We start from the raw sequence: 121,896 nt of genomic DNA on the forward strand, positions 1-121,896 counted from the left end.
TTGTTTCATTTTTGTTCCCATTCTTGGTTTTTGTGAAGCAAATGATCATTTCATTGGAGATTGTGGTATATGAGTTTGGATATTGGTTCATATTTGTAAGCAAGCTTGTGTTGTGTATATTTTGTGAATAATGGCAAGTGAATAAATGGAATAGTCGTCCAAAGTTCAAAAAAAAAAAAAAGGCAAGGACATTACAAGTGCAAAGTTGAAAAAGCCGTCCATAGTTAAAAGAGGCGAGGGCAATGTTTTATGAAATGAAAAAAAAAGTGAAAAATGAGAAAATACAAAAATATTTTGATGTGAATCTTTCTCCTTTTTAATTATTGAGGACAATGCTTCATTTAAGCTTGCGGGAGAAGCGTTTACGGTTTTTGTATTTATGATTGTGCGTATAGCTTTGAATAGGCTTGGGGGTGTTAGTTTGTGTTTTTTTTGGTGATTACTCGATTATGGTGTTGAGGATTGATTACCCTTTGCTTCAATAATTAGGGATACCACCAAATTTTAAATTTTAAGCCTACTCTCACCCTTTTTGCCCTTACATTACAGCCTTTGAAAGTCCTTTTGACTGAGAGGTTGAGTCACATATCAGTGGAGGGAAATATGAGTTATAGCCTATGGAGAGGGAATGTATAGTCAAGACGTTAAGTAGCCTAAAATATCTTCTTTTTCGGTACCTTCGAGGAACTATTGAGATGCTCACTAGAGGAAGATTTAAGACTAGTAGGGAGAACGCGGTAAGATTAATCTAGCATAATTGTCAAGGCCTAATCAAATTACACACATGCACAATTCCCAATAATAACTTTAATCTCAACAATTAAGCACAATCAATCAATCATACAAGTTTCACCCAATCCCTAGCCAAAAAACTACTCTAACATCATCATCTAATCAACAAACAACTAAGGAAATCAAGAATCAACCATATATCAAGAACAACTGCACTAATAATGAATCAAACATCAAATCAAAACAAACAAACATGAATATTAAACAAAGCAATAAAATGACATAGAGTTAGAAATGGTTATTGATAATAGAGAAGATCTTCAACACAATTGTAACCCTTGCGTCTTCAATCTCTCAATCACCACTGAAATTCCTCACTTTTTCTCTCTAAATCTACTCCTAAACTAACCCTAAACTAGAGAGAGAAACTCTTAACTAAGCTAAAACTAGAATAAAAAATATGAATTAAACTTGATTACAAAAATTGGGTTCAAAAAGGTACTTATAAGAGGCTCGAAACGAAGACGAGTGAAGCCGAAAACCCGAAGAGGAGCGGCCGCGCAGCAGGGGCGCGCACCCGCGCTCTTTTGGGTTTCTTCAGTTTTTCTCGAGGCTTTGTGCATTCGCTAAGGATGGCAGATCCAAAAGAGCTTGACAGTGGGTTTGACACGGCTTGAGAGCAAAAGAGCTAGAACTTGGAGAATCCACTTCCTTGCACCTTGAGCTTTCCCAATGCTATAAGCTTGCTCTAAATGCATCTTCCACATTAGAAAACCATCAACATCAAGACCCAAACCTCGTACAATACCTACAACTATGAAAAGAGAGCAAACGAAGGACAAAAGACTAGAAAAACCATAGAAATGCATAAAAACACAAAATAAGAGAGAAAAGGTAAAATAAAGAGAAAAATAAAAAAAAACTAAGCATTTAATATGAAAAAAAGCTATAAAAAGAGGGTAAAAACAACCTAAATACTCATCAAATGGGTGCCATTTATGGCACCCATCACTAAGTTGGTCAAGATTCGTCATATTTGAGAATTCATTACCATCCATATCAGTTAGTTTTTATGGCACCACCAGATAGGATGGTTTAGACAATGTATGGTCCGGACAAATTAGGCCTAAATTTGCCTCTTGGATCTTGAACACCAAGTCTCCTTCTTTGATGTTCATTATCTTGACTTTCTTGTTAAAGTGTCTAGCCATGCGAGTTTGATAACATTAGGTATGATGTAGAGCTTCTAGTCGTTTTTCATCGAGTAGAATTAGCTCTTCATATCTTGCTCTAGTCCATTCAACCTCATCGAGTTACTTTCCAATGCAATGCGTAGGGGAAGTGTAGACACCTAAAAATGTCTCCCCAGAACCAAACCCGATGATGAACAGCCTTTCACCGCCATTATTGGTCAGGTTGAGTATTTAATCTTTGGAGTTCTTAGATCCATGTTCTATCCAATATATTTCATAAAACAATCCAATTTCTAGCTCATTTCCCTAAACAATAACCTATTTTCCACTTTTTCGTATCCACATCACAAAACTAAGCTGAACTGATTTTATGGCTATATAATTTTAATCAAATTATTACTTGGTTGGATAGGCATTGAAATAAGCTTTCCAACCATATATCATAAGCCAAATTCCGAGCTATAACAAAAACGATATGAGCCAAACACTAAACTCGAACGAAAACCGAAACCCTTCTACTAAAACGATCATATCTCAAAATCTAAAAATTATTCTGACCTAATTCTAATTTGGTTAGAAATTATACTTGATAAGCTTTTCACTGATATATTATATGCCTTATTCCAAGTTACGGATCAAAATTTATGATGATTTTTAAAACGGGTAAAAACCTGGAATCACCGCGCACAGTGCAAAAGCACTGTGTCACGGGAGTGTGCCCCGTCTGACGGTGCCTGGCACCGTGTCACGGTACTGAACATCGTGTCACGGTGCTATTTTGGTGTAATTTCCGCGTTTTCCCATACCTTGACACGGTGTACTGTACCGTGCCACGGTGGACACTACCGTGTCACAGAATTTTCTCGTGTCTTTTCCGCGTAAACCCTTCACGCGTTGTCACTCCCCGTACCCTGAGTATTTCCCGCGTCACACAGCTGTCCACCGTGTCACGGAAATTTTCCCTGTCTGACGGTGCCAGGTACCGTGTCACGGTGCCCTCTGCCGTGTCGCGGTGCAATTTTATTAGGGTTTTTATCTTTTTAGGGTTCCGTGTGTTCCCTCAGCTCATTTTCCCTATAAATACCCCCCTCCTTTCTGCACTTCGGGGCATCAAATCCTTTTCTCTTCCTCTCTTCTCCACCAAAAATCATTCTCTTCTCTTTCTCTCACATTCTAAGCCTCAAACCGATATTCCTAATTACATCATTCTTCCCCTAAGCACTAAGGAGTCCATACTTTTACCAAGGTTCCATCCTTAAACCAAGGCGTGAAGGTACAAATAATTGAGGGTTTGGGCCAAATTAAATCTACATTTATTTAATTTAATTTCCATTTTATTTATATTTTTTATTGAAGTTACTAACAATTTATTCATGATGTAGCAATTTAAAGGAACGCACAGAATGTGAGTAATTAATGTAATTACTTATTTTATTTTATATTGCTAATATCATGATTAGGGTTATTATTATTTGATTGGACTAACACTATTATTTTTTAAAGGGAATATTAATGTTTATTCTATTGTTGTTATGATCACCATATTGCATGTTTAAAGGGAATATGTAATTCAAAATCACGCCAAATAAGATAATTTGGACAATCGGTTTAGGTCCCTTTAATCTTGTTATTTAATCAAGTGATCACTAATATTTTAGAATTATGTGTTGCATTAATAATCAACCAATTTAGCATAATAATAGTTTGGAGCGAATTGAATATTTGTTTGCATGCCTTTGAGATTACAGGAATACTTGTCACAACAAGAATCGAGTAGAGGCCAATACGGGCGAATGTGACTCCATGACTCACTTCGTACCATCATCCCCGATCCTTCTTTCGTGGTTCCGAACCATACGGAGTTAGTAATCTCATGGATTATGAATGGGGTGTAACCTTCACGGGTCAATCGTTGTTGCCTATCGTTGTCCCTTAATCGTGGTTGCCTTAAATGATCCGTGAACGGTTTACAAGTTCCTTAAAAATTTATTGGCGGCTCCCTACTTTGCTTTGTCCCTAATCGTGTCCCTAATCGTATATGTCAATTCCCACTTCCTATGAGTGCCAAGCATATTTACAACACGCTTAACGTAGGCGCACTTCAAACGACGCCTACAGGAAGGTATCTCCAATTTTGCAGGTTGTATGGCATCCATTCCATAGACTAAGGAGAATGACGTATTTCCTGTGGATGAAACGAATTGACATGCGATAACCCCAAAGAGCGAAATGGAGTTTGTTAGGCCAATCCTTGTAATTTTCTGTCATTTTTTCGATGATAGTCTTTAAGTTCTTATTAGCTGCTTCTACTGCACCATTTGCTTGAGACCTATATGAGGAAGAATGATGATGTTGTATACAATATTTTTGAAGAAGTTCTTCACATTCTGCTTGACAGTGAGTTCCATTGTCAATTATCATATCATGTGGGACTCCATATCGACATATAATGTTTCTTTCGACAAAGAGTGCTACATGTTTTGCAGTGAGTTTTGCATATGATGCTTTTGTAACCCATTTCATGAAGTAGTAAATTGCAACTATGATTTATTCATGGCATCATGTGCTACATGTTTATATATGTTACCCATGTTGAGAATGGCCATGGTGATGTATAGGTATTAAGGAGAGAAGGAGGAACGTGTTGTAGATTAACATATATCTGGCATTTAGGGCACCTTTTTCACATAATGATGGCAATCCCTATTCATGGTAGTCCAATAATATCCTTGGCGCATTATCTTTTGGACTACCATTTTTCCATTCTTATGAGTTCCACATGCTCCTTCGCGGATTATTCTCATTGCCCTTTGGGCTTCCTTTTTGCCTACGGATAGGAGAGCTCGACCTTTAGGTAGTCTTTTTGTATAGCTCATAGTTTATGAGCACATATTGGGAAGTAAAGAGTCTTAAAGCGCATTTTTCTCTTTTGTCAGCGTGGAGTGGATATTCTCCTTTGGTGACATAGTTGAGAATGCCCGTATACCAAGTTTGCTCTTCTTCTTATTCTTCTTGAACTACTTCATCATCTTCTATAGCTTAAATGTAAGCTGGTTTATGCCTTTTTTCTATTGTCAAAAGCATTTGCTCAATGTAGGGAATATTTCAAGCATTACCCCAAACTTGAACCCCACTGTGATCATACACTTAATTATGGTGGCGTCCAAAGGGAAGGAAACAAGAGCAAAAGAGCAGCCAACAAGTTTTAGGAACTTGTAAACCGTTCATAAGGTGAAGGTTACACCCCTTAACGACCCATGAGATCGTCAACTCCAATAGGTCAAGAACCAAAACTGGTGTTCGGGGATGAGGGTACGAATCCAATCTAAAATAGAAAGAACCCGCCCTATAATAGGCCTCTTCTTTATTCTACTCGTATTCATGTGCGTCATCTGACTAACATGCAATCATTAGGTTAACTCTAAACCTGTTTATCTATGTTGGTTGAATATTAATGCACAAATAAAACTATTATTGGCAGTCACTTGAATTAAAATCAAATTAGCCTAAACCGAATTATTAATTATCTTATTAGGCGTCATTTCAAATACAAATTCCCTTTAAACATGCATAAAAGGCGTGATCAAGCAATAACAATAATAAAAATCAAGCAACATAATAATATTAATTTAATCATCATATCATAATAAGGCATATTAAAGATTAATAATAATAGCAAGATCCTAGGCATGATACTAATAAGATTAATAACAAATCCTAGCATGTCACTAAACATTAAAGGTCAAAGCTTTAAATCTAACATGATACTAACATGCTATTAGAAATAATAAGAGGCATCCTAAACATGATTCTAGAAAGCAATAAAACATCCTAACATGATATTAGGAATTAAACAAATCTAAACATGCTTTATACAAGGGAGTAAGCTAACTACTTACTTAGAAGCCTCATACCTCTTTCTAATAACAAAATACACGAGTTAGTAAACTTCAATGAAATAATAAATAAAAGAATTAAATCAAAGAATTTAAAGAAAGAAGTAAAAAGTTTAGACTAGATTCGGGACCAAAGCCTCATAAATTGCCAACCTTTCACGTCTAGGGCGAAGGCAACTTCGAACTTGGCTAGGTGTGTCTAGATCTCGTGAATGCAGAATTGTGTTTGCAAAAGGGTTGGTTTAGAAAGAGAGATAGAAAGAAAGCTATATTGCTCAAGAGAGAAGAGAGAGAATTGATGGTTGTGGATGATTATTGATGATTTGAAAACGGAGGTCCAAATACCTTATTTATAGGAAAATATTCCATAAAACCGATAAAAATAGTATGAGTTTCAAACGGAGTAAAATAGGTCCTGTTGCCAGAAGACAGGCTTTTCGCCAGGCGTCAAATCCAGCGCCAGGCGACAGAACTAGCGCCAAGCGTTGCTTCACGCGGAATCCACTTCTCAATAGAATTAAGTTGTAAAATCCGTACGAAGGCTAAAATCGTATTTTCATGAAAAACACTTGTTTTACTCCAAGTAAAACTCGTAAAACATAATCATCAATCCTAATCCCACTAGGATAAAAAAAGAACCTTCTACACTATTATTGGACCCTTATCATGGACCAAACTAAATTGGACTGGCTATTTTCATAAAACAGAGTAGGTTTCCAAACAAAAAAAGGAAGATTTTAAAAAATCCTAACCGCAAAACTAGACTTTTCACACTTTCACTTCGATTATCGTTCGACGCAAAAAGTATTCATCACTGGGTTTAGTTTTGGGGAGACACATTTGGGTGTCTACAGAAGCCCCCACTTTGACTGAGTTTGGAGAAACTTAGGTTTCGAAAACAAAAGTCAAAGTATCGATAGGGACGGAGAATGATTCGAGGCGTTTTGCGACCCTAAATCATTCTTGTAATGCCGATACCTGCAAACTAGCATTAGTTAAACAGATAAAAGAGTTAAGAAACGCGTATCTTGCACCATCGAGTACACACCTCTGAAGTAACCGATTTTTGTTACTGTTGTGTGATGAGGGGTGAGACAAGGTCGTTGTACTAATCCTCCCTAAGCTAAACAAAATTTATAATCACTCAACTGACCTAAATACAAGTATATAAGTAAGTCAAGAGTCGAACCACTAGGAACGGTCATGTTCAAGTGCTCTCGATTAATGCCTAAGCTAGGTCGAAGTCTAGGGATAAGAGATAAACACTAACCAACTAATCAAACAAAGAACCAAACAAATAAAGCACTAGGGATTGGGATCAACAAGTAATCATGATAATTGTAGCAACTTGGGAATAACATGCAAATCAATGGTTGTGAGGACTAATGGCAAGCTCAATCAAAAGAGTCAATAAGCTATCTCCTAGAGGTCTAACTAGGGCCAACTACGAGAGACTCTAACAAGGAGCATCACTAATCAAACTCAATCAACAATGGTAATTCCTAAATCAATGGTCTGTATCATTAGAAACTACAATGCAATCTAGAATAATTCTAAATGCCTAATCGAATTACACACATGCAAACTTCCATTAATCACTTTAATCTCAACAATTAATCAAGACAATCCCCAAATTAAGCACAATTAATCAATCATACAAGTTTCACCCTATCCGTAGCCAAACAACTACTCAAGATTCATCATCTAATCACAAACACTCACTACTACAAAATTGGCCAAAGAGACCTAATATATAAGACCTGTTATCTACATAAGCTGTCTCTTTGGTCCAAGAGACCGTTTATTATTAATAACGGGTCTCTAACTTTATTGGTTGGAATGGTAAAAATATTCGAGAGACCGGTTATTTAAGACGACGGGTCTCTTGTGATTTTTTTAAAACAAAAATGATTTATCAAAAATAAACCAGAGACCGCCTATTGAGGAAACCGGTCTCTTGTTTATTATAGATAGACCTGTTAACATTAAAGACGAATTTCTTGTTTTTTTGGTTCCACCGCCACTCACTTTTTCTCTTTTTAACTTCTCTCTCCTCTTCACTCCCAAGTTACCATGGCCCTTTTCATTTCCTTTCTCCTCTTCTCTCGTGTCTTTCTCTCTCCTCCTTTAAACCCTGACCATTTCCTTCAAGCCAAATAGCAGCGATATGATTCAATTCGAGCAGCCATTAACAAAAAAAGGAAAGAGGAATGGCAAAAGAAAGAGAGCAAAATTATTATGGAAATTAAGCTCTTCGATTCCTCGATCGGTGAGAGTTCTTCGATTCCCTTTTTAATTTTTTTTTTAATTTTTCTCTTAGATCTGGTGCAAAAAATAGGGGTTTTTTTTTCCCTTCATCTTCTAGTTATCTACAAGTTTATTTGAGTAGATCTAAGTTCTAGTTATTTAATGTTCATTTTTTTTCATATTTTCTTAATTAAAAGTTTGAATTTCTTATAATAATTGCTTTTCAACATTTTTTTTTGTTAAAAAATAAAAAAGTTCTCCGATTTTTCGTTTAGCCATGGTAATAGATTATTGTTTTTTTTTATTTTGCTTGTTAATGTTTTTGTTTCAAAACCAATTTTCGCCATTTTTTATGAAATTTTTGTTTTGAAAACATCTATCATAGTCAGATCTAGTATTTTTCGTTATTATCGCTCAATTTCTTTCGTATGGAGTCAGATCTGGTATTTTTTGTCATTGTTAAATTCACATTTGATTTTATATTTCTATTATCATTTTCAATTTCGATTATTATTGTTTTTTAAATTCCTTGTAGAGATTTTCCTGATGAATTGTTCTTTAGCTTGTTTTAAAATTAGTTTTTTTTTTTGCTTTGGTTTTTTTGTTCATTCATCATTTTAAACAACTTTTATGTTAGATCTCGTATTTCATTAGTTAAATTAACAATTTATCATTTTTTAAAATTGTAAACGAATTTTATTTTGTACCTTGATTTTTAAATTTTCGTTTTTTCCTTTTTTTATAATTGTTTTGATTTTTTCTGGATAATAATATATGCTTTGTCAATGTTTTTTTTTTACATAGAAATCTCAAGTTTCATGTGATGATGACTGGAGGCAAATCGCTCATTGGGTGGGAAGTGTCAGCGAAGCAGGATCCGTTGCGATCTTTTTTGGCCTAAGAGATGTTTTTGATGTTGGGTTTCGCAAGCTGGAGGTGTCGTTTGATAGCCTTACTCTTGTTGATCTTCTAAAGAGGAATAAGCAGGATATGAGTGTTCAACTACTCCACCTTCCCTGCTTCAATTCCCCTTGTTTCTTTTGATAAGGGGGTTGAGTAATAAAATTTGCTTCTTCTATTGTTTTAAAAAAAAAAAACTCATCGTCTTCTAATCATTGCTTCCGCACATAATTTGTATAAGAATGGATCCTCCTAGAAAGTCTCCTCGCCTCGTAAAAGATTTTCTTCTTTTGTTGAGATAAGTAACCATGAGGTAGTGTACCTATGGATAAAAAAAAATTAGCTAAATCAGCATACCAAGATGATTCAATTTGAGAAAATTCTAACAAATGTTCATTAGAGAAAGAATCATCAAAAGGGAAGTCGTCTCCATCCTCCTTATCGAGGAGTAGGAGAGAAAGATGGTTTGCAACGACATTCTTAGTCCTTTTCGTGTCCTTTATCTCGATGTCATAGTCTTGCAACCGAAGGATCCAACGAATCAACCACGGCTTGGCGTGACTTTTTACTCATCGAATATTTCAATGCCGCATGATCTGTATGAATTATCACTTTTGAACCAACAAGGTAAGAGTAAAAATTACCCATTGCATATATTACTGCTAGCATCTCTTTTTAAGTTTTGGCATAATTCATTTAAAGCAGGCCTAAGAGTCTTACTAGAGTAATAAATAGCATGAAGTTTTCCATCCTTTCGTTGCCCTAAGACGTACGGCCCCTACCGTAGATTCACTAGCATCACACATAATTTCAAATGGTAGGGTCCAATCAAGGGGTTGCGTAATAGGAGCGGAGATCAAAGCTTCCTTCAACCTATTCAAAGCCTTAAGACAAACATTAGTAAATACAAATGGGGCATCATTGGCCAAAAGCTAAGTTAGAGGTCAAGTGATTTTCGAAAAATGTTTGTTAATCGTCTATAAAATCCTGCATGATCGAGAAAGCTCCAAACTCCTTTTACATAGTTAGAAAGGGGTAGTTGCTCAATGACCTCTATTTTTTCTTTATCAACCTCAATACCGTTATGTGATACCACATAGCCTAGAACAACTCCTTGTTGTACCATAAAATGGCATTTTCCCAATTTAAAACTAAATTGACTTATTTACATCTATGGAGCACCTTTTCCAAATTTTCAAGACATACATCAAAAGATGTTCCATAGACAGAAAAATCATCCGTAAAAACATCCATTGAATTTTCAATAAGACTTGAGAAAATTGCCATTATAAAACGTTGAAACGTGGCTAGAGCATTACATAATCCAAATGGCATTCTTTGATAGGCGAAGGTGCCATATTTTAGGCAACATTCGAAGCGCGCCTACGTTGAGCATAGTGGTGAATATGCTTGGAACTCATAGGAAGTGGGAATTGACATATACGATAAGGGACAACAATTAGGGACAAGGAAAGTAGGGAGCCGCCAACAAGTTTTTAAGGAACTTGTAAACCGTTCACGGATCATTTAAGGCAACCACGATTAAGGGACAACAATACGCAAGAACGATTGACCTGTGAAGGTTACGTCCCATTCATAATCCATGAGATTACTAACTCCATATGGTTCGGAACCACAAAAGGAGGATCGGGGATGATGGTACGAAGTGAGTCATGGAGTCACATTCGTCCGTAGTGGCCTCTACTCGATCTTTATCATGAATAATGATTCTTACGATCACAAAGGTATGCAAACAAAGAATCAATTTGCTCCAAGCTATAATTATGATAAATTGGTTGAATATTAATGCAATATATAATTCTATTATATTATGATCACTTGATTAAACAACAAGATTAAAAAGGAACCTAAACCAGTTGTCCAGATTATCTTATTAGGCGCGATTTTCAAATACATATTCCCGTTAAACATGCAATGTGGTGATCATAATAATAATATAATATACATTAATATTGGAAGCAATTTAACAAGAAATCGTTACTCAAATTAAATCATAAAAACCCAAATCATGATACTAGCAACAAGAATAAAAATAAGAGTAATTAAGTGATTAATTACTCACTTTCAGCGTTTCCTTGAATTGCTACATCATGAATAAATTGTTAGTAACTTCAATAAATAATAAATCAAATGGAAATTAAATTAAATAAAAAGTAGAGTTGATTTGATCCAAACCCTCGGTTAATTATACCTTTCACTCCTTGGTTTAAGGACGGAACCTCGAGTCAAGTATGAACTCCTTGGAGTGCTTAACGGAAGTATTATAGAAGAATATGGTGGCTAGGGTTTAGGCTTGAGCGAGAGAGAGCGAAGAGAGAATTATTTAATGCATAAGAGAGGAAGAGAGAATGATTTGGTGCCCCCAAACTGTAGAAATCAGGTTTGTATTTATAGAGGAGACAAACAGGGGGATGCACGGAACCCTAGAAGAGATAAGAGCCACAGAAAAAACCCTAATTGGGCACCGTGACAAGGTGTTGGGCACTATGACACGTACTGTCCACCATGCCACAGAACAATAACCATGTCACGCTGTAGAGTTTTGCCAAAAAACCTCCAGATTCATTTTTATTAATCGCGGAGAAAACGTGTAAAAACACCGTGACACGGTACTAGGCACCGTGCCAAGTTGGAAAACACCGTCACGCGGTGTACAATACCGTGGCGCGTTAATTCCAATTTTTACGCGTTTTTAAAACTATGATACTTTTTAATTCGTAACTCTGAATAAAGCATATAATATATCATTGGAAAGCTTATCAAGTCTACTTTCCAACCCAATTAAAATCAAGTCAAAATAATTTTTAGATTTTAAGATATGGCTATTTTAGTGAAAGGGTGTCGGTTTTGGGTCGAGTTTAGTATTTTTCTCATATCTTCTTCGTTTTAAACCGTATCGGATTTGGGCTTATGATATACCGTTGGAAAGCTTATTGAAAGGCCTATCCAACCAAATTACATTTGGATAAAAAATATATCGCCACAAAATCAGATTAGGTCGGTTTTGTGGGGTGGTGTTAACGAATAGAGGAAAGTAAGTTATGGTGTGGGAAATGGGATAAGAATTGAGTTGGTTTATGAATTGTATTAAATGGAACTATGGATTAAGCACTCCAAATATTAGATACTCAATCCGACCAATAATGGCGGTGAATGGTTGTTCATCATCGGGTTTGGTTTTGGGGAGACATTTTTAGGTGTCTACACATAGGGACATGTGAAAGTAGTCTTTTCCTGATCGCATGGATGGATGAGAATTTGAAAGAAACCAGAATATCCCTCCAAGTATCAAAAAAAAGGAATGCTTAGACAAACGTTCAAGAATTTGATCAATAAAGGGGAGGGGAAAATGGTCCTTTCGGGTGACCTTATTCAACCTCTTATAATCAATACACATTTGCCAACCTATAATAGTTCTAGTAGCGATTGGCTTACCCTTATCATTCTTGACAACGACCATACCCTGTTTCTTTGGAACTACTTGTATTGGGATAACCCACTTACTATCTTAGATAAGGTAAATTATTCCTACAACAAGCAATTTAAGAACCTCTTTTTTAACTACCTCCATCATATTTGGATTAAGTCGTCTTTGAGGTTCTACGGAGGAGGCATGATTGTCTTGAAGAATTATCTTATGCTCATACCCTTAATATCATCAATGGTGTACCTAATAATACTTTTGTATTTTCTCAAAACATTGAGTAGTTGCTCTAATTTTGTGTCATTAAGCTCAGCATTCACAATAATAGGATATGTATTATTAAAACCAAGGTATGCATGTTTAAGAGTAGAGGGAAGGGGTTTCAACTCTACCTCGGAAGGTGTAATACTCTCCCTAACACTTGATGCACTAAGGACTTCCTTCACTAGGTTGGTGATTTTCCTCAAGTAACCGCATGTACTCCCTTGTTTTCCCAATTTTCCTCATTGGCACTTCCCAATAACACTGTTTCAAGTGCATTATCAGTTTTAATCAAGGGAAGTTTCTCACGTTATAAAACATCAAAACTTCCACTTGACAGATAGTCTCTCTCTTGGAAGGAGTTCCTATAGCATTTAAGAGTGAATACTTCATTTTCTTCTTATCAATGATTGCACCTGCAGTGGCTAAGAATGGTCTTAAATAGAGAGCAGAATGAGACTCACACTTGCAAACAGAGAGGGACATGAGACTCACACTTGCGCCAAGCTACCCAGATCACCTAGTTTCTTAGGAAGTGTGTTTTTGCGAAATCGCACTACACTCCGCAGTTAACGCAACCATAGCATTCTCCTCTAGCTTCTTCTTATTAGAGAGCATATCCTTTAAAAATTTTGCATAAGATGGCATCTCGGATATTGCATCGAAGAATGGAATGTATTGTTAATGTGAAACTTTTTCAAGATATCAAGAAATTTTCCATACTTTTTCTCTAACTTTGCTTGAGCCAACCTTTGCGGGAAAGGAACATGTGGCATATATTGAACAAGTAGTGGTGGAGTTGGTGCCTTTGGCTCTTCCTTGATCACACTACTATCAATCACCTTCTCATTTCTGACTACCTGTTCAACAACCTTCTTTGATGGCTCCCTTACGTGAGGATCTTCCAACTGCTTTTCGCTTCTCAAGGTTATGACATTCATATGCCTCTTTGGAGTGGTTGCTCTATTTAACCCGAAAAGGTGTTTAGAGTCTTTAAAGATTGGCCAACTTGATGATGAGCAAGTTAACTTGATTTTCCATGAGCTTATTTTGAGCTTGTAATTGTTGGATGGGATTTTTGGTGGTAAAGATTAAATCATCCATCATTAGCTCAAAGTTGGATTTTTGTGGGGGTGGTTGCACATGTTGTTGGACTAGAGGTGGCCTTGCTTGGAAAACAGGTGGTGGATTATAATTGTTGTTTTGAGGTGGTGGTGGAGGTAGATTTTGTTGAGCTTGGGTATTCTTGTAAGAGAAATTTGGATGATATTTCCAACATTCATTATATGTGTTTGAATGAGGGTCATATGGCCTTTTGGGGTTCGTAGTGTAGAAAGCATTGGCTTCCTCGATTGACATCTCATTTGTATTTTGTGGACAGATAGGTGCAATGTGACCTTGCACATTAGACATTGGATAAGTTTCAGGTGAGCTAGCAGATGATGCAACTTGGAAGTTGTCAAACTTGCTCGTAAATGCCTGTATAGAGCTAGTCAAAAGAGTTAGAGCATCGACTTCAAATTTTCCTCCCTTCTTCACACTATTTTGGCCCCTTAGATGATAATTGTCATTGGCCACCATCTTCTCAATTAGCTCCTTGGCCTCATTTGGGTTCTTAATCAAGAGAGAACCCACAGATGCAGAATCAATATAGATTCGAAACTCATGAGTTAAGCCGTTGTAAAAGGTTTAGATCAACATCCATTCAGGAATACCATGGTGAACGCACTTTCTTTGCAATCACTTGAATCTCCTCCATGCTTCATATGGGGACTCATCATCTGACTGCCCAAAAGTAGATAACTCATTTCTCAACCTTGCAGCCTTTTCATGTCCCAAGAACTTGATTAGAAAAGCTTTCACCAGCTTATCCCATGTGTCAATAGACTCAGTACCTTCATCTCTTAACCATTCATTCGCCCTATCCCGTAATGAGAAAGGAAAAAGGTGAAGCCTAACAGCATCATTTGTAACACCATTCAGCTTCATAGTATCACATTTCTCCAAGAAACTATCAATGGAATCATAAGGTGCGCTGCGAACAAGTCATTGGAGATGAATTGAATGAACTGTGGTTTCAATTCAAAGTTCTGAGCAGTAACGAGTGGCATGATAATGTTAGAGAGGAGTCCAGTTGTGCTGTCAGGAATGGCGTACTCCAAAAGAGATTTCGTTCCTAGGTCGCCCATGTTTCTATGGTTTTGATTTCTCCTTCTTCTTCCTCCTCGTCTCCTTGCAGTTGCTTCGATTTCATAATCAAATAGTATTAAATCGTCTGACCTTAAACGTCGAGAAGACATTCAATGAAGAACTAAAAGCAAAGAAATAAAAACCACAAGAGACAATAGCCGAAGCAATAGATAGAGCTTAGTAAAAACGAATCACAAAAAACTAGTATAAAAATGTTAGTCCCCAACGGCGCCAAAATTTGATAGGCGTGTTGCGTACCTAACAAAAATAAACCTAACTAAACCACTACTATGTAGATGGGCAAGTAAGGGTCGGATCCCAAGAGACTATGGTTCAACTAATTAAATAAAATCAAGTAACTACTAAGCAGGTAACCAAATCAAATAAGTGAGAATTAATAACTAAATATCAAAGAAGGATGATTAAACCAAATAATATAATACATCATCTAATACTAAGGACATCCAAGATCAAGCATTACCACTAATACAATTAATGCAATAATAATTCTACCCCTAATGTATAAATCAACTAACAAGAGGAAAAGTAATCCCTAGAAAATACCAAAGGTCTCTCTCGAGTTATCAATGGCTTCTCTAATCACAATCATACCTATTCTCATGGAGTCATGCAAATTAGAGACATTAAGCACATTACTCTAACTTCCTAATCATTCATTCAACTATTCTGATGATGAACTTCAAACCCTTAATTAATCTATTCATTTTCGTTTAAACACAAATCTCGTTGCAAATAAAACAAAGAAATAATAACAATACTAATTATCTCTAAACTAGTATTGGCATTCATATCAATTGGGATTTTTATTGGAGAATTTAAAGATTTAATTCATGCATCAATCATATCCGTGCCTGCAAGATCCCGGATTAGGAGACTACTCACACATACTAACGAAAACAAAAACAATATTCAATGAAGAAAACATGATTAATAACTGTAGACACCCAAATGTGTCTCCCCAAAACCAAACTCAGTGATGAATACCTTTCACGTTGTTTGATTATCGAATAAAGTGAAAGTGTGAAAGTCTAGTGTTGCGGTTATTTTTTATTAAATATCCTTTCTTTCTGTTTTCAAAAATGTACTCTATTTATGAAAATAGCAAGTCCAATTTAGTTTAGTCCATGATAAGGGTCCAATAATAGTGTAGATTTGTTGGGCTCAAAAAGAGCTTTCCAACGATATTTTATAAGCCCAATTCTGATGAATAATGAGGAAGTTATGGCCAAAATACTAAATTGGGCCCGAAATGAATTTTATATGCGGCCCAATGATGTAGAGGATGGCCTATTAATTATTATTCCTGAAGTTATTAGGATTAACTTTAATCTTCTAGAATATTCTAGAAGGTTCTTTTAAATTCTAATAGAGTTAGAAATGATAATTATTATTATTATTATTTGAGTTTTACTTAGAATAAAATAAGTGTTTTTATCATAAATCCAATTTTAATTTGATAAACACGGAATTTGCTGCTTAATCATATTAAGAAGAGGATTCCGCGTAAAAAGCGCGTTGTACTTCTGACTTAGCGCAAGGCGACAAGGTTAGCGCCAGGCGCTAATACCCGTCGCCAGGCGCTAATACCCGTCGTCTCGAGCTGCCTCTTGTCGCCGAGGAATTTTAGAGGGGGAATTGACAAAGGTAATAATTGCGTCGTTAAACAACCACACCTAAGTCAAATGCAATTTATAACACTCGACTCAACCTATTACAAGTATAGGGCAGATAGAGGGGTCGAACCACAGGGAGAAATGCATAAACACCGCATTCATTACTTAGGATCTAAGCTATCTCGAAACAAGAAATGTGAATAACTAGGAGATCAAACTAAGAACGAAATGGATTAAAATCAATATAACTAGGCACCAAGGGAAATGGGTAGATGTAGATGCCGCTTGAACAAGCAATAAAACAGAAGCAAATCAATGGTAAACTAAACATGCATGAATATCGAAATAAGGCCCAATCTAACCACCTTCCGGGGTTAATCGGTTTCTCCTAACATAGCCTCTATGTTTCCACACTAGAACCATATATTAGAAGGTGCAATCAAAGAACTATCGATAGTAATGAACCTTAACTAAGTCAACTTCCGTTCCTTGTTAGCAAAGATTCACCTTTAATCAACTAACAATGTGCACTTGCAAGAAGATCAAAGAATATCAAGCATGCAAAGACTTTAATCACCATTAACATAACTCCAACATTATAAGAATGAACAATTAGCAACTACACCATCCCCACACCCTTGGCTAGGTGACTACTCACAAATCATGTTGAAAACAATATCAATCATCAAATCAACAAGCATCAACATGATTAATAAGCAAGCAAGGAAAATCAAAGTAAACAAATAAAATTAAATGCAAAGGTAAAGAGAAAGAGTAAGAGGTTGCTCATTAATTGAAGTTGAAGATCTACAAAAGATTGAACAAGCTTCATCCAAGTTCATCAATGAAGAAATCCACACTTTCTCTCTCTACCAAATGAAGACTAATGATGTTTCTCTCTCTAGATTAAGCTAAAAATATGCAGAGAATTAAAACTAAGTTAATCTAATTACATTAAATCGTTCTAAAATGGGACTTATATAGCCCGTACAAGTCAGCTGAAAAAGAGGAGTGGTCCGACCGAACACTGGGTAGGTTCGGCCGGACCACAGGGTAGGTTCGGCCGAACAGGGGTAGGTTCGGTCGAACCTCCCTGATCCTGGTCTGGTCGAACTCCTGGGGTTCGACCACTCCTGCAAAATCGCCAAAATGCTGCCTGCTACTGCCAGACCTGTTCGGCCGAACCATGAAGCAGGTTCGGCCACACCATGGTTCGGCCACACCTTCAGGTGGTTCGGCCGAACCTCTCTTGGACCTTGCTTCCTCTAGCTTCCCTTGAGCTTAGCTTCCTCCTCTTGAAGACCCCGGTGGTTCCTACAAAGCATAAGCATAAAAATCAAAGTAAAGAGTAGGAAAAAGGGCAAAATCTAGGATAGAAGATGCATGAAGGGAAAGGGAACTAAGTACAAGGAAAAGGATGCAAACAAGCCGCAAATTTGGGAAAATGACCATTAAAATGAACCTTAATCGTGGCATAAATGCCACTCATCAAGAATAAGAGGAGAGAGAGAGTGTGTGTGTGTGTGTTAACCTCTTGGGTGTTTTCACCTTGGGAAAAATTTGATACATATAAAAGTAAAATATTCCCAAAACCAAATTAATAAATAATAAATGGGTTTTTATTTAAATACACCTTTTAAAATATTCCCCCTCTTCTCCTCTGTTTCAATTCCTTTGTTCCTTTCTTTTTCATTTCAATGAAACTAACACCTTTTTCATTTCAACATGAGAAACAACACCACCGACACCAAACCCACAAATACATTCAACCACAAATCCTTAAGCACCCCACACCACCAACCACCTCACTCACCAACCGAACCCACCAACCACCGCATCACCAACCATCGAACCCACCTCCAATCAAAATTGCCGCCCATAATCGCACCACGCACTTCTAACCAAAACCGCAGCCCAAACACAAACCTGATCTAGGGTTTAAATCACCAATCTTCATTTTCATCGTCGTCATCCACCATTGTCGTCATCGTCATCGTCGTCATCCATCATTGTCGTCATCTTCATCGTCGTCTTCATCATCATTGTCGTCTCCGGGTCTTCGGACGCACAAACACTTGGGTGCGGGTGGACGCACACAATAGTTTGCAAAACTTTTTAAGGGGGTTTAATGATATGTATGGGTATATAATTAGGAGAGATAAAAAGGAGGGAAATAAAGTGGTCCGATTTTTACTTTTAGAAAAGCAAGTGGGAAAACTTTTTGAGTGGGATTTTTCCCACCCTTTTTTTGCCGACTTTTTCAAAGGAGGGGGAAATTTGGTACCCACCTTTTTTCCCTCTTATATTTTGCACGAAAATTCAATTGAAGTGCCATTTGCCCCCAAAATTTTACTGTTCATTAAATTCAAACAAAAAGCACCTTATAAAAGAGGGCACCCCATAACTATCATTCCATTGTCACTTTCTATTTCAATGTGGTTGGGGGGAACCATAGTTAGTGTTTAAAACAACCAATTGTTTAGCATTACAAAATCAGCCAGCCACCTACAAATTACATCATCCTGCAGTTAATCCATAATTATCCTAATTTCTAATTTCCATGTTAGTAACAGCAGCATCTATATTTACAAGAAATTAGGCTCCGTTGAAGACAGTCAAAAAACACCAGTCGCCACCTCATCACCTCTAGCCAATATGAAAAAAATATAAGGGACTCATGGCATAGTTCTTTAACAATGGTGATGCACACCATTAAGGCAAAAACAGTAGATAAGTGAATGCTCAAGTAAAAAAGGCAACTAGTTGATGAGATTCTGCTGCACATGAAGGGAGACTCATTACTGTGAGGATTTTTATCCAACTTGGCAAGAAAACATTATGTGCACAGATCAACAGCAACAAGATGGTTCCAGGTATTTAAAACACACATTGAAGAAGGAAATGACAATGATGTGAGGACCAAAAAAAATTAGGCAAAATTGGACTAAAACCCAGGGAATTCACTAATGCATTTCTAACATTAGTCCCTTTGTATAAGAGAACCACCGAAAGGGGCTGTGCTACAGTTTTTCACATTTCAAAATCTACATTACATAGGCTAAGAAAGAAAGGTAGACTTAGAACACACACAAGCACCAATCATCCTTCCCTGATTGATAATCATAAAATTGCAAGACTGGAGTGGGTTCTAAGTCATGTAAATTAAACCCCATTCCAGCAAAAGGAGACCCCACCTTCATTAACATGCAACAAGTCATTCACATAGATGAGAAACGGTTTTACCTAAATCCTGAAACAAGAACATTCCACCGTCTCCCTAAAGAAGAAGGCCCTTACAGAGCATAATAATCAAAGAGGTTGAAGATCAAGGCCATGTTTATGGGGATGATAGGGAAGTCATTGAATGATGTAAACAACAATTTGTTGCATGATGGGAAATATGGTCTATTTCCTTTTGTGAAATATGAAATGGCCAAGAAAAAAAAAGAAAAAAAACAAAGACAAGGGGAACCTAGAAACAAAGGTTGTGCAAAGTGTCACCAAGGAAGCAATCAGGAATATGTTACTCAACCATGTCATTCCAACAATACATGAAAAATGGCATACACAATTGTCCAAGGACATAACCATTCACACTACTAGAAAACAGGCAAATCACGATAGAAAACCCTGTTTTCCGTCGAAAAACTCGTTTCTGACAGAATTTCCGTCAGAACCGGTTGTCGGAAACGTTTTTTATGAAAAATGGCCTTTTTTGACGGAATTTATTCCGCCGGCGGAGATTTCCCGGCCCGAAAAGTCTGTCATAAATTTCCAACGGGCTGTATTCCGCAGGTAATTTTCGACGAAAATTCCATCAAAAATGCTTTTAAAAAAACAAAAAAAAAGGCCTCCAACCACCCCCACCACTAGCTACCACCCCACACCACCAGCCCACACCATCCCCCCTAACCAGTACCACCACCCCACACAACCCACTACCCAACGACCAAAACCTCCACCAGAACCCTTACCCGGCCACCTAACCTTAACCCACCCAAATCTAGATCTACCAGCCAAACGAACCACAGCAAACCACCCTAACACTCACCTAAACCACCACCGCCGCCGAAACAAACAGTCACAACCCAAAAATTAACAAATAAAATTAAAGAAAAATAAATTAAAATCCCAACCTTACCCCCAAAAACCCGAACTCCAACAGCCACCACAACCATATATATTCAAAAAAATTCTGATAAAAAACAAAATAAAAAAAAAGAGACACATACCTTAATTCGACCACATAAAACCATGAAATTGGGTTTAAGAGGCCAAATTCATCATAGTTGAATTTGACTTGAAAACCTTTGTTTTCATATGAGGAGAGAGAAAGGGCAAAAAAAGGCGGAAATTGTAGTTGATGTTGATGTCGGTGTTGGTGGGTGTTGTTGTTGATGTTGGTGTTGGTGGGCTGGCGTTGTTGTTGTGGCGATGGTAATTAGTGTTGGCGGTGGTGGTCGAAGATAAAAGGTGGTCAAAAGAGAGAAAGAAAAGAAGAAAAAGAGAATATGAAAGAGAAGAAGAATGAGGGAGAGTAGAGAATGAAAAGGAGAAAGAACGAGAGAGGAGAGGAGAAGGAGAGGAGAGAGAAGAGGAAAGACAGAGAGAAGGGGCGGAAGAGAGAAAGGTTTTAGGGTTTCTAAAGGTGTTTATTCTTTTTCTTTTTTAAAAAAAAATTACATTTCGTCGAAAATTTTCGATGAAATGTTTATCCGTCGAAAAAGGTAATTTTCAACGGATTTTTCCGTCGGAAAGAGCAAATATTCCGACGGAATTATATTCCGTCGAAAATTTTCGACGGATTTTCGGCCGACGAAATTGTTGAATTTATCGGAAATATCCGACGGAATAAAAATCCGTTGGAAATTTTGACTTTTCTGACGAAATAATGTGTCCGACGGAACCGGTCCGTCGGAATTTGGTTGTTTTCTAGTATTGTCAATTGGATAAATGCTAGGGTACACTAGGTTCCTAAGGATGCAAAAATTCAAGTAGCTTGCCAAGCAAATGGTTTCAACATACAATTTAAATTCAACTAGGCCATTACAGTCACCATATACAAATGTTAAAGATTTAGGACTTTTTAGTGTAATTCAATCATTGCAGTATCAATCATTTCTAAGAAACCTTGTAATTATCAAGGAAGTTGACAAAGCTTTTGCAGAACTTGATCCAACTTTGAACAAGTACACATTGCATGGATCACACTATAATCCTACATGCTTCAAATACTAACTAAGCAAGGTGAAAACAACTACACACCACCACACATAAAGAAGAGAAGTCTTGACAGGTTGGGGATACTACCTAAATTGCTAGAGGTGGATAGAGAACTCATTGCAACAGTTGTGCATTACTTAACACAATATCAGCTCAAACCACAGGTCAAGATGAAACACAAATGGAAGTAGATGCAGATTAATGGTGGGAATATTTCAAGCATCATAACCCCAAGCTTGAACCCCACTGTGATCATACACTTAAGTATGGTGGCGTCCAAAGAGAAAGAAAAGAGAGCAAAAGAGTCGCCAACAAGTTTTAGGAACTTGTAAACCGTTCACGAGGTGAAGGTTACACCCCTTAAAGATCCATGAGATCGTCAACTCCATAAGGTCTTGAACCAAATAGGGTTCGGGGATGAGGGTAAGAATCTAATCTACTAAAGAAAGGACCCGCCCTATAAAATAGGCCTCTACTTTGTTCTACTTGTGTTCATGTGCGCTTTTTTACTAACATGCAAACATTATATTAATCCTAAACCTGTTTAATCTATGTTGGTTGAATATTAATGCACAAATAAAACTATTATTGGCGATCACTTGAATTAAAATCATATTAGCATAAACCAAATTATAATTATGTTATTCAGCGTGATTCCATGTACAAATTCCCTTTAACATGCATAAAATGCGTGATCAAGCAATAACAATAATATAATAAATCAAGCAACATAATAATCATAATATGCATAATAACGATAATCATCATAATCATAATAATAATCAAAATCATGTTAGTAATAAATCTTAAATATAATATCAAGATCCTAGGCATGATACTAACAAGATTAATAACAAATCATAGCATGTCACTAAACAATAAAAATCAAAGCTTTAAACCTAACATGATACTAACATGATGTTAGAAATAATAAAAGGCACCCTAAACATGATACTAGAAAGCAATAAATAATCCTAACATGATACTAGGAATTAAACAAATCTAAGCATGCTTTCTACATTGAAATAAAAAAAGGAGTAAGCTAATTATTTACTTTGAAGCCTCGTACCTCTTTCTAATAACAAAATACACGCGTTAGTAAACTTCAATGAAAATAATAAAATTAAAGAATTAAATTAAAGAATTGAAAGAAAGAGTTAAAAAGTTTAGACTGGATTTGGGACCAAACCCTCAGAAATTATCAAACTTTCACGTCTGGAGCGAAGGAAACTTCGAACATGGCTAGGTGTTTCTAGATCTAATGTGTGCGGTATTGTGTTTTGAAAAGGGCTAGTTTAGAAATCAAGAGGGAGAAAGAATAAGCTATATTGCTTAAAGAGAGAAGAGAGAGAATTATGATGGTTGTGGATAAGAATTGATTGTTGATGATTAAAAACGGAGTTTTAGGACCCTATTTATAAGAAAAATAGTCCGGAAATAGGTAGAATTTGATAAGGAATAAAACTCCACGCTGTCGCCTCAAAACCAACATGTCGCTTGGCGACAAGATCTGTCGCGTAGCGACAGGCCTGTCGTTTGGCGACAGCCAAGATTTCCACGCGCTTTCAACCACGAAGTCCACTTGGTGATCAAAATTGATCTATAGAGTCCGTATGAAAACTGAAATCGTATTTTTCATAAAATAATATTTTATTCCAAGTAAAACATATCAAAATATAATTATTAATTCTAATTCCATTAGGATTTAAGAGAACCTTCTAGAGGATTCTATAAGACTATAATTAATCCTAATAGCTTTAGGAATAATAATTAACATTGGGCCCTCCTCTAGATCATTGGGCCGTATGTAAGGATCAAACCGAGCCCAGTTTAATATTTTGGCCATAACTTCCTCATTATTCATTGGAATTGGGCTTATAATATATCGTTGGAAAGCTCTTTGCAAGTCCCATCCAACTACACTATTATTGGACCCTGGTCATGGACCAAATCAAACTAGATTGGCTATTTTCATAAAATAGAGTTGGTTTTCGAAAACAGAAAGAAAGATTTTAATGAAAACTAACCGCAACACTCGACTTTTCACACTTTCACTTCATTCGATTATGGTTCAACGCGAAAGGTATTCATCACTGGGTTCGGTTTTGGGAAGACACACATGGGTGGCTACAGAAGCCCCCACTTTGACTGAGTTTGGAGAAACGCATGTTTCGAAAACAAAAGTCAAAGTATCGATGGGGACGGAGAATGATTCAGAACATTTTGCGATCCTAAATCATTCTTGTAACGGCGATACCTGCAAACTAGCGTTAGTTAAACAGATAAAGAGAGGTAAGAAACGCGTATCGTCACCGTCGTTGAACGCCATCGTAGGTAACCGTTTTGTTGTTGTATTTCGTTTTGTGACGACCTCCACAGTGCCTCGTGAACGCCATCGTTGAAGGTGACATTACGTCGCCATCTTCAATATTTTTGGTGACAATCCTTTATAGTACCTCGGGAACATCGTCGAAGGTGACCGTACCTCGTCATCTTCAGGGTTGTGGCAGTACCTCGCCACGGCAGTGCGTCGCCGCTATAGACAATCTCCTCCATACCTTGGGACATCGTCGAAGACCATTCTGCTTATTGATCCTCAATGCTGCTTGAATGTTGCGGTTGTAGATATTTGCTAAAAATTGATGTTGTGCCAATACGTCGGCGCATCCTGCTATTTGTGAACCATTATGTCGGTGCTTGCGATGAGCCAGTGCTTAGGCGCTTTAAGCTAAGTGAGACGATCTTTTCACCAGGTCGATCACTTGATTTTAATCGTAGTCGAGCCGATTACTAAATCATGTCAAGTTGCTTAGAGGGGCTAACTGGCGTACCAAGGAACCCAAACTGCTGCACGAGGCCCACATAATCATATTATGGAGCCCTGCACTCTGTCGCCGCTCCAGCGCTAGCCGGAACTGTTTGTCGCCGCTATTTTTGCTTGTCGCCATGTGACAAACCCTGTCGCTTGGCGACAGGGTTGGGTTTTTTAAATACCCCCCTTTCTTCTTCATTTTTCCGCTGCTCCTTGTTCTGTTTTTGCATTTCACTCGAAAATCTCAATTTGGTCGTTCTTGCTCGTTTCTCAACCAAATTCGCTCAAACTTGTTGCAAATCGAAGCTTATTTCATCTTTTTTCCCGATCTATGTAAGTTTTACTCAAACTTAACTCGGTTTTTGCTGAATTATGCGTTCTTTGTTCGCGACTTTTCCGAAAATTCGAACATGTTCTTGCTTAATTTGTTCGTTTGTGGAATTTTATGCCTTGAATCTGCTTGATTATGCTTATACATTGCCTTGGGAGTGTTTTGAGTTTTGTTTGACTCAAATTTGTGAAGAAATGAGCGATTCACCATTGTTGGACCTCTTGAGGTCGTGAAGAACAATGTGACCCGTTCTTTGTGTTCTTACTAGTTCTTCTCGTACAATTTGTCACAATATTTATCATAGTATTGCAAGAAATTTTTTGGTTGCTTGAAAATGCTAATTATGCTTAAATTGAATTTGTGCTCTGTTTTAGTACTACGTACTATGTTTTTTGCGAACATAGTATCATGCGGCTAGGCGAACCTTAGATACTATAAAGCCTTAATTTTTATTATTTGCATAATATAGCATGGTTAGACAACGCGGCTCTGGTTCTCGATCGAGGGACACGCGCTGGGAGGACGAGCTTGTCAGCGAGGGTGAGGATCCCTCTACCAGACTTGGACCTCTCCTAGAGTGGGATGAGCACACTCTCTTCTTTACTCCCGAGCACCATATTTCTGAGCGGGTGCGACGTGGGCTTGTCAGCGGGAGAACTCGTAGTCACGGTTCTGGCAAAAACACCATCGGAACACTATACAACGCGTATTTCAGCAGAGATGAGGCGTTGCGGCTGCTCTGAGAGTCCTGTGGGTTAACTCCCCTTCTTCGGGCTACTCAGGCCATGTACTCCTATGATGGGGGTAACCTCGTCGTCCGAGCTTTGGTGAAGTTCTTTTGGGACACCACCAACACCTTTCATTTTCCTTGGGGTGAGATGACGGTCACTCCTGCTGACTTCAGCCTCATCACGGGTTTGGAGTTTTGTTCTACTCCACTTCCATTTAACGGTGACATCACCATCTATTCACCGATGGTTTTGGAGTTGTTGGGTCCGATTGCTATTCGGGCCCATGCTGAGGCTCAACCGGGATAGATTAGTAACCGGTGCATCCGCCGTTTTACTTTGGAGGCTGCTTTTGAGGATGACGCGACCACTTGCGAGCAACGGGTGCGCATCTTTGTTCTTATTTTGCTGTCAGGGAACTTTTCTCCTGACAAGGGTAGTCAAGTGCTCCTCTACTACCTGCGCGTTGTTCACGACCTTCAGCTGGTCGGGACGTATGACTGGGCCAGCTTGGCCTATGCTGACTTTCTTCTCGGCCTACGACGATCTTGCCGTTACAAGGCTTTGTCTGGAGAGATTGCACTTTCCAGCTTCTTGAGGGTCGTAGAGGTATATTTCTATCCCTTTTGAAATTAGCCCAAGACTTGTGCAAGCATTTGCTGACTTTCTTCTATCTATATAGATTTTTATCTACGAGTACTTTCCCTCGCTCGCGTTGGCGAGATCTTCACCTCGCGAGCTTCCCGTTGGCGCCGGTTGGGGAGGTCGCATCGGCCAGGTCGCTACTGCACGTATTCGAGATTTGATCCTCTCGGTAGGTTCTCGTGAACACTTGTCTTTTATATTGCTCTTTTTGTAGGCATTTATCTTACATGTCTGTTTTTGTAGGAGCCCGGTGTGGTATACCGGTTGTAAGGAGGGTGTTCCCATCGTAGGGGATCCTTCTCCTTAAATACCCATGGCCCTTTAAAGCTTACGACTTTACACTTGTTAGGGTGTATTAGGATTTGAATTCCTGACTGTTTGGGAGACCTTGAATTAGAAATGATTTTATCATACACGCTTTTTTGTAAGAAACAAGTAGGAGTCGCCAATGAGTTTTAGGAAAACCCATAAACCTCGTTCATGCCTTTCTCCCAAGTAGAGTTCAAGGGATATTTAGCATGAATCATAAGTTTACCCATGCCCAAATTGGTCTACACAAACCAGATAGCGATGGTACCAAGATAACGTTCCCTTTAGGGGGGAATCGCGATCCTAGCCCTAGTGCGGCCTCTACTAGCTCTTCCTTTGCACAATTTCATCACCAAACAATATATGCAACATGATACCTAAAACTAAGTTAGTTCATTTTATTTACACGCATTAATCATGTAGGAATTACATTGCAAAAGTCGTTATTCTTAATTAATCAAATTCATGAAGAGAACAAGAAATAATCAATATTTGCCTTGTCTTTAGTGATAAAACAACAATTAATTATTCAAATTCTAGTCTTGATTAACGAAAGAGTACTATGTGAATTAATTAATTAAAAGTTTGTTTAAAGTGATCAAACAACACTAATTAATCAATTAAAGTTGTTTAAACAATAAAAGAAAAGTGATTTATCTAAGTGCTTAGGAAACTAACCGTTCTTCTATGTATGCTTAGATCTCCGTCTTAGATGTTTATGGACCTTCTTTCTTCTTTGTACCTCCAAGGGCTTCAATGGATGAATTAGGGTTGAAGAGTAGTTGGGAAGAAAGAGGAAAAAGTAGTATGATAGTAAGAGGGTTTGAGAGGTTAGGGATTTCAGAAATTTAGGGTTTTTAATTCTGATTTTCTGTGTCTTTAGAGCTGTGCGAAGACCCCTTTTTATAGGCGTAAGAATCTCAGTTTAGAGTTTTAAAGCCACGCCGTCAGGTGGCGCGCGCAGCTCTCAGAGTCGCGCTCGAGTGCCGCGCGCAACTCTCAGAGTCGCGCGCGCTAGGCGCGCGCAGCTTATTGAGTTGCGCTGGTTTGCGGTTTGCCTTATACGAAAACGCGTTTCTAAAACTTTCATAAGTTTTGATTGAAAATTTGGATTTAGGCGTGTGAGATATCATTGGAAAGCTCTAGACGTCTACTTTTCAATGCCGTTGGAATTAGGTTAAAATATGTTATGGATTAAAAGTTATGGCCTTCAAAGTGCAAGGATGTCCGTTTTGATCATAACTTCTTCGTTTTGGCTCGGAATTGGGCTTATAATATACCGTTGGAAAGCTCTATGAACGGGCTATCCATCTTTATAGGCCTTGCACGGGAATTTTATAGTTGGTTTATCTTTTTGGCTCGGTTTTCAACAATGTAGGTTCCATTGGATCCAATCATTGCATTTGACGCATTTGGGTCTGTTATTAATCAAGTTTAAACATGTATGAACACGTTTTAGGCCAAATTAGTAATTGGACAAGGCTCTAAGATACCTTGGTCTCAAATATGGGTTTTAAATTACTTCATAATGCTTTTCGTAGTCCATAAACACTTCAACTTTGATCTAGCATGAAGAACGGGTTTTTGTAACATCATCGCACTTCCTTTTCGGGACAAGAGGCCAGAATTAGGTGTCTACAGTTAGCCCCCACTTTGATCGAGTCTAGAATAGACAATGATCAAAGTAGTCAAGGAAATAAATCCGAGACTCATTCTGCGAAGTTCTCTAAGGGTAGAGAATCTTTCAGTAATGTTAAGGATGTCGAAACGATCCTTGATTCTCTAAGTGTTTGAAACAAATAGCTATTATGGCTAGAGAAAGTTTTTTCTAGTCTTAACGCGCTAAAGAATCTAGATTGATCCTTTTCAATTGTAGTTAGCTTTTACAAGTAAAGGTGTTCCGGGTGATGTCAAGTCATGAGAAGAGATCGATTTTAAAAGAATAAAAGGGGATGATTTCCTCTCAATCATGTCATCGTTGGTCTAAAGTCCCTCGATATGTCATTGAAACTTTAGCCTGACTTTAACAAAGTAAAAAGAATGAAAAAGGGGTTTTCGATATTCGAATCGAAAAGGGGTTCAGTATTCGAGCTGGGTCCGTATTCGAGCCGGATGTCCACAAGATAGAAATACATGTCTCAGGACTGGAGGCATATATCCAAATCCAGTGAGGGAGAAGAAAGTCAACAACTCTCTCAGCAGTTTTGTCCACAAGATGAGTACACGTGTCTCAGGACTGGGGGCACGTGACTACATGGGTGCGACATCGTCTCGTCGCTCTTTATACAGGGGGTGGATGGACACCCTAACTGTTCGGTAAATTAGTAAGCTCACTAACTACCGTATTTGCTTCCATTCAAGAAGTGCCTGTTCCTGAAGGTTCGACGCGCCTGTCGACTCATGAGCTAACGCCTACAGTAAATAGTCTATCCTTTAGTTCCGAGAGGTAGATCTCGCAAAGCTTGGGCTGAGGTGAAATTTTACGCAACACCTACGTCGTACACTTTTACGATGTACGCTACGCCATTTGCATTTTTACGCTGCATGAAAACGTCTTCCTTTTGCTTCGTACGTGAAAAGGAAGAAAACCCGGACACTTATAACGTCAGTTTAGTAAAATGACAAACCTGTCTATGGGTGCTTTTACGTAAAGCACCACCACGAGACGTCTTAAGGCACGCTTACGAAAAACGTTCAATACGTATGCTTGGGGAAGGCACAAAGCACGGTGTGCATGCAAAATGATGCAAAAAAACTATCAAAGAATAAAATAAACTACAAATGCAAAGCAATTAAAAAGGATTTTGATAATTTGCGCACCATTACGTCAAATAACGAGCAAAAACCGTTGAAAATTGATCAAACGGATCAAAATCCGGAAACCGGTCATTTTAGTGACCAGTATCCGCGCGCAACTCAGTAGGTCGCGCTGGCCAGGCGCGCGCATTGTTCTGAATTGCGCTGGTATGTCACACGCAACTTCTTGAGTTGCGCGCGACATTTAGTTCAGCAAAAAGAAAATCGCGAATACGATTTTTCATTTCGCTCTCTCTCTCCTTCCTTCATCCATTTTCGATTCTTTCTCTCTCTAAAGAACTCAGATTTTCTTGTTTTTCAAAGATAAAGGAAGTAGATCTCGTCCCTTATTCATATTCTCCATAATCCAATGTAAATTTTCTTGCTAAACTCGTTTGTTGTTGGCTGAATTTGGACGATTTTCAAAACCATTAAACCCCTTTGAATTTGGGGGTTTTTGATTCAGTCTATTACTCTTGAAATTGTTTGCTCCATGTTGTTATGCTATATTTAAGGAGTTTTTTGCAACAAATTTCATGAAGAATAATTAAGTATTGAACCTTACATGAGCATTTCTTCGTTTGAGTGCGTTTTTTTGCAATTCTACTCGAATTTGGTTTGATTTTTTGTTATTTTGTTTGCTCATTTTGGTTATACTTGTCAATTATGAAGTAATTATAGTATTAGAACTATTTTTACTTTCATAAATAATATTTTGAAAATTTTAAATCCAAAAAAATTGGCGCGAAGTGTATACTTAGCCTATTTTTGCCATATTCGAACTTCATAATTGTTTGGTAGACGATAATTATGTTAATGCTATTATCATTCATCTGGAAATAGTTGATTCTTTGAGAGTTTGAGATACAATCCCTTGAATGCTTAGTTGAAACTGGTTTAGGATGATTTTTGTGAGTGTTAAAAGCCCCCATTTACTGAGTTTAACTGCAGGTATCGTAGCCCACAATTATAGGTGGCATTCGACTAGTTTTCATGAATTTGTTTGTTTGTCGTTGTTACATGTTTAAGTAATATATTGCAACAAATTTCATGTGAAGTGATAAAGTATTGATCCTGTATGAGCATGTCAAGCATATATGTGTTTTTTTTGTTCTAATTTTGACTTTGTGCTTGAACTTTATTTCTCTTTTGTTTTGCTCACTTAGACTATACTTGTTTAATTTTAATGTAAATTGAAGTGTTTAGAACAACAATAAGGCATTAAAATTATAAATGAAATTTTGAACTTTTATAATAGCATGAATTTGTTCTTTGCGACTCATTTTTTTTTTCATGCGTAAGTTTCAAAATTGGTTTTATCAATGATAAAAATAACTGACGGTTATTATTATTCACTTATAAAACTGTGATCTCAAGATTTGCGCAAAACTAGTTAGTTTAGGAAATTTTTGAAGACATCATCGAACTAGAGTAGCTTGGCTATACTTCGGGCTTTTGAGCCCCCATTTTATGTTATCGAATATTGTAGCCCCCAATGTTGGGTGACTTCGATGACTTGTTTGTTTTTTAATAATTAGACCCTTTCATGTTGCTTGAAATGGGTCTAGAAATCCCGTGTTTCGTCTTATTATGATAACGACTAGGATCTTGGAAACGATTAAACTAGTGTGTTTAAATCATTTTTTGACCATTCATAATTTTAACAAAGAAATTTGCTAAGTCTAGTAATATTGTTCATTCATTAGAACAAGTAAGAGGAAAAATGAAATGTTGTTCAAATTTTTCGTCTATTCTTGCTACTTTTGAATTGTTTTTGAGTTCAAATTTTATCACTGTTTTGAAGCTTGAGAAAGTAGATGTTATCCTCCTTGTGAAATTCCAATGGAGAATAATTTAGAATAAAGACTCCTTAACTTAGAATTTAGGAGTCTTTTGTTCGCATTCTAACTCATGAAATTGTTTGTCTTATTTTAATTATGTGTCTTGATACAATTTTCATGATGAATGATTGAGTACTAAACTTTCGTATGATCTGAGCAAGTATTTTTTATGTATCATGACTTTGTTCTTTGCTCTTTACTAGTCATACTCTCTAATCTCTAGAGTAAATTGAGGTATTGAAACAACAATTATGCACTAAGATTGGTTCTTGAAGTTGAACTTGAAAATGGCTCGAATATGTAACTGGTTTCATGGCCAAGTTCAATTGTAAACTTAATTTTCAAAGGAACAAAATGATTATTAAATCATTGTGATGCATTTGAAAATTGTAAGGCTCGAGTTCTACGTAAACCATTTGTAGTTTAGGCGATTCTCGAAAGTAGCTCGAATGGCATGAATATCTCATTTTATTTTTTTGTTGATATTGGAGCCCCCATGTGTCGGGTTATGCGCATTCTTGCTATTTCACAAGTCTTGGAGCCCCCACTTTGGGGTAGTTCTAATGACTTGCTATTGTTTAGGCCATTCATATAATCATGATATTGGGATGGACCTATGTATGTATCCTATTTTTGTTTTTTTAGATATTTAGGATAATGACATGGATTTTGCATTTAAGTTAAAGTCATGTTCAAGAAACCAAGTTAGTTCTTTGCTTGTTTACAAACCAAAAACAATTGTGTTTAAGGTTTAGTAATCTTACCTAATGTCTAAACGTTTGTAAAGATTATTGTGGTGATTTTATTCTCAAAGTTGATTTAGAACATCAAATATTTTCTTTGTTCTTATTAATCTTTGATTTTGGTCTTGTAGGTGGTTCGTTTACCATTCCTTAGCCAATATTCGCAGGAGAACTAAGCGAGAACAAGTTCGAGTCAAGAAGAAGTCGAATCTTAATTCATTCCTTTTGGAAATATTTATGTATATACATGTATTATCCAAACGGTTATTGAGAATCTGAAAATTTATTTATTTGAGAAAACAAAAATTCAGAAAGGAAATTTTGAATACCATTTTTATTAGAAACATGTTGTTTCGAATTAGAATTCAGAATTTCAAAATGGTCCAATAGTTTGTTTTGAAAAGCAACTTTTTCTAGTAGGAAAAAATTATAATCATATTATTTTCAAAACTGGACCCAAAATGGAAATAAAAGTCTAACTTGTAATTGAGTGTGACTTTTTTTGTCCAAGATTGATGAAGATAAGTTGTAATTTGCAACTTATTTCAACAAAGATATGAAAATGTGAGCAAACTTTAATATCTATTTTTGTCATCTCTCCCATTTTAGTGTTTGTCATCATTGTCATACTTTGATAATTGAAAGTGAAGTTCTTCCAATTAAAAAGCGCCGTAGTTTGAAAATGAATGTTTATCAAACTTAGGTTTGGTGGAGTGTTAGAATAATTTATAAAATTGTTCTATTCACTCTCCAAAATATGGTCTTATTTCAAAATGAGAATCGAGGTAAGATCTATATTTTTGTAGCCCCCAAGTGTAACCTTAGGTGGCTTTTGTAGTTCATGTATACATATGTTAGGGGATATTTCTCATGTTTTTTTTTGAAGCCCCAAGGTTTGTTTTTTTTTTTTTTTAATTTGTTGAATATTGCATATGTTTGTCATGAATTGTTTGATCAAGTAACATAATTAATTATCTTGGTCAAATAATAGGAAGTGGTATTCTTCCCTTTGTCATTTTAAAGTTATTAAGATGGTTCATAATAAGCTTTGCATGACATTGATTTCGCAGCATAAATAGCGTGTTCAAATCTGTAAATAGAATGAAGTGGAGATGTCCAGGCTTTTAGCCCCCAGTTTGAGGCAAAGAGCGAAAAAATTATGCTACTTTTCTAGTATTTCAAGTATTTTAGTTGCCAAATGGGAGGGATCATCCCGACTTACCCCCTAAAAAAGAAATGAACAAAAAATACGGATTTGTATAAAAAGGAAGGGGAATCCAACTTTCCCATAGGAGAATAAAGAAAGAGAAATAGACATGTTTTCGAAAAGCAAGGATTATTGACTTAATATTTGAATCATCGTGATAACTTGGCAGTGAGGTGTACGTTAATACGTGTGATAGCGATGACGATCATTTTTTCATGTAGCGATCATGTTCAATCAATGTTCCTCGCTTAGTGAAGATGGGGATATCCCACGCAGGCGGACGTATAAGTAGGAAGACCAATTCTCAAGAGTTGTAAAAGACATCTAGAGTTGATGTCGAGGCTGTCGATATATCAAATTGTATTAACTCTTTTTCTTTCTAGGCAATGTATATAGAACTTGAATTACCTTGGTAATAAATAGCCCTATTATAAAAAGAAAATAAGATGATTGTTTTTTTAGAGTGATTGTCATCTCATTTTTTCTTTGGCAAAAATATGGAAAACATCGAATTTAATTTAATTCGATTGCTTTACTGAAAATGGTGTCATCAAGCCAATGGCTATCAAATCATCCAAATCATTTGATTTTTTTTTTTATATGATTTTGTAATCATAACTCAACACTTCATGCATTTTATATATGGGCATGACTACTCAATAGTAGGTCCATATGTGCAAAAGGCCTAAGGTTGGCCATATTTTCGTGGAATGATGATTTTGGCACATGGCTATGGTCTACCTCAAGGAGGGCCTTTCCAAGGTTGTAACGTGGCTAAGCCTGGGGTTATGAAGAATGGACATGCTCAAGTATACTTCCAAAATCCCTTACTTTTGGTGCTTCTCAGATTAAAACCTTTCTGCTTTATGTGGCAACTTCCTACATTAGGTGCCTTTTCCTTGTCGTCTCTCTCTCTTATATTTTTTTTTTCTCTTTTTTTTTGACAAGTTTTGTTTTGGGTTTAGAACGATTGTTTGTTTTTTTTTTTTTTTTTTTTTTTTTTTTTTTTTTTTTTTTTTTTTTTTTTTTTTTGCATTGGATCATTCCTTTTGGGCTTAGACTAACATTGTGTCCCCCTCTTATGTTTCGTTCCCCCAATTTTTCATTTATATCACTTTGCACCATTCCCATCCCAAGGTATGGAATAATGTAGGTTGAATAACTAAGGCTTAATTGACGAGGCTCAAAAGGGCTGCCAAGAAGATGGATTTCCTCTAAGTTTAAGAACATGGGATTATCTTTGTGGAGTTTCAAGTTGCCTCCTGTGTTGGTGAAATCATCATATCCTTTCTTTGTGGGCTAAAGATGGGCCTCTTTTCGTTCGATAGATCTAGTAAGCCAAAGCTTATCAAGATTCTTGAAGTGTTGAGTATGTATGCCTTTTTCATATTTCCTGTTTGTATGTATACGTTTTATTGTATGTGAGCCAATAACAATAAGAAATTGAAAAGAGAACAAGATAGACATACTTGAAAATATATTTTTTTATTCATTAATTAATGAGAGTACAAAATAAGTAGATTTGACAGCATGAATCTCTCAGTCTGTCATAAAAAATAAAGGAAAGAAACAAAACAAGACCTAAGGTGCTACATCTTGATTTGTTGACAACTTCTTAAGATTGCGTCTTCGAGCTTTGTCCGTTTCCGACGTAGGTGAGATCCTCTCTAAAAATCTAGTCCATCTATGTGATTCATGGTTTCATTTATCAAGTCCCTTTATTGTTCCCAAGGTATTGTAAATGACACTTGTATGGTGGAGACATATTGTCTATGAACTTTGGGACAAGTTCATGATTCGGAGGTCTTTGTGAAAGAAGAGCAACCTTTGATCGCCACCTGGAAAAGAGGTCAATGAAGCCTTCTTCTCCCCCTTACTTAAGCAATTCAAGATCGCGCAAGGTATTTGTGAGCTCAATGTTATCTCCATATTGGGTTAAAAAACGCTTTTACAACGTCACTCCAAGTGGAAGTTTGTTTTGCATCGAGGATATAAAACCATGATCTAGCAGTTGGGTCCAATGAAAGAGGAAAAGTCATGTATATAGACTTTGCTCCACCTCTTTCAATGCTATGATTCCAATAAAGCTCACTAGGATTGTCCATAATCCGTAGTCAAGAACTTTTTTGGAAGAGTCTTTCCACTAGGTTGTGGTGCAAGCTCATAATTGAAGTACTTAGTCCTTGAGCTAGCTCGAAGGACAAGTTTCTCCAAGGCCTCTAGCTTTTTGGCTCTTGCTTTTTCTTGCAGAATGTTTTCTTTTTCTTTCTCTACTTTTATTTTAGCCTTTTCCGCTTTTTTATGAGCCTTTAATTGGGCTTCTTCTTCTCGTAGGGCCTTTAGGTTTTGGAGTTCATGTCTAAGTTTCTCCAATGCTGCTTTGTCACCCATGATTGGACTAGTATGCGAATGTGGAATATGACCTAGTAATGTGTGTCACGAGAAATTGAGCGCGTTCACTTAAACCTTTTCTGCCAAGCATTCAAACAATGAACTAGAGTCAAAATGATTGTTTTACTGTTTTTTTATCCTTGTAATACAAATTCACTTTAAGCAAGTTTGTTAATGAAGAATGTCAAAAAATTCACGAACAATCATTAATGGAATGTCATGATTTGTGTTGACTTCAACAAGGTAATCATATAAGGATTTTACTTTAAATGAATTGTTTTCGAAAAAGGTAGAAGAGAAAGAGAAGAAAGTTGGATTGAAAGCGCGCATCAAATTTTTAGGAATATTAATCGAACCGAGCACACTCCTTAAAATGATCAAATACTATAGTATTTGTTGATCATTTAGATTACAATAGAGATCAATATCGTTTTTTTTTTTTAATTATGATTCTCATATTGCTCATCTTTAAAGGATAATATGTTACTATTTGCTTAAAAAGAATGATGGCCTCCGATGTAAAATCCAAGAAATAATATTGAATCATTTTCTCGGTTTTATCATTCATTATTTTCTCTCTCTTTTTTTTTTTTTTTTTTTTTGTATCATACTCTTTTTTTTAAAGAACGATATTTCTTTTTTTTTCGTTCTATTTCTCTCTTTTTTTGTGTGAGGCAATCATCATATCCCAAGTAAGGTTCTCGGGATTTTCTTTTTAAACCATAGAAGAGATAAATAAATTATACTCTTAAATCAAGGTTGACCAATTACAACTAAAATAATGATGAACGCGAAAATAGGCACGTTTAAGAATAAATATATTGATGACGTCCTATTAAGGGATGAGAACTTCTAATGACGAACGTCATAAAAAGTAATGTCATTAGTTTGATTATAAAGTACGTAAACGAATCATCATAATCAAAAATAGTATCGCGCGCAATTTTCCGTCTTGCGCTAAGGTGGAAAGTGCAACTTCAAGAGTAGCATTAGCCACATGCTTTTTTTTTTTTTTTTTTTTTTTGAACCACAATTTTTTTTTTGCGATTTTTTTTAATATCTCTAGGTAACAAGTTGGAATTAGTTAGATTAGACACGAAGCACATATTCATGTATTCACATAAGCACATAAGCATGCCACAAGTCAAGATTCACGTATTGTCATTCTAAGGTCAAAAAAGGCTTGGGTGTCCAAGGTACCATATCTTAAGAAACGACGCACAAATCAATCACTCAACGAGTTGACTTATGACATCGCCCTCCCAACATTTTGTTGGCGATATGGGTGGGATGATTGTTATTGATTTCGGGATAGAAGCCTAGTGTTGGCAACCCCTAGTCAATGAGCCAATCCCCAATGTTTAAGTGTGCTATACTTATGCATGGTGCAATGTTGCTTGTTTGGTTTTTACTTTTGTGCAAAGGAAGATATTATGCGTTCAAGTCTCGCTCTCTAACTAGAGATTATCCAAGTTAATTCTCGTTATAACCCATAGGCAACCAGGTGTTGGAAACCTTGGACCATAACTACGAACTAATCTTGTAACCTCTAAGTCCCCAGTGGAGTCGCCACTGTAAGGAGGGTGTTCCCATCGTAGGGGATCCTTCTCCTTAAATGCCCATGGCCCTTTAAAGCCTAGGACTTTACACTTGTTAGGGTGTATTAGGATTTGAATTCCTGACTGTTTGGGAGACCTTGAATTAGAAATGAGTCTATCATACACGCTTTTTTGTAAGAAACAAGTAGGAGTCGCCAATGAGTTTTAGGAAAACTCATAAACCTCGTTCATGCCTTTCTCCCAAGTAGAGTTCAAGGGATATTTAGCATGAATCATAAGTTTACCCATGCCCAAATTGGTCTACATAAACCAGATAGCGAGGGTACCAAGATAACGTTCCCTTTAGGGGGGAATCGCGATCCTAGCCCTAGTGCGGCCTCTACTAACTCTTCCTTTGCACAATTTCATCACCAAACAATATATGCAACGTGATACCTAAAACTAAGTTAGTTCATTTTATTTACACGCATTAATTATGTAGGAATTACATTGCAAAAGTCGTTATTCTTAATTAATCAAATTCGTGAAGAGAACAAGAAATAAACAATATTTGCCTTGTCTTAAGTGATAAAACAACAATTAATTATTCAAATTCTAGTCTTGATTAACGAAAGAGTACTATGTGAATTAATTAATTAAACGTTTGTTTAAAGTGATCAAACAACACTAATTAATCAATTAAAGTTTTTTAAACAATAAAAGAAAAGTGATTTATCTAAGTGCTCAGGAAACTAACCGTTCTTCTATGTATGCTTAGATCTCCGTCTCAGATGTTTATGGACCTTCTTTCTTCTTTGTACCTCCAAGGGCTTCAATGGATGGATTAGGGTTGAAGAGTAGTTGGGAAGAAAGAAGGAAAAGTAGTATGATAGTAAGAGGGTTTGAGAGATTAGGGATTTCAGAAATTTAGGGTTTTTAACTCTGATTTTCTTTGTCTTTAGAGCTGTGCGAAGACCCTTCTTATAGACGTAGGAATCTCGGTTTAGAATTTTAGAGCCGCGCCGTTAGGTGGCGCGCACAACTCTCAAAAACGCGCTCGCGTGCCGCGCGCAACTCTCAGAGTCGCGCTCGCATGCCGCGCGCAACTCTCAGAGTCGCGCGCGCTAGGCGCACGCAACTTACTGAGTTGCCCTGGTTTGCGGTTTGCCTTATACGAAAACGCGTTTTTAAAACTTCCATAACTTTTGATTACAAATTTGGATTTAGGCGTGTGAGATATCATTGGAAAGCTATAGATGTCTACTTTCCTATGCCGTTGGAATTTGGTTAAAATATTTTATGGATTAAAAGTTATGGCCGTTGGAGTGCAAGGGTATCGAATTTGGGCCCGGTTTAGTGTTTTGATCATAACTTCTTTGTTTTGGCTCGAAATTGGGCTTATAATATACCGTTGGAAAGCTCTTTGAAAGGGCTATCCATCTGTATAGGCCTTTTACGGGAATTTTATGGTTGGTTCATCTTTTTGACTCGGTTTTCAACAATGTAGGTTCCATTGGATCCAATCATTGCATTTGACGAATTTGGGTCCGTTATTAAACAAAACATGTATGAACACATTTTCGGCCTAATTAGTAATAGGACAAGGATATAAGATAACTTGGTCTCAAATATGGGTTTTAACTTACTTCATAAATCTTTTCGTAGACCATAAACACTTTAACTTTGATCTAGCATGAAGAATGGGTTTTTGTAACATCATCGCACTTCCTTTTCGGGACAAGAGGCCAAAAGTAAGTGTCTACATCGGCCATGGGCTGATTTGGCTATTCCTGCGTTGGCCGCATAGTACACTACCAAGCGTCGTTATTTTCAGGGGACGTGTGACGCTACGGTGTATCTTGGCGAGAGAGTAGCCATTTAGCACTCCTCGGATGTTTTTGTTGTCCCTACTCGCCCGCCTCGACATATGTTCCATGAGGCTTTGATGCTTGATTCGACGAGTCGATTGTCTCCTGGCACTCCCTGGCGGTCTCATGTCCATCTGGGGCAGTGTTACGAAGATGACTTGTTGCCTTTACTAGCGCCGGCCCCTGTTTTGTCTGAGGAGGTAGCGATATGCTTTACTTTTTTTATTTTTTATTAGGTAGCCCACAAGTGAATTCTAATCATTTGGATTTATTTTATCAGACTGGGCCTAGGGATTTTGTCCCTCCGAGGATGTCTATCCGTTACCAGGGCATGTTCGGACCAATTGAGGAGATGATTCCTCCAGCCCCCGAGGATAAGCGTTTTGTGGAGCACTCTATTCCTCATCACCAGACTCGGGTGAGTTTATTTATTTATTGCTTTTCTTGTATTTGTTCTGTATTATTACTGACTTTGTTCCTTGACAGTTTTCTCGCGAGGTGGTGACAGCTACCTGTCAAGGGAACGACGTCGCTGAGGAGGTATCTCTTCTGTCTTTCTTTTGTATCACTTATTCTTTATATTCTTTGTTTGGTATCTGACTTGATATACCTTTGCAGGGACAGCCTATTCCTTCACCTCGCACTCGGTCGAGATCCGAGGCTAGGAGAGAGCCGGCTAAATCTGGCTCAAGGCGTCGCCGCACTTCTGCTGGTGGCCGAGGTGGCCGGTCCGAGGCTGCTCTTACTGAGGACTCGGGCTCTTCGTCGAGGGTGTCCATACTGGGCCGACGGGCCAAGGAGGTGCGCCATTGGCTCCTTCGATGGGTGGTGGGACGTACGAGGTTGGCTCGTCGTCGCAGCAGCCCTTACAGCCTCCGCCATTGTCGATTGAGTATCAGGGTGAGCCTGGGTGGGCTGGCCTTGAGCTGCGGTTTCCACCGACTAGCGGGTCGGGAGATGGTGAGGGGCATACTCCCCGGTCTACACAGTTTTTTCATATGATGAACGTTCCTCATCATCTGCGTCCTCTAGCACCATAGTTTGTACCTGTACTTATTTTTTTTATCTAACTTTGTAGGACTTTGTCACTTATATTATATGACTCGTATATTAGACATATTGTATATACAAACTTTATATATATTATGCGTGTTTTATCTTTGCATTTTATTTTTCATATTATGTGCGTGTGAGTATGTGCGAAAAATTGTGACTTAATTTTTGCGCAAAAATTTTCGTCATTTTTATTATCAATGGAGGGTATCCGACTTTCTCCCCCAAAAGAAAAAATGAAAAATAAAATAATTTCGACTAAAAAAATAAGCCTAAGCTCAATTTAATCGAAGGAAAAAGTGAAATGGATTGGATTTATGTATAAGGGTATTGAATAACGGGGTGTAATCTGCAAAATCAAAGTCGAATCGAAGTCAGAAAAACGCGGTTTGTATGACGCGTAATTGTCGCTGGCTTAGACGCGTTGTCGCCACGCGTTTCCTTTGTCGGCACGCGACAAACTTTGTCGCCACGCGACAAGCTTGTCGTTTGGCGACAGACTTGTTTTCTCCAAATCCTTTCAGAATTCGAAATCTGCCAGAATTTGTTTATAAATAGCCTCCAAATCTGACGATTACTGTATAATTCGAACAGATTAAAAATTAATTAGATTAAAAATTAATCATAGCTTTAGTTAAGAAGAGCTTTTGTGATTTGTCTCGTGAGTGGTGTCGTTCTTTAACTGCTAAGGAGAGAAAAGAACTTGACTTTTTCCATATGGGGGGTATTTATGGCATAAAGGGGGTAGATCTTGATATAGACTTTATTCATACCGCCTTACAATATTGGGATCCTAACACTCATTGCTTTAGATTAGGCTATGATGAAATTTTCCCTTTACCGGAAGAATTTGGTGCCATTCTAGGCTTTCCTTCATTAAATCTTGCGGTAATGCCTAGGGTGAGTGAGTATTACTATAAAGATTATGAGCGTTTCTTTGACCTTAGGGGTAAAGATTTACAAAACATAGTGCATGGTAATGATTTAACAGAATTTGCACGTTTTTATTATGATAGACTACGCTCTGAATCTTTTCATGTTTATAGGAGAAGAGCTTTTCTCTTTTGCATGCTTAGCCAGTATCTTCTTACTAGTGGTAAAAATAATGATGGTCAAGCAATTATAATATCTGTGCTAGAACAAATTAAATCTGGGAGAAATCCAATGCCATTAATCGATGGAGAGACTATGCTTAGTCTTGATGAGTTGAAAAAGAATCCAAAAGCACCTCTTCGAGGCTCTCCAATTTTATTACAGGTAGAAAAATAATATTCTTAATTACAGAAATTAAAACATATTTTTGTATAGCAATATTAATTATGTGCATTGAATTTTACAGATGTGGCTAATGGAGAGACTAGAATTAATTAGTCCTCCCGATAATCTTAAGAAATACACTCCCAGTTACTTTGTTCGACGAAAAAAACGTTTCTCCTTGAAGATGGGTCACCGTGAGTGGGGTAAACTTTTTGCCTGCTGTGACTTCTCCATTAAGTGGGTCATTCCCTGGTGAAAGCTTGAAAGGATGGCTGGTTGTAATACCCAACCCTTTTGCCGTCTTCCTAGTTTGTCAAAATTGACTTTTTATTATCCTTGTAGAGTAAAGAGGCAATATGGGATTGCGCAAACCATTCCTTCGGGAGATCTTCGTCGCCCTTATGAATTCCCCGTTTCACAAGAAGTTGATAGATTTGACAAGTATTGGTGTGCTAGACCTTTATGGGAAGTGATTACCCAAAAGGTTCCACCTTCCTTGTCCAATTATGTGAAGCAATGGTTGATTGGTAGATCTCAAAAGGACAAGACCAAAGTTGAGAAGAAGACCAATAAGAAGGCTCGCCTTGGTGACAAGAAAATTCCTGCTAAGGAATGCCTAGGGGAAAGAGTTGGGTTTAAAACTCCTGCGATGCCTAAGAAGAAAAGTTCTAGCAAAGATAAAGGAAAAAGAAAGTCTACAGAAAAGAAGGTTTGGGTAGAGAAAAAGCATGGAGTTTTAGCTTAGGGAAAGACTATCCATACTAAAATTGAATGTAGATCCTCTAATGGATGTCTCTTAGCAAAAGTGATGGACGAAGAGGAAGATTCTGACAAGAATTGGAAAAGGGCAAAGAAAGAGAAGAAAGATTAGAGCATTGCTTTTCCTTCAATTTATTAGACAATTTAAGTTTTTAAGTCAATTTTAATTTTTAAGCTTTATTTAAATTCTATCAATAATGTAACTCTTTATTTATTAATGCTATTTCAGCTTTTTAATTAAATTAACTTTACATTTGATTATTTAAAGCAATGAAAACAACTTAAAATATTTTCTCCGAAAAATTTCTTCAAGTACGGAAGTTGAAAATTTTTCCAGAATACACCAAAGTTGTCCAGATGTCCGCAGAAAATTGGCGCTGCTCGTACGAGTCTGTCGGCAGGCGACAAACTTGTCGTTTGGTGACAAGGTCTATTTTTTGGCGACAGACTTGCTTTTTTGCGCTTACGCTTTTGTCGATGATGGGATGCGAAATTTTTAACAATTAAAGTGGCCGCACTCTTTAAAGGTTGCCAACGTATCCTTTCCTAAGGAATCAAGCCAAACGTAGCTCTCTTGAGTGTCCTACTCAAGTTATTATGGGTAGTATTTCTTAAGTTGGTCAAGATTTTTCATGTTAAGAATTCATTCCCATCCATGTCAGTCAATTTTGCCGCACCTCCTGACAAGATAGTTTTGACAATATATGGTCCGGACCAATTGGGCCTGAATTTACCTCTTGGATCCAAAACGTTTTTCTCTAATGCTTTTAGCACTAAATCTCCAACTTTGATGTTTCTTGTCTTGACCTTCTTGTTAAAGTGTCTAGCCATACGAGCTGAAACTGTTTCGGGGTTTTTTGGAATCCCTCGGGATACTGGTCACGCTCTACCTGACAACAGGACTCGGACACCTGCAAAACAGCGAATCTCCGGTGATCGGAGATTCGCCTCCGACGATCAAGTTAGTGACCGGAAACGGAATAAATTTAGAGAGAGAAAGTAGAGAGAGAAGTTGGAGGTTTTAGTGCTCTTTTCTAATGATTGGGGTATTTATAGGGGTTGGAATTTGTGCCCCTTAGGGTAAGTGACCTAGGAATTTGGGCTCTGATTGGCTGTGCAATCAGATTAGGACACGTGTCCTAAGGGGGCGTCGTTTTGCGGCTTTCCTAGGAGTTTGGGCCTCCTTATGTAAGGAGGCCTTTATGACATGATCCGATTTTCAGGTGCTCTCTTACTCCTTCTACATGTCATCTTCCTGTGGTGACACGTGTCGCCCATTTATTAGGACATGTGTCATCACGGGATTGGACCACGTATTAAGGGTAATTTTTACCCTAAACATTTGCCCCTTAGAGGGGGTGGCTCGTCCCAACTGGGTTGCCTCCTCTGATCTTCACTCAATCGAGTAGCCTGGGCTCATTTGGAGTATTTCTGTATTGCTAGCATGGCCAGACTGGATCGTCCGCCTGCTTTATTGGGCTAGGCGCCTCGTCCGGTTGTCCTGGTGCTTGTCGGCAAACATCAGCCGTATCATCAGTCGGACATGATTGGCCGAATGACTTTACAATTGGGCTAGGTGCCTTAACTAATTCGTCTGACATCTTCAGGGTATTTTTAGCCTGATTGATCGGACGAGATGTGTAATACTCCGTATTTTCATACGTATTTTCTAATTAATTAATTAATAATTATTTTATAAAAAGGGCATTTCAGTAAATTCATTATTTGGAGCCAAAACAATATTTGAAGATTGGCGCAAATTATAAGTATTTAATCATTTGAATAATTAATTATTTTCGGATTTCTAAATTAATAATTTAGCTTTAATTATCTTTTAAAGGTCGGTTCATATTTTATTATACTAACTATTTCAAGAGAAATATCTAATATACATTATGTATTTAACAAATTTTGATATTATCTATTTTATTCAATTGTTTAATTATGTTTTTCGTTTTTATTTAAAAAAAAAATGGAAATGTGAAGATGATAGTTTTAAGAGTGATTTTTATCACTTTACTTTGTTAATGATGATATTTTAACTTAACCACTAATTCCCTTCTTCATTATCTCATCATTTTGTTCCTATCTTCCTTTTCCCAACCATATTTGTATCCACTTAAATTTTCTTATCTTATAACCCAACTACTAATCTGGACTTAATTTGATCCAAGTACCTTAACAACCCCAAAAACTTATCACATTTTCTAGTAATCATATCACACCTTAAGCTCTATCCTTTATACACCCTCAACACTATAAATAGACCCTTAATTCTTCCCAATTATTCACACCAATTCTCTACTTTTCTTCTCCTCTTTTTACACAAATCATCCCGTTTATCTTTGAAGCCAATTTTCGGGCACTTCTGGTTAGTTTTTGGGGTATTGACATTTCGCAGAAGATTGTTCCTCTCGAAAAATGCTTGAGGTTAGGCTCAAGACTCACCCAATTCGAAGATATATCGAAGGAGTTATAGCCTCTGCAAGTTCTGCCTATTCTTTCCAACACAAATCCAATTCTTCTCTTTTCCTTGGTTTCTTATCTTTTCTTATTCTCTTCACTTATTCAATTATTATTATTATTATTATTGTGGGAGATTTATAAATAATTATTATGAGTAGTTTTAATTATATAAAATCAGATTTTTAATAATGTTTATGTTGAAAGGTTCATGTACATATAGTTGGGAGGTTTTAATTTAATTATTTGTGATTATTTATTAACCTTATATTGATTAAGGTTATATTTATTTGTAGGTTGTGTTCAATCAAGGTTCTTGAGGTTCTTTTTGTGTGGTTTTTCTAGCAAGGATCAAGGTACGTTTAGGTGGCTAGATACCTTTGAAAGTAATTGGTTTGAAGGTATTTATTTTAATAAAAGTATTTGAATGATTGATTTTTAAATCATGTTTTGAATGGTTTGGATTACTTATCGTGTTTAAATAATATTGGGAACTATTGGATATTAAAAGGATTTATTGAAACCATTGAATTATTATTATTAATGCTTTATAAGCATGTTAGTAATCCCACTATGCGGATTTGGTTTATTTATAAGGCCTTGGACTTTGTATGACCGTGTCTTTCCTCAATAATAGCCTTGTAATATAAGGAGACTAGCTTGGGGGTGTGCACACTTGGGTGAGGAATTGAATTAAAAGGAATTGGTTCTTAATAAAGGAATTGGTTTTATTAACTATTTTTTTTAATATTGAATCATTGGAATCGGTTTTGGAATAATGATTTTTTAATTTATTGGATTAATTATTGGAATTGGTTTTAAAAGCATGTTTGCAAATAAATTGAGTTTACACTATCTTGCACTTATTGTACTTAGCATATTTTGCTAATCCATATTTCTTATTTGTTTTGGTTCGCCCTGTTTACCGTTATGGTAAGCAATGTTGACTATTTTCAGGTGGAGTCATGAATGAGCATATGGGAGTCCAGGGATTTGCTTCACCTAGTTTAAGAATGTTGGTCTTGTCTTTATTTTTGAGAGCTCATAACAATGTTACTATTTTTTATAAGTATTAATAAAAGAAAATTTAGTTTCCGCTGCAAGTTTTGTTGTTGAGTTATGTACTTTGAGCAGCCTTGCGTAATCACGCGGCGGTAATACGCCCAAGTCTATCTCTACGATATAATGATACGTATTATACTAGTATTTCCGTAGAGGGAGATCTGGGGGTGTTACAAAGTGGTATCAGATTTCCGGGTCTAAGAAAAAATTAAAATTGAGAAATAAAATCTGTGGGTAGACTTAGGATGGGCATATAGGATAAATAGAGTTTCACATTCTTTGAAAGTAAAATTATTTTCTATAAAAACTATTTTCTTATTTGGAAAGATGATTGAGAAAAGGATGCTCGGGTTCTCTTCGGAGGGCCATAATGGGTACAACTCTCTGTCTAGGAAAGGCTCTCCTCGACGCTGTAGGTAACTTTCCTGGGAGACGCGGGCTCGACCGTCCTATAATCATGATTCAAGTACATATCTATTACTTTTTGAAAATTAAAAGAATTGAAATTATTTGAAACTTGAGTATGCGATTATGTGTGCATTAAAGTTGGTGTTAAACACCTTAAGGAATGGTCAAGAGGTCCGAAATGTTTGAGTTATTACCCATGGTTGGGTGATCTTGAGTTATGCTTGGTTTATTGAGTTATGAATTGCTTATTGCAAATGGATTTTGAATTGAATTGTTTGTGTGATTTGACATTGAATTGATTGATGAAATGAGACAGAATTACTTTAACTTACATTACTTGAAAGATAATGGAGTCACAGTTAGTGAGTTCATAACTGGAATTTTCACTCTGGCCTTAACCCTTTATGAGAAGTATAATTTGGATATGTGATATGTGGCAAGTATTTGGATCATACGAGTGTTACATGTGGTTAATATGGTTGAGTTGTTACTTTTGAAATTAAAGGATTTGATGACTTCTATGGGATAAATGAGGAGTTATTTTCGATTGTTATCATGAATATTTGGAGGATTTGTGTTATCAAGTCTTTCCTAATTTTTAGAATATGATTTATGTTGAACTTGGAAATATTATTTGTGGTAATGATGAGTTGAACTAGTCCTGTATAAGTGTTGGAGTAAGGTATGTATCTTTGGGAGATACGGATTGGATATTAGCATTAATTTATGATAGTTTGTATCTAATCGTGGAAAGTATCCTTATGGTGTGAGGATGAGTATTGTGGTTAGTATTCAAAGCAAAATGGATGATGGTTGAATCTTTGAAAAAACTTAATACAAAAGTTAGAGGATTTTGAGTCAATTCGAGTGAAAGGATGTATTTGAGATAAAGGTATTTGTTTTAAATCGAAGTTTATTTTGAAGAAATAATATCTTGTGAAGGGATTTATTGAAGTTAGTTAAAAGAATTATTATTTGGATGGTTACTCAAGGGATTTTACTCTAAGGGATTGACGACAAAGTTAATTGATATAGAGAAGTTATTAATGATGGAATAATCAATGATTGCATTGAGATATTAATGAATTGCCTTAAAGAGCAACCAAATTAAGGAATTTGAAGCTATGAGAAAAGATGATTGAGTTTTTAAATGTTTAAAACGAAGTATTATGAAGTAACCAAGAGTTAATGATTACGATTTAAGGATGTATTACCAGGATTTATGAATGTGTTTGGGAGGTTGTTAATACTTCTGGAGGATACCTTGAGACAATTTGCTAATCTACGAGCGATAAGAGTGTCAAGATAAGATGTGTTCCTTTTATGCTTAGTACCATGACAGTGTCTGCTATGAAGTTGAATATGTGATTATTAAGTTTCTTTATGAAAAAGTTAGACTTTTATTGAAACAAGTATTTTATTACAAGTATGCAAAATGAATTTTCAAATACACAATTCTCAAAGTAAAGTTTTGTATTCTTTGTTTCAAATAGTTGTTTGGATTGAAAACTTTCATAGATCTTTTATAATCTTTTATTATATATTTTTATTTCAATTCATACTTTGTAATTATATATATATACGAGACTTTTACAACAATTTTTCGTAATGTAAGTATTTTAAATTATTTTTCGAATGACTTACAAAAATATTTTTCGAGTTTACTCATTACTTTTATTCGTATTCAAATCATTTTAATCAAAGCGAAGCTTGAGAGTGTTTCTACGAATTCATGAGTCTTCCCTCCCAACCCAAAGGGAGAGGTACAATTTCTAATTCTTCTCCTTCTACTTCCAATAATATGCCAAGTGGATGTCTATTTTGTGATTCTTGTGGTTCTTATGATCATGATTCTTCCATGTGTTCACAAGCTTTTGTTGATGGATGTGATGATGTTGAAAATAATGAATGTGAACATGTGAACTTTGTTTCTAATGCTAATGGTGGTCAAAGGTTCGATGGACCTAAGAATTTTGGCAATAGGAATTCTCACCCTCAAGGTGGTTTTGATAATTATAACAATGGAGGGTATAGGAACCAAGGAAATCAAGGTTTCTGAGGGAACTATAACAACCAAGGTTATAGTAATCAAAACTCAAGCCATGGGTATGGTAATCAAGGTCAATCTCAAGGCTTTGGTAACCATTACCATAATGGTGGCAATAGTCAAGGCTGAGGGAATTGAAACAATAACCAAAGTCGGGGAAATTTTCAAAACAACAACCAAAGGGGACCCCCTCCCGGTTTTGCTCCAAAGCCCCAAGCCAATGGTGAAAATTCTTATTCCCAACCATCATCATTTAAGTCAAATTTGGAAGAGTTGATTGATAATCAAACCAAGATCATTAACACCTATATGGCGGTGAGTGACACGAAATTTAATGAGATGATGACTCATAACAAAATGCTTGAGACACAAATAACCCAACTTGCAAACACTCTTAAGGATTGTGCTAGTCCATCCTCTTTGCCTTCTCAAGGAGTGGAACCTAAGAAACCCGTGTATTCCGTCACCACTAGGAGTGGGAGAGTTCTTAATGAGGGAGTTTCTAGGTCCATTGAGGAGGATGAGGAGAGAAGTGTTTTGAGAGAGGAAGATAAGAAGGGTGTGTCTAAAGGTGTTAGTTGTGAGTAAGAGCAAGAGAAAAAGAAGGATGATGAGAAAGAGCGTGAGGAAGTGAGAATACCCGATCTACCCTATCCACAAAAGTTTTTGAGGCACAAATGGATGAGCAATTCGGTAAATTTCTTGAGATGCTCAAGGAGGTTCATGTTTTCATTCCCTTCACCGAAGCTATCCCACAAATGCCTAGATACTCTAAGTTCCTCAAGGAGATTCTAGATGGGAAGAGAGATTGCAATGAGGTTGATTCGGTTGAGGTGGGAAAGTGCTTTAGTGCCCTCATTCATTGGGATTTGCCCGAAAAGATGGAGGATCCGGGGAATTTCTCTATTCCATGTACAATCAAGGAGTTGATGTTTGAAAATGCTCTTTGCGATTTAGGTGCTAGTGTAAGCATCATGCCTTATTCGGTTTTCAAGAGACTCAAGATAGGTGAGCTTCTTCCATCCAATATAACCTTTCAATTGGCCGATCAATCTATTAAGTTTCCTAAGGGGAGAGTTGAGGATGTCCCTCTCAAGATAGGAGAGTTCACAATTCCCGTTGATTTTATCGTGTTAGAAATTGAGGAAGATGAACACATTCATATCATTCTAGGGAGACCTTTCTTAGCCACCTCGGGAGCTTTGATAGATGTGAAAGGAGGGCGTATTACCTTGAGAGTTAGTAAGAAGGAGGAAAGTTTTAAGTTGAAACCAATGCATGAGTCTTTGTCTCTTGTGCAAGGAATTATGTGTGCAAATTCCTCTCGTTCTATTGACAATGTGTGTATGATTGACTCTTCAACTAACGATGTTCTTGAGAATTTTGATGATGTTCTTTCAAGTTTTAATAGCATGAAGGTTAGTGAAGAGAAAATGATGATTCCCAAGCCTGTAGACGGGGAGGAAATTCAGATTCCTAGTTGGTTTGAACTTTTTCCTCAAGATGAAGGGGATGTCTCTATGATTATGGATGTTGAGGATCCATCTACATTGAGCAACAAGCCAAAGAAGATGGCTCGTGATTCTAAGAAGTTGAGAAAGAGGAAGAAGTTAAGAAAAGAGAAATTTGCATTCGAGAAGTCTTTGAAGGAGGTTTCACCAAGCAACAATGAAAGTTTGCTAAAGATTGAAGAAGATTTTGCTCTTTCCGCTACCTTGAAGAAGGTGGTGTTCTTTGACCCTCCATGATTTGGAGGAAGGGTCGAGCTTAGGACCTTAAGCAAGCGCTTCCCGGGAGGCAACCCGGAGTTTCTAACTTTTCTTTTTTATTTTTGAATTTTTCTTACTTTTCCCTCTTTTATTTCCTTTTCTTTTCTTTCACTTTTCTACTTGATTGGATTTGTAGGATTCATTTTCGGGATTGGATTTCACCAAGTGAGCATGAAGAATGAGAAGGTGTTTTGCGGTATTTGATATGATTATGTTCGATTTTATCGAAATTTGAGGTAAAGGGGTAAGAATTTTAGTGAGGTAAGTTAGGGATTTTATGCTTTAAAAGTTGAAGGAAGTTTATGCTTGGTGGGTTCTTATGGTGGGTTCATGAATCTCTAGCCTTGAACTCACTAAAATTGAATTTTTCTACTGCCTATGTTGGTGTTTATCACCATCATGATTCATGAACGCACTAAAGAACGCACCAATGCCTTAGAAAAAATAAAAAAAAAAAGAGAGAAAGAAGGAGGTGCAGCCTGGTGCGGGCGAGCACGCCCTTGGTGTGGCCGCGCACCAGGCTGGTGCGGCCGCGCACCAGCCTCGGCCGAAGCCCCCCTTCTTCCTTTTTCTTTCCTTCCTTCTTTCTTTTCCTCATTTCCCCTTATTTCCCCTTACTTGCTTCAACCTCCATCACCCTCATCCTCCATAACCGCACCTCAAACCCTCCTCTACTTCATCAAATCTCATCAATTTTCCACAAATTTTCACTCCAAAATCATCAAAACCATCTACATTTTCATTCTAATCATCAAAAACATACTCATTCACCAAATTAAACCCCTAATCTCTCTTCTCCAAGTTTGGGTAAAAATTGGGGCTTTTGTATTTGGTTGAAATTGGTGGCTCAAATTGGTTCAATCTTGCTTCATATATGGTATAATCATCTTCTTTAGCTTCAATTTGTTTAATTATGTCATATATATGCATGTATTGAAGTTTTCATGAGCATGACTAGTAGTATGGGTTTTGTTGATTTTGATGATTGATTTTGATTTTTGGATGATTATTTAAGTTGTTTGTTGCTTGATTTCACCTTACATTGTGTTGTTTGTTGATTTTGTAGCAATTTTGAGCAAATTGGTTGAAAATTGTGGAATTTGAATTTTGGTAGTGTTGGTAGTAAGGAACAATTGTGGTTTTTGGTTGGAATTCTTGAATATTGGGTTGATTGTGAAGGATTTTCTTGATTGATTGGTGTTGTTTGGTTGTTTGGATTGAATTTGAGTATTGGTGGAAGTTGTATTTGTTGGATTGGTGATTCTTGGAGATTGGTGTTGGTATTGTTGTGATTGTTTTTGGTGATCAAAGCTTGCTTCAAACATGTCAAACCTTATCAAAAAGCTTACCAAGAAACGAAAAACCAACGTTTCCATTGAAGAACCTACCCCTAGCACTTCTACCTCACAAAAACGACCTCCTACTCTACTTCCAAAAAGAAAAATCCTCGACCCCAAACAAAAGACCCGCTACCACAAACTCAAAGATGAACGAACCCTTAAACCCACTCGACATTATTTCCAACATGACATGACAAAGTTGGGAATTGATGAAGATGTAAGGGAGTTGTTGTTGAATTTAAGGATGGGTTCCTCATTGCCGACGCCTACCGCACCTAAAAAGAGCCTACATTGGAATTCATGGCTACGATTGAGCTTGTGCCCGTGGAGGGGCAATATAGGGTGCAATTTCAGATTTTCAACGAATTCTTCGACCGTTCCTTGGAAGAATTCAATGCGGCTCTAGACTTTGATCCACATGGGGACATTTTGGGTCTAGAGCCTTATATTTTGTCGGAGTATGATCAAGATGCATGGTGGGAAGATATCTCCGGGATAGGTGAGTTCATCACCAAAGAGGCCAAGATTAGTAGTGTGTACCAACCTTGTCTTCGGGTGGTACATCGCCTTTTGGGTTATGCGGTGTTCCCCAAGCAAGAGTTGGGGAAAATGAGCAAGCTTGAGCTCAAGATTCTTTGGTTAGCCACGCAAGGAGATTATCGTGGCCGGTTGAACTTAGGATACGTCTTCGCCACGTATTGTATTGCTTTGAGGAACCGGAGCACCGAGGAGATTCCATGTGGGGGTATGGTCACTAGGCTCTTGACGCACCTCAACCTTGATCACTACTTGCCCTTTTGCAAGGAAGTTGGGGATGCCTCCACTCTATATCTTGACATGCGACAATTGGGGCAAGTCCAATTCATCTCCAAACAATATGAAGAGGGGAGTTATGAGTGGCTAAGGGACAACAAGCATTGGTGTTTTCTTCCCAACCCTTCCTTGACTTCTCTCCACCGGATTGACACCGCCAATGTGTGGCATGTTCCCAAGAGCTACCGGCGGCCATATTTTGACTCCGATGATGAGGAGGAAGATGATGATGATGAAGAAGAAGAAGAAGAAGAATAAAATCAACAACAACAACGTCAACGTCAACAACAACAACTAGTTCCACAACAACAACAACAACAACAAGGGCAACAATCTTCCTTTGCTAGTGCCGATTTGGAGGCACTTAGAAACCAAATGAGCGGTTTGCAAATCCGCTTGGAAGGGATGTACGACCAAGACTTTGAGGCCATCTACAACCAAATGAGAGGTATATCCGAGATGCAACAAGGTATGTTTATTCAACAACAACAATTGTATGATGTGGAAGTTAACCGCGGGAACGTTGTTCCCCCGGTTAACTATCTTACTTTCCACCCCAACAAGGTCCTCTACCTTCGTATGGGCATCCGTATTGGCAAGGGCCTCTAGAACCCGATTTCGAGCGTCGATCCTACCCGGACGAGCAAGGTAACTATGATTACCGTGCTCCCGGAGGGTGTGACTATAGGGGTGATCCTAACTACCCCTATGTGCACCCTAACCACCCACTCGAGCTTGCTTTGCCCGAGAACTTCACTCCTCTTGCCCCTTGGCAACAAGATAACTTCAAGGGGCATTATGGGTGGCCCGAGGGGTTCACCGGAGGTTGGGATCCATATCCACACCCAACCTTCGATGACCACATGGGCAACAATGACCCCAATGGGGCTGCGCCGAGTGGTAGTGGTGGTGGTGGTCATTAGTTCCCTAGCTTTTTGTGCTTTTTGCCTCCATCCCTTATGTTTTATGTGCTTGCTTTGTATTGTTGGGATGTTGAGATGTATCATTGTTTAGCTTGGGGGAACTTATTTTATGACTCGGTTGCCAATACATGTTGTTGTATGCATGCTTTGTTTGCTTGTATGATTTTTATTTACCTCTTACTTGATTGGTTTTATTTTCTTGGTCTCTTGTCCCCTTGTTGCTTGATTGCTAGCCCGATTGTGCTTGATTCGCCGTTGTTGTTGTGATGCTTTGGTTATGATGATGTTGTTATGTTCTCACTCCCTTGAATCCAAATCCCTAAAATCCAAAGCCCTTTGATCCAAATCCCATGAATCCAAATCTTGTAGTTTAGTTTCTTTTGTTAGCTAGATATTTGGTTACTTGTTTTCCTAGTCTTTCTTTCCTTTCTTTCTTTTATTCTTTGATAGTATAGTCCTAGTTTTGCTTAGTTGTTTATAGTCTTTGTTCACTTAGTTTACTTTTATTTTGTAGTTTCTTTCTTTTGTTTTGAAGTTACTAACCATTTTCTTTGTTTATAGCTTCTTTTATTTTTCCTTTTCTCACATGGCTCTTTGATGATGCTTACGATCTTGGAACGCAACGAAGGTGGTTTTTACATTGCTTTCGTTTAGTATGCTAAGCATGGATAGCCCGGTGAGACCTTTCTAATTTTTCTTTTTATTTTTCTTTGGTTGCATAGATTAGGATTAGTTTAGGGGAAGTTGAATGGTTCGAGGATGATTGCTTGTTAACACGTAATGTGTTTAAGATCGATGACGATGTTGTCATTCGATCACTTGTTTGTCGATTGGGATATATGTGTTTAACTTGCTTTCTAGTTCTTTTCTCCATTTCTCCTATTCTTCCTTTATTTATGACTTTCCTTTTCTTTTCTTTTCCTTTTATTTTTCTTTTCCTTTTATTTTCCTTTGTTCTTGTTTTGGTTTGTGGTTTGATTTTGAGGCTTATTTTTCACCATTTATGTTTTCCCTATGAGTTGGACTTTGTCTTTTGCATGAATTTCTTCCTAGGTGGTAAAGATATGCACGGTTTGAGACTATGTTTGGTTGACTCTAGGATAAGTGTATTTAGGGTAGTTGGTTTGAACTAGGAGGATCATGAAGCCGGATTCTACTTGTTTGTGGCATGTTTGGTAGTTGCTCCCTATAGTCGATTTGACACCACTAGTGAGTTTTTGCTACATCCATGTGAGGTTCATCGTTTTTCAAGCCTTCAACCTATTTTGTATGAGCGGCGTGGATCCTTGACTATGCAAACCTAATCTATAAAGCTTGATGTATGATTCTTAAACCCGAGACCGAGCTATCTAGGAAGGACAAAGGCACCTTTTTCGGGGTGGTATTTTTCTATTTTTAGGATAGTTTGCTTCATATTTGTTTTTGGGTTTACATTTTCATTCTTGTAACCATTTGAGCCTATTTCCTTCTTTTCAAGCCACATCTTTAGATCTTTGGCCTTTTGTTTCATTTTCTTTCTTTTCTTGTTTTTGTGAAGCAATTGATCATTCTTGAGGGAGTTATGGTGATGTAGTTGAGATATATGTTCCTTTGATGCAAGTTTGTGATTTTATTCTTCTTTGTGAATAATGGCAAATGTATATGAGAAAAAGCCGTCCTACATTATAAAAGGCATGGACAAATAAATGCAATATTGAAAAAGCCGTCCAAATTTAGAAAAAGGCAAGGACAAAGCAAGTCTAAAAGAAAAAACACAAAAAAATTGAAAAAGTGAAAATTCTAAAATATTTTTATGTATTCTTTTCTACTTCTAAGAATTGAGGACAATGCTTCATTTAAGCTTGGGGGAGAACCGTTTACGCTTTTTGTATATATTTCTTGTGAGTATAGCTTCAAATAAGCTTGGGAGTGTTGTTTTTGTTTGGTGATTTCTTGATCGTGTTGTTAAGGATTGATCACCCTTTTGCTTTACTTTTTAGGAAAACGAGACCTTTCAACCTAGAAAGTTGAGTCATTGTTCGGGGGAGGGAATCATGGGTCATTGCCTAAGGAAAGGGGATGCAGAGTCAAGATTGTCGAGTAGCCTAAATAAATCTCTTTTTCCGGTTCCTTCGAGGAATCATTAGGATGCTCACTAAGGGAAGATTTGAGACTAGTGGGGAGAACGCGGTAAGATCGTTTGGGATGAACGTGGATTGTGATGTCTAGTTCCTATGCCTAGCATACCTTATGTTTCAATCAACCTTAGATATCTTGAAAAGTGCATACCTTGACTACTTGAGAAAGATTTTCATTCATTTGCATTGTAGTTTCTTTGTAACTCCATTTCGCAAAGGTTTTGTTTTCCTTTTTCCTTTTCTTTTCTTTTTATGGTTTTGCCTCTTTGATGTTGGTGGAGAGTTGTGGGTAAACTCTTAGGATACCCTTACGAGACCTCACTCGTCCTCATAGGCGACTTTGGGGTTTAAAGGGCTTGTTGTAGCTAAAAACAACCGTGATTCCTACGACAGTGAGTCTTAGTGTATATTCTCGTCTTGAGTTTTTCTTTTTCTTTTTGAATAAGTTTTTCATCCTTATTCTTTCTTGCTTGGTTTTGCTCGAGGACGAGCAAAAGTTTAGCTTGGGGGAATTTGATGAGTGTCATTTATGGCACTCATTTGATCTCTTTTAGGATGATTTTCATTTCATTTTGTAGCTCTTTTCCTTAGTTTTTCTTAGTTTTGATCTTTATTTCATTAGTTTGTGCTTTTCGTAGTTAGTTTCCTTGTTTTGTGCATTTCTTTGTTTATTCATTCTTTTTCCCTTTTATTTGTTTGTTTTCGTTTGTTTTTAGGTTATGATCGTGTTTCCAAAGATTCTCGAGCCTTCCTCTTACATTTCTCATCAAGTTGGATGCCTTGTGTTCGCTTTTGGAGCTTCAAGTTTGAAGGAACGCAAGGAGTAAGTCAAGAGATCAGTGCACGTATGCGGTGGGGGCGTCATCTTTTCCACAAACCCACCAAAATATTCATTTCAAGACTGCCTACCTTGGTGTTCATCATCATCACCTTGACGAGCACACGAGGCTGAGCTAGGACGAAGAAGAGGACTTGAGAGCTGCTGCCAGGTGCGGGCGCGCACGCGTGGGGTGCGGCCGCGCACCTGGGTGGTGCGGCCGCGCATTAGCTAGGTGCGGCCGCACCTGCCTGGGTGCTCTGTTCCGTACCCTTCTCCGTGAGCCCGCGCCTCCCGGGGTCTATTTTTGGACGATCTAACCGACTTTTCTTTTGTATCTTTCTTATATATAGTATTTCCTTCTATTTTTAAGAGAGAGAAAGAATTAGAGAATCAATTAGATAATCATTAGAGAACTTTTGAGATCATATTTTAGAGAGAGAAACTCTAGGTTTTTAGAGAGAGAATTTCATGGTTGATTGTTGATGATTCAAGATTTCTTCATTTCAATTGATCTTTGATCAAGTATTGTAAGGATTACTCTTCTTTGATTCAATATATAGTTTGATCTTTGTTGATTTCATTTGTTTTTCATATGCTTGGTTAATTGTTTTAGTTTTATTGATATTTGATTGAAGTTTGATTGATTTTTGTATTGATTTTAGATTTCTTAATATGATCATGATGAATGTGTTGATTTGCTTTGTTTTGATCTTAATTACCATGATTAGTGAGTAGATTACTTGCTAGGGCAACGGTGAAGCATGTATGAGTAATGGATTAGTGCTAATTGGGGATAATTGATGGAGTTGATAGTGTGATTAAATTTGGTTGATGATCATGTGCATGTGTGTGATTGATTGAAGATTGGCCAACTTTGATTGTTGCACTAGATTGCATTGTAAGTTCACATTGATACAGACCATTAATTTGTGGCTTGCATTTACACGATTGAGGTGTCTTGTGATGTTTCCTAGCTAGAGTTTATCGTAGTTGACGCTAGTTAGACCTCTAGGAGAATAGCTTGATATGCTCTATTGGTTGCATGATTGATCTTCCCTCACATTGTTTGACTTAGCCAATTTGACCTCCCAATTAGTCAATTCCATTATGAATGCATGTGGATCCTAGCCCTAGTGCTTATTACATTTGATTTCTTCATGTTTATTTGCCGTGTTCGTTCTAGTTTTTCAATTCACAACCCTACCTATAGACTTCGGGATAGCTTGACTATAGACGATAGACAATAGCCCACCATTCCTTTGGGTTCGACCCTTGACTTACCATATACTTGTATAGGGTTGGTTAAGTGTTTATAAATTTTGTTTGACCTTGGGTAGGGGTTAGCCCCAACGACCTAGCTTCGACCCTCGATCAAAAAGCTCGTACTCCCGTGATGGAAGTGGGAGGGGGCAACCTCTCAATCACCGAAACTTTGCCTGAATCAACCTTAATGCCATTTTTTGAAACCTTATGGCCGAGGACAATGCCCTCCTCGACCATAAAATGGCACTTTTCCCAATTTAAAATCAAACTCGTCTCTTGACACCTTTTCAAAACTTTTTCAAGGTTAAAAAGACAAGTGTCAACAGACGAGCCACCAACACTAAAATCGTCCATGAAAACTTCAATTTCTTTTTCAAGCATTTCGGAGAAAATGGAAGTCATGCATCTTTGAAAAGTAGAGGGAGCATTGCATAATCCGAATGGCATTCTTCGGTATGCAAATGTCCCATATGGACATGTGAAAGTAGTTTTCTCTTGATCACTTGGATGGATAGGGATTTGGAAAAATCCGGAGTACCCATCCAAGAAACAAAAGAAAGCATGGTGAGAAAGCCTTTCAAGCATTTGGTCCATGAAAGGGAGAGGAAAGTGATCTTTCTTTGTATTTTTGTTCAATCTCCTATAATCAATACACATTCTCCACCCGGTCACCGTCCGGGTGGAGATTTCCTCTCCCCTTTCATCCTTGATTATGGTCATTCCACCCTTCTTTGGAACTACATGAATCGGGCTAACCCACTTGCTATCGGAGATAGCATAGATGATGCCCGCCTCACGTAGTTTCAAAATCTCTTTCTTGACAACCTCTTGGAGGTTGGGGTTCAACCTCCTTTGAGGTTCAATGGAAATGGAATGATCATCCTCAAGATGAATACGATGCATGCATAGAGAAGGACTAATACCCTTGATATCATCAATGCTATACCCTATCACATCTTTGTATTTTCTCAAAACATCAAGCAATTTTTTCAAATTAAGTTCATCAAGGGTAGCATTGACAATAATGGGGTATTTTTCCTCCTTATCAAGATAAGCATATTTCAAAGAAGGGGGAAGAGGCTTGAGTTCTACCTTGGGAGGAGGCTTAGAACTCTCCTCCGATTTTTCCTCCATTGATTCAAGCTCGATCTCGCCTTGTTGTTCAACTTCCTCCTTTGAGGATTCCTCCATTGCCATGACAAAATCTTTAGCTTCTTGAGAGTGGAACTCCTCTTTGCATGTGAGAGCTTCCACTATTGGATCTTGAGGCTTCATCATGACCCTCCCCAAGCGGTCCAACTCCTCACTCACAACATCAACTCTATAGCACTTTTCAACCATGGGGGTCTTGAGCAACTTAGAAAATTCGAAGACTATCTTCTCATCGGCCACTTCACATGTGATGGTGTTGTTCTTGCAATTGATGACCGCCCCCAAAGTTGTAAGGGCTTCACGACCCAAGATTAAGGGAGTTCCCACATCTTCCTTCATGTCCATCACTACAAAGTCACAAGGCACGTAAATGTGTCCCACATGAATCGGAACATCCTCAAGTTCTCCACAAGGCAATTTCACCGAGCGGTCGGCTAATTGAATTGTCTTCCTTGTAGGGGTCATCTCAATATTGAGCTTTTGAGCAATGGATAAAGGGATTAGACTAACACTTGATCCAAGATCGGCCAATGCACCCCTAGCTTCCATATTTCCAACTTTCACCGGCAAGGTGAAACTCCCCGGGTCTTTTTCCTTCTTGGGCATTTTATGTTGAACAAGAGCACTCACTTGATGTGGAAGGGTGATAAGCTCATCATTGAGCTTCCTTTTTTTGGTGAGTATGTCCTTGAGGAACTTGGAGTAAGATGGCATTTGTGTCACAACTTCAATAAAAGGGAGATTGATGTGCAAATTCTTCATCACACTTAGGAACTTCGCAAACTTGTCATTCAACTTCCTCTCCGCAAGTCTACTAGGAAAAGGAACCGGTCCATCAAGGTTCCTAGTCTCACTAGGAATTGAAGTTGTCTTCTCGTTGTCAAGCTTCTTCTTCTCCGAACTTCCTTCAACCTCATTAACCTTTTCTTCCTCCCCTCTCTTGTCTTCATTCACACTCTCTTCTCCTCCCTTCTTTTCCTCACTATCCCCCTTATTTGGACCATCATAGGAAGTTCCCGACCTCAATGTTATTGCCTTGCATGTATCGAGTTTTTGGTTATGAGAAGGGTTAGGTTGTGGTTGCCCGGGTAGAGTAGACGGTGAATTGAAGGGAGTTCTCTCGGCCAATTGAGCTAGTTGTGAATCAACCATCTTGTTGTGAACTCTTATTTCTTGCATTTGTTGCCCAAAGGTTTGCATTTGTGAATGCATGGCTTGAAGGAGTTGTGTGGGTGTTGGCTCCGCTTGAGGTGCTTGTTCTTGATTTCTTTGAGGCACTTGGGTTTGATTTTTGTATTGGTTTTGGTTGTTGTATTGGTTGTTCCTTGGGTAGCTTCCTCTGGGGTTTTGGTTTTGAGATGGAGGTGGATTTTGGTATTGAGGGTTGGAATTGTAAGAGGGTTGAGCTTGTTGGCTCCATTGTTGAGGTTGAGATGTAAACCCGGGTGGTGGTTGTCTCCAAGCTACTCCACCACCGCCTCCTCTAAAACCATCTTGCCTTGTGTTGTATGCCGCTACATGTTCGGGGCTCAAACCTCCACAATAGGATGTATCATGGTTCGTTCCTCCACAATTTTGACAAGAGAAAGAGTTAACTTGAGAGGAGCTTGCTCCACCACTTGAGCTTGCATTTACACTCGTGTTCAACTTTGAAAGCCCTTTTGTGAGTTGCTTAATTTGATGTTGCAATTGATCAAGCTTCTCCAATTCATAAATTCCACCTTTCTTTGGTGCATTCCTTCTTCTACCACCCCAAGAGTAGTTCTTTGCTACCTCCTCGATTGTTGCTTCAACTTTATTTTGGGGGATCTTGATCAATTGTCCACCTGCCCCCGCATCCAAGTTAGCTCTAGACATGGGCTCCAATCCATCGTAGAAAAACCTCATGAGGAAACTTTGATTGTATTCATGGTGAGGACACGCTTGTACCAACTCCTTGAACCTCTCCCAAGCTTCACTAAGACTCTCATCCGCTTCTTGTTCAAATGATGCAATCTTCCTTCTCATTTTGGCGGTCTTTTCCTCGGAAATGAATCTCTTCAAGAATGCCTTGACTACCTCCCTCCAAGTCGTGAGAGAGTTAGGCTTCACTTGCTTCAACCACTTCTTTGCTCTACCCGAAAGAGATTGTCGAAATAGATGCATTCGGATGTACTCTTGAGAAACTTGATTGGATTGAATCATGGCACATAGCTCAAGGAATCTATCAAGGTGCTCTATGGGGTCTTCACTTGGAGAACCCGAAAATTGCTCCGATTGAACCATTCTTGTATATTGGGGATGAATTGTGAAGTTGGTTTCCGTGACGGGTAGCAAAATCCCTCCTGTGAGCTCATAATCCTCCGGATTTCCGAACTCACGAAAAAAAACATCATCTTCTTGTCCCGCCATTGATTCACTTTGCGAACTAGAAGAGTAAGAATCACTCCCACTATCAACTATAGCACCAAGACCTCTTCCTTCTTCTTGAAAAAGTTTACGGACTTGTCTTAGAGTTCGGTTGATTTCTTGGTCAATTTGATGTGTGGGTGGTCCTTGAGATCTTCTAAGCATTCACCAAAGCTAAGCAAACAATTAGCAATGACATGTATGATAAAATAAACAAAACAAAAAGGAAAACAATTAAAATTACTCTAACAAAAGCAAAAATAGACACTAAACAAGCCACTTCCCCGGCAACGGCGCCAAAATTTGATCCTGATAAGATAGGTCGTTAAACTACTACCCTAATCAAATTAATCATTTATAATCCTAAACTACCCTAATACAAGTATAGGGGCATGTAAAGGGTCGAACCACTAAGGAAGCTTACTCGTTAAACTTCAATATCGCTAATGCAAGAGTAAAAAGGGGTATATTTTTGGTTGTTCTTGGATAGGAAACACTAAAACTACAAACAAGCAAAGATAAAGATGATTAAAATCAAGAGAGAACGATGCTAGGGGTACGGGAGTGTCAAACATGATTAGAAAGTGGGGGACAATAATAGTTATCATGATGAACATGCCAATGAACACAAGATTCTACCTAAACAATACATTCTCATGCAATAGTGTAGGCAAATCAATGAAAGAGGTATACGCTAACTAGGATCATTCTCATGCATCCTATTAGACACAAGCAAATTAAGAGAATAAAGAAACACAATACATGAAACTCCATTTTAACTACTCATTCTCATGCAATCATTAAAATAGAGGTGATCTTAATCTAGTTCAAATCATTTTCATGCATTTAAACTAGAAGGCAATCAAATAAAGTGCAACAATAATCTCAAGCCATTAAAAATCATGTCTTTCATCAATTTAAGGCATGTATTCAATCCAACCATCATCATTCATCCAACATTCAACACATATTTTTCACCCCCTTCCCCTAGCTAAGAAATTATCCTAGAAAAGGGGGAATAAACATGATAGCCAAACTAAGAGTAAACACAAGAAACACAAAATCAAACATGATAAAAAACAATGAAAATAACAAAGATAGATTAATCCACAAGATAAATGAAAATAAGCAACTAGAAGGTAAATAAACAAAACTAAGAGAAAGGATTAGAGATTACTAAAGAGGAAATAAATGAAAGATGAAAACTTGGAAAGTTGCTTGATTGATTGATTGAAAAGAAACTTGAACAAAAGTTGCATACAATGGAGATAACTTGAGCAACACTACACTACCTCTCTCTAAGATTAGGGTTAATTGTTCATAAGATAAGATAATCCCCTACCATTACATGAAAAACGTTCTAAATAACCGCCTAAAATAAACCGTACACAGCAGCTGGAATAATAGAAATGGTCCGACCGAACACTGGGAAGGTTCGGCCGGACTACAGGGTAGGTTCGGTCGAACCTCCCCTAATCCTGGTCTGGTGGAACTTCTAAGGTTCGGCCACTCCTGCAAATTAGCCAAATTCCAGCTTGAAACTCCCAAAGTAGTTCGGCCGCACCACAGGGTAGGTTCGGCCACACCCTGGTTCGGCCACACCTTCAGGGGGTTCGGCCGAACCTCACCTAAATCTTCCTTCCTTCAGCTTCCCTTGAGCATCATGTTTCTTCTCCATGGCACGTCATGCATTCAAAGGTTCAACCGAAAAGGCCAAAAATCTACAAAACAACAAAGAAACGCTAGAAAAACCAACAAAAAGAGAAAAAGGGAAATGAAACACGAGAAAAGAAAGGGAAAGGCAAAACTAAGGTAAAAATGCTTAAAAAGGCTCAAACAAGTGCAAATGAGGGGAGAATCCTTAGAGAAAAAGGATGGAAAAGTGGCATAAATGCCACTCATCACAGGCTTAACAAGCGGGTTCACAACTAACTTGTGTACGGCCAGGTCTGGGCTAATACCCGGCATTTCACTTGCTTCAAAGGCAAACACATCCTTGAATTCTTTCAACAGATTGACTAGATCATCCCCAAGCAAACTAATGGCTATAGTGCCTACTTTGACCGTCCGATTGGGTCGATCGGGGTCCAGCACCACATCCTTGTTATTGCCGGCCGGTTGGGGCCTCTACTCTTCTGGCTGGCCGACGGTTATTAATTGCTATGCATTCTCTTTCTTGGCCGCCTTTTTCTTTTGGCCGACCTGGTATGCTTGGAGTGACCCATCATCTAAGCTTGGCTCGGACGACTTTACTCAGACTCGAATCGTCGGCTTTACAGCCAACTGGTTGCATTCTTTTTCCATCTTCTGATTTCCTTAGATCGAGCCGATCTGTCCATCCGACCTCTCAAACTTCAGCAACATTAAATGAGGCACGATCATGGCCTTTGCTATAGTGAGAGTGGGGCGGCCGAGTATGACATTGTAGCTAGTAAGCTCCTTAACTACCAAGAAGCGAACAACCATGTCTCTCCCTGCCCTCTTCTGCCCCAGCCGGACTGGTAAGTCAATCTGACCGACTGGGTGAATCACCGTCCCACCAAACCCAACCAACGGGTGTGAGACGTCCTTCAAAGCATCCTCAGGAAAATTTAGATTTTTCAAATAGGCGAGGCTGATAATATCATATAAACTTCCCGTATCTATCAGTATCCTCTTGACCTTCAGGTTGGCTATCTTCATGATGAATACCATAGGATCATTGTGCAAGGCCTTGACCTCTCCTCGGTCAGCCTCACTCACAATTACCTCCGGGAATATCGTAGGTTCCTCCTTAACGCCTTCAGCGTTCATTACTTCTTTTCCCAAATTCCGCGCGTCTTGCTTGATTCCTCTCATGGTTGGGCCGCCTGCGGCAAAGCCGCCTGATATGACAGCCACATAACAGAGTCTGTGTTGTTCCCATCTTTTTCTTTCTCACTTTTCTTTTTCTTGTCTGGCTTGTCATCTGTTCGAGTGTATGTGAACTTGGGCTTCTTCACATACGAGTTGAGCATGCCCTTCTAGGCCAACTTGTCTAGCAACCTTTTCAAATTGTTGCACTCGTTGGCATCATGCCCCACGTCCATGTGGTAATGGCAGTACTTGTTTTTGTTTCTGTATTGGAGCGAGTCTCTCAACGGCGTGGGCTTCTCAAACTCGAACTTATCTTTGATCTCCATCAATATCGAATAACAATATGTGTTAAACTCATACTGGGGTTCGTACGCCTTTAGCTTCTTTGACTTGGTTTCTAAGCAATCAGATACCCAGACTTCCTTTCTCTTGTTCTTCCCTTCTTTCTTTTTCCCGGCCGAGTCTTGCTGAGGAGTTTGCTTCTTCTCATCCCCCTTGGCCGGTACTTCAGCTTTTGTGAGAGAACAGAAGTCTGCCGCCTCTATATAAGCTTCGGCTTCCCGCAGAACGCCTGCGTATGTCCGAACCTTTTTGCGAACCAAGTCAAATTTGAAACCATTATGCCTTAATCCCCGGAGAAACTCCGAATAGGCCATTTCATCCGGCAGATTATGAATTTGGGCTTTCTCTTGATTGAATCTTTGGATGTACGAACGCAACCCCTCATTCTTTCCTTGGACGATCGTAGCCAAATTTAGGCTCGTCTTCCTTGGAGGAATATTGTAGGAGAAGTTTCCCACGAACAACATGCTTAATGTTGTGAATCAGTTGATGCACCCGGCTGGCAAACTATTGAACCAGCCTTACGCCACACCCTTAAGGGTGGCCGGGAAGCACCTGCACCAAGTTGCGTCGTCCACACATTGCAAATACATGAGATTCCTGTACGAGGTGACGTGCTCTTCCGGGTTGCCCGTACCGTCATAAGCACCCACAACACTTTTCACCTTTACAGGCTGAGGAGTGCTGAGGATCTCTTGAGAAAACGGAGGCGGCTTGTCTCCGAGATTTAACATACGCATTTGCTAATCAATTGGCTGCGGCTGAACTTGCGATCCGGCCAGGTAAGCTGTCTGGTCGAACGGCTGGCCGAACTGTCCATACTGCCCGAAGACAGCAGGTTATTCGGCAGAAAAGTTTTGAAATTTTGAGCAACTTGATATTGAAATGGTTGAATTGGGACTTGGACTGGAGTTGGAGTCCGATGAGCTTGACTTCTGCTGGTCCTAGCCGAGCTGGTATGCTTGGAGGAGATGTGATTTGAGAAATCATCCGGCATTGATGGCGTAGAGGCAGTGTCTGAATAGGCTATTTGTTCACGCTGCTTGTGCTAAAGATAGTCTCTCGCATCCCTAAACCGACGAGACGGCTCAGTAATCTCTTTCTGAGGTCGTCTGTCCTGCCCCCCAGCCGACTGCGTTTTGCCAAGGATCCGGGACAAATCCGTCCTCGGTACCCTCGGCAAACGTTCATGCCGGGGGTACGGGGTGTTACCAGCATCTACAGCATTAGTCGCCTTGCTCTGGGGTTTCTTTTTTTGGCCATCCGCTTCTCTCGTAGGCGGTAGCCTAGAAGAGGACGGTCGTTTACCCTCTATCTCCTTTCTGAGCTTGTTGAAAGCGAGCAGAAGCGAACCAGCAGTGACCGGAGGATCCTCCGCCTCATGGAATGAAGCGATCGGAGCATCAGTCGAGTGAATTGTAGTAGCTATATCCTCTACATGGCCGTCCTAGCTAGGGAGAGGACCTGAGCTTGGTGTCTGACCATCCATTGCCAATAACGGACGAGTATCCCCACAGATGGCGCCAAATGTTTCAGGGTTTTTTGGAATCCCTCAGGATAGTGGTCACGCTCTACCTGGCAATGGGACTCGGACACCTGTAAAACAACGAAGCTCCGGTGATCGGAGATTCACCTCCGACGATCAAGTTAGTGACCGAAACGGAATAAATTTAGAGAGAGAAAGTAGAGAGAAGTTGGAGGTTTTAGTGCTCTTTTCTATTGATATGTCACAATCCCCCCTCCCATCATCAATGATTGGGGTATTTATAGGGGTTGGAATTTGTTCCCCTTAGGGTAAGTGACCTAGGAATTTGGGCTCTGATTGGCTGCGCAATCAAATTAGGACACGTGTCCTAAGGGGGCGCCGTTTTACGGCTTTCCTAGGAGTTTGGGCCTCCTTATGTAAGGAGGCCTTTATGACATGATCCGATTTTTAGGTGCTCTCTTGCTTCTTCTACGTGTCATCTTCCTGTGGTAACACGTGTCGCCCATTTATTGGGACACGTGTCATCACGGGATTGGACCACGTATTAGGGGTAATTTTTACCCCAAATAGGTATGATGTAGAGCTTCTAGTCGCTTTTCGTCAAGTAGAATTAACTCTTCATACCGTGCTCTAGTCCATTCAACTTCGTCGAGTTTACTTTCTAACACAATGCGTAGAGAAGGTATTTCTAGTTCTACAGGTTGTACGACATCCATTCCATAGACTAAGGCGAATGGAGTATTTCTTGTTGACGTTCGAATTGACGTGCGATAACCCCAAAGTGCAAAATGGAGTTTGTCAGGCCAATCCTTGTAATTTTCTGTCATTTTCTCGATGATAGTCTTTAAATTTTTATTAGACGCCTCAATTGCTCCATTTGCTTAAGGTCTATAAGGGGAAGAATGGTGATGTGAATACCGTACTTTTGTAACAATTCTTCACATTCGGCTTGAAAGTGAGGTCCATTGTCAGTTATCATCTCATGTGGGACTCCGTATCGACAAATTATGTTCCTTTCGATAAAGAGTGCTACATGTTTTGCAGTGAGTTTAGCATATGACTGTGCTTCAACCCACTTTGTGAAGTAATCGATTGCTACCAAGATGTATTCGTGACCTCCTGTTCCAGGAGGTGTGATTTTTCCGATTATATCAATTCCCCACGTTGAGAATGGCCATGGTGATGTGTAGGTGTAGAGAAGAGATGGAGGAATATGCTGCAAATTTGCATAAATTTAGCACTTAGGGCATCTTTTTACATATTGATGACAATCCCTATTCATGGTAGTCCTATAATATCCTTCTCGCATTATCTTTTGGACTAGCATTTTGCCATTAACATGTGTTCCACATACTCCTTCGTGGACTATTCTCATAGTCCTCTGAGCGTCCTTTTTGCCTACGCATAAGAGGGCTCGACCTTTAGGTACCTGTAGGGAATATTTCAAGCATTATAACCCCAAGCTTGAACACCATTGTGATCATACACTTAAGTATGGTGGCGTCCAAAGGGAAGGAAAAGAGAGCAAAAGAGTCACCAACAAGTTTTAGGAACTTGTAAACCAATCACGAGGTGAAGATTACACCCCTTAACGATCCATGAGATCGTCAACTCCAAAAGGTCTTGAACCAAATAGGGTTCGGGGATGAGGGTACGAATCCAATCTACAAAAGAAGGGATCCGCCCTATAAAATAGGCCTCTACTTTATTCTACTCGTATTCATGTTCGCTTTTTGACTAACATGCAAACATTATATTAACCCTAAACCTGTTTATCTATGTTGGTTGAATATTAATGCACAAATAAAACTATTATTGGCGATCACTTGAATTAAAATCATATTAGCCTAAACCAAATTATTAATTATCTTATTATGAGTGATTTCAAGTACAAATTCCCTTTAAACAAGCATAAAAGGCGTGATCAAGCAATAATAATAATATAAATAATATCAAGCAACATAATAATAATCATAACAACAATAATCAAAATCATGTTAATCATCATATTAAAATTAAAGCCTAATAATAATAGCAAGATCCTAGGCATGATACTAACAAGATTAATAACACATCATAGCATGTCACTAAACATTAAAGATCAAAGATTTTAACCTAACATGGTACTAACATGATATTAGAAAGAACAAGAGGCACCCTAAACATGATACTAGAAAGCAATAATAACATCCTAACATGATACTAGGAATTAATAAATAATAAACATGCTTTCTACAAGAATAGAGCAATAAGATTACATACTTTGATGTCTTCTACCTCTTTCTAATAACAAAATACATGCGTTAGTAAACTTCAATGAAAATAATAAATCAAAGAATTAAATTAAATGATTGAAGGAAAGAGTTAAAAAGTTTAGACTGGATTTGGGACCAAACCCTCAGAAATTATCAACCTTTCACGTCTAGGGCGAAGGCAACTTCGAACTTAGCTAGGTGTTTCTAAATCTTGTGTATGCGGAATTGTGTTTGTAAAAATCTAGTTTAGAAAGAGAGAGAGAAAGAAAGCATATATTGCTCAAGAGAGAATAGAGAGAATTGGGTGATTGTGAATTGATTGTTAATGAATAAAAACGGAGGTTCAGGACCCTATTTATAAGAAAAATAGTCCGAAAATAGGTAGAATTTGATAAGGAATAAAACTCCATGTTGTCGCCAACAAACCGACCTTGTCGCCATCTGTCGCCACGCGACAAGGCTTGTCGCGTGGCGACAAGCCTGTCGTTTGGCGACAAAGACGGTTTTTGCGGATTTTGTTTTTATCATATCTTTTGATTCCGAAGTCCAAATAAGGCATATAATATGGCATTGGAAAGCTCTTGAAGTCTACTTTCCAATGCAATTAGAATCCGATTAAAATAATTTGTATATAAAAAGATATGGCCGAAATAGTAGAAGGGTGTCAGTTTTGGATAGAGTTTCGTATTTCTTTCCTATCTTTTTCGTTATAGCTCGGAATTAATATTATAATATATAATTGGAAAGATAATTTCAAGATCTATCCAACCATATAAAATTTGGATAAAAAAATATAGGCACGAAAATAAATTCTGACTGTCTTTGGACATGTTTTAATCGGAATAGAATTAGGATTTTAAAAAAGGAAAGTTTTATTCAAATTCAAACTCTATGATCTTATCTTATCAAAAAAGGATAATTAAGATCTTTTAGAAACTTATAGCAGCTTCTAATTAATCCTAATTAGTTTAGGAATAGGATTAAACCTTTGGACCCTCCACATGATCATTGGGTCGTAGGTAAAATCCGGTTTGGGCCCGGTTTAGTATTTTGGCCATAACTTCCTCATTATTCATCGAAGTTGGGCTTATAATATATCGTTGAAAAGGTCTTTTCAAGCCCCATCCAACTACATCATTATTGGACCCTTATCATGGACCAAACTAAACTGGATTGGACATTTTCATAAAATAGAGTGGGTTTTCGAAAACAGAAAGAAAGATTTTTTAATAAAAACTACCGCATCACTTAACCTTTCACACTTTCACTTCATTCGATTATGGTTCGACGCGAAAGGTATTCATCACTGGGTTTGGTTTTGGGGAGACACAAATGGGTGTCTACAGTACCCTTTTGTGCAACTCATCATATATGAGTACGTATTGGGAAGCCAAAAGTCTAAAAGCTCGTTTTGCTCTTTTGTCAGCATAAGGAGGGTATTCTCCTTTGGTGACATAATTGAGTATATCAGTATACCATGGTTCTTCTTCTTCTTCTTCCTCTTGAACTACTTCATCGTTGTTTATAGCTTGAATGTACGCTGGGTTGTGTCTTTTCTCTATAGTTAGAGGCATTTGCTCAATTTCCTTAGGAATCCTAACCATTGAGGCTAGTCTTGCCAAGGCATCGGCAAATTGATTTTCCTCTCTAGGTAGATATGTGTATTCTACCTTTTCCAGTTGATCGGTGAGAGTTTTCAGATAGGTTTGGTAAGGGGCTAAGATTTCGCTCCTTAGTTTCCATCTTTTGGAGATTTGGTTGATGATCAAGGAAAAATCTCCGAATACTCGAAGTTTCTTTACACTTAATGCTAAAGTTGTTTCAAGGCCTACTACAAATGCTTCATATTCTGCAGCGTTGTTGGTAACGTCGAAATCTAACTTTATTGAAATTGGAACATGTTCCTCTTTAGGTGATACTAATAAGACTCCTACACCACACCCCTTTTGGTTTGAGGCTGCATCGAAGTATAAAGTCTAAGTATCATCTTCTGTGACCATCAAGTCTTCATCTGGAAATTCATTGTCGTGTATTGGTGTCGAATCTTCTATTGGAAAGCCTGCTAAGAAATCCGAGACCACAGATCCCTTAATGGCCTTTTGAGGAATGAATCTTACATCAAACTGAGCTAGGTTGACTATCCACCTTGAAATGCGTCCGTTAAGCGTAGATTTCTCGAATAAGTACTTGAGAGGATCCATTCGTGACACTACAAAGAGTGTGTGAACAAGCATGTAGTGTCTTAACTTGGTTGTGGCCCACATTAATGCGAGGCCCAATTTCTCAAGTGGTGTATAGCGTGCTTCATATTCGAGCATCTTTTTGCTTAGATAGTAGATGGCGTTTTCTTTTCCTTCTACCTCTTGTGCGAGCATAGCTCCCATTGTTTCTTAGGTAACTGTTAAGTACAACCTAAGAGGGATTCCTGGAAGCGCTAGGGCTAATACGGGAGGATTGGCGAGATAGGCTTTGATCTTCTCAAAGGCTTTTTGACACTCGTCGTCCCATATTACTGGCACATTTTTCTTAATTAAGCTTCTTGAATATTGGCTCGCATATTGTTGTTAGCTTGGATATGAACCTACTTATATATTGCAACCGGCCAATAAATCCTCGAATTTACTTCTCGGTTTTGGGCGGTAGCATTGACATGATTGCTTTGATCTTGGTTGGGTCTATCTCTATTCCTTTAGAGCTTATGACATATCCCAAGAGTTTGCCTGAGGTTACCCCAAAAGCACACTTGGATGGATTCAATCTCATGTTGTATTTTCTTAGCCTCTCGAAGAATTTTCTTAAGGCTACTTGATGTCCTGGACGGTCTTTAGATTTCACAATCATGTCGTCCACATATACTTTGACTTCTTTGTGCATCATGTCATGGAGTAGGGCAGTTGCTGCTCGTTGGTAAGTGGCACCCGCGTTTTTCAACCCGAACAGCATTACCGTGTAACAGTAAGTACCCCAAGGTGTTATGAATGTTGTTTTCTCCATGTCTTCTTCGTCCATGAGAATCTTTTTGTACCCTGCGTATCCATCCATAAACGAGAGAAGTTCGTGATTCGTTGTATTATCTACCAAAATATCGATGTGTGGTAAAGGGAAGTCGTCCTTTGGACTTGCCTTATTTATATCTCGATAGTCGACACACATTCAAACCCTATCATCCTTTTTTGGAACTGGGACCACATTTGTGACCCATTCAGGGTATTTGGATACCCTGATAAAACCTGCAGTTATTTGTTTTTGTACTTCTTCTTTTATTTTAAGAGCTACGTCGGGTTTCATTCGACGTAACTTTTGTTTTACAGGTTTCATTCCTGGGATTAGTGGTATAGTGTGTTGAGCTATTTCTCTATTAATGCCTGCCATATCTTCATATGACCAAGCGAATACATCGATGAATTCTTTAAGTAGATTAATTAAATCGGTTCTTTCATCTTTGTTTAGCGTGAGTCCGATTTTAACTTCTCTTTTAATGGTTGGATCTTTTGAGATATCAATCGTTTCAGTGTCTTCAATTATCGGTGTTTATTTTCAAGTGTTTCCATTGCTTTAATAATTTCTTTGTCATTTTCATCGTCAGTTAAGCAATGCTCGTCATCTTGAGTTAAAGAAAAACACGAGGAATAAGGGAAAGAAGACATATTATTGAACTCAGAAATCATTACATCAAATAAAGAGATGTCCATTGGGACTTGATTGCTAACTATCCTAGGAGTAGATGCTGAAATAGAAGAGCTAGAGGGAGGTGCTAAAGACTTAGAAGACTCGATAGGGGAAGACTCTGACTCAGACGATTCTTCGAACATTGGCCCTTGTCCTGCAGTTATTGAGATCTTCTTTCTGCTTGCAGTAGTCACATTCACTGTCTTGCGCCATCCTCGCACTTAATCCTCTGCTGGAGTGATAAGCTTCGAAGGATCAAAGCTTTCGCTTTGTAGGACTGTTTGAATGAGTGAGGAGTTATCTTCTATATATTTTGGCTCATTCTTTTCTCGCCCAAAGAGAAGTCCCATGACATTAAAGTCAAAGCACGGAGGTGCTTTTTCCTTATGGATAGGAGTTGGGATCTCATCTAGAAAGCAACAATCCAGAAATATTTCGAACCCAGGTTGCCTATTACTCTTTTTGGGTGTATCAATTACTTGGAGGGAGAACGATTTCTTCTCTTTAAGTAGAGGTCTACTTTTGAGTAGTTCGTTTCGTTCTTTTATGACCTCAATGGCCTCGCGTACCAATTCCCTCGCTTCCAACATAACCTGTATAAGGATACACACTTCTTGTTTAGTCGCGGGTTCTTGTCCACAAGGGAAGTGATTCTTGGAATCCTCAAAGACTTCCTCCTCTTCTTCCATGGCTTCGACAGGTTTAATGAGACTTGAGGGGTCAACCTGATTTTCCTCATCGGAAATAGCCAAGGAATCCAACAGTGGTGCATTGTTGATACTTGGCTTCTTGCTTGCAGGGGGCAATGGAAGTTTGTTGTTATCGATTAGATCTTGGATAGCTTCCTTTAGCTTCCAACAATCTTCTGTGGGATGGCCCCTACCCTGATGATACTTGCAATGTGCGTTGGGGTTCCAGCTAGCCATTCTTTTTTCGACAGGTGAGTCCCCAAACGGTCCAATGGGAGTTATAAGACCTTTTGCATGTAAGCGATCGAATGCGGCGTCATAACTCATACCAATAGGAGTAAAATTCTTCCTAAATGGTTTCTTTTGTCCTTAATTATTCATAGCGAGGACTTCATTCAAATTAAAGGTGCTAACATTATTTGAGTGGGTGGTTTTGGAAGAAGAAGGATTGTCGTTCTTCTTGCCTTTCCAGCCACTATTAGAGTCACTATTATTAGCAGCTTTTTGTTTAGCTAGGTCGTCTTCAATATTGATATCAATGTCATAGACGGCCTTGAAAGTGTGCAAGTTATTTTTGTATTTGAGATGCTTAGAATATTTGTCTTGGAGGTTCTTGATGAACATCCTCACAGATTCTTTCTCACTAGGCACTTCAACCATCTTTGCGGAAGTTTCCCTCCATTTATTAAAGAAGGAAGTAAAACCTTCATTCTCTTTCTGCTTAAGGATTTCAAGTTCCCTATGATCAGTTTCAACTTGAACATTGCATTTATATCTATCAATGAAAGCGTTTACAATTGATTCCCAACTAGAGGTTTTCTCTTTATCAAGAGATTTAAAGTACCATTGCTAACAAACAGTTTCTAAAGATAGAGAAAACATAGAATGAAAAGCTTTCTTATCTATTCCCTTAATATTCATTATAGTTTCAAAGGCTCTTAAATGAAAATAAGAGTTATCCATTGCCTTGAATTTTGGGATGTCGTTGGCATTGAACTTCTGCGGAAGAGGATCCTTGTCCACCGAGACCCCTTGTGAGCTAATGCCCTGGAACCTATAGATAACCTGCTCAAACTTTCTTGGATGAGCTCCATTTGTTGTTGTTTCACAGGGTCATTGATTTGAAGAGTCGGATTCTTCAACATTTCAGCCATGTTAGCCACTTGTCCCTTGAGTTCGTTGACTTCTTCCTGACTCGCCATTATCTTCTTAGCTTTCCTTTTTCGACCGATTGGCTTATCAAAAAGTGAGATTTGAACGAAAGTGTTGTCCTTGATTAGACGTCCTTCTTTTCTTAACCACGCGCTGTATTAAACCATTTTTGTTTTAATGACTTGACTCAAGTTGACTTTGATTTTATGGTTTAAAAGCAAAAAAGAAAAAATAGGGTGCATATTTTTTGGAATGGGTTCAAACAAGTGGTTTAATTGGAGGATTAATATCCGACTTACCCCCCTAAAAAAATGACGGAAAAAACGCATTCAAGACTCTCTAGTCATGGTCAAAGTGTGACATACATGTTAAGTGTGTGCTTTATAGATGAGTGCAAGTGACATGCTTTGACTCTTGTGTATGACCATGGGACTAAGTGCCTAGACTCAATTAAGGACTAAATATGGCTAAAGCCATTAACAAATCGGTTAAACTAACTAGCAAACTGTTTAATTAGACTCGTTGTGATGACTCGAGTAAAAACCTGGACTGTCGCCGGAACAACAGAACTGTCGCCATAGTCTGAAGCTTGTCGTCAAACGACAAATTTGGTGCCAGGCGACAGACAGCAAAGTGCGGCGCCACAGCCCAAACTTCTACGCCATTGCTGGAACATTAATCTAGGACTGTTTCCAATAATTTTACTCTAAGGGGACATGCCCTAAAGTCGTACTAAGTCAGATTGATTAATTTATTAGTCTTTAGTCAAAATAATTAATTAATTAATTAGTTAGACAAAGTCCTTTTTAGTCATTAATTAGTTTATTTAGACTTAAACACAAGTCAAACAAACGGTTAGCACATATAGGGTATGCACAAGCAAAGAATGCACAAATAGGTCAAGTAGTCACAATATGATGCAATGAGTTTGCAACCTAACCATGGCTCTAGTTCTCTAAAGTTCAATGATATGGGTTAGTCAAAGAGGGTCCATGGTTATGAGTCCGTATGCATCACGCGGAAGCCTTACCTTTGGAAGGGTTGGCGCGTATGGATGGGACCCCGCAAGTTAAAAACTTGCTTCCACGGTTTGGTGGATTCACAAACTCGGATGTACCCGTCGTTGCCAGGAGCGTTCGATTGGGTAGATGGAGCGTGAACCCCCAGAGGGTTATGGCCATATGTAGAACACATATGGGTTTCAGAAAAGTGAGAAAAACTCAATCAGGAAGTAGAATCGAGCCAACAGTGCTAGAACTGGTCAAAACAAGAAGGCAGAGTTTTGGCTCGGTATTGGAAGAACTTGGCGCCAGACTACAGGGACTGTCGCCGCAAAAGTACCCCTGTCGCCAAGCGACAGAACTGTCGCCAGACGACAGAAGCACTTTACAGGAAACAAGCCCTGTTTTCTAGACGCTAGTTCCTACATGCCTCAGCAGGTATCTACGTTCTTAGAATTTTCCAGATTTCGCAGTATTATTTTGATTCTAATTGTGAAAGATATTTCTCAAATTTCCTACGTGTAAAAATCCTATGTTTTTGACTCATTTCTGATGGTCTATCCAATGAGGACCTTTTTTATGCATATGACAATAATGTTAATCAAAATTACGCACATGAAAACTTAGAACTTTTCGAGTCTCATCCGCTCATTCTAAATCATTGCCAAAATAAATTCCAGGAATTATAATAGAAATCCGCCCCAGTAGAGTCGCCAAAAACTGGTGGGAATATTTCAAGCATCATAACCCCAAGCTTGAGCCCCACTGTGATCATACACTTAAGTATGGTGGCGTCGAAAGAGAAAGAAAAGATCGAGAGCAAAAGAGTCGCCAACAAGTTTAGGAACTTGTAAACCGTTCACGAGGTGAAGGTTACACCCCTTAACGATCCATGAGATCGTCAACTCCATAAGGTCTTGAACCAAATAGGGTTCGGGAATGAGAGTACGAATTCAATCTACAAAAGAAAGGACCCGCCCTATAAAATAGGCCTCTACATGTGCGCTTTTTGACTAACATGCAAACATTATATTAATCCTAAACCTGTTTAATCTATGTTGGTTGAATATTAATGCATAAATAAAACTATTATTGGCGATCACTTGAATTAAAATCATATTAGCCTAATGATATGTCCATTTTATATAGTGATTTACCCCCGTCCCTTGGTCATAATTAGTAGTGTTTTTGGCTCTTTCGAGCCACTTTTGTTACTAATTGGTGTTTTCTAGTGTTTTCGTAGTTTTGGTTGAGTTTTGTAGGAAATTGCACTTTTGGAGCATTTTCCCCGGATTTTCGAGGAGCGACTACGAGCATTGGAGGAACACGACCACTCATTGAAGCCCAAGACCGGTTAGAAGAAGCAAATCGGTGATTAAGGGCTCGGTATATGTGATACCGGGGCATTTGGACCAAGTAATCAAGACCCAAAGAGGAAATCCGGATTGGGCCGAAGATTAAAGGCCCAATCGAAGTCCAAGAAGGTGCCCAAGTGAGTTGCCCGGGCCAAGAGGCCTCGCCCGAAGGCGCGCCCGGCAGGGCGGGGCGAGCAAGGAAGAGAAGAGCATCGCGGCCGGAGCACGCGCCCGACCGGGCGCGAGAAGGGAACCCAGCAACAAAAAGGCGGGCCCGGCCGGGCGGTACGGCGCCCGACCGGGCGCGAGTTTTAGGGGGTTTATTTAAGCTCCGATTAGTTTCGTTTAGCGTAGAATTTCTTGCTTAGTATTTATGTAATTTATTTAAGTAAGTTTGAACATTGTTTTCTCCCTTCCCTTAACTCTTACTCTTTTCTTTTCTCTCTCCTCAAAAACTTTTAGTATTAGTTTCTCTCTCTACAACTCTTGTTCCCTTTAACTTTGGTAACGATTCCTTTTTCCTTAATCTCAGTTATTTATTTTATTCCTTTCATTATGACTTCTTTTATTGCTTTGATTAGTTTAGATTTAATTATGCGTGAGTAGTTTTCTTTCTAGGGTTTATGGGGATCCATAAATAATATGAAGGGGCAATTTGTTGTTAATTATCAATGCTAGATTAATTTCCTATTAATTGATTTAATGATCTGTGACTAGATTAGGCCTGATCTTTTATGCATGAGTTTGACAATATTGATTCGAGATTCAAGAGATGAGAATTGATGTTTAGGTTTAGTTTCAATAGGCAGGTTAATTTATAAATGGTTAAGTCGAGATTCGAAAGATGAGATTTAATACCGGTAGATTAATTCTGTGATTGTAATACGTAGCGAAAGCCCTTTATAATCTGGTTAATTGATGCATTGATGATTGATTATTATGTTTTACCCTGGAGTATTATTTATTGGTGAACCTATGCCCTAGGTCTTTAATTCATTGATTTTTCTCTATCCTTTATTCTCCCTACTTATATTCTTCGTAGTATAATCTTTAAATCACAACAAATTGTTACTAATAATTTAGATTATAATAATTAATTAGGAATAGGAAGACCAGTTTCCCTGTGGATTCGACCCTACTTCCCTATCTACATTAGTTAGAAGACTTAGGTAATACTTTTGATTAGGTGATACGACTATAGCCTGTCACCTAAACCAAATTATTAATTATCTTATTAAGCGTGATTCCAAGTACAAATTCCCTTTTAACATGCATAAAATGCGTGATCAAGCAATAAAAATAATATAATAAATCAAGCAACATAATAATCATAATAAACATAATAACGATAATCATCATAATAATAATAATCATAATAATAATCAAAATCATGTTAATAATAAAGCTTAAATATAATAGCAAGATCCTAGGCATGATACTAACAAGATTAATAACAAATCCTAGCATGTCACTAAACAATAAAGATCAAAGCTTTAAACCTAACATGATACTAACATGATGTTAGAAATAATAAAAGGCACCCTAAACATGATACTAGAAAGCAATAAATAATCCTAACATGATATTAGGAATTAAACAAATCTAAGCATGCTTTCTACATTGAAATAAAGAAAAGGAGTAAGCTAATTACTTACTTTGAAGCCTCGTACCTCTTTCTAATACCAAAATACACGCGTTAGTAAACTTCAATGAAAATAATTAAATTAAATAATTAAATTAAATAATTGAAGAGAAAGAGTTAAAAAGTTTAGACTGGATTTGGGACCAAACCCTCATAAATTATCAACCTTTCACGTCTAGGGCGAAGGCAACTTCGAACTTGGCTAGGTGTTTCTAGATCTAATGTGTGCGGTATTGTGTTTTGAAAAGGGCTAGTTTAGAAATCAAGAGGGAGAAAGAATAAGCTATATTGCTTAAAGAGAGAAGAGAGAGAATTATGATGGTTGTGGATAAGAATTGATTGTTGATGATTAAAACGGAGGTTCAGGACCCTATTTATAAGAAAAATAGTCCGGAAATAGGTAGAATTTGATAAGGACAGGCCTGTCGTTTGGCGACAGCCTGGATTTTCACGCGCTTTCAACCACGGAGTCCACCTGGTGATCAAAATTGATCTGCAGAGTCCGTATGAAAACTGAAATCGTTTTTTTCATAAAATAATATTTTGTTCCAAGTAAAACTTATCAAAATATAATTATTAATTCTAATTCCATTAGGATTTAAAAGAACCTTCTAGGGGATTCTAGAAGACTATAATTAATCCTAATAGCTTTAGGAATAATAATCAACATTGGGCCCTCCTCTAGATCATTGGGCCGTATGTAAGGATCAAATCGGGCCTAGTTTAGTATTTTGGCCATAACTTCCTCATTATTCATCGGAATTGGGCTTATAATATATCGTTGGAAAGCTCTTTGCAAGTCTCATCCAACTACACTATTATTGGACCCTTGTAATGGACCAAAGTAAACTGGATTGACTATTTTCATAAAATAGAGTTGGTTTTCGAAAACAGAAAAAAAGATTTTAATAAAAACTAACCGCAACACTTGACTTTTCACACTTTCACTTCATTCGATTATGGTTCGACGTGAAAGATATTCATCACTAGGTTCGGTTTTGGTGAGACACAAATGGGTGTCTACAACTAATGAACAACAAGAAACCAGGGAAGTGTTTTGGGACTCATAGACTGCCACACATAACCATTAACTACTCTTTTTTTTTTTTTAATGTGTTTATGTATTGGTTATGTATATTTTGGTAAATACTTAGGACAAATTACTAGGCAGTCATGTAAGCAAGTGATGTAATGTCTTGTAAAGTAACACACTTTTGAAAGTAATGAAAAACACACTTTTGTACACAGTTTCCATCATATAGAGTTTTTTATCAGTCAAAGCAATATTGAGTGTTGCTACCTCAATAACGAACAACAACTATAGTAAGAAGTCACTAGAGCATCCAAACAATTCAACTTGCTATCAGATGAGTCCCTTCATCATTTAGAGATCACACAAGTTGATGCATTTTGGGGTAAGGGACTTTTACATCTAAAACAGAACTACCATAGGGGACTCAGTTGTGGCTCAACAAAACAAGCATAACCAATAGTTTTAGTCAAATAACACACAATTACAACCATAAATCAGGGGGCTCAATGCAAAAACTCCATTAAAACAGGGAAACTAATCAATCAACACTAAAGTCCATCAAATCATGAGTACAAAAAGAAAGCATCCTACAACATGGAATAGGGAACTCAACCACAACAATTTTTCATTAAAAATCAAGCAACATCCAAGACAAAATAGAACCAGAATGTATGCACAGAACTAGGATTTGGGTTGGGACTCAACAATCAAACCGATATAAGCCAGATTTTCCAACAAAAACCAGAAATAAAATCAGCCACAAAATACTTATGCATTGTTAAATAATCAACAAAGATTAGGCTTTCAGAAATTACGCTGCTCAATCAATTAGGAGGGATGTAGTACTATGGGTAGTATGTAGATCTGCAAAAAAGCCATATAAACATCATTAGGCTCCATACCATCAGGAAGCCCAGATCTGATCGACGGGTTTCACACCAGAGGAAGGCCCAGCGGTACTACCACCATCGGGGTCAGGGGACTTAGAGGGTTGCACAATCATATCTACTAGCATGGTCTCTCCAGTTTTAGATCCGGCATCACCCACCTCCACAACAGTAGTATGAGCCCCACCACCAGCCAAACTCTCCTCCTTTACATCAATCTCAACCAAATCTGAGGCCGTAAGTGGTTGAACATCAACCTTAGGCTCACAAACCACCTCCTTTGGCTTCTCCTCCTCATCACTAGAGATGTACTTAGTGAGTTTTGCACCTCAGATCTTCCTACTAGCAATGAGTGAAGCATGACGAACAAGTTTCATATTTCCAGATCCTCGTTGAGGTTTGTATCTAGTGGGTTTAGATCTAGCCTTGGCCCTTAACCTACTAGATCCGAGAGACTCATAGCAGAAAAGGTCAGGAGTTTCGTCATTTGGAGTAGTCATGGTGAAGAACAAAGCAAAACAAGGACGGAAACGAAGGAGTGTGAATGGTGGAAACTTAGAAACTGAAAAAAGAGAGAGAGAGAGAGAGAGAGGGGTAGGGGGGGTGAGATCAGCTGAGAAGAGAGAGTGAGAAATGAAGAACTAGGGTTTAGGGGGGGAGATATTTTGGAGAATTCTCCAGAAATTAAAGAACCCAACCATATTCATCAGATGATGCATTTAATTCTCGTGGTTGGGGTGATAGTGAATTTAAAAGGATTGGGCTAATTTTGGAGGGAATTGTTAAGTTAATTAATCTACAACTTAGGATAATGGGATGTGATTAGTAGTGTAATTAAGTAGTTTTAAAAAAAAGTAAGTGTATTTTGGTCAATTCATAGCCAAAAACTTACTCAGAATGGAAAGAATAAAATATTACAAGTGAACCATCCGTATTAGAAAATTGTTGCAAATAACAAAGAAGCGAAGGTAGTTTTAAAAAACAAAATTAGTCAAAATAACATCTTGAAGCAACGCCTTATTACATCAATATATTATTAAAACCAATTTTTCCATTTAATATAACATCACATTCATAACGATTACATAATTGTCCTTTTGACATAAAGAAAGGATAATCTACCCCCAACAAGTGAAAGCTAAGGCTGCGTCACACTCCATATTATACTCCACTTTACTCATCCATCCTTTTTGTCCCTCTCTCTTCTCTCCCTCCCCCCCTCCTTCTCATCGGAGGTTGACGCCATTTTCAAAGCTTTCAACCATGGCTGCCGCTACCAATTCCTTCCTAACTCCTACTCTCTCTCTTCGTCGAACACGCTTGTTTCATTTCGCGCCTCAGATTTCTCGATTTCATGCTGACAACAATAACAATTCCTCCATTTCGTCTAAATTTCTGCTTTCTGGATTATCTATCTCAAAAACACCGTAAGTTTTAAAAAATTCTAATTGTTTTTTACAGGAATAAACAACAAAATTGAAGCTCAAATTGCAGTGATATTGTTGTATTTTCAATTTCTGTCATATGAGTAACAGTGTTTGTTTCAGTAATTGTTTATTGCGAATTTCTTGATACTGAAATTTAGGTTTTGATTATTTTATCTATAATAATTGCAGAACAAATAATTGATTGTTTTTACTTTTCAATTTTTGCTGATGATTGCTTTTTAATTATAGTTGATTGATTTGTTTGCTTAGTGTTTTTTTTTTTTTCCTTTTTTTTTGGGTGCAGGAATGTAGTGCAGGCTTCTCCCGAGAGCACAAATGCTATGAGTTCGTTGGTAAGTTGCTGGACCATTTTTTTTTTTTTTTCAATTGCCTTATTTTAAGAAATGGGGTTTTGTTGCTGGCATTTTCGCAGTATAATTAGAAGGGGAGGAAGTCTATGTTAATATGTTTTGACTTTTGATTGATCTGAACGGGAGTGTTTGGTTGAGTGTAATGATTTTCTCTCGTTTTCATTTGTGTGAAAAACATTCTATTCCGTCTTCCTTGGTTGTTGTTTATTTTTTTTTTTTTTTTTTTGTTTATTATTTTTTTTTTTTAATCTTGCACTCCCTTTCTCCTTTTCAAATTTCATTGAAAATGTTTTTATTCAAACCAAATGAGCCAAACTGTAAAATTGCAAACTAAGTCTTGTTTGGCATTGTTTTTTGTTTCCTGTTTTTGGTTTTTTGTATTTATTTCCACTTTTCTGTTGTCAGTTTTTAAAATTATCATGAATTTTATTACTTTGACTAATTTTTGTTTCATTATATGACATATATTATATGATTTTGATAAACAAAAAACAGAAAACCACAGTGATGCCAAACAAATCCTTTGTGGTTTGGAGTTACTGGTTTATCGTTAAACTGAATCAAAGGTGCTATTAAGTTTTTGTTCTCTTGGGTAACATACTTTGCATGATGTTCCATAATTTAGACACACACTTTTGTTCATCTTTGATGTACTTTCTCTTCATTGTGTTCAATGAATCTTTTCCATGGCCTAATTATATATAAGGAACTAAGTATCTTGTATGAGGCACACTTGCTTCCCTTAGTTAGCAACCGACGTAAATAAATTTTATCAAACCAATTTAACTCTTTTTTTCTTCGTTTGTCACCAATGTTACCCCAACTCAGATTTGGGTGTTGTGTCTGGCACGGTGTCCAAGTGTCCAACACTGTACTTCAAAATTTTCCCCAACACTTCAACACGGTCAAAAGATTGTCTTGACAAATACCTTGGACACAACTACCATATAGTGTCCAAAAATTTTCTTAGGACACTTCTCTAAGGGGAACTAGTTATGTTAAATGTATTACTTGGGAGATATAATTTACAAATATATTGTAGGAAAGTTCTCTGAGGAATATTATTTTTTTATAAAATAAAGTTAATGATTACATATTGACATAATTTAAAATTCAAACTAAACATTATAAAAAAAAAAGTATATATGTTAAAATAATTATTTGATATTTGGATGTATTTTAAAAGTATAAAGCCTTTTATAACAATTCTATCTTCAATGGAGTCTGTATTGGTTGTACAAAACATGTCACGTAGGAGAATGAACACTGGGTGCTTTCATCCCACTGTATATCCTATGTTTCCTTGATTATGGAACTCAAAGAGTTAGATATGCTCTTATGTCTTATCTTGACATTAGTGGAGTGTAACATTTGCATGTCAAAAATAATGGGGGATCTTCATTATGGTTTTAAGTGTGGTAGTTTGGTAGGATTCAATTTTATAGGATCATATTGTTTACGATAAGCTTTACATTACTAGGCTCACCCAAATAATTGGGTGTAACACATGATTTTCTTTGTTTTTAGAGAGAGAGACTTGTCACAAGCTAAAACCGGATCTTCTCATTACTATTTTCTTTCAATCCTACCCTCGGGGTGCATTATGTGGATAAAGTTACTTTCTAATTCCTTACTTTGTCTTTAATCCTCTTACTTTACAGCTATCTCTCAGCACAACTAATTGATTGCGCAACACAACTAATTATAGACTTCCTCTGTTCGTTTTTTAATGACTTGTTTTGACTTTTGACACTATTCACAGTCTCTACTTTGACGAGCTTTTGATTTATAATTATAATAAACAAAGTCATGTTAGATCTTGTTAGATTCGTCGCTATATATATTATCAAAATATCAACTTTTTATAATTTCTATTTATTGATAAAGATATTAATTGCTAAACTTATGTGTTGATATAAGAAACATGTCAGCTAAAAAGAATGGAGGAAGTATATCACAATGTTATGTAAGGGACAGGGTGGATGCCTGCTTCCAGATCTAGCTGAATATATGTGATTTTTGAGTAGTCTATATTTTGGTTTAGTAACTTTGCGTCACTAGGATTCTGCCCTTTCTCACCTCCACGGCCCCACCTATATTTAGGTAAGGTGTTTAGGATTGTGTAGATCTATATATGGTTCTACCCTCCGAAGTTTCACTACTAATTGTAAGAAAGTTTGAATGCAATAATCTTCTTGCACCTAATCTGTATTTACATATGGCCATCTAGTAGAGGGTGGGTTTGTTGAATTATTTGGCCTTTTTGTTCTTGTTTTATGTTAGGAAATCCAAAAAAGAATTATGTCTATGTATTTAGACTATTTTAATGGTATTTGCGTCATCCATATATAAATGCTGAGAGTGTAGAATAATGCTGATCTATGAGCACAAATTTGATGAATTGTCATTTTTTGTTCTGAGTTGCACTTATTTTATAATAGGTTTGTACTTTTTAAATATTTGAGGGTCATAAGTCCGGTTATTCATGATTTTTAGTATTTGCTCATATTTGAAACATGTAATGCCTTGTGCAGATGTCTGATTTGGATTCCGATCCTATCCCAATGCCAGTAGTTCTAATTGATCAAGATACAGACCCAGTTGCAACAATTGTGCAGCTTAGCTTTGGAGATCGTCTTGGAGCTCTCATTGACACGGTGAAATTACATCCTTTGCTTCTTTGCTCTAGGTTGAAGTAATACATAGGTCTTTCTCTTCTTTACCCTTCAAAGAATGTGTTGATGAATGATTTTATTATGGTTTGTAATGTTAGCTGTATAATTTTGAGTTTGTAGTCTGATCTTTACCATTATTTCTATGAAAAACTGGATGTTCACTCTTTACTATAGGATATTCTGATCTTATGTTACCTGTTTCTCATGGACATAAATGGAAGTGAGCTATTTATCTTCGCTCTTGCAGCTCCTACTTTGGGAAGTTAAATTACATTCTATCAGCATACATTTATCTGGAAAGATTTCTTAACTTGACCTTTGTTAGTTCTACCTTTATTTTGTGAAATTGCTATTGCAATGAGAAACTAGTAAAAGCAATAGCTGATAACCTATATCTGTACACAGTTTGTACAATGTTGTTTGGGATGCTTTTTTAAGCCAAGTTTACTTATGGAATCAGGGCTTGTAAGCTGCTCATTTTAAATCAGTATTTAAAGAAAAAGTTGCTACCTTTATATGGTTTTTTTTTTTTCTTTTTAATTATTTATTTAGTTTTTGACTTATTTTTCATGAACCTCATTGCAGATGAAGGCATTGAAAGATTTAGGCTTAGATGTCTCAAAGGGCATTGTTACTACTGAAGGAGCTGTCAAGCAAACAAAATTATTTATAACAAGATTGTATGTTATTGCTCACCAATTCCTGATTTGTGCATTATTGATAATGTCTACTCCTTAAGTTATAGACTTAATTTTACACCTTCAAGTCTGCATGCATAAGTTCATAAATGACTATGACAGAAATATTTTTCAGTTTTCTAAACTGCTTTTGTGCGTAACAAAGTAATGCTGAATCTTTACAAGCCCTTTTTATGCTAAAAAGCACAAGATACCCTTAGTATGTTATTTGAGCCATGGCCAATGTTGCAAGATCATTAAATTGCATAATGCTTAATGTATATCAAAGAAGAAATGAAACAGAACATTGCTTGAAAATATTTTTTGGGTACTATTGTGACATTACTGATACATCTTAATGTATGTGAAACTAATTTTTATGTTGGTTTACATTTTGATCTCCAACTGATACAAATTTCTTGATGGGGACAAAGGTTCAAACATAAGTTTATGATTATCTAACAAATTTCAGTTGAGTGCTTATTTCTAGTCACAAGTTCTTTTTTTCTCTTGAAAATACTTAAAATTTTTGTTCAGCAAGGTAATAAAATTATGCAAGCACATGATGCAAAGTTTAGGCTAAACTATGTGAATGACTTGGAAATGTTGAACAATATGTACAGGTTTGAAGCTTAATTGCTTTAACTAATTTAATTCACCAAGTCGCTTTGCTTAATATTTTAACTCCCAATTGGTGGGATCTTAAGTTTAACGGCTAGTGATAAAGATGATTAGAATTTGGACCTACAGGTTGCATCACACATTCTGAAAATTCATAAGTTTGCATCTGAATGGCTGGTTAAGAAACAAGAGTGACTGATCACAAGGAATGCAAATATTTTATTATTGAACCACGTACAGGAGAAAATAAAAATTAAGTCTTTGTTTCAGTTAGTTGCCTATTGCAGTGCTGACCTGCCTTGAACTATAGAAGTCATCTGTTATACCCAGCTACTCATTTGTCCAACATTCAACCTTTTGGATCGCAACACCTGCTGCTGTCTCTTTTCAAAGAAAGGTATATCTAAAGCAAGAAATATAACCTTGGAGCACTGCGTTTTTTGCTCCTAACCTTTCCAAGTAGTTCTTAATAGTGTGATTAGCACTTGAGTAATTCTATCTCTGCCAAAAGTCTAAATTCGAGTTAGCGTTCTTAAATTTTGTGGTTAGGCAAATTTCACTCCAAATTTGCAAATTGAAGTGCACTAGCACAAAAACAGTCATTGGGTTAGTGTGACTATTGTTGAGCTGCTTCTTTGATCATGATTGAGCACAATTTAGCTTCACCGGTTTATCAATCATGTAATCCCTAGCTGAACTTGCATTGTCATATTGTTGAATCTTCTTTTGCATTCTGAATTGAATTCCACAGTGTACAGAGTTTTCATTGGTTATTTAGACTTTCTCTTGAAGGATCTGTGTTGAATTTATTACTACATATTTAATCTAGATTTTTGGCTTGATGGTAAATAATAAAAGCCCCTGTTTCAGTTCCTTTTGATCTCTGCACCATTTGTGTTATTCATGACTTCACCATTTAAGGATTTGTTTGTTATTTTATTTTGATATGCCAGAGATTCTGGGAGAAAAATTGAGGATCCTGATATGCTAGAACAGATCCGTCTTACCATAATTGACAATCTACTGAAGTACCATCCAGTAAGTTTTATTGTAATTCTGAACATACAATATAGTGTTTCTACAATAGTTGAGACTAATGAGGTTGCAGTGACACATTATCAGGTCCTTTGTGCAATGTTCTTTTGGTTCTCTGTCTTAATTTGTTTCGTTATAAGTATCACTCATATTTTTGTTTAATTAGGAATCTAGCGAACGTCTTGCAATGGGAGAGGCTTTTGGTGTCAAAGCTCCAGTGGAGAAGGTGATTACATTGAAATGATAAACATTGATTTCCTTTCGTAGATTGCTTTTTTTTAAAATAACATGATTACCTTGTCTAAGTGGTAAATGCAATCATGTTGTTTCTTCTACAAACTTATTTAAAATGCACATGGAACTGCTATTCTTTTTTACTATTCCATTATTTCTGTTACTTGTTTGTCATTTTATTTGCATCCTGAAGCTGTGCCTCTCAGCATGACTATGCTATGTTTCTATGGACAATGTGAAACATGATGTTTCGGACATGTCATGGTTAAAAGTTAAGCTCCACTACAATCAAGTGACAATTAGAATGACTTTGATGGTATTAGTGATTTGGAAATTTTGTGTAAAACTACCCTAAAGATAGGGTCATTTGTGAACTACCATTTTTTTTTATTTGTTTAGAACTACCCGCAAAATTGGAAACGTTTAGGTAGCACTACCCACTAACGTTTTCCATCCAATTAAAATGTTATATTCGCCCAATTTTTCAGTTTTATCAATTACAATGGCCAATTAATGCTAAAATAAGCAAAAAACCCAACTCAATTAAACCCCGAAATCATAGAAATCAAAATCCCCAAATAATTTTAAACTCATGCACCCTAAACTGAATTCTAATTTAAACCCTAATTAGGTTAATTAAGGTGAATTAAAACCTTTAAACAAATTCGGAGAGTTAATTGGGTGGCAAAAGTGAAAAAAGTGGGCTCCGATAATGTCTTAATTGGACGGAAAATGTTCATGGGTAGTGCTACCCAAATGTTTTCAAACTTGTAGGTAGTTCTAAACAAATAAAAAAAATGGGTAGTTGTTCACAAATGACCCTATCTTTAGGGTAGTTCTACACAAAATTTCCTAATGATTTATCTACTTAATAGCCCTACTTTTTATCCTTTTGTATACCAAATTTGATGCAGGGCTTGCGTTTATTAGAGTACAAACCATCCAACCTTTCAGGAATCCATTTTTAGTAGGCAAGCAAGGATCCCTTGCATTCTTAATGTGTGTGTTGCTTTTTATCTTTTTTTTTTTAAAAAAAAAATTTCTTTAAGAGGGGGGGGGGGGGTGGGGGGTGGGGTGGGGGGTGGGTGGATGGGTGGGTGGGTGGGTTGTGGGGGGGGGGGGGGGAGGGTTTCCCCTTATTGTTTTTCTTTATTCTCTTCAATCACTTCATCTATTTTAGAACCTGTAGGGCCAAACTTTGTAGATGATTATTAATTATCTTGTGTAAGAGAATTGTTTGACTGAAATCAAAGTATTGGACAAAACTAGTAATTGCAACAATGTTGGTCTTATGCAACTTAATTAAATATGTATATAATTAGTTGAGAAATAAGGGTTGGAAGATAAGATGGTATATTTGGAAAAAAAATGATGGATTATGGATATTACTCTAACAACCCAAAAGATTAGATGGTGTTTTAGCTTTCTACAAATAGATTGGATCACTGACCTCTACTTATTAACTAGTGTTGGACAGTGGTTTGGTTCAATTTGTTGTGGGATATCAATTGATGTAAAATCTAGCAAGATACAAATTAAAAGGCTTAGTAAGGTTTCAAGCTACTTGTGCAGTTATTCTTATTTCTTAGGCATAAGGGTGCGAGGGCCTATAACAGTGAAGTGGTCAGAGGGAGACATAGTAGGTTATTTTGATAGAAAAAGGGCTGTTGAGAGAGGTTGGGGGGAGGAGGGATTGTGTATAAAATTATTAGTTATCCCCTGTTCCATTTCCTTTCCTTCAAATTCCATCTTTTTATATTCCAGTTGCTTAGCAGTACATCCTGAATACCTATCTCATCTTGGTAATATCTCAAACTACTTTGTGTTTTTTCCTATGCACAAGGGTGCAAAGAACTGTCATTGTGAGAAGGTTGTTTGGAAACATCCAGAGGATTACATCAGAAGAAAAAGGGCTAGAGGTGGGGGTGTTGTGTATTCACTGACATTAGCTATGCCTTTTGCATTTTAGTTTGACAGAGTAGTAAATCCTAAAGAATCATCTTTCTGCTTCAAGCCACTTGTGCTTATTTCATATTTATAAGTATTCAAGAAACAATAATTGTGATTTTGAGGATGCACCCAAAAGGATCTAGTCAAAAGAATAAGGGGAGGTTTGGGGGTAACCACCCTTAGTCTCTTGCTCTCAAAGGTTTGGGTGCACCGGTATGAAGACTGGAAGAATGGGATCATGGAGAGCTTAAACGACGTAGAGGGAGACCGAAAATGACTTGGTTGGAAGGAGTTAGGAAGGATATTGAGGCAAATGGATTTGCATGAGAATGAGGTATTTGATCGCAAGGGATGGAGGAGAAAGATTTTTGTGGATGACTACAAGGAATAATCACTTTTGGTTCATGTAGCCGACTTCGCTTATGAGATTAAGGCTTTGGTTGATTGATTCTTTTTGTTCTTCTTGAAGAAATTGTTTTTTTTTTTTTTCTTTTTTTTTTTTTCTTTTCTGGTCTTGTTTTTCTTTGTAGAACATAATTATTCTGAAATACGTAGTATATGGTTTTCCTTTTTCTTTTCCTTTTTTTTAATGGATCATCATCATCTTTTTATATTCACTAAATAAGATTTGCTCTCTTATTTATTTAGCCTCTTAGAAAAATACATGGAAACATATGAGCAAGCTCTTTTGTTCTGTATTCAGAATTATCTTTATGGACTGTTTGAAGTATACATATGAACCTTGTATATGGACAAAAGTATCAGCCATTGGAAATGGTTTTGGACTGTTTGGATGGTGTTGGCGTGTTGCAATGGAAAGTTTTTTTTTTTATTTTGGCAGTAGAGCAGGATGAGCTATGATTATAATAATAGCTGACTATCAGCTGTTGGTACGGACCACCTGCATAATGTCATATAAATTCATTCATTGAAGATTGATGGGATGGGACTTCCGCCGATCTCTGCTTACACCCAACTATTCTTGTTCATAATTAATGGCAAAATTCCCCTTGCCCCTGCTAAACTCTTGTATCTTATGTGTCTTATGCCTCATTTCTCTTCTAATATCTTACTTGTTCCTTTTTTATGGCCATTTGTGTAGTTTTTCTGCTAATTAGTAAAAACAGTTTAGAAAAGTAGAATACTGAAGCAACCAATTTGGTAATTTGAATTCCAGCATCAAGTGTAACATTTCTTGAGCGGGGTTAGAAACACAGGATGCATTTGGCATTTGCAAGAGGGTGGGTGTTGTGCTCTAAAATTAGGGATTAAGTGGTGATGCTAGGAGTTTGTTATGTGTTTTGTGCACTGTATACTGCATAAACTTACATTTGACATTCCTGTGATTGCTGATAGGCAGAGGATTCAAGGTTTCCTTATCTTGTATCTGGAAAGGACCTTAATTTATGAAAGGCAGAGTGATTTTGAGATTGTTCTAGCTGTAATACACGTGTACCCTAGGGGAATAAGGGTATGCGACTATGCACATAATATAAAACGTCGCTGATACACTCCTTTGAAGAAAATCAATTATAGATGAATATGAATGTAACTGTGCTCACCATGCAATAAATCTGTGTAATAATATGTGCAGGAAGTCTTTTGAAGAAAATTTGTAATATCAATTAACCATTTCTTGTACTGAATTATATTACAGCCTGATGTTGATGTTGCAACTCATATCCACATTCAAGAGGATGGACCTAAGAGGAGGTTAGAACATCTACCTAAAATTGCATTTCTATCTTAAGCCTGCTGTCTTTTCTGTAGTACTACATTGTGTGAGTTTGAAATTCTTGATTGGTTTGTTGATCAACTTCTGATACCTTTTTTCTGGAGGGTTCTATGTCCCAAGAAACAAGTAAAAAAGGACTTCTAGCTGTTTACCAATCAACAAATTATGCAATATTCCAAGTTAACACATTCTTAAGCTGTAAACAAATTTCTTGGATTAATCTGAACATTAACGATTTAAAGCATCAATCTAATCCTGAAACAACTTAATATCATAATTACAATGAAATGGAATTCTATTGTAATATCTTAATACTGATTTGAATGTGAAAATCAGTCAATTTTGGCTTATACTTTATAGTTTATACTGAAACTAATGTGAACCTCCTAGATCTCTGTTCTCTCGCTACTGTGTACAACGAGCTAATATATTGCACATTTCAAAGTGCTTTAGTTATTCGATTTCTTTTGTCAAATCATTAACCCTTGAGTTGTTCAAACTTTGTTGCATGCAAGCCATCATTTGTTCGAATTGGGTCCATTGATCCTTCAATTGATTCCATCTTTGTGAAGCCTTCACTTAAGTTCTTACACAAGGGTTTTTGTTGTAAATTTTTGACACATTATCACGATCCAAAATTTTGAGACCAGCAAATAAGGGTTTGTGAGCATGTAGCTACACAATCAAGATGGGTGTTCTTACCTATTGGTGAAAAAGTGATCACTAGAGTTTATCAGGGCTTGGGACAGTTCAGGCGGTACAATGTTTATTAAAGTCTATAACACAACATATATATTAAAGCATGGTAACAATGGATAGGAAGCTTTTATTCTTATATATTAATCATCGATTTATTGCTTCTTAAAGAGCTTTATTTTGAAATCAAAAGATTCTTGCTTTGAACACAAATGACAATATCATATAATGGCATGTAAAACTTAATAAAAGGCAAGTAAAAGTTGTAGAAAGCATCTGAAAGAATAAACAGAGGTTAAATTATAACACGAGGCACATCTTTTTTGTGTTAATTGCTGAATTTTTTATTTTATATTTTTTTGGGAAGAGAAGATAATGTACTCTATCAATCTCTAACAAGCTGTTTGCTACTGAACAGTTTGCTCTACATAGAAACAGCGGATAGATCTGGACTGCTAATGGAAGTCATCAAAATTATGTCTGATATCAATGTTGATGTGGAATCAGCTGAAATTGACACAGAAGTATTCCTTCATATTTAAATTGATCATTGCTGATTTATTGGTTTTTGTTTGACTTTTTGTAATCACTGTTTATTCCTTCATACAGGGACTTGTTGCAAAGGACAAGTTTCATGTAAGTTACCGGGGGGCAGCACTTAACAGTTCTTTGTCTCAGGTAAGTCTATTGTTTGCAGTTTAATTCTGATGATAAATTGTTGCTCGGTTCATGTATGTAATATTTCCTCCTGCATTATGAAGTTAGATGTGAACTTTATTGTAAATTGCATTATGGAGTTGTATTTTTAAGTTTTGGAAAAACTTTTTCTTGGATCTTCTCATGGCAATCCTTGCTTTCTCACTGCTGTGTATGTTTTTTTTTTCTCTCTATATTAATATCTGTTTAATACGATCATATTTTCAGGTTTTAGTTAATTGTCTCCGTTACTACTTAAGAAGGCCACAAACAGATGAAGACAGTTACTGATCGCAAGAACTTGGACTACACTACTACCTCTGGTAGACTTGTGACCAGAGCATGTTACTCCAGGATGCAGTCACCTGATGTACTAGTTGCAGATGTAGCTCACCCTTTTATACACAAAATTTTAGCTTCTCATATGGTTAAATATGAAGCAGAATTATGCATCATGTCAAAATTGTTTCATCTATTTAAAACTTCCGTGAAACATACAAATAATTTTTTTTTTTCAAAAAGAAAATAAACATTTTTTTTTTTTTTTTGGATTGAATGGAAGAAAATAAAAATTGTTAAAAGCAATGTTTGTGCCTTTTTCTCAATTGTCTTCCTTTTTTCACTGTAAAATAAGTTGTAGCTTACAAGGTACAACCAAGGCTATTATTTTAACCTTAGTGCTTATAAAATACAAGCGCATGAGAACTTACAAGCTTCTCAACATAAGATACATATCATGTATCTAAAAGAGGCAAATTCATGATTTCTCGTGAATAATATGGGTTATTATTGTAGTTTTGTCAAAATTAATTACAAAATTCTTTGTATTTTCAATAATAGAAGGCTTTAGTGGAGCACCGAAGAACTAACTTCAACCAAAAAACAGAAGAACTTCAAATGGAGAGAAGTGGAAGAGCTTCCTCAATGGGCTTAAATAGAGGACGACCTAACCCTTCCCGTAACGGTTAACCTTACTCTTCTTTCCCCCTTTACAATTAGGGGTTGTTTGGTTCGTACGAGGTAATCGGAATGAAATGAACAAAGGGAAAGACAAGGAATGGAATGAAAATCCCTCCATTTTGGGGTGTTGTTTGTTTTGAATAAAAAAAGGAATGGAATGAATGGAATGCCATCGGTCTAACCACCACCACATTGCTTCACTTCCCACCATTTCCAGCCACTCCACCACTCGCCGCACCTCCTCCACAACTCCCCGCCCTTCGCCGCGCCTCCCCCTCCCCCGTCGCCGCTCCCCGCGCCTGACTCGACCTCCCCTCCCCCGAAAAAACCACCCCTAGCCTCGCAAAACCCTAGCCCCGATCTCCCTCTCCCCGAAAACCGTCGACTGGGCCTCCCACCACCCTCGAAAACCGTCGGCAAGCGCGGGGGGCGGCGACGAGGGGAGGGGAAGGCGCGACGAAGGGCGGGGACGAGCGGTGGTGCGGTGGCTGGGTTTTACGGTGGTTTGTGTGGGTAGTAGGATGTGGTATGGTGGTGTTGGGGTGGCTAGGGAATGGGAATGGAAATACTTAGGGGGGGGGGGGAGGTTGGGGAATGAGCTTAGAAGGATTTGGGGGAATGGAGGTGGTAAAGGGAATGGAAAAAAACGATTACCAAACAGCAACAAAGGGAATCAGGCTGGTTGATTACATTTCCCTTTGATGAATACCCCCAACCAAACGGCCCCTTAGGGTTTTTGTTTAATCGGTGGTGTTAGTGGTTGTTCACGACCCACTTCTATGGAGGAGGTGGAAGCATGATGAAAAAGATGAGAATAAAAAAGATGGGCATAAAGAAGAAAGAAACAAAACAAAAACAAATTTGCCGCGATAATATGGTGGTGTTAGTGGTTGTTCACGACCCACTTCGATTGAGGAGGAGGAAGCATGAAAAAGATGAGAATTTTTTTAGGAAAATTTAACATAAATAGACAAACCTTTAGGCGGTTCTCCAATATTAGACTAACCTTTAAATATGCCCATATTAGATCCCAAAATGGACCAAGCAGGTTACCTTACCTGTTATACCAGGTAAATTCCACTTGTCATTAAAATGTTAGTCAAGTTTTTTTTATTTTTTTTTTATTTTTTTTTAATTTTATGAATTTGATAATTCCACCACAGCTAGCCCCCTCCCCTACCAGCGGCCAATCAATTCCCTCGGTGTTGGCGACCTACTACGCCGTCGAAATTATCGCCACCTACACCTTAACCTTCACCACCACTACCACTTCCATCCACTACAACACCACCTATGTCACCACCATACCAACAACCAAAACCACCGAAATCATCATACGGCCATACCTACCAACCAAACCACCATACCAACCCACCAAAAACATCGAAACCACCATACCAACCCACCAAAAACATCGATCGACACCACCATACCAATAACCACCAACCAACCCACCAAAACCATCCAAAAACGCATACCCAAAACCTGCCATAACCATCCTCTCACCATAACCACTAAGATCCGAATTCCACCCCACCCAACTCGCGTCCACACCGCGAAGCTACCCCACACTCACCCATAACCACCACCGCACCTTTCCTCCGAAATCATCCCATTTTCCCTTAATTTCTCAAATTTTCAATTCTTCTATCTTTCTACATCAATTTCTCACTTTTTTTTTTCCGGTTTAGGGGTTTCATGGGGAGTGGGATGTGGTCGGAAAATGCAGTGGGAGGAGATGTTCAAAAATGGGAGGTGAAGAGGGAGGGGAGTGGTGGCTGGAAAGGGAGGAGAGGTGGAGGAGGGGGTGGTTGGCAGTAGGGGTGAGCAAACCGGGTACCCGCTCAAAATTTTAGGACCCGGACCTGGAATTGGAATTGGTTCAACCGGGTCCTAAAATTTAGGACTTGGAATTCGAACCACCGGGTGCCGATTTCGGTTCCGGGTACCCACTTATGTAAATAATTATTAAAATATAATATAAATTATAATACTTATTTAAGTCTAGTTTTATTATTTCCATTTAACACTTGTATTTATATATGCATTAAGATATTTATTTATGTTAGGTATTAAAAATAATTTTTTTAGTTTACTAAATAGGTACATTTAACATAATTTTATTTTAAAAAACTTATTTAATGTAGCATATGTTGGGTAACCGGGTACCCAACCGGTTCCGGGTCCAAAAAATCAAGAATTGGAATTGGAACCGGTTGCAACTGGTTCCTTAATTTATTACCCGGAATTGGAACCACCGGGTCCAATTTCGGTTCCGAACCCACCGGTTCCTAACCTGTCCCAGTTCCAATTCCGGATACCTGGAATTTTTGCTCACCCCTAGTTGGCAGTGGGGTGAGGGGAAAGTTTTTTTGTTTTTAAAATGGCTTTTTTTTTTTTTTTTTTAAATTTGTAAAAGATAATTAAAGGTTTTTAATTTTTTTCAAAAAAAAAAAAAGATAATTAAAAAAATGACCGGTAGTACAAGTCAGTGGTCATTTGGGTTCATTTTGGGAGAAAAATGTTAAACTTGTGTCTAATATGGGCAGATTTAAAGGTTAGTCCATTGGGAGAATGGGGCAAAGGTTGGTTATTGTTGTTAAATTTTCCTTCTTTTTAATGGATACATGCTATTAAGGCTAATATTATTGATTTAGTACATTATAAGTGTTTTTTTAAGGGAAAAATATATGTTGGAAAAACAATAACTTTTGTAGTATATAAAGGTAACATTAAATACTTTTAGAATAACTTTAACCCGTCTTACAACAAGTTAATGAAAGTCCGCCTTAATATTTGTGATATCTTTTGATTTGAACTTCTTGTTGTTTTTTTTTTCCTTCTTTATTTGAACTTATCTTGTACAATTAACAAACTATTGTTTTGAAAACTAACCAATCATATCAAAACCTTACTCCGAGAATTTTCCTTGAGGAGGAAATGTCAAACATATAAATATTTTGTTTTTCTCATGTCTCATTCCAGTTTGACTACCTTTGTCAGTACAAAACATTTCTCAACATTTTTTTTTTTAACACGATAATAAGATAGGGGGTTGCGCCTCCTATCACAGGTTAGGTGGGGTAAGGGTCGAACCGAGATCATTCCTAGGGAGATGGAGGGACAAATCGTCCCTTCACTCCATGATCCTCATTTCTCAACATTATTATGGAACCAAAAGCACACGATGAGAATTAAGAGAATATCATTTTTGACCTTTTCTTTCTTTTTCAAGGTCACACATGTGGTATAGCATAACATAAAAATTCATTGTACCTGATAGGCATAACATAACACACTATTGTGCGTGTCAGGACGGGAGCCATGCATGGGCTACTTCCTTTTTATTTTTTATTTTATTTTTTTGAGATGTACAATAAGGCATAATATGCCATTCTAAAATAAGGTAAATTTGGTTTAAGCACACAAACATAACAACATGTGGGCTTCAGCTATTCTTATATCGCTCTTTTAAAAATTTTGGGGTGTGACATGTAGCGAGTTGGCTTGATTATGGATCAGACATGACAAGATGCACAACCAAATTCGACCCAAAACCATAATTATTACTTTTCATTGCCTCTACTTTTCCATGTCACTGATCCACCAAACGCCTTTAAATTCAATTGGATTGCACTTTTTCTTTCCTTTTCATTCAAAAAATAAAATTAAAATTGAAGCAGCCAAATAAGACTGGCAATTATATGTGGTACTAATTAACAGACTGTAGTAGTCAATACCAGACTTCTAAGAGAATATTCCACGATGTTTCCTTACTATAGTAAGCATTGCACCAACTAAAGTAGACATTTATTAGTGGTTTTAGCCTTGTGCTTTCATATACCTACAAAATGTTGGACATCTATATAATGTTTCAGACCTTTTATCATAGTCCTTATTAATTATATATCCAAGAAATTTGTTTTTTTTAAAAAAATGGCTCTTCCATTTGTATTTCTGTTAATCCTTTCTATCCAATATCATGCGCATTTAGTCTCAGCATCCGACCCTGATCCGATTGATGACTTTTGCTTATCCACCGGAGGGTCCAAACCCGGTGATACGAGTTGCATGAACAACAATGCAACAGTGGAAGATTTTATTTTCACAGGCATAAAATTGCCAGGAAACTTCACAAACACAGGTTTCACTTCAAAACCTGTTAATGCCAATGTATTCCCTGGGCTAAACACTTTAGGACTTTCGTTGGTGCGAGCTGACTTTGGCGTGGGTGGTGTTAATGTTCCACATTACCACCCAAGAGCTACAGAAATCGCGTATGTTTTGGAGGGAAAAATTTATTCAGGGTTTGTTGACACTCAGGGAAAAATATTTGCCAAAGTAATTGAAAAAGGCGAGGTTATGGTGTTTCCTAGGGGTATGTTGCATTTCCAAATGAATGTTGGGGAGTCCCCTGCAGCTATCTTAGGGAGTTTCGACAGCCAGAATCCCGGCTTGATGAAAATACCATCAACCATTTTTGGGTCTGACATCAAAGAAGAGCTTCTAGAGAAGGCTTTTGGGTTGAGCTCAAAAGATCTTCGAAAATTGAAAAAGAAGTTCAGCTCATCCTAAGTTTTTGATCAAATTATGTAATCTTTATTGTACTAATCTTTATTAATACTGTATTTATTTACTGATGTGTCCATGAAGATGTGTTGTTAGTCTGTTACATGTTGTTTTCATAGAAACTATCAGAAATTCATTTCTATTTTTTTTCTTCTTATATTAACATGAAATACACCATAATTATATAGTAATTGTCATTCTTCTAAATGATTTAATACTTGGGAAAAACCCATTCAAATTAAAGGACTCTGATCAAAACATTACCTTCAGCTTTAGGTGATTAGAGTTATAATCACAGGAATGTAAAATTGCGGAGGATTAATTAGAGAAATATCGATTCAGTTGGCTTACAATATTAGATAAATCATTGCCTTTGACTAGAGAATTGCATTTAGCATTTCATTCCAAGCATCAGGAACACCAGGAAGGCACCAATGACTACAGTCAGAATTGTGTTCTTTCAGATTTTGGTTTATTTCTTGTGCCAAATCCCTGCTGTACACCGAGGGGTGTCCGTCTCTTCGAAGGCCAGATATGTTGGTAATATCTTGCAGATATACCGGAAATCTCATCTTTCTTAGAACATTTTTGAGGATCATTGTAGGTTCAGCAACATGAGGGTGGCTGAAATATAGTAGAGGCTCCTTTTGTTTGTAACATTTCCAGCCATTTTCCCTGCCATAGTAAATTAAAATTTAACGAGTAATCGACTTAATTAGACTTTAATACTTTGCTAGGCGAGTAGGGAAATATGTAGATGTCAACTAGCTTAGTTGTTAATTATCGAGTGGGAAAGGATCAAACCATGTCTCTGGCACAAACCTTTGTGGCTCCTTATGATCTTGGTAAAATAAATAAGCATTTAGTTGGTGAATATACCTGTTGTGTCTAGGTGACATGCTGCGAAAAATGACCCGAGTTTTGTGAGGATCTAAATTTAAATCAATCCATTTAGCCCATGTTGTGAGTCCTTTCTCGTAGGCAACCATTGGATTCAAATTGCTGATGATTCTGTTTCCTTCCATGAAATAATCCCACCTACAAAGAGTTTCAAATTAGAGTAAGATCTAAGTAAAAAACAATCATACAGAACAAAAGAAACAGTGGCGAACAAAGCAGAATGTCCTACGCTCTAGACGTGACTGAATGTGTCCACCAGTGTGCTGAATCGAACACAAGCACATCGACTCCTCTCCAATACTTTGCATTATCTTCAATCATATCAAGATGTAAAACTCGCTTATGTTTAGGACTTCTTTTTAGTTCTACTAAAAGAGGTGCCCAAGAAAACTCAATCGACGTCTCAAAGTCCTGAAATCAGTCATTCAATTCAAATAATGAACCAAACACTGTAGCTTAGTTGATAGAGTATAAAACATATTCCTGGGCCTCAACCATCAGCTTAAGCTTTTGGTTGAGTTGGTCCTCTAACATGGTATCGGAGCCAGCGTGACATAAAGGTCACGGGTTTGAATCTCATCCACCCCCCACTTTCAAGTGGAATATTAGAGTATAAAACATATTTCTGGGCCTCAACCATTAGCTTAAGCTTTTGGTTGAGTTGGTCCTCTAACATGGTATCAGAGCTAAGCTGATGGTTGAGGTCCAGGAATATGTTTTATACTCTATCATTAGTAATGCGAGCAATCAAGTCATGGAGCTATTACCAGGGCATGGAAGGCCATTGTAGGACCATTGTATGTAACCCGTTTTCGGCCAGTAGGAATGACTCCTTGGACAAGGCAAACAAGAGACTCCCATTGGTTTCTCATTATCGAATCCCCAACTAACATTACTCTTTTTCTTCTCATCTTTCCCAGGAAGTGAAGTGCATCAAATCTTGAACAAGTAAAAAAGTGGCATCAATAATTTTACAGCAGGAAATTGTAGCAGTCGTACTCCAAAAACTTAAAAATTATGACTGGTTGACACTAGCATTATACAGCTTTACCACAAATTTGTGTACTAATTACTCTCAAATAAAATCAACTTCTAGAGAATCATCACATTATTTTTCCTAGGAAAATTTGTCAAACCAATTAATGTATGACAAATTAAACATTTCATATCAGAAAAATCAGCTTACCTTGTTGGATAAAAAATTAAAGAAAATTTACTACGACAATGGAATTTATCATACAACGGGTGTACCTCGTACCATAGGGTTACTAATTCACATGATCACATTAAACAAAAGTCATTCCGACGCGAAATTGATTATTATGAAATTCAGTGGAACTACATTTGTTGTATACAACATACATTCCCGTTATGTACAAGTGTACAAGTTTTTGCCTTCTATATAGCTATAGTTGTACGTAACTGTTACATAATAGTAAAATTTAATATAATTTAATATTTTCCAAAAAAAATAAAATGGAACTAAGGGAATAAAAGAACAAACAAAATACCAAATATAAAATGTAGTTACCTAGGAATAGAACACTTAAAAGGTTGCCATCTCCATTTTTGATAATCCGAATCCGGGCGTCCATTCTTAAGGCAAGTTACAGCAGTGCTAAGATAAGGGCAGCTTGAATCATAGAGAGGGTACGATTCATCAAACACCCATTTTCCCACTGTGAAGTCACACGATGACTTGCCTCCTGCCACGGCTCGGTTTCGGGTTTGGGCCATGTTAAGCTCGCTAGCACTATCATCCTCATTCAGCCATGCCTCTTCTTGAACATCATCATAATGATCTGAAAATGATGTTACATGAAAAATGCTTAGGGAAATTATCAACATAAAACATAACAAAGACTTTGGTGTGCCCTTCACTCTCATTTTATTTATGTTTTGTGTGTATAATTGAGCTAGTTTTGTGCTTATTTTCATGCAAGTAAAAAAACACATTGTTAAGAAAAGATCATGCTATTAATCAAGGTTGTCTTTTTTTTTTTTTTTTTTTTTTTTTAATTTAACTTTTTTGGGGTGTAGAAGGTAGTCTCTTGTCTCGCCTTTCATTGCGGTGGAATTGGATGGCAAATTTATTGCAACTTTTGTTCTTGATTACATATTATGGTCACTTTTTTGGGGGGTGGTAGGATGGTGGTATGTAATTGTTTAGAAATAGATTAGGGTGATGTTAATTATGTTAATTTTCCTCATTTCAAGGGTAGTTAGTCTAATCAAAAGTGTGGAAAGAAAAAGTTATAATATGATGATGATAGTTGTCTAGTGACTCAAGTGCTTCTAAACATAGCGTAAATTATTTGCATGATAAAATTACATTTGCTTATAGTTCTCATCTGGTTTAGCAAGGTGTTGGACTACAAAGTTTCCATCCCTGGTGGTCACATGTCAAATGGGATGGGAACTTTTTAGCCCACCACCTTGCTAGATTAGTGTCATTTGGTGTTGAACAAATTTGGATTAATCATTATCCTTATGAGATTATCCTTTATATGTATTTCTTCTGACTCTTTATCCTTTGATTAATAAAACACTTCTTTAACGTGTCTTGAGAAAAAAAAAAATAACAATAATTCTTTTTTGTATAAATAGAGCAAGTGCAATATTATACGCCGAATTTAAGGTCTCGTATACCACCCCAATTTTTAAAATCTAAGTTAGCTAGGTGGCATTTAAGGTTAACACATGAGATTGAAACAAACTGAAATTCGTTCCCCGTAACTGAAGGATTAAGTGGGACAATGTTGAATTTGTAAATTTACAATGTCAAAAAGCAAATGATGAGTCAAAATGATAACAGGCATGTTATTGCTGCTTCTAGGCTGTAGCTAGCCCTTCACCTCTAGGGCCCTTATGGATATATATAATTGCCTTTACAACATTTAATTTTTGGAATTTTTGACAATTACCACCTTCTGTTATGTCCATTTTAGTAATTATCACCTTCTATTTTTTTTTTTTTTTTTTGAAAATTACCACCTTCTATTTTCAAAAATATCAAAAGTTACCACCTTCTTGCCCCCCAACTACCACGTAATGTCATTTTGAGCTCATTCTTTCCCTTCCTCATTAAACAAAATAGTGTTTCTCAATCTGTCAAGAATGTGAATCCTTGTTTTGCATTATGTGTAAACTCGGTATTTATACAACCTAGAGTAAGGGCCTTAACATAGCCCAACTAAATACAATATATACGGGCCTAGCTTAACACAATCTGTTTCATCATACATTCATACTCAATAAACGTCATGTATCTTTCTATTGCGTTACAAGTCTAACAACGCAAAATATAACTTCAGGGTAGTTCACATTCACACTATTAAATTAAGCCTGATGATGCAGGAAACTTCAGACATTCTCTTAAAGGAAGAATGCTGCAAACCTACTTTTGTCAATGCTTCACACAAAACCACATTGCTTTGTACATCACTTATGCAATTTGCTTTAATTCACAAACCACGTCGCTTGGTACATCACTTATGCAATTAGCTTTAATTCACACTTCACATAACCACATCGCTTTGTACAGTGACAGAGCTTGGGAAAGCTACAATGAAGCTGAGATATGTTGCAGCCTGCAGGCCTGCAGCTGCAGTGAAGCATGTAGATTGATTTATTGTTGAATATATATAGAAGCAACTCGTTCGAAGCAACTAGTGTTGCTGCTCTGCAAACGAATTCACTTTTGAGTCCTTCGGAGCATGTAGCCAGCCTTCTCCAAGATAGATTAGAAAAAAAAAAAAAAAAAAAGTGATGAACTGCTGATATGTAATCTGATTAACAATCGAGCCCCTAATTTCAACGACATGAACCTACAAACCTTAAAAAAAAAAATTCCATAATCTTGACCCCTGGGAAATCATCTCCTTATATGATAAGCAACAAAACTTGGGAATTAACAGCAAAAGACATTCCTCATAAAAATGCTGCAAAGCAATGGAACTTGACTTTAGGTTCAAAGTTAGTGACAGAGTCACTGAAATTCGCATCAGGTATGGGTGGGCCTGTGTTGCATCCACATTTCAAGCCCAAAGGGCCTTTCATGTGAGGGGGAGTGATAGAAAACATATTCCTGGGCCTCAACCATTAGCTTAAGCTTTTGGTTGAGTTGGTCCTCTAACAGTCACTCTTTCCCTGGTTCAACAAACGACGAGCTTCTTTCGCCCAATAGACCATATCCGACAACATTTCCCTGGGCTAGAGATCAAAACAACACAGCTAAAAGTGAAACATTACGAATAAGATAACCCTGTCATTCTAAATATTATGTGATTAATTTAAAATGATACTCATTAAAGAATAATAAAAAGAAAGTGGTATAAATATTCAAATGTACAATTATGAGAATATAGAAACTTTGTTTTCAGAAGGCATTTGTATTTCATATTTTGGATAAAAATGCTACACTTACAAGAATTACATCAAGCAGGTGCAATAGAAACTCGATCAACCTCAACAATGTACTCAAGGGTAGCACAAGGAGGAATAGAGACATCGGAACCAAAATCAGCACCATTATCACAATAACCCAGTTTAGGAGGGACAATGACTCTTCTTTTACCTCCGGCCTTCATTGTCTTTAACACATACTCTATCCCTTCACACATTCCTCTAGTGTATGGCCTCGACCCCATTACAAGAGCAAGTGATCTGTTATTCTTACCAAATGTGTCAACAAATACTTCACCACTATCTTTGACGCTGCCTTTTAAGTCTATCACTACCAAGTCCCCTGTTCTTGGAGTAGCACCACCACCAATTCTCATGTCATAGTACCTTTCAATTTGTAGTGAAGCAAAAAATCTCATATTATATCAATATTTTCAAGATCAAACATTACCTTGAGCAATGGATAATAATTTGATGGCAAGAATGCAACTCATAACACGGAAAAAATCAAGGCCAATTGCAATAGTAAATTGGTTGGAGATGAAAACATTTTCACAAAATAAACTAAAATCAATTTTAAATTTTAATTAATTTCATTATAGTGGTTGCAACAAAAATGTTATCAATGATCTTCATCATTCACATCATTCCACCCCATTCTATTCTCATTAGTAGTGAAAATTAAAGACATAGATTTCGAATTTTCAACTCCACCATCAATATATGATTTAGTTCCAAAAATCGATTAATCATGAGATACAAATTTGGCTATCAAACACAACACATACACATCAAGATGATCAAACTACTTTATATCATAATAAAAAAAAATGTGAGAAATTTCTTTCTATTTATTACACACTAAAAACAAAACATATTTAAAGAAAAAATTGGTTCTATGATTTTTGTAAAATGATAAATATAAGAGTATATTTCACTAACGTACCTCCTTATCCTTATGGAGATCACCAATCATTATAATTTATAAATTATAGTAATTTTACAAGTTCTGTTTATTTTTTGTAATCACATACTATTCCTTTCTTCAAAATTGAAAAAAATTGATAGTAATTTGTGATTTATACTGCACACAACTAAGAGATTAAAAGGTTAAAGTGATAGTTAACCTCAAACATTAGGTTTTCTAATCCAACACGTCCCTCACAAAAAAAGTTCGTTAGACTTGAAATGTGAATGCGGGTATCTTGAGGGGTACATATGAGATTTGGACCCGTAACGTTCATGCTTTAGATTGAGTTGGTATTCTTACAATTTCTAATGAATATTTATAATTGCAAATATTGGAAATATTGTTTGTAAAGTTAGAGGAATGAAGAGCTTACATTAATTAAGCAATGATAAAGTGGAAAATATACCTTATACCATTTGTTAATATAACCTCTTCTTCCTTCTCCAAATCCCTATAAAAAAAAGAAAAAGTTAGATGATATAAAACATAAACTATACATAGTTTAACTATTGGTAACACTGTGATAATAAATAGTTATTCCCTCCGTGTTTTAATAAGTGTTACACTTATCAAATCCGGCCGTATTTTAATTAGTGCTACACTTTTTTTTGGCAAAAAACTACATTAAAATATTATATCTCTCTCCTCTCATGGTCCTAAACCAAACCCACTACTCCTTTTTATTATAATATATTTTTCTCTCACATTCATTATAAACTATTAACCCCACTATCTTTCTTTTACAATTTTTCAAAATTCCAACTATCCAACTTTCCTATTACTTTATTTAAGTCAATTAAATTGCCTAAAATTACGTGCCAGACAAGCTTTAACACTCTAAAAAAAACACAGAGGGTGTACCATTATTTACTCAAATCATATCTTATGGAATATCCATACTCAATAAGAAATTAAAAGTCCCAAACCTAATAAATAGTCATGACGACTTATCATTTGAGGAAAATCACGACTTATCATGTATTAAAAACTAAACTGTCGTATAATCGAGCATGATTCAAAATTCAATTGGTAAATGCTAAGCATAAAGTAGTTATAGAAGAGATACCAACACTATTTTTGCAAAGTTTTTTAATTTTGAATACTTTACTCACTAATTTACCGAGCATCAATGTCAAATAAAAAGTACTCCGTATTATAAGATCTATCATATGTATGCGATAAATACTTCAATTAAAAAAAAAAAAAAAAAAAAAAAAAAAAAAAAAAAGCAAATTGAAAATAAGGATTCTTTGCATTATTGGCTCATATAATAAAGATGAGCTTGTAAGTATAATTGGAAATAGAAAAGAAAGAAAAAATAAAAAACATAACTTGCCTAGTATTAGCTTGCTCTTGAGAAACTTCAAGACGAGTCTTAACTTGCTCAGAAATAACCCCAACTGCAAGAAAACCAACCCAAGCAAGTCCTGCGCCGAGGCCGAAACGCCGGGTCAAGGAAGATGCTATCCAATCCGTAGAATCTGCAGTGGTTGAACTCTTAACATTATCATTCTTATTACTGTTATTATTTTTAGTTTCCAATACTTTGGGTGTAATTGGCTTCTCTAAGGAACTTGAGCTTAGTTGAGGCGTTTGAGAAGGTGGAGTAGTTGGTGGTTGAGGTGGTGGTGTTTTTGAACATGGTGATAATTGGTGAGTTCGTGAAAATGGAGTGGAAAGAAATGGTGGTGATGTAAAGGAAGAAGAAGCCATTTTATCTTTTTTATTTATTTGTTTATGTTTTATTGTATTGAAGATGATTTATGATGAGATGATAAGAAGGGTGTCCAAATGACCACACATATGGGTCACTTTCTTGTGAACCCACCTTATCGGTTAGAGAAGGAGAAATATAAAGACTATAAACTAATAAACCAAATAACCAATGCAAATATGCAACAAAATAGGGTCTATATGTGTTCATCGAAACAATATATAGGATGGCATGGCATATAGTATATAAATACTCCATTCGTTTTGTAATAATCATAACACTAGATGTTCGGGCTTCGGTTTAAAACTGCTAAAGGTGATTGTACTGTCATCGAGAGTGACTTAAGAAAACCCCTATATGATACTTGAGTAATTAAGTAAAATTTGGGTGAAATAACAAATTGTCTAACCACTTTTTCATTGTAAACTAGTGTGTACCCCGGGTGATGCCCCGGGTTGCTAGTTTGTGTACTTCTTGCTTTAATTTAACAATTATGCTCGACTATTTGTATAGTTAGTGTTACCTTTTTTATTTTTTATTTTTTTACATCATATGTATTTTTATTTTAATCTTGTGAAAAATAAATGAATTATATTACCTCTAATTTACTTAATAAATGAAAGGAATATTATAATATTATGTGAAATTTGAAACATTAATAATAGTTGGTTGAGATGGTAAAAGTATTACCTATATAAATTGGAGGTTATGGGTTCGAATCTTGTTAAAATTAAATTTTATTTTGTTAAATGAAGTCGCTAGTTTACGTGGCGCATATACTTTAGATGATGATGTGGCATTGTGACATAGACACACATACTTTGAAGAGTGTCACGTGGCACTGTTCCTTTAAAAGAAACGCCTTTTAATATATAGTATAGAAAACTAGTTAATGCCCGAGCCATACTCGGATTTTTAATTTAATATATGGATGAGTTATATTTATGCATAATATGGAAAATTAAATTTGTTTGATGATTTTTGTTTTTTATTTTTTTAAAGGATGTATGATTATTTAATGGAAAATGCTATATAAGCATTAAATTTACACTTGAAAATCGTAAAAAGTTAAGAAATCATCAAAATATAAACACTAATTACACTGATATACGCGTGTTTTTGTCATGAATTCCCAATTTTATACAATTTCCAAGAGTGTATTTAATGCTTATATATAGCGCATAGGGTTACATATAGCATTACCCTTATTTAATTAGTCGAGCAACAATACAATTGAATTTTATCAAAGTTAACAAACATTTCGTCCTTTACTAAGTCAAAGTTGAATATATGATTTTAAATGTTAATATAATAATTTTAATCTACCTTCTCATCTATGGTATATAACTAAATTCAATTTTTTTAGTTTTTTTTTTAAATAAAATTACACAGAGAGAGAGAGAGAGAGAGATCAAAGTTTTTGGGCGGGAAGATTTTTTATGAGACGCTGACATGTGTATTTCAGGGATATTTTTGGGAATTACTTTAGTATAGTATTAGTTCTTTGCCCGAGCAACGCTCGGATATTCACAAAAAAAATTATTTTTTTACAAATTACTACTTGTATAAGTTTGTACGAAATCTATTTATTTTATCTTCCCTCAAAAAAAAAATCTATTTATTTTATCAAATTATTATAGATTAGATACGGTAATGTATAGTACTTAAGTTTGTTGACATGTATGAATTTAAAATCCTTTTTTTAAGTAGAACACGAACAATAAAATTTATATATTAACGATTAAAGATCTAAGGTAATATACATGTTAATATTTTATAGATTAATGATTAAAAAAATATTCTACTTCTTTAAGTTGTTATATTAATGCTCTACTTTTTAGGTTGTTTAGGTTGCATTTTTTTTTTTTATTATTATTAGCTATTTTTTTTAAAAGGAGAAAAGGGTTTTTGACGGGAAATTTTTTTATTATAAACGTGACACGTGTACTCTAGGATATATTGGTGCTTACTTTAGTATAGTATTGATATAGATTTCGATACTTACTATAATTGTACAAACTGGCTGAGTGAGAGTTGTTCCAAACTTCTAATCAATGGTTTGTCGGCTTAAGGAAGCTCTGGGATTAGCCGTGTCATTGTGGTGACATAGGTCTTGATGTGCTTAATAATTCTAATTTAATGTTGAAGCTTAGGAGGTTATATAAACGGAGGGTTGAGAGAGATTTAGAAGTGTCTCACAGGGGTAGGTTGGTCATTTCAGCGGGATTTAAATTTTGCCATTTTAGATTCAGTGGTACAAAATACGCTCTCAGTGGTACAAAATATAATTTCAGTGGTATTTTAAAAAAAGGTTCAAATATCTCATTAAGCTGTCAAATAGTACCATTAGAACTCAGTGGTAAAATATACTCTCAGTGGTACTCAATGCAGTTTTAGTGCTACTTATAAAAATCCTCAGTGGTACAAAATATACTCTCAGTAGTTGTGGTCCCAATTTTTGTTTCTTTTGCTAGCTTTTTGGCACGTGAAATCATTTCTGGCGAAAAGGTGGGCCCTACGCCCCTACCTCACCTTTTTTTCACTCTCTCTTCCTTTCTCCTTCTTCCTAGTACATTTGCTATATTATTTTATGTTGTGAGACATTATTTATTTTGTCTCACAACCCTACAAATATATTTCCTCGAAGCTTAGATAGCTCAACATCCATACAACTATCTGTAGACACCAAATTTTGATCCTACCTTTTTAATTACCTCTAATTTTTTTTTTTACTATAATTATTGTTTTTTTTTTTTTGCAAATAATAATTATTATTTTACTAATTATTTTTATAAACTTAATAATGTTTGTTTTATTACATAAAACGAAGGAAACGAGTAATAATAATGATTTTTTATTAATAATTTCCAAAATACATGTTACAATTTGTACTTCTAAATTACTAAATTACAAAATATTGAAGTACAAGCTCACATTACATGCAGTATTACCCTGCTCCACCGAAGTAATTTTCGGGTTTTTACTTGTGGATTAACAAGTAAATTAATATGGCCATTAGGAGGACCACTAGCCCCACAATGTACATGAAATACACCCTTATCATCCTCATGTGTTCCTCAAATGTAAAGACAGGCTGATCTTCTTGATTTTCTTGAAACATGGTGGTTGAGTTTAATGGTGGTTTTTGTTTGATTTTTTCGGGTAAGGAGGAAGATGGAAGAAGATAAGAATTAAGTGGTGAGTGGAGATTTTGGATAAGGGTAATTTCTTTTTATAGTAAAAGTAAGTATTTTAGACCGTATTTTTATACGTATATGTATAATAATCGTATAGTATAAAGTGCAATATTTTTGTCTCGCCAGGGAATATGTCATTTTCCTTATAAACAAGCATTGTTTAACCCTTTAGAGTATAGTAAGCATATTAATATGTTCACTTAGACGGTTAGAGTGCTTTTTATTTTTATCTAGTGATTTTTGTTGTGTTTTTTGCACTACCCTAGTATATGACCAGTTTACCTAAGCTATAAAGTCCAATACTCTAAAGACTCATATTCGACCAAGGTAGGGAAATGACAAACATTCTCTTTCTTGAATGAGCATTTTTGACCATTATGAGCTGTGGACTAAGATAATACCACCTTTTTTTTTTAATCTATTTATATTCCTTTAATCTATTTTGGATCCGATAAATTTCAATTCAGGCCAATTGTACCAATTTTATCTAACATGATAGATATGTGGATGTGAGTAAGTGGGATTTTGATGGTTAATATTACGCGTACAATGAATGGTGCAATACATATTTTAGCAATTATATTGAAGCAATCATATATTGAATGCAGCGAAATATACGGATCATGTCTTTGATTTTTCATTTCTCTGACAATTTGGTTACATGATGTACGTTTTTTTGTTTTTTTGTTTTTTTTTTCTTTTGTTGTTTATTTTCTCTGACAATTTGGTTACATGATGTACGTTTTTTTTTTGTTTTTTTCTTTTACTTTTTTTTTTGTTTTTTTCTTTTGTTGTTTTTTTTTTATTATTTTCTTTTTTTTTTCTTTCCTTTTTCTTTCTCAGATTTGTTTACTTAATCTAGTTTGTGTATTCCTTCTTCAATTTTGATAAGCAATTGTCAATGGTGAGTAAACGTTACCTTTTTTTTATCTCCTGCGGTAAATGTGGTGTCCAATAAATTTCAGTTTGGATCAATTGTATCAATATTTATCCGACGCTAATTGAGATAGCAGGATTCTATACGCGTCATGTATTGTATTTTACTATGCAAGCACTATTTGACACTATGCAAACACTATTTGGCACTATTCCAAATAGTAATTTCTGTTATGAAAACTTTGTTTTGCCGACATATATTTGGCTCCAGTTTTATTTGTTTTCCTGTTGTTTTGATCTAGTTTTGTATCTTTTGTCTTTGTTTTTTACGACTATGGTAAATATAAGTTTGCGTTTTAGTAGAGTAAAGTAAGATAAGAGTTCACTTTTTTTTAAGGTCATTCGGTTAAGGAAATAAATTTTACTCTTGACCACCTTAAATTTACGTTGTATGACTTAGTATTGTATGATGTATTTTCACGTTGACCTTGTCAATCTTATGATTTTATATGATCCACATTTTTTTTAGTAAAGGTTATTATTTGAAATGCTCGTATATATAAGGTTTTGTCGTATGTTCAGATATTCTTGGGTAAATTTGTATGTACTATCTAATAAGGGTAGGGGTTATTTCTCTTTTACTTTTTTTTACTAACTCTGAGATATTTTGTCCAACCCTTTTAGTATTGTAACCTAACGTCTTTGTATATCTTTTAGAGCTGACATCTCAGAGCTAACTTTTTTTTATAATTGTTGTTTTAACACCTTGGTAAGTATAATAGTGACTAATTAAATTTAGACGCTCTTTTATTATATACCATGTAAGTATTTTTTTTTTTTTTTTGAGTTATGACACGACTTGGTCATACAAATTTTTTATATATATACCACGGCATTTTAGAACCTTTTTATTATGTGAATACTAGAGTTGATTTAATTACGGTTTTCTTTATTTTATCAGTTTAAGCATTGCAAAACAGATTAGCAAGTTTGTTACATGAAAAACAAGAGAATTTAATATCAAGATTCTCATTATTACCAAGATCTTGATATTTACCAAAGTAATCCTTGAATTTTAACTTATTTACTTTTTTTATTTACAAATTAACCCCTTTATTTACCTATAAACACCCCCCTAATTCTCAAGTTTTAACACACCAAAAAAAAATTCTTACAACTCTTCTCTCTAAAAATTCTCCTCTAATCTTAGTTTTAGTTAAAATCTCTCTAATTTAGCTTTATTATTAAGTTATTAGCTTTTTATAAAGCATCTTATAATTAAGTGGCTATTTTTATTTAAGTATTGTTATTATCATTAATTCCTATAAAAAAAACAAAAAAAAATATTTCGAGTGTTGTTGTTATTATCTTTGTTAAAAATATTAGTTTAATTGCTTAAATATTCCTATTCTAACTTAAAACCCAAAAAAAAAGTTTATTTCTTAAGTTTAGCTTTATTTTTCAAGTTTATTTTCTCTAATCAAAAATCCAAAAAAAAAAAAAAAAGTTAATTAGCTTCATTTTGCTTTAGTTTCTTTAATAAATCAAAACTCAAAAAAAAATTACTTAGACTCTTTAATTAATTTTAACTAAGGAGTGATCATATTTTCATCCTTGATAAACCAAAGAGGTTATCCAAAAAATTGCTACATCTAGCTCAAGGTATTATCTTCAATCTTTTCTTAATTTCCTTAATTATTATTATTATGCTAACTAATTAATATGTTTGTTTCCATATGATGTTACCAATAGGGTTAATGATGATATTAGGTGCTAAATTAGCCCTAAATCTTTCATTACTCCACATTAGAAAGCCAAGCCTATTGGTGAGGTGATAGGTTATAAAAGAGGGGGGTAATTGCATTTTGCATTGCATCTCTTTCTAATGCATTTTAAATATGAAAGATTAATACATTCATATGTCTGCCTAAAGAATATTTTTAAGGATGATTTATTTCTTAAAGTGAGTTTAAAGACCTAATGAATTAAGAGTTTATGTAGAGGTTGTTCAAGAGTAGTGAGTTACTTACCAAGTCCCAAAGATGGCCTATGAAAGAACTTTTACGAGCAGAATCAGTTCCAGTTTTTTAGCTCAAGTGATATAACTTTTCAAGAGCTTTCCAACCATATCTCACAATAATTTTTTCGATTTTTCTATGATTTTTAATGATTTTTTTAGTTTAAACTATCAAAAAGATGAAATATGCACGTTTTTCTCTTAATTGCTTTTTAAAATTTTTATTAATGGCGGTATGAAACCTATATTACACTATATTATATACATACTTCTTAACTTATGAAGTTTTAATAAAAATGTCTTTAATCTTATTTTAAAAATGATTTTAGAAATAAGAGTTTTAACAAGCCTTAATTCTAAGTGTTGTTTTAAGAAACTTTAACCTTATTTTAAAGATGACTTCAGAAATAAGAGTCTTTAATTCTAAATGTTGTTGTTTTAAAATCTTTAACCTTATTATAAGATGAATTTTGAAATAAATGATGTCTTAAGGACTTTAATTTTCTTTTAAGACTTTAGGAATAAAAGTTTTAACAAACTTTATTTTTTTTTAATAATTTTGCGAACCTTCTTATTTTAAACCCTTTTGTGAACAAGAATGAATCATAACTTTGATTGTTTGTTTTTAATAAGTAATAATAGTTAATATGAGGTTATGGCCTCATTTCCAAACATGAGGTTAAGATTAATTATTTAGTCATATAAGGTTGTAACAATTACCCATCTCCATGAAAATAAGCTTACATCCCATTATAATTACCCGATGGATTAATTGACAATCGGATATGATTAAATAGTTTATTGTTCCCTTTTATTTGGAAGTAAGGCCTTGACAGGTGTCGTGTTTTACTTGGCCAATTCCATTAAGCCTAAACACATAACCTTTAAAACCTTACAAAAATTACCCTTGAGTGAATTTAAACCCAAAGTGAGATTATATATTGAACCCTTACAGTTTTGCTCCAAAAAATACCTTGACCCACTAGAAAGTCGTCAATTGGGACGCATTTGTTGAATTGTCTTATTCAAAAGACATTTTTTTTTGTGATCACTAATCGGGGTGATTTTTCTCAACCAAGGTGGTTCATTTTATTTTTATGAGTGAATCCGTCAAAGATCACTAAAATCCCACTTACAAAAATGACATTTATGTCAACAACCCAAATTAAAAACCCAATGGAATTGGTTATTTAAAACATGGCATCTGTCCGAATTACGAAGGTTTTGACCTGTGAGTGAATTCAAAATCTCACTATGATCGGTACGTAGTGCAACTTTGGTTTTCAAACCTACCTTGTATTAATTATTTTTTGTGGTTGATATGTCTTAAAACTTTTTTTTAACAACGCAATAGTAAGAGCCCGTTCCTTAGAACGGAAGAGAAGACGAGTTCCAGACGTTCGATTCTCTTAACCTAAACCCCGAACCCTGTGCCTTTTTTTTATGGAGTTAGCAGTTGATTTTATTTATTTATTTAATTTTATTTCTTAAAATTGACTGTTTTTAAATCCGTCCTTATTCGGATAAAAATAAGGTGGCGACTCTAATTCTTGTTTATTAGTCTTATCAGACACCTAAGTGGAACCTTTATAGACTAACCCTCTACCCACTAAAAACCAGGTACCACAGTCTGGCGACTCCACTGGGGAATTTTTTTTTTAAATGTGTAGTGGTTTAAACCTGAATTTGCGTTGTTAATTTGTTTAAGTGTATGCATGTGGTCATTCATCAATTGTCATGAGCATAAGCATTCATTTTTTTTCTTTTTTAGGCCGACACCTCTGCCTATTGGTAAGGTCGGATTTAGACAAAAAAATTAATGAATTAAGGGCGTAAACCTACATCCGTGCGCTACTGCAATCGGCTCTGTTAGGAACGTCCAACCTCGGTGTTCACAGTTGGAAGTGATACGAGGCCACTTGGTTAATAATTTCCTCAAAATGGATTGACCTTTAGATTAAGAAACATGTGCATCAATACATACATGAAGTCTCTATGGCCATTTGTGTTAATGATTCATTCGTGTTGTCATGAAAGTTTGTTTTTTTTTTTAACAAAAACTTGTTTTAAGTGAAACTTTTTTTTTTAGAAAGCTTACTTATGGACCCGATAATAAACTAAGAGTTATCCTTAGACCTTCCCTCATGTGATTTCAAGAGACTACTAACACCACATGTGGTGCATTTTAAGCAATGCCAAAATCTCCCTCTAAAACCTTTTCAACTTAAAGAATGGTTTAATCACTATTGATGAATTAATATATGAGTTAATGTTCTTTTTAAAGGAAAGTCTTATACCCCTCAACACCTTGAAGGTTTTTCTTAACCATGTTCTTGAAATTGCAGTTTACTTGTTGTTTAGAGATCGAGATATGGATACAGGAGCACAAATGTGTATTGGTGGACGACGTTGGGGTTCTATCCGCCAGATTTACTCTAGGAAGTGCGAATCACTAAGTGCTATATATCATCGGTTGAAGTTACAAGGTCTCCTCAAGTCAAAACACAATAACTACACTATGCCGTCTTCTGGGGCTGACATGGGAAAATATTGCAACTATTGTCATGACTATGGGCACAACACAAATGTTTGTAATGATCTAAGGCATGCTATCCAAGAACTGATTGATGATGGGAAAATTCCAATTCCAAGATCATGGACTCCACCTACTATAAGATTCACTAGTGCGGATTTGCCAGATGACTACAACAATGACCGGCCCTTGTCCATTACCTTGATATCGGATTGTTATGAAGTCTCAGGAATTTTGGTGAACAATGAGTCCGCATTCAACATTTGCAGCAAAACTATTCTCGAGCGATTGGGGTGTGAAGATGCTCCTTTAAGACCCTCAAAAAAGGTGGTTAGAACAAGCAATCACACTTTTATGCAGGCAATTGGAGAAATCACCCTTCCATTGGGCTTGTAATGCTGAGTTTCAGGTAATTGATGACCCGGAAAGCCTCATTTTCATCTTGGGAAAATCATGGTTACAACATATAGGAGCAATTGCCTCCGCGCTTCATCAGAAGGTCAGGTTTTCAACCCCCGGCGGTGTAATTACTATTCATGGGGATGCAGTCTTACCAAGCATGGTAACCAAAGTGTGCAATATGATAACTTTTGGGGAGAGTTCAACTTCAAGACCAAAAAAGGAGAACTGTGAGAAATCATTATGGGACTTGCTATCAAATTCATCAATGTATCGGGAGGCCTTTAGTGATTACCTCAAAAAGACAATCATTAATGCCTCAACCCCTTTTAGAGATTTGAGGGAAATCTTTTAACTTGACCCTCACCGTGTGAAAGACGATCTGATCAGAAGGGGTTTTATAAAAGATACACTAGATCATGCAATGGTATGCCGCAATGTCAAGTATCACCACGTTCGCATCGACGAAGGGTCTTCCATTAACATGTACCCGTATCATACATTTGTTGATTGGGAATTCGAGGAGGAAGAACTTAAGCCTGCAACAGTAGATGATCTTTGTAATAAAGATGTATATGAGAATGTATATGGAAAAATTGATGCTATTGTAAAATGCAAAGTTGTAAGTTTTATCACGAGTTTTCTAGTTTGTGACGTGCCAGTTCTTTATGATATCAAACTTGGCCAGCCTTGGATGTACCAATTTCATCCCCTTATGTTAGTTCAATCCCAAGAAACACCAACACAGCCTAATGATTCTTTAACTATTCAAGATGGCTCCAAAATGTTAATCCTACAGCCTAAATACCCAAACAATAAAGACCCACGCCCAATGTATCCACCATTGAGCAAGCCAAGGCCTCTCGCCAAGAAAACACTATCACCCGTTTTTGCCAAACTGGCCCTGAACTTCTATATGATGTGCCCATTCATGAATCAATGTATTCCCAAAATGTATTCAAAACCTTAGATGCCTTTCATGCTTCCTCACAAAAAGGCAAAAACATTGAACATCATGATGTCGACCTTGGGCTCACTTTTACTGATAGTGAGTTACCCCCAAATCCCTATCATAATGAGCCATTACATATCACTCTCCGGCATGGTTCCAGTTATATCAATCACATATTAGTTGACACCGGAGCCGACGTCAATCTCTGTTCTCGGGAATACCTGTACGAGTTGGGGTACAATGATTTACATATCACCTATCGTTCCATTTTTATCACGGGTTTTGATCAAATACCAAGGGAAGTGACGGGATCTATAGTTCTACCTTTGGTACATGAGAATGTTTTATTCAACATAGAGTTTATGGTGGTGGATTTCCGACTCACAAGCAACTTGTTACTAGGAAGACCTTGGTTGCATGAGTGTAAAGCAGTCTCATCTAGCTTGCACCAAAAGCTAAAAATGAGAGCATCATGGGGCATTATAACCATATGTGGTGACTATAGTAGGAGAGCCTATGAAGGAGAAAGCTCATCGAACTGTGGTGGTTGGATAAAAACCATAAGCACAACAGATCATTGCATAGAAAATGAGGAAGTTGTTAAGATTAGGCGCCCACCATTTGCAAAGAGAACGATATATTTTCCTATTCTAGAGGATGAACAAGACAAGCCAAATTGGATGCCTAATAAGGCAAAGGCTTATGACATCCGAAGAAGGTTTAAATGGCTTTACGACAAAGACATAGCAGTTCCTTGTGAGGGGGTTGAAACATCTGCAAAAAAAGTGGCATCCCTTCGAGAAATCATGGAACCTTACATCTTCCTCGACAACATCGACCTTTTTACAACGGAGTCATGCATGGTAGTGTGTAAAGCGTGGGCATCATGGATCTTGGACAAAGAAGATAACCCTTTCTATGTCGCCAAACGGAAAGCTGCTTGGGAGAAGCGACTTTTGACCGGGGAAATAGATGCATGGTAGTGATTTCGGCTACATTTTCATCAAGTTTGTTGTAAAAGTTTTTTTTTGTAAGGAACTACGAGCGACTTGATCCCTGAAAAAAAAATGAAAAAAAACAAAAACAAAAAGATCTTGTAACAGGGTACGTAGGCAGCTCGCTTAGAGTGCAGTCGCAAAAATTAAATTTAGTTCTTTTTTTTTATGTCGAACTACGATGGGCCTGATTTCCTGAATCACATTACACTTAGCACATTTTCGCACTCAAGAATACGTAGGCAGCCTTCGGGCACGGCCACTAATAGTTTGTTATTGTTGCAGGATTCATTTATTTTATTTTATTTTACTTTCCTTCATGAGGTGGAAAATAGACAAAAAAAAAGAACATCAATTCATATATATAGTGATACAACCACAATAATGAATTAAAATATATAATACAAGGGTTAAAAAGGCCCTAATTGAATCTCAGATGACGGTGGAGTTTCAAACACCTCTGTTTGACCACAAGTAAACCCTTGGCAATGGTCAACTATAAGGCAGGCTCCTCGAAGCATGTCTTGAGGTGAATTTCGAATACTAACCTCCCAACCACAAGAGTGCATTAGGAGTAGTATGTCACATAACTTTTGCTCAGCATGTGCCGGGTAGACATCTAGCCTACCTAGAGATGAGATAAAGCGGTTAACATCCATCAATACTTCTAGTTGTTTCACCTCTAGAGAGCGAGCCTTTTGCAACCCATTTTGCAGCAAACAAAGTGAGAAGAAGGAAAAGCTAGGTCCTCTAAGCCTTGAGCCAAAACCAAACTTCCAAACATGCCCAGGTTCTCGCAATGTATACCCACCTCTACACCCCTCTGAGCCATCTGATAAAGCTGCTAGGGATAGAGTATGAGGATTTTCTTGTGACCAAGAAACAGTTGACAATGCCTTGGTTAATCTATATATTATTATGAAGAGACTCCTATGACCAATTGACCATAAAGTCTCAGGGAGACGAGATATGTAGCGCTTATGACGCGAAGGTAGTTTCTGAAGGAAATTCTCTTTAGATTCTTGATAGTTGGAAGGACCACCCATCATCATTGTTAAATGATTGAAGGTGATGAAATTTGATATACCTAACCAAGGATGATTGACTGAGCTGTGAGGTGGACCTCTCCCCTGGCGTGAGGAAGTTCCAGAATAAATACTGTGAGGGGTATTATAAGCCGATATGGCTATAGAACTTTCAGACAATCAAGTGAGCGAAAAGAAACATGTGTCACTCCATAGGAATACAGTTGATGGGAGAGAATTATGCCCTGTAAGAATACAAGACCTTGCTATGTCTATATTCTCAGAGACCTCTTTTCCGATTGACGAACTTGAGATAAGTAGAACCAAACAAGTAGGGAGATAGGATTTATATAGTATGGAGATATTACTTAATATTTGACTCGTACCATACGCACGAGCATCCCAAAACAATAGCCTGAGAGACGAGTACATGGGTAGATTAAAAGGGTAATGTGATGATAGGTTTGGACTCTCTACGAGTTGGCTAGTGAAAGGGAGGTTTTGTTGGCTTATAGTAGCTACGATGGGGTAAACCAAGTCTATAGGGAAAGGTAAGGACAGAGACATGGATAATACCATTGTGTCTGCCACAAATAAAAGGAGTGACTCTAGGGAGCTATTTATCTCAAATACTTGGGGTGGACCAGTCACTAGTGCAAGTTTCACTAGAGGAACTGAAGGAGGAATGGTCAGAGAATTTTGATCGTAGGGGAGAGAGAGGTTCTCTCTAGAAAATTGAGATGGATGATCTTCTGGTCGTGTTGCATTAAGAATTTCGTTACGTTCTCTCTCCCGTAATTCTTGGAGAGAAGAGCGTGAAGTGTCTGAGAAGAAGTGAATTAAATCTCTAACGCGTGAGGCATTAGGATCCATAACTCGACTTTGAGCAAAGAAAGGAAGATCTCAAAGGAAAACACTTGAGATTTTAGAAAGAGAAGAAGTTTGAGTGAACGATCTTTGTTTAGGTTTCAGGCTTTTATAAGCCAGTAACCAACGGTGTGCTCAACACGTAAGGAATATTCGTAATAGGGCCCTTTTTTTATATAATTTTTTTAAAATTATTTTTTTATTAAAAAAAAATCTTTCTTTTTAAAAAAGGGGTGTTCATTTCTTTTTTTTAAAAAAATCTTTTATTTATTTTTATCTTCTTAGCTTGTCAAAGAAGTTTTTGTAATGTTCCCTTTTTACCCCAGGAAGTCTACCTGGACCCGCATAGGATCTAGGCTTGTCCAGCAAACCTCTTCTCACAGTTTACAGTCTGATTCAGTGTCCTTCTCACCGGGATATTCAACGTCAAGAGAAATTTATTCTCCACCACCGAGCGAAATGTCTGAGATTCCTGGTCATGAAAGTTCGCTAAACCCTGATCCATCTAATGATCTTCGAGGGATGATGGGAGCTATCCTTGATCGTCAAGATACTATGGAACAAACAATACAGAGTTTGTTAAGACAGAGTGCAAGTGCTCCTCCTCCTCATCATGATTCAGAGATAGTTTCACCATTGCATTTAGATGATGGAAATGGTGATAGAGAAGCTCCTACCAAAATCGAGGAAGATATTCTTAGGCTCAAGAAAGTACTGAAGGGTATGACCAAAGCGGAACCTTGGCTAGATATTCATGGTCTCACCTTATTTTCGAAAGCACGACTGCCACCTAGGTTTAAGATGTCGAATCTCACGAGATTCGATGGTACAGGAAGTCCCACCAATTTCTTGAAATTGTACGTAGGGGCTATGAGTCCTTGGGGTGTTGATGAACCTTTAATGGCACAACTGTTTCAGCAATATTTAGATAGGGCTGCTGCTCAATGGTTTTTTAATCTGGAAAATTCAAAGAAAACTTCATGGGCTGATATTGTGCGAGAATTTTCTAGCCAATATAGATATAACGAAGAGATCGATGTGACAAGGAGGGATTTGGAGACAACTGCCCAAAATCACAATGAAACGTTTTATGCCTTCATCACTAGGTGGAGAAACAAGGCTGCAAAGATGGTAAATAGGCCAAACGAAGAAGAACAATTACAGATGATAGTGAAGAATCTTCTTCCTGTCTATCAAGGACGAATGGCTTTCCAGTATTTTCCGTCATTCAAGGCTCTCATATCAACAGGAACCTTGGTGGAGGATGCCATAAAAAAAGGGAGACATCAAGAAGGATGAAGGGAGCAGTAGTAATACTTCTTACAATCCTAAGTTTGGGGGCAACAAGAAAACCAATAACAATGATTCAATACCTTCAAAACCAACCAACTTGATACACAATATTGGCGCCGCTCCAACTTTCCAACTTAGGCCACAAAGGAATTTTTCTCCTTTGAACATGACCTACGCTCAAGCTTTCTCCAAACTGAAAAAGGCCAACCTTGTTCAACCTTTGAACCCAAGGCCACCCCCAAGAAACCCTCCTCCCAGTTACAACCCAAACCAACACTGTGAATTCCACCAAGGGCCTGGGCATGACATTGAAAATTGCACAGCATTCAAGGACCGTATTCAAGATCTAGTGGATGGAGGAAGACTTTCAGTCGGGGCATCCTCTGATAAATTTAAAAACACACAACCAAGCATCACTAATAATCCTCTTCCCAATCATAAGTCTCCTGTCTCTATAAACACCATCTCCACTTCTAGTAACCAGATTAATCCAATATTACTAATGGTTCGAAATGCCCCTCGAATATATGAGATGCCATTATCCGAGAATTATGTGTGTGTTGTGTATGATCACTCCACTCAACAAAAGGTGAAGCTTGTGCCATACAAGGGTTCGGATGTTATCTTAAAAAAGGATCCGTTCTCTGATGTCTGCGCCACTATGGGTTATAATGGGACATTTTGCCTAATAGATGATGAAGAGGATGCTTTGTCATTGTTAGCAATCGCTGAGAAAACTGCTGGGGCACACCTTAATACCTGTAGACAACCATTTGTGTCTCCCCAAAACCAAACCCAGTGATGAATACCTGTCACGTCGAACCATAATTGAATGAGGTGAAAGTGTGAAAAGTCAAGTGTTGCGGTTAGTTTTTGTTAAAATTCTTTCTTTCTGTTTTCGAAAACCCACTCTATTTTATGAAAACGTCCATTCCAGTTTAGTTTGGTCCATGATAAGGGTCCAATAGTGGTGTAGTTGGATGGGGCGTGAAAAGACCTTTCCAACGATATATTATAAGCCCAATTCCGATGAATAATGAGGAAGTTATGGCCAAAATACTAAAATGGGCCCAAACTGGATTTTACCTACAACCCAATGATCATGAGGAGGGTCCAAAGGTTTAATCCTATTCCTAAACTAATTAGGATTGATAAGAATCTTCTACAAGTTTCTAAAATATCTTAATTATCCTTTTTTGAAAAGCTAAGATCATGGAATTTGATTTAAATATAAACTTTCCTTTTTTAAAAACTTTCCTAATTCTATTCGGATTTAAAGATGTTCAAAGATAGTCAGATATTATTTTTCGTGCCTCATATTTTTTATCCAAATTTTAAATGGTTGGATAGATCTTGAAATTATCTTTCCAATGATATATTATAATATTAAATCCGAGCTATAACAAAAAAGATATCAAAGGAATACGAAACTTTATCCAAAACTGACAGCCTTTCACTATTTCGGCCATATCTTTTTATCTACAAAAGATTTTAATCTGATTCTAATTGCATTAGAAATTAGACTTCAAGAGCTTTCCAACGACATATTATATGACTTATTTGGACTTCTAGATCAAAAGATATGATAAAAACAAAATCCGCAAAAACTTTTTCTGTCGCCAAACGACAGACTCTGTCGCCTCGCGACAGGATAAATTTCTGGCGACAAGGTCGGTTTGTTAGCGACAGCGTGGAGTTTTATTCGTTTTCAAATTCTGACTATTTTCTTATAAATAGAGGTCATATCTCCCCTTTTTCATTCATCAACTTTCATCAATTCTTACTATCAATTCTCTCTATTCTCTCTCTAAGCAATATAGTTTAATTCTTTCTTAATCTCTCTCTCTCTCTCTTTCTAAACTACCCTTTTACAAAACACAATTCCGCATTCACAAGATCTTGAAACACCTAGCCAAGTTCGAAGTTGCCTTCGCCCTAGACGTGAAAGGTTAATAATTTCTGAGGGTTTGGTCTCAAATCCAGTCTAAACTTTTTAACTCTCTTTCTTTCAATAATTTAATTTAATTTAATTCTTTGATTTATTATTTTCATTGAAGTTTACTAACTTGTGTATTTTTTTATTAGAAAGAGGTACGAGGCTTCAAAGTATGTAATCTTATCTCTCTTTCAATGTAGAAAGCATGTTTATTAATGTTTAATTCCTAGTATCATGTTAGGATGTTTTTAATGCTTTCTAGTATCATGTTTAGGGTGCTTTTACTCTTTCTAATATCATGTTAGTACCATGTTAGGTTTAAAGCTTTGATCTTTATTGCTTAGTGACATGCTAGGATTTGTTATTAATCTTGTTAGTATCATGCCTAGGATCTTGCTACTATTAAGCTTTATTATTAACACGATGATTGTTATTGTTATTATAATTATTTATGATTATTATTATGTTGCTTGATATATTTTATTGTTATTGTTTGATCACACCTTATATGCTTGTTAAAGGGAATTTGTACTTGAAATCACGCTTAATAAGATAATTAATAATTTGGTTTAGGCTAATATGATTTTAACTCAAGTGATCGCCAATAATAGTCTTATTTGTGCATTAATATTCAACCAACATAGATAAACAGGTTAGGTTTAATATAATGTTTGTATGTTATTCGAAAAGCGCACATGAATACGAGCAGAACAAAGTAGAGTCCTATTTTATAGGGCGGGTCCTTTCTTTTGTAGATTGGATTCATACCCTCATCCCCAAACCCTGTTTGGTTCAAGACCTTATGGAGTTGATGGTCCTTTTGGATTGTCTTTTGGGTTTACAAGTTCCTAAAACTTGTTGGCGACTCTTTTGCTCTCTTTTCCTTCCCTTTGGAACGCCACCATACTTTAGTGTATGGTCACAGTGGGGTTCAAGTTTGGGGTTATAATGCTTGAAATATTCCCTACAGTTTTTGGCGACTCCACTGGGGAGGACAATGATCTCCCAGAAAGCGTCGACCACAATAACTCTTTGCACATAACTGTTAGATGCCATGGGTGGACAATACCTCGGGTACTCATTGACAATGGTTCCGCCATCAATGTGTGTCCTTATTGAGTTATGACAAAGCTCGGTTTTCAAAAAGAAGATTTGACACCTTCAAGTCAGGTTGTTAGGGCTTATGACAACGCCAAAAGAGATGTTTTGGGGTCAATTGAGTTACTTTTGGAATATGGGCCGGTGGCTAGAAATGTTGAATT

The 121,896-nt window shown here is 36.8% G+C and overlaps 4 protein-coding genes, 2 non-coding genes and 1 pseudogene across 6 annotated transcripts; 4 read left to right on the forward strand and 3 right to left on the reverse strand.

Annotated features, from left to right (window-relative positions):
* Positions 1–14,385: 14,385 nt before the first annotated feature.
* Positions 14,386–14,492, forward strand: LOC145606515 (small nucleolar RNA R71). The gene has a single exon (XR_014105375.1). It is a non-coding gene; the product is annotated as a small nucleolar RNA R71 (small nucleolar RNA).
* Positions 14,493–60,079: 45,587 nt separating this feature from the next.
* Positions 60,080–60,186, forward strand: LOC145606497 (small nucleolar RNA R71). The gene has a single exon (XR_014105358.1). It is a non-coding gene; the product is annotated as a small nucleolar RNA R71 (small nucleolar RNA).
* A 2,694-nt stretch (positions 60,187–62,880) lies between these two features.
* On the reverse strand, positions 62,881–63,357 carry LOC145604047 (uncharacterized). The gene has a single exon (XM_081660000.1). It carries the CDS (start codon positions 63,355–63,357, stop codon positions 62,881–62,883), a length of 477 nt encoding a protein of 158 aa, XP_081516126.1.
* A 16,743-nt stretch (positions 63,358–80,100) lies between these two features.
* LOC145604650 (ACT domain-containing protein ACR12-like) lies at positions 80,101–91,612 on the forward strand. The gene is made up of 10 exons (XM_081660557.1): positions 80,101–80,337; positions 80,642–80,690; positions 83,243–83,365; positions 83,969–84,063; positions 85,635–85,719; positions 85,883–85,942; positions 89,558–89,613; positions 90,750–90,855; positions 90,941–91,009; positions 91,256–91,612. The coding sequence occupies exons 1-10, from the start codon at positions 80,174–80,176 to the stop codon at positions 91,316–91,318; spliced, it is 870 nt and encodes a 289-aa protein (XP_081516683.1). The 5' UTR covers positions 80,101–80,173; the 3' UTR covers positions 91,319–91,612.
* Positions 91,613–95,848: 4,236 nt separating this feature from the next.
* On the forward strand, positions 95,849–96,698 carry LOC145605643 (germin-like protein subfamily 3 member 2 pseudogene; annotated as a pseudogene).
* A 185-nt stretch (positions 96,699–96,883) lies between these two features.
* Positions 96,884–99,404, reverse strand: LOC145606110 (protein trichome birefringence-like 36). The gene is made up of 5 exons (XM_081662164.1): positions 98,988–99,404; positions 98,224–98,395; positions 97,686–97,867; positions 97,436–97,594; positions 96,884–97,231 (listed from the first exon to the last, which is right to left on the reverse strand). The coding sequence occupies exons 1-5, from the start codon at positions 99,392–99,394 to the stop codon at positions 96,934–96,936; spliced, it is 1,218 nt and encodes a 405-aa protein (XP_081518290.1). The 5' UTR covers positions 99,395–99,404; the 3' UTR covers positions 96,884–96,933.
* Positions 99,405–101,771: 2,367 nt separating this feature from the next.
* On the reverse strand, positions 101,772–104,613 carry LOC145603782 (peptidyl-prolyl cis-trans isomerase FKBP17-2, chloroplastic-like). The gene is made up of 3 exons (XM_081659765.1): positions 104,167–104,613; positions 103,237–103,281; positions 101,772–102,247 (listed from the first exon to the last, which is right to left on the reverse strand). The coding sequence occupies exons 1-3, from the start codon at positions 104,541–104,543 to the stop codon at positions 101,893–101,895; spliced, it is 777 nt and encodes a 258-aa protein (XP_081515891.1). The 5' UTR covers positions 104,544–104,613; the 3' UTR covers positions 101,772–101,892.
* Positions 104,614–121,896: the final 17,283 nt, after the last annotated feature.

Source organism: Chenopodium album, chromosome 22 (assembly GCF_948465745.1).
Source record: "Chenopodium album chromosome 22, dcCheAlbu1.1, whole genome shotgun sequence".
Classification (NCBI taxonomy): domain Eukaryota; kingdom Viridiplantae; phylum Streptophyta; class Magnoliopsida; order Caryophyllales; family Amaranthaceae; genus Chenopodium; species Chenopodium album.

Excerpts from the sequence above, each read along its gene's own strand:
- LOC145603782 (XM_081659765.1), bottom strand. The coding sequence starts at position 104,543 with ATGGCTTCTTCTTCCTTTACATCACCACCATTTCTTTCCACTCCATTT. Across the intron at positions 103,282-104,166 it reads CAAGAGCAAGCTAATACTAG|GGATTTGGAGAAGGAAGAAG; the intron begins GCAAGTTATGTT and ends TTTTTTTTATAG. Across the intron at positions 102,248-103,236 it reads ATATTAACAAATGGTATAAG|GTACTATGACATGAGAATTG; the intron begins GTATATTTTCCA and ends ACAAATTGAAAG.
- LOC145606110 (XM_081662164.1), bottom strand. The coding sequence starts at position 99,394 with ATGAAAATAAGCACAAAACTAGCTCAATTATACACACAAAACATAAAT. Across the intron at positions 98,396-98,987 it reads TTTAAGTGTTCTATTCCTAG|ATTTGATGCACTTCACTTCC; the intron begins GTAACTACATTT and ends TACTTGTTCAAG. Across the intron at positions 97,868-98,223 it reads CAATGGCCTTCCATGCCCTG|GACTTTGAGACGTCGATTGA; the intron begins GTAATAGCTCCA and ends GACTGATTTCAG.
- LOC145604650 (XM_081660557.1), top strand. The coding sequence starts at position 80,174 with ATGGCTGCCGCTACCAATTCCTTCCTAACTCCTACTCTCTCTCTTCGT. Across the intron at positions 85,943-89,557 it reads TCAAAGCTCCAGTGGAGAAG|CCTGATGTTGATGTTGCAAC; the intron begins GTGATTACATTG and ends ATTATATTACAG. Across the intron at positions 90,856-90,940 it reads CAGCTGAAATTGACACAGAA|GGACTTGTTGCAAAGGACAA; the intron begins GTATTCCTTCAT and ends TCCTTCATACAG.
- LOC145604047 (XM_081660000.1), bottom strand. The coding sequence starts at position 63,357 with ATGAACGCTGAAGGCGTTAAGGAGGAACCTACGATATTCCCGGAGGTA.